The sequence below is a fragment of the Peromyscus eremicus genome, chromosome 5 (genome assembly GCF_949786415.1).
Source record: "Peromyscus eremicus chromosome 5, PerEre_H2_v1, whole genome shotgun sequence".
NCBI classification, from domain to species: domain Eukaryota; kingdom Metazoa; phylum Chordata; class Mammalia; order Rodentia; family Cricetidae; genus Peromyscus; species Peromyscus eremicus.
In genome coordinates this window covers 1,018,289-1,162,467 of record NC_081420.1, presented here as the reverse complement: position 1 = coordinate 1,162,467, position 144,179 = coordinate 1,018,289, and the positions used below count along the sequence as shown (strand labels likewise).

Below are 144,179 nucleotides of genomic sequence, written 5' to 3'. Positions count from 1 at the left end.
GGATTGTTATATGTGCTATATAGAGAAAGCCAGAAAGAAAAGGTTTTCATCTATATAATCACTTACTTAGAGAATTATGAAGAAAGATAGTCAGCTTTTGAGAAGCATAATTTGGTAGAGATCAATTTTCTGTAAATTACTCTTTTAAAAGTTAATTTAAGAGTGAACAACTTGATAAAAATAATTTTAGCTGGCAATACTTTGTGTTATCTAGGTCCTAGTATTTATCTATTAGGGATACATTTTTCTTGTATGTAATTAGTTAAAGCAATTCTTTGGCATACATGTATGATTTTCTCATTTATTAAAGGCATAAACAAATGTGCTTGTTTATTTTTACATGAAGAAGTAAATCTTAGCCAACTATTTGGTACTGTAGGATGTGGAACCTCTTTAGAATTGACCAATATTTTGATTTTAAAATTGTCAATGTCGAAAACATCAGTACACATAAATAAATAAATACATTATATAAAATTGTAGAAGCATGTTTAGGGCCATTTCACAAATGGTTAGAAATTCTGTCCAAATCCCAAGTTAAACATTGAATATTATTTATGAGGCTCAAGTCAGGACCTCAAACAGCAATTTTTAAAATCAAGCATTCTAACACAATCTATCCAAAGACATACTAATTTGCTGAGGAATGACAATAGGAAAATATTGACTTTATTTTTCATAATTAAGCTGTTATGTTTCTATAAGATTAGAAAACTTTATATAAACATTAAAACACTGAAATTTGTAAGACACAATAATCTCGATTCTGAGCTGAGCTATCTCAGGCACTATTTTTTGGCACTAGGTGGTGAGGCTCATTGTACAAAGACAACAGCTGTGTGTTCAGAACCAAGGATGCCATGAAGTCCTGTAGAGACACATAGACAAGGGCTGCTGAACCTCTCTGGATTCTACATGTTTGATTTCTGAATTAATTTTTGCTCATTCTGTGTTCAGAAACCTCTTACTGATGCCAAGTCATTCACAACCCTAACATTCAGTTATATGACTTCACATAGGGATGTGAAATGGTGTTAAATGAGCCATTGGGGCTGGAACGATGACGACTCAGCAGGTAAGAGTGCAGCTCGGAGGGGAGTTTGGTCCCCATCATCCACATCAAGACGCTATAACTCTAGCTCCCAGGAATCATTGGGCACCTATATTCAAATGCACCTAGACATGTACGTGCACGCGCATGCGCGCATGCACACACACACACACACACACACACACACACACACACACACACACACGAAGACACATAAGAAACAACACAGTAAATCTTTGAAAAACTGAAGCCAAACACTAGACCCCTTACTTGCTACAAAGTACATATTCCTTAAAATCTCCCCATGAACACATGCATTTACTATATTGAAGATGATTATTTTTCTTAAAGTATACTTTGGTAAATGTGGTAAATTTTGCAAATGGGTTATTTGATTCATTCTTTGCTATTGACTTAAAACCGGCTGATTTCTGGCCACTTGACTCAGAACTGCCCCTGCTACAGAGGAGACATTTAATAAGTGTTTATTGACAGACTCACAGTCAGGAAAATGGTAGCATGTGAAACAAAATGTCAAGACTAGATTTGGTTTCTGAGCACTGTACCTTGCTAGAATCTACTTGGACTTTGGGTTATTATGCACCACCATGCCAGGCTCCGTTCCCATGCCTGGGCGGGTTCTTACTGGGGTGAGGTTGAGCCTACAATTGGCAGTTACGAGTTTAGGAGTTTTAACTGCAAAGACAGCTAAACTATAGAAAATCTTTGAAAAAAAAATCTTCAGGGAGGGTATATTTAAATACTAGAGGTCAATTTCTAGGGAATTAAACAGATGAGATTAGGGATTTTAGAGTTGTTCATGACAGAAATCTTCACACAGAAAAAAGAAAAAAACACTCTTAGATTTATGTTTCCACCTGCGGACCCAGAGAAGGTGGGAGATAACTGAGATTGAACTCAGCATTCTGTCACTTGCCAAGTTTTAGGGCTGAGTTTAAGCAACAATGAGATCATGTCTTCAGGTCAGGGCAGCCCAGTTTCTTCAGATCAGACCCCTGCCATCTTGAGTGGTGGTGCTCATCTGCTACCAGGTGGCTGTGACTTGGGGCTAACTGGCCAGCCTTCTTCCTGGTCCAGGAAAACCAGGACTCAGGTTCAGCTCTTTAACACCTATGTCCCTGCGCTGACCAGATACAGCAGCTGGTCTGCTAGCTGTTGAACTAGTTCAAAGCTGGGTCTTCATAACCACTGTACAAATGCACAATGAACTTGCAAATCTAAAGCCTAATATGAAAGCTAGAAGGTCTTTGTGTGGAAATAGGAACAGAAACTTCATGAAGCTGCCAAAACTAAAACTGAGAATACCCAGAGCTTAATTTAGGCTCCAGGGATTTCCTAAGACTTGTTTTCACTGTGTCTTGGAGGCAGCTTCAATCTGCTAAATCCTTCATTAGTCAGTCAAATGAAAGTTCAAGGAAACATCAAGGAGCCTTGTTTGATCTATAAGTCATTGCCAATAATCAAATGGCCTTGGCAGCTCAGCTCAGTAGGCACACTGGGAGCATCACATGGCTTCTGTCCTTGGGATGTCACTCACTTGATGGAAAATTCACAGTGGTACTCTGCTGCTCTTGGGGTCACTGGACTCTCAGCCTCACCCTTAAGATCCCCTGAGGCTAATCTCCTTCAGACCACATACTTCCACAAAACTTACGTTCTTTTTTCTCCTACAGTTCCTATGAACTTTCTAATTTTTCTGTTTATTTTTTAATGAGTAACATTTGAACTTACGATAGATATCAAATGTAACTATTCTCCATTGCCATTTAAAAACTCCATCCTTTTCCAGAATGCCAGTTTTCTTCTAGGATTCCTGATGGCACTCATCTGATATTTGTTTTTTGTTTCTAGTACTCAGCATATTTTTATTATGTGATTAAATATATCTTGGGTCATCTTCCTCTATCACACTGCACATTTATAGGCACAGAGCTCACATCTTATCAATATTTCCAATTGATCATGGGGCAGAAAATAGGATTAATAGTATTTCTTGGTTCATACTACACAGTCATTAGGGTTCCAGAAGCAAATACTTCAGGTATTTATTCCTTTTTCATTTCATTCCTCATTACCATTCTCCTTTCTCTTTCCACATGTATCTGTTCTAATAAGTTTGATATATATCATGAATGCATAGCCATGCACTGCATGACATTTTGGCAAGCAGATTGCACATATGATGTTGATCTCACAAGGGTGCATTATGGAGCAATGCCATGCTTTCTTTGTTCATGTAAATGTAGTCTATGATGTTCACATTATGACAAAATGCTTATCAATGCATTCCTCAGAACATGTACCCTGTTAAACAAATGCCTGGCTGCATTAAAAAAATATTGGGTTGCACTCTATTTTAATAGACACAATACTTATTTGGCACCATGTTTTTAAGATCTGTTAATATTGCCCTGTGGACATCAGTTAGTTCAAATTGCCAAAGGATACTCTATTATATGCACCACATTTTCCTCAACTGTTCCTTCAGCACACACCAAAATTTCCTTTAATGCTTGGCTACTACAGTATGCCACTGACTATCAAATATATGATTTCTGTGTGTCAACATGTTACACAGACATAGTAAGAACTAACTGGTTGTTTTAGTTAGATTTCTATTGCTATGATAAACACTATGACCAAAAGCAACTTGGGAAGGAAAAGGTTGATTTCAGCTTACAATTCTCAGGTCACACAGTCCATCACCAAGGAAAATCAATGCAGGAACCTGGAAGCAGGAACTGAAGCAGAAACCATGGAGGAATGCTGCTTACTAGCTTGCTCCTTTTTGCTTGCTTAGTTTGCTTTCTTATATACCTCAGGACTACATTCCCAGGAGTGGTACTGTCCCAAGTGAGCTGGGCCCTCCCACATCAATCAATAATTAAGAAAATGCCTCACAGACTTGCCTACAGGTCAATGTTATGAAGGGCACTTTCTCAATTAAGATTCCCTCTTCCCAGATATGTCACGATTTGTGTCATGTTAAGCATTTAAGTTGATGAGCACTGAATTTGACTGACTGGTAGTCAAACTCTGCTTTCTTTAGGAGTGTGTATAGGGTACTGTTTTACCATAAAGTCTCACAAGATTTTTCAAGTATTTGCTTATCTCATGGATGGCTAACTAAATGATTTTTCATGAGCATCTGATAACATATTCTTTGGCCACTTAGGTTTACATTTATTTATATTACCTATATATATTCTTTGTCCATTTTATTTTGGAGAATTTCATATATGAGTACACTGCATTTTGGTCATATATACCCCTTATCCCTCTAACTCCTTCTATATCCCCCACAAATTCATGCCCTCTAGAAGACACTATATTTTAACTGGAAGATTTCCTGTGTCCCGGCCTGCTGGTGGTCGGGACAAATGTCTCCCATTTGAGTCCCCCAAGTAAACACACAGAGGCTTCTATTAATTATAACGTCATGGCCATGGCTCAAGCTTTTAGCTAGCTAGCTCTCTATCTTAAATTAGCCCATAACTATTAATCTATGTATTGCCACATGTTCCGTGGCTTTACCTGAGTCCCATTACATGTTGCTCCTTGGGCAGCTCGCTGGTGTCTCTCTCTGCCTTCTTCCTGTCTCTCCCCTTGAATTTCCTGCCTGCCTCTAAGCTGCCTTGCCATAGGCCAAACATCTTTGTTCATCAACCAATCAGAGAAACACATATTCTCAGCATACAGAAAGACATTCCCCCAATACTATATAGCAGCAGGCATTCTGGTCCTCTGTCTCTTACAATCTTTCTACCCCCTCTTCTGTGATTTTCCATGAGCCTTAGGTCTAGTGATGAGATCGCATTGTAGATGTACTAACTGGGCCTGGGCACCTCATGGTCACATGGTCTTTACATTTTGACCAGTTTGCAGATGTCTGCAACAGCCTCCATCTACTGAGAAAAAAAAGAAGCTTACTTGATGAGAGGTGAAAGCAACATTTATCTGGTTGAGATGGTCCTAGGGCCTGGAATGTGGGGACAGATGGGGGTCTCTTGTTCTTGATCTTAATGGAACCACTTTAATCTTTTATCGATTCACTGATATGAAGTGCAAGTTTTGGGCTATTCATGTTAAACTTTTCTTCTAGATTTAGTTTGTTGGTTTGTTTTAATTGTAAGAGTATTAAAATGTGCCAAATGCTTTCTCTGCATCAATTGAGGGAACTGTGTCTTCTTCTTTATTTGTTAATGTGGTGTAGTGCATTGGTTTTTGGATGTTGAACCATTCTTGAATTTCAGGAGAATTTTAGGTCCTGGTGTATAATCTTTTTCATATACTGCTAAGTTTAGTTGGCAAGTATTCTGTTGAGAAATATTGATGGAAGTTTCCTTTTCTTGTAGATTCCCTCTGGCTCTGGTGAAAGGATAATACAGAGAATGAGTTATGAAGGTTTCTTTAATTTTTGGAAGCGTTTGGGAATGATCAGTATTAGTCTTTGAGTATTTGGTAGAATTTATCAGTGACTCGTAGCTTTTCATTGTTGGAAGGTTTTTTTATTATTTATTCAATGTCCTTATCAATTTATAGGTCTATTCAGGCTTTCTATATCTTTATTATTTAATATTGATACATTATGTATTTTCTGAGAATTTGTCCATTTCATCTAGGTTATCTGATTTTCAGTAATTGTTTATAGTACTCTTGGAATTAATTCCTGTAAAATCAGGAATCAGTTCCTTCTTCTACTTCTGATTTTATTTCCATCTTCTCTCCCTTTATGTGGTTATTATATGCAATGAGAGCCTCAATGGTATGAGGCTCTCATTGCATATATAACACACACACACACACACACACACACACACACACACACACATATATATATAAATTTATTAAAGGGTTCTATGGGAGAAACAGACTCACTGATGCAAGATAAGGTAAATCAAGTTGCAGAGTCCTTGGAAAGCTGGGGACTGATCACAGCTTCATGCCACCTGATCTGGTCTTCACCACCCAAGGGAGCAGGATCCTCTTTCTCCTCCCTTTTAAGAGGTCATGTGGGCATGATAAGAAGCAACACCTCTACCAGGCCAGATAGCCCAAGGTCATGGGCAGAGAGAATTCCTACTATAATTATAACAGTTTGCCAAATTTGTTGGACATTTTGAAGAACCAACTCATTTTGATTAACTTTTTAAAATTTGTTTTCTATCCTCTATTTCTTCTCTAATCTCGTATTTTTCTTTTCTGTATTGCCTTTCATTACACTAATGGTCTACATATGAAAATTATTCACAAAATGTAACCTGCATTGTTCAACTCTAAGAGTCTGTACCATCTCTATTCTAGCTAATGTCTTGGACTTGGTTCAGACTTTCAGTTTTATGAAGGCAGAATCATGATCTTTCTGTTAATGGTTTTTATCTCCAGTGCTTAGCAGAGTTTCCAGCATATGGTAGGTTTGCTAAATAAACATTTGTTGAATGAATGAATGTCTAAATAAATATTCAGGGGATTGTGAACTTTTCAGGCAATTCTCTAATATTATTAATTCTTTTGTAACTTTCTCATTTCTTAGGGAATTTTTATAGCAAAAAGATAAGAAACAGACATTTATTAGACTATAATATTAAAATTATTTCCATAAAATGGGCTGTAGGTTATATGAAATTTAAGAAAATACACAGAAAAAAGAGACATGCATATTATGACTAGCTTATACATCCATACCTGGAGTTTGAACGATACACTAGTCCTAGCTGAAAAATGCATCTATCCTTTGTGCATGCCACTGTGTAAATACTGTGCTGCACTTGGCTGCAGACCCCTCTCCCCCATTAAAGTGTAACCAGCTCAGTGAGATCACATGTTTTTCTAGTTATATTGTAGGTGTGCTGTACTCCATTTGATTTGGACTGCATACCACTACAGAGACCACTAAAATATTCAGAACTGAAGTGATTTTATTTTTACTTCCCTCAAGAATATCCACACATACTAGTGAATGTCACTAAGTGATCAAACCAAAGTGGAAGACTTTGCTTAAATTATCTGTGTGATGGTCATATGTCATAATTCTAGGTGCTTGCTTAGTATAGACTCTTTCTCTAGTGACAGTTGCATGTGACCCCTTTCACCACCATGCTAAATTAATCATTTAGGACTATGTTCAACAGACATGCAAATCTGCAGGGTGCTACAGACTTAGTGACTGAAGCAGTTTTCTTGAGGAAAAGCAATGAAAATGTTGATAAGAGGAGGAAAGTAGCTGTTTTCTTAGGGTGGTAAATGCAAAAAGAGCAGGGAAATGTGCTTTGGGTGGCAACATTCTTGCAGGCATTCAGATACTGAGAACTTATTTGTAAAACTGAGCAATATAAATAATTAGAAGAAAGAAAAATAAAGCCCATGTTTTTCTACAGAAATTGAATGAATTATCGAAATTTGAGAAGGTGTTAACAGTCCTGAAAATATGAATTCTTTGGGTTTTGCATTTCCACTGTGCATAAGTGATGTGGGATATTTCAGCCATTCTGTCAAATAATCTATGGATGGTTGGAGAGAGTGAACAGTCCCCCTGAAAGAGTTGCTTTATTTTGAAAAAACAGTATCCAGTTTAAAAATAAACTCATATTTTTTCATATTTCTCCCATCTTAATTAATTCCTTAACTTAACTTACTTCCAACCAAATAAAGTTAAAGCCTACATCTTAGTCAAACATATAGTGAGTTTAGGATAATGTGATCAAATTTATCTTTGCATTTCCATTCAGAAGAAGCCATTAAGTCTGCACCTCTTACAACCACCATAGCACCCCCTTTACCCTTGTCTCATGACACCTACAGTGTTGTTCACTGGGGAACATTTCTGAAAAGTAAAACTTCAGCAACAATCTTTTATGAAGTATATAAGTACATTTTAAATTTTTAATTGAGAACTTAGAATTACATAGCCTACTCTTTTCAGTTTTCCTTGCTTAAAGAATTTAAGTGATGCAAACTCTGAAGACAGTCTTCAAAGATCAGGTAGTGTGCCCTAAAATAACTCAGAGAAAAGCTATCTCTAATAGAAATCACATGGAACATTGGCATGAAGTGGGACCATGGGTTATATAATGTGAAAAGCGTTGGAAAAGTCCATTGTAAGGCCAGAAAGTATTTTTCACCCATAATCTAAAAATTTTAAAATCCAGATAGTTATTTTTTGTCATGCTTACTGAAAGCTCTTAAAAAATACAATTTACCTATTTTTCTCTTATCTTGATCCTATTTAAATGTAATACAAACTACTTTGCTGTGGGATATCTTTCTGTATGCTGTGAATATGTGTTGCTCCCATTGGTTAATAAATAAAGCTGCATTGGCCTATGGCAGGGCAGAATGGAGCCAGGCAGGAAATCCAAGACAGATAGAGAAAGAAGAAAGGTGGAGTCAGGGAGATGCTGCAAGCCGATGCCAGGAGAAGCAAGATGTGAGAGAACAGGTAATGCCACGAAGCCACGTGGCAAAACATAGATTAATAGAAATGGATTGACTTAGGTTGTAAGAACTAGCTGGCAAGAAGCCTGAGCCATAGGCCATACAGTTTGTAATTAATATAAGTGTGTTTACTTGGAACCAAGTAGCTGTGGGACTGGGTGGGACACAGGAAAACTTCTGGCTACACTACTTTAATTGAATTTCCTTTAGGAAAATTCTACTGTAAATATGTAGTGGATTTTTGGAGCTTAATTCCTTAAAAATGCACATTTTGGGGCTGGATGGATGGATCAGTGGGTAAAGGCACTTGCCATGCAAGCAGAGCAACCCGAATTCAATCCTCAGAAAGCATATAAAGGAGGAGAGAACCAACTCCAAAAAGTTGTCCTCTGACCTCCAAATGTGTGCTGTAGCACATGTGGCCACACATATCACACACACACAATAATAATAATAATAATAATAATAATAATAATAATAATAGTAAAAGTTTTAAAATTTAACAAGGAAACAGTCTGTGTATGTTCAGGACAGACCAAAACCCACATTTTCATTAGATTTTTTTTCTAGTTGGAGAGGTCTTTCCATGGAACTTGTATTAGCTAAGTTTCTGTGCTACATTGCTTTTGATATATGAGGGAAGACAAGTAAAAACAAAGAGTTAAGTATTATTTATTAATCTTTTGCCTAAAATTTTATTCAGTTTTTAAGTTAGCTTTAAGCCAGTTTTGGCACTTAAGAATATCAGTATAACTAAGCCTACATTTATTTACTTTTACATTTTTTGTGCATATACATGTGTGTGAGTGCCCATGTATATGTATGCATGTAGAGGTCAGAGGATACCTTGGGTGTCACTCTTTAGAGGGCATCCACATTTTGAAAATTTGAAACAGGGTCTCTCATTGTCCTGGAATTTATGAAGTAAACTAGGCTGTCTGGCTGGGATCTATCTGCTTCTGCCTCCCCAGTGCTGGATTATAACTGCATACCATCATACCTGGATCTCTCCAAGTCCTCTCATATATCCCTCCTTTTTCAAATTTCTACCCACAAGATACCTGATCTCAACTGGCATTTTTTAAAATATGGGTTCTGAAGACCCAACTCATGCCTGTAAGGCAAGCATTTTACTATCTAAGCTATCTCACTAGCCTGGACTAATTATGTTTTTTAACTTATTAATCTATTGATTTACACTTTCATCATAAACAATCTACCAGCAAAGTTGGGCAGCATATTTTTATATGGATATGCTTATTTATTCTCTTAAGTTAATTATATATGACATTGTGTTTTTATATATGTATCGCATTTATACATTCTTATTTTCTTATTAATTAAAATCTTACATTAAATAAAAATGAAAGTATGCAGGAGGAGTGCTTTGAATATAAACACATAGGCTTCAACAACATGCAAATTTTGACACAAACAATAAAACACAGTCCTACTCAATTAAAGATCTAGAACAGATGTGACTAAGCAAGGCCACTGCTTCACTTGCAGTCCCTCTCATACTTCCTCCACTCTGAGGCTCCTTCATTGTTCTAGTACTTTGCCACTCATTTGGTATATTATGGTTTACTGGGCTGACTAGAAAATCTGTACACCTGAAAACTCTTTCCTCTTTCTTGATAAATTTAAACCATCAAAAAGTTTGGCATTTTATACTTAGCTTCATAGTGTTAGTTCTCATGCTATTGTTTAAATATTCCTTTGGTATCTTGTCAACATTGCCCTCGTCATTCCTCACTTATACTTTCATATGAATCCTTACAATGTCATTGTTAAGGTCCAAGGGAAACCCTTGTCAGTGATTTGGCAAAGAACTGCTGTATAGATTTAGTGGGCTGGGGGGGGGGGATTTGTATTATATTGAGTTTTCTTACCATAATAGTGCGCTCTCTCTCTCTCTCTCTCTCTCTCTCTCTCTCTCTCTCTCTCTCTCTCTCTGTTATTTCAAGTTATTACTCTCTGTGTAGCCTTGGCTGTCCTGGAAGTCACTTTGTAGACTAGGCTGGCCTCAAACTCAGAGATCCACCTACAGGCATGTGTCAGTACTCCCAGTGATAGGTCTCTCTTTACAGGAGATTTTCAAGTTACATTATTACCTTACAAATATCTTAAACTATTAACTATTATAATTTTTGTTATTAAATGTAAAAGAATCTATTTAAAATTATATTATTAAACGTGTATTGGTGCTGAGTAGGAATATAGTTGACTTGTGCTCCCTAATAATCCTCTTATTCTAAAAGTTTCTTGATAATTTCTCATTTTATACATGAATGATCATCTTGTTTGTTAACAATAGTTTTTATAATTTGTTTCTGGGATTTTATAACTTACACCCAACATTGGTTTATTAGGATGATTATTACAATGTTGACTGTAAGTAGCAATAGACATCCCATTCCTATAACATTTCACCATTAATTAGAATAAGGAAGTTTGGTTCTAACACATTTTGCTAATATTGAATTGAACCATAAACTTTTTCTGCCCATTGAGACACTCTCATGGTTCTTCTACTTTATCTGTGAATGTGGTAAATTGAACTGCTAAATTTTCCTTTGTTAAAATATATTCAATTCTTGAGATAAGATCTCTTTGATTATTCATGCATTAATAATATTATTCAGAGTGAAATTCAGTTAACTATATTTGACTTAGACTATTTACATATAGTAAAATTTGCTTATAATTTCATTTGCCACTGGGTCTTTATCAGACTTTGCTGTTAAGGTTCAGCCAATTAAAAAATGTTGAGGAATGTTACATATTTTGTCATGTATCCATCTGGATTTTATCCTTCTTTCTTTTTCTTTATTCTTCTCTCATACAATACATCTCAACCACAGCCTCTCCTCCCTCCTCTCCTCCCAGTCTGTCACCCAAAATTTCCCTCCCCCAGATCCACTGCTTCTCTATTTCCCTTCAGAAAAGAGCAGGCCTCCCAGGGATATCAACTGATTGTGGCATAACAAGATGCAATAAGACTAGACATAAACCCTCCTATTAAAGCTGGATGAAGCAACCTAGTAGGAGGAAAAGGTCCCATGAGCAGTCAAAAGAGTCAGAGACACCTCAACTCCTACTGTTAGGAGTCGCACAAAAACCCCAAGCTAAAAACAAACAAACAAAAACACAGCATGTATACAGAGAACTTAGCACAGACCCATGCAAGCTCCATGGTTGCCGCTTCAGTCTCTGTGAGCCTCTATAAGCCCTGTTTAGTTGATTCTGTGGGCCATGTTTCTTGTGGCATCCTCTACCCCTCTGGCTCCTACAGTTCTTCCTCCTCCCTCTTCTACAGGGTTCCCTGAGCTCCTCCCAATGTCTAGCAATAGGTCTCTGCATCTGTTCCCACCAGCTACTGGAGGAAGCCTCTCTGATAATGATTGGGCTAGGCACCAGTGTATGAGTACAGCAGAATATCATTAAGAATCATTTCATTGACTTTTTTTTTTTTTGGTCAGTCCTGTTTAGTTCTACCCTAGGTCTCTGAGCCATCTAGCTTCTGGTTCCTGGACATCCAGGCATTGTCAGGCATGGGCTCTCCCTCATGGCTTGTGCCTCAAGTTAGATCAGTCGTTGGTTGGCCACTTCCACAAGCTCTGAGCCACCATTGCCCCAGCATATCTTGCAGGCTGGACAGGTGTGGGTTGAAGGTTTTGTGGCTGGTTGGTGTTCTGGTCCCACCACTGGGTATCTAGTCTGGTTACAAAAGATGGCTGGTTCAGGCTACATTTTGTTGTGGAGTATTATTTTAAGATGTGTTACATTTTTTTATGCTGTGGAACATTTGTTTTAATGATGCAAAGATGTGTTGCATTCTTTATGTTGCTTGTGTTTTGTAGCTGAAGTTTTCTCCAATCCTGCCCAGCCCCACGGATCCCACAACCACTTATAAAATAATCACTCAGAAACATACTATTTAAACTGTTTGGCCTAATGGCTCAGGCTTTTTGCTATCTAGTTCTTATAACTTTTTTTTTTTTTTTTTGGTTTTTCAAGACAGGGTTTTTCTGTGTAGCTTTGTGCTTTTCCTGGAACTCACTTGGTAGCCCAGGCTAGCCTCGAACTCACAGAGATCCACCTGTTTCTGCCTCCCAAGTGCTGAGATTAAAGGCATGTGCCACCACCACCCGACTAGTTCTTATATCTTAAATTAACCCATTTCTATTCATCTATAAGTTGCCACGTGGTTTGTGGCTCACTGGTACCTTACATCTTGCTTCATGGCTGGCAGCATCTCCTGATCAGCCTTCCAACTCCCAGAATTCTCTTCTCTCCTTATCCTGCCTACACAATACTTCCTGCCTGGCTACTGGCCAATTAACGTTTTATTTATCCATCAATCAGAGCAACATATTCACAGCATCCCCAGCAGTGTTTAACTCTGTGAAGCTGTGTTACTTTGCCTGTCTAAAACACCTGATTGGTCTAATAAAGAGCTGGATTGCTGTTGGCTCTATGCTGCTATTGGGCAGAGAAGGATAGGCAGGGCTGGAAGACAGAAAGAATAAACAGAAGGGGAGAAAGAGATCTGCTGGGGGATGTCTTTCTGTATGCTGTGAATATATGTTGTTCCCATTGGCTAATAGATAAACTGCTTTGACCTATGACAAGACAGCTTAGAGGCAGGTGGGAAAGGAGAGAGATAGGAGAAAGAAAAGGCTTAGTCTGGGGAGATGCCAGCCTGCCACCCAAGGAACAGCATGCCAGCAGACCAGTAAGCCATGGAACACGTGGCAAAACATAGATTAATTAAGAGGCCTGCCATAGACTATATAGTTTGTAAATAATATAAGCCTCTGTGTGTTTACTTGGGTCTGAGCAGTTGCTGGATGGGGCGGGACCAGAAAAACCTTCTCGCTACATTTGGAGCTCACTGTTGGGCATTGATCTACATAGACCTAAGAAAGCTTAAAGATTCTGAACGTGTAGAAATGAAGCTACACTAGGCTTCCTAGTCTCACAGTCTCATGCCAGTAGCAGCATAAAGCCAACAGCAGCCTGTGAGATGGAGCTGGCCACCAGCTACCATAAGCTAAGCAGCATGGCAGATTCCTGCTGTAGTACACAGTGGCATCTCCAAGCCATGCAACGCACTGCACGGTGGATTTAGCTTTTGCTAATACAGACAAAAAAAGAAAAAAAAAAACCGTTTCCAGGCTACACGCTACCAGATGGAGGCATGGACCCACTGCCTCCTAGAGTCAGCAGAGATCATAGCTCCCAGAGCTGGCAGTGAATTACCTCTGCCATGTTGGGAAGCTGAGGTGGACAGAGTCAGCAGCCAAGGCTGCCACTTTTGTCCTAGCCACACTGCAGTTTAAAGCAATAGATTCACAATAAGACAGATTCAGCTGGAATATACCTCTAAACAGTTTACAATGTGTATAAAAATGTACATAGGTTTGGAAGAGAGAGAAAAATGAATATAGACAGTTGTATAAAGAAATGATAGTTTTAAAAAATAAAGTCTTTAAAGAGACAGTAAAAGTGATATAAAAATAAGCCACATAAAGATGGAAATTACACAGAGAGTCTAGATTATATTTTCTTTGGGATTTTTAACTGCAGAAAGACATTTGATTGTAAAGGCTGCTGAATTAAACACACACACACACACACACACACACACACACACACATATATTTTAAAGGTATCTTGACTTCAAAATTTATGTCTAAGGAGACGTTGCTTTGGAAAAGAGGTTCTGCTTTTGTTTCCACAGAAGATAAGAACCTGTGGATTGCTTCTAGGCTAATACGGTTTGATAAGCCAAGATCCCCTGAAAGGTCTCCAGTCAGGACTTGACCATAATTCTAAAATTTTCTTTGTGTCCCGATAAGACTACCAGCACCCACAATCAGCACGAAGTAGCCTAGAAAACTATGCCCACATTCCCAAAAACTAGATTATGGATATCTTTCTTTGTTTAGAAATTGGTTACAAATTATTATTGGTCATAGTCAATATGTTTCTAAAAGAAAAAAGAGGGATAGGATATAGATATGATAGGATGAAAGGGTAGATTATTGATTCTACTTTTAAAGAGCAAAAACTTGTTTGAAATGTTTTACATTGCAATGGATTTTAGTTTATTGATGCAAATTTAAAGTTAATTTTGTTATACTGTATGTATATTTTTCCTCTTGTTTAAGGTATTATGTTTATGCAACTCATTTAAAAATATAATGTATAATTAAGAAATACAAATTAATAATCAAGCTTATAGTCATCTTAGTTTTTTTTAGGTATACAAAGATATATTTCAAGTAGGAAGGTAATCTTCAAACACTTTAAAGACCTACAGAATATGGCGTTTAAAATGTTTTAAAAACTCAGACTTTTCTAGACAATGAGACACATCTGCTCCTGGCACCACCAATTACTTCAAGGAAAATGATGGGCATTGACGAAACTCATTAGGGAGTTTACTTTCTTTGTGGCAAAAGTTGGCCACTGGGCAAAAAAGTGCCCTTGTGTCAACTGATTGACAGTATGTTGTATAAACTGGACATGCAGGACCTATAGGAAGGTGACCACTGAACTTTTCAAGATGAGATGGTTCTTCAGGTTCCTGCTTCACAGAGGAGACTGCCAGACATTCTAAAGGACACAAGGAAAAACAACTGAGAGACTCTAGGCCTGTAGGCTGAAGATGGATGCCCCAATGTTGCAGAGGAACTTTGGGTAGCTGTCCAGGCAGCCAGCTGTCTCTGTCATTCTAGATCTTTGGAAGTTGCTTATAATGTACATCCTGTTCACTTAGGTAATATTATATCCTTCTGGAGTCTTTGATGTAGTTGAAGACTAAACAGTTATAATTTTCCTTGGTTATGATAAAAGACAAATTAGATATGAAACTTTAGACTTACAAATATAGGTATATGATAAAATATTTTCTTTAATTTTGCCAAATACAAATAGACTAGATATTACTGTAATTCTTTTTTTTTTTTTTTTTTTTTGGTTTTTCGAGACAGAGTTTCTCTGTGTAGCTTTGCGCCTTTCCTGGGACTCACTTGGTAGCCCAGGCTGGCCTCGAACTCACAGAGATCTGCCTGGCTCTGCCTCCCGAGTGCTGGGATTAAAGGTATGCGCCACCACCGCCCGGCCATATAACTGTAATTCTTGCCTGATAACTGTTTGTTATATATTATTTTACTATATTAAAGCTAAAATCTTCCTTTTTGATTAGATAGAAAAGGGGAAATGCTGAGTGATGTCTTTCTGTATGCTGTGAATATATGTTGTTCCCATTGGTTAATAAATAAACTGTTTCGGCCTATGGCAAGGCAGCTTAGAGGCAGGTGGGAAAGGAGAAAGACAGGAAAAAGAAAAGGTTTAGTCTGGGGTGATGCCAGCCTGCCGCCTAAGGAACAGCATGCCAGCAGACCAGTAAGCCACAGAACACGTGGCAAAACATAGATTAATTAAATTAAATTAAAATATAAAAGCTAGCTAGCAAGAGGCCTACCATAGACTATACAGTTTGTAAATAATATAAGCCTCTGTGTGTTTACTTGGGTCTGAGCGGCTGTGGGACTGGGCAGAACTGGAGAAAACTTCTGAACTACAGAGATCAAGGAACAAGAAAAGAAGGAGAGGACGACATCAGGGCCCAGTCACCCAACTACACAGCAAGCCACAGAGTAAGAAATAAAGGTATACAGAAATAGAGAAAGATAAAAGCCCAGAGGCAAAAGGTAGATGGGATAATTTAAGAAAAGCTGGCTAGAAACTAGCTAAGCTAAGGCCAGGCATTCATAAGTAATAATAAGTCTCTGTGTAATTTATTTGGGAGCTGGGTGGCTGGCCCCCAAAGAGTAAAAGAGTTAAAAACAACAACAACAACAACAACAGCATATCATCCATTACTAGGTGTCCTCTCTGGGGTCATTCTCATAGGCCCCAGGACATTTCCACTGCACTAGGTTTCTGCATTGTCCCCTAAATGCCCACCTATTCAAGTCTTTCCCCATACTCTCTCTCTCCCTGCCTCTCCAAACTGTTCCCTCCTGTTCCCACTGACCCCCAGTCCACCCACAAAATCTATTCCATTTCCCCTTCACAGGGAGATCCATGCCTCCCTAGAGCCCTCCTTGTTACTTAGCCTCTCTGGGTCTGTGGAGCCTACAGAATGGGAAAAGATTTTCACCAGTTCCATTTCTGATAGGGAGCTAATGTCCAAAATATATAAAAAAAATTCAAGAAACTAGATATAAAAAACAAAAAATCTAATTAAAAAATGGAGTACAGAGCCAAACAGAGGATTCTCAATAGTGGAATCTCAAATGCCTGAAAAACACATAAAGAAATGTTCAACATCCTTAGCCCCCAGGGAAATAAAAACTACTTTGAGATTCCATCTTACACCTGTCAGAGTGACTAAGATCAATAACAAAAGTGACACCTTGTGCTGGTGAGGATGTGGAATAAGGGGAACATTCCTCCATTGCTGGTGGGAGTGTGAACTCATACAACCACTACAAAAATCAATATGGCACTTGCTCAGAAAATTAGGAATCAAACTACTTCAAGACCCATCCATACCACTCCTGGCATATACCCAGAACATGCTCCATCCAACCCCAAGGACACTTGCTCAACTATGTTCATAGCAGCTTTATTCATAGTAGCTAGAAACTGGAAACAACCTAGCTATCCTTCAACTGAAGGATGGATAAAGAAAATGTGGTATATTCACACAGTGGAATATCACTAACTGTTAAAAACAATGACATCATGAAATTTGCAGACAAGTGGATGAAACTAGAAAAAAATGATCCTGAGCGAGGCAACCCAGACTCAGAAAGACAACCATGATACATACTCATTATAAGTGAGTTATTAAGCTATTAAGTTATTAGCTATTAAGTAAAGGATAATCTTTTCTTAAAAAATTTTTTTTGTCAGTTCCTCTGAGACTAGAGTTATGAGTAGGTTGTGAACCACCATGTGGTTGCCAGGAACTGAACCCAGGTCCTCTGCAAGAGCAAAATGTGCTCTTAAATTGCTAAGCTACCTCTCCAGCTCCAGTGTTATATTTTCTAAGGGAGACATTTTCAGCTACTGACTGAAATTTTGTCTGTATCTGTGTATGTGTACACATGCACATCTCTCTCTGTATGTAGGCCATAAGTTGATGTTGGCCATTTTCTTCTATTTCAGAATATTCTTTTATACTGTTTGAAGATGTGTCACTTTGATTGGTATAATAAAGAGCTGAATTGCCAATAGCTAGGCAGGAAGAGTTTAGGTGGGACTTCTGGGGACAGAGAGAGACCTCTGTAAAGAAGAAAGGGAGAGACACCAGCAGAAGGCAGAGGAAGCAGGGCAAGCAGGAGAGGTAAAAGCTAAGAGCCTTATGGCAGCATGCAGATTAACAGAAATGGGTTAGTTTAAGTTACAAGAGCTAGTTAGAAACAAGCCTAAGCTAAGGCCAAGATTTCATAATTAATAATAAGACTGTATCATGATTTGGGGGCTGGAGGTCCAAGAAAGATGGCTACATATGGTGTCCAATGTGGGGGCTCAAATTTCCAAACATAGGGCCTGAGAAAGCTAAGAAAAGTTTTGGACAAGAACCGAGATATGGCTTTCTAGTCCTGCAGTCTCTCAGGCAGACTGGTGCTAGGCATATAGAGGTGCCACTACAGGTCACTGGCTGCAAGCTGGAGCCAGCTGCCAGCACTATGTGCTGAGCTGAGCCATGTGGTGGCTGACATGGCAGTTTAAGATTTGTCTCATGTGGTCAGAAAACACTGCAGATGCTTAGTAAAGCCAGGTCCAGATACAGAAAATCTCCAAAAAGGCACAGTATGTTTAAAAATGTGCTTAGATGATGAAGAAAGAAAAGAAAATTGGTATACAGTCATTAAAAATAGTTTAAAATAATAAAGTATTTAAAAAGAGAGTAAAGTAATATTAAAAAAAAATAAGACACTTAAGGATGGAAAATAGGCCGGGCGGTGGTGGCGCATGCCTTTAAATCCCAGCACTCGGGAGGCAGAGGCAGCGGATCTCTGTGAGTTTGAGGCCAGCCTGGGCTACAGAGTGAGTTCCAGGAAAGGTGCAAAGTTACACAGAGAAACCCTGTCTTGAAAAAACAAAAACAAAAAAACAAAACAAAACAAAAGAATGGAAAATATTATAACACAAGGAGTTTGGCCTTTATATGGTGCTTTGTTAATTTTGATTTTTTAATGCTAATGAACAGAGAATTGTAACACAAATGTCTAACAGGTCTTTTAATAAAAACCTGGAACCAGATATTGGGGTATATGCTGAAAGATCAGAAAAACAAAAGAACAAACCACTGCCACATCTTACCTCTAGGACTCCTTAGCCTGAAAAGGCATTTAGTTCCTGTCTCCTCATGCCTTATATACCTTTCTCCACCCAGCTATTAAAGGCATGTGTGCTTCCCAAATACTGGGATTAAAGATGTGTGCCACCACTGCCTGGCTCTGATTCTCTCCTAGACTGAGTCAGTCTCATGTAGTCCAGGGTGGCTTTGAACTCACAGTGATTCAGATGGATCTCTGCCTTCTGAATGCTAGTATTAAAGGTGTGTGCCACCACTGCCTGGCATCTATGCTTAATCTAGTGGCTTGTTCTGTTCTCTGATCTTCAGGCAAATTTTATTAGGGTACACAATATATCACCTCAGAGAATGACAGATGCTGAGAGACATTGGATTGTGGAAGGGACTGCTGAATTAAACCAGCCTAGATACTTTAAAGATGTCTTGGCTTCAAACTGGGAAGTTGGAAAATGTATTGCTTTGGGGGAAGAGGTTATGCTTTTGTTTCCACAGGAAACAAACATTGTGGATTCATTCAAGGTTCACAGAGACCAGGTTTGGTCATGGTCAGGAAAAAAGCTGAACAAAGGAAATGAAATTCAGGGAGCTCCTTCTGAAGGGAAAGGGGTGGGGGATACAGTATAGAAATTATGGGATAAAAGTGTGGAATGTTGAGTCTACTTTTCAACAACCACTAGTCTCAAATATTTTACATTGGTGTAGCTAGAGTTTTCCTGCCTGGCCCACAGTCAGGACAAATCTCTTTCACCTGCCAGGTCCCCCAGCCACTCAGACCTGACCAAGTAAACACAGAGACTTATGTTGCTTTCAAACTGTATGGCCGTGGCAGGCTTCTTGCTAACTGTTCTTATAGCTTAAATTAATCCATTTCCTTTAATCTATACCTTGCCACATGGCTCGTGGCTTACCGGCATCTTCACAAGCTGTTTCTCATCGTGGCGGCTGGCAGTGTCTCTCTGACTCAGCCTTCCACTTCCCAGCTTTATTCTCCTCCTTGCCCCGCCTATACTTCCTGCCTAGCCAACGGCCAATCAGTGTTTTATTGATTAATTAGCAACACATTTGCCATACATCCCACAGCACATTGGTATGGATTTTTGTAAATTGATACAAATTTAAGGTTATTTTTGTTACACTGTATATGTTTTTACTCCTGTTTAAGGTACATATGCAGCTCATTTAAAAATGCAATGTGCCGGGTGGTGGTGGCGCACGCCTTTAATCCCAGCACTCGGGAGGCAGAGCCAGGTGGATCTCTGTGAGTTCGAGGCCAGCCTGGGCTACCAAGTGAGTTCCAGGAAAGGCGCAAAGCTACACAGAGAAACCCTGTCTCGAAAAACCAAAAACAAAAAAAAACAAAAAAAAAAAACCAATGTATAATTAAGAAATACAGGTTAGTAGTTAGTCATCTATAATCAAATTTGTAGTTATGTTAGGTATGTTTTCAAGGTTAAACAGATATATTTTAGATAGGTCATTTTCAAACACTTTGGAGACCTACAGAATATGGCATTTAAGATGTTTTAATAACCTAAGGCTTTTCATGGCAGTGAGGCATGTCTGCTCCTGGCAGCACCAATTTACTTCAAAAGAGGATAGCAGGCATCTAAGAACTTCCATATGGAGTTTTCTTTCATTTGTAGCAAGATTAGCCACTGGGCAAAGAAACTGCCCTTGCCTCAACTGCTGACAGAATGCTGTCCAAATTTGACAAGCAGGATAAAAAAAAAAAAAAAAAAAAAGATACCTGCCAAACTTTGCTAAGACTAGGTAGAATAGTCCTTCAAAATTCCTGCTTTACAGAAAAGTTTATCAGATATTGTAGGCCCATAGGCTGAAGATAGATGCTTCAACATTGCAGAGGAACCTTGGATGATTGTCCAGGCAGCCAGCTGTTTCTGTCATTTCTATAGTTTTGGAAGGTTTTTGCTTTGCACTTCCTGTTTACTCAGGTAATATTATATCCTTCTCAGATCTATGATAGAGTTGAAAACTAGTTACAGTTACAGTTTTCCTTGTTACAAAATTCAAAAAACAAACTCACAAAAAAGGTATAAAGTGTACAAGGTTAAGAGAGATAAACACTTTAAATTGTTTATCTATGAAAATGTTTTGAGGTGTAAAAAAATATTCAGGTTGGTAATACAAGTTAGGATAGAAAGTGAATTAGGTACAAAACTTTGGACTCACCAAGATAGGATAGATAATGGAGTATTTTCTCTGAATTTGCCAAATGCAATTGGACATTGTGAATATAATCCTTAACTGATAATTGTTATGATTGTATATAGTTTCATTGTGTTAAGAGTTAAAACATTCTCTTTTTATTTAGATAATACCTGATAGTTGTTCTTACTGTGTATAGTTTTACTGTGTTAGAGCTAAAACTTTTTCTTTTTATTTAGACAAAAGAGGGAGATATTGCAGAATAATCTTTTTGTATACACCATGTAGATATGTCTTTGCCAAGACACCTTCTGATTGGTTTAATGAAGAGCTGAATGGCCAATACCTATGCAGGAAGAGGTTAGGCAGGACTTCTGGGTGGAGAAAGAAGAAGAGAAGTTGAATCTAGATGTAGGAGAGACACCAGAGGACATGTAGAGGAAATAGGAGAAACATGGAAGAGGCAAAACATAGATTTGCCATGAGGCAAAACACAGATTAATATAAATGGGTTAAGTTATAAGAGCTAGTGGGACAAGGCTAAGCTATAGGCTGGGCTATCATAATTAATAATAAGCTTCCATGTCTTTTTTTTGTGAGCTGGCAGCCCAATTAGTTTTTGAGATAGAGTCTCTCTCTGAACCTTGGGCACAGTTTTTTCAAGTAGACTGTCAGTCCACTAATATCCTAGGATCTGTTACAAGCTCAAAGAGCCACCAAACACAACTGTCTGTGTGCTAGGATTCTAAGCTTAGGTTTTTGTGCTTGCATAGCAAACACCTTACCCACTGAGCCATATTGCTCGTCCCTCAAGTTTCTTTTATTTCTATTGACTTAGGATTTATTTCCTTTTTTATATGCCTTTTAAGGATCTAGACATTGCTGTGGGATGTCTTTCTGTATGCTGTGAATATGTGTTACTCCCATTGGTTAATAAATAAAGCTTCATTGGCCTATGGCAGGGCAGGATGGAGCCAGGTAGGAAAATCCAAGAGGGATAGTGAAAGGAGAAAGGACAGTGGAAGGCGATGCCAACCCACTGTCCTAGGAGCAACATGTAATGAGACGCAGGTAATGCCATGACCACGTGGCAAGATATAGATTAATAGAAATGAATTGAGTTAAGTTATAAAAGACAGCTAGCAAGAAGCCTAACTCATAGGCCATACAGTTTGTAATATAAGCCTCTGTGTGTTTACTTGGGACCAAGCAGCAGTGGGATGTGGGTGGGAGAGATTTTTCCTGACTGCATGGCCTGGCAGGACTGGAGAAACATTCAGAAACAAGACATTCAACAAATTCTGGCATTAAATTATTTCTGGTATCCACTTTTATTTTTAATATCTCTGAATAGTCTTTGATGTATATCTCATTTTTCATTTCTAATGCTTGAGTCTTTTTTTTCCCTTAATGCAGCTCATCAGTAGTTTGTCTTCTTTATTAACCTTTTAAAATAATTAACTTTAGGATTTGTTGATCATCTCAGTTGTTACTTTTAAAATTATTCTTTCACTAATTTCTGTTATTTTTGCTTTGGTTCTATTTTCTTTGGGATTATTTTGTACAGTTGATGTCTTCTTTTTCAATATAAGCATTCCTTATCTTCTGAGAATTGTTACATACAGACTTTGATAGGTAGTATTTCATTCATTCAACTTTTAAGATAATGGCCTTGCAGAGTCCAGACTTGCTGTAAATTGTTTATCGTGAACATGTGGGGGTGATTGCTTCTTTATATGATTTATGCTGTGCCTTTGCTCCTACTTCCCAGGATGCTTCTAACTTCCCCAGGATTAGTTTGGAATATAAAATAAGGAGTAGCAAAGTTCTTCCATGAGGCTGATAGGTCTTCCTTTGACATCCTTCCTCCTGGACGCTTTTCCATATTCTTCAGTTTCACTACTTCCTCACCAAGAAGCCAGTTGTCCAAGTTCTCATTGGGGTCATCTTTAAATCTCTCTGGCATTGTCTCACCTATGACTCACAGCACTTCGGGGAGGAAATGTGCATCTTGTCACAATAAACTCTAGGAGTAAGTCTGCCTCAAATGCATGAATCTTTCTATTGAACTTCACAATAGCTTTTCTTATTTATCTTGTTCATTTATCTTTAAGGTTCTCTGCATTGTAGTTTACTTTGTCAGATCTACTATCATTATGAGGTACTCAGCATTTCTTTCCTCACTTTGATTTTACTCTCAATCTTGCTTTTATTTTTATTTTTTATTTACATATAATGACATGCAGCTGGATTTAGTTTTCATTGCATCTTCTTTAGGCAAATTTAATCCAGTACATCTGCTCTTTTTGAAATATGGGTTGATTTGCACTATGTAGTGATTTCTGTTCATCGTAGTTTACTTATCTTTTCCTGTCCCTGCCATGTCAGTCAGCTTTCTTGTCAATGTGTCAGAATGCCTGATTGAACAATGTGAAGCAGGATTTGTTTTACTCCAAGTAGCAGTCAATAGTCATTGGCTGTATTAATTTCAGCATTCTCTCTTTGGTGGTATTTCTTTATTTTTATGGAGGATAGAAGCAAAGTAAGGAAGGGACAGAAGACCAGCCATTACCTTCAAAGGCATGATCTCAGTGACCTACTTCCTGAAACAAGGCTCCACCCCCTAAAGTTTCCAGAACCTTCCAAACCAGGGCTGCCACCTGTGAGTCAAGAATTCAGTGTTCCCCATGGGGGAGAAATTTCACATTTATGCTATAATACCTGCCTTATATTGGGATGACTGAGTTTTATCTTTTCCTTTTGAGGATTTGTATGCCCCTTTAATATTCCATTACATTAGCATTTAATCTGAATTCCTCATCAGAAGTTCATCGATCTCGGTTCTCCTTTCCAGCAAAAAACATCTTTTAGCACTTCAAATGCCTTTACTGTCTGTGCAGCTTTCTCTCACTGTGACAACTATCTGAGGTAACTTAAATGTTTGGCTCAGTTTTGGGGGTTTAAGCTGATGGTGCCTTGGCCCCATTGTTTCTGGGCCTGAAATTACTGGGGTGCATGTTACAACAAGCTATTTGCCTCATGGTGCCCACAAAGCAAAGAGAAAAAGACGAGAGCCTGGGATCTCAATATCTCCTTTAAGGGCATGTTCCCAGTGACCTGAGTCCTCCCACTAGCCTCTACTTCTTGTAAGTTTTCTTCACCTCCCAGGAGTGCCAGGCTGGGAAATAAGGATTTCTTACATGGGACTTTGGAGGGTGTGCAACACCCAAGCTGTAGCACTGTAGTCACATTTTATGTTGTTATTATACAATATTCTTATTTTCTTTTATTTTTATATATTCAAATTGTTTCTATTATTGTGGTTGTTGTTTTATAAGGCCAGTGATTGCTTACCAACTTTTTAGGCTAATCATTTCTTCTTACAATTTAAACCTTTAAATTCAAAAATCTTTTAACTGATTCTGTAGTGAAACAATCCATTGGTCTTGTCTGAAAATATTATTTGCCTTAATTAAAATCTAGGTTGGCAGCTATCTTCCCTTGTCACTTTGAAGTCGCTTGCCCATTTTCTGAGGCTTCAGTGTTACTATGGAGATGTCTGCTTTCCTTGGTGTCATTCTATTGAGACATAATCTGACCTTTTTAAGGACTCTCAAGATCTCAAGATTCTTCGCTACTTTCTTCTGTAATTTTACTTCTGTGTCTAGTGATATTTGATTTATACACACCACTCTTCATACTTCCCTCATCTAAAGACATCAGAATTATTTCTTTGAACATTGTCTCTTCCCAGGCTCACTTCTAGGTCTTTAATTAGATTTTCACCTTTCATCTGATTTTGGTTTTGTCTTTCTTTTCTGTTTTCTAGCTTCTTGATCTTTTGCACTGTATTTGGGGACATTTCTGCAGACCTTTCAGTTCGTAAGTTTCTGTTAAGCTATGTTTCATATGCTCTTTATCTTACCACTGAGTTTTATATTTTAGTAACTAAAATTTACATTTCTAGAATTAAAAAAAAATCTATCTAGACTTTTTTTTGAGACAGGCTCTTACTGTGTAGCTCTGGCTGGCCTGGAACTCCATATACAGACCAGGCTGGCCTCAAAACTCAAAGATCTTCCTGCCCCTACTTCTTGAGTGCTGAGATTAAAGGTATGTGCCACCATGCTTGGCTATCTGGTACTTCTTGACAGTGCCTTTTATTTACTCTCATGCTTTCTGTCCAGTATTTAAAAACATCAATAAATATTTTAGCCACAGTTAAAAAATACCTATTACTCTAATAATGGAAACCAGGGTTCTATTTCTGTTGCACATATTTTTATACTGGATCTTGTTCATGATGGCTTGTTTTTATATATTTGTTTCAGTTTGGGGATTGTAAATTGCTTTATAGGACTTTATCCCTGAGGTCTGAGGAATCTTTAACATGGTTCTCCCTTGAAAGGATGCACTTGCTTCTTCCAGCTACCTGGATACAACTAATCTGGTATTACACTGTTATTGTTTTGGGATTTCCTAGATCATGTGAATTGTGCAAATGAAAATTCTGTCTGCAGATACAGGAAAATATCATAGAAAATCAACAGCATGTTTGAAAAGGATTCTCAGACACATCCTCTGTTTCTGTTGTCTAGGTTTTTCTTTTATTTTGCCATTTCAAAAAGAATATTTCAAATTTTATTTTAAATCAAGTTTTACTTCCAACATGGGCTTTAATAAGGCTCTGTGTGGATGAAGGCTGTATCCTGTACCCATGACTGTTGAAAGTTCATGATTATGTAACTGAAGTTAATGCCTTTGTGATAGCAGTAGGTAATGTACCACTTCAATAAGCCAGCTTTCAGTTCCTTAGATGTCCTGTGAGTATGCAACATATTTTTGAGAGGTAAGTTATATACCTTGAGTAGTTTTACAGAAATATTTCATCCAGTACTTATTGGTGATTGTGTTCATCGTATGTATAGACATATGAATATGCACATAGAGGGCAGACATTGGTAATATATGTCTTCCTTGATCTCTACTTTATCATTTTGGAGTCTCTGGCTCAAACCAGAGCTCACTGAATGACTGGCTAAAAGCTTAAGGAATCTACCTATCTTCCTTCCTCCACAACCAGTGCTAGGGTTATAGGCACACACACCTATACCTAGACTTTGTATGCAAATGCTGGCAATCCGAACTCAGGTCACTTTACTGACCAGGCCATTAGTAAGCAATACCAGTTCTTGTTTAGCTGCAGAATTTTCAGGCTTATTATCTGCCATTAGATGGAATACTACATCGAAGTCACAGCCTTTAGTTTTTCAAATCTAAAAATCTCTTCTGCACACTATTTTATAGACATCGTATGAGAACAAGTCAGGAGGCCTGGGAACATAGCTCAATGATAGAGCACTTGCCTATCACACATAAGACACTTTGTTTTGGGACAGAGCCTCATATATCTCAGGCTGGCCTCAAACTTTCTATGTGGCTGAGGATGACTTTAAATTTCTGATCCTTATGCCTCTATACCCCTACTGATAGGATTACAGGTGTGTGTCACCACTCTGTTTATGTGATGCTGGGGGTTGAGCACAGGGCTTCATGCATGATAGGCAAGTACTCTACCAACTGAACAACATTCTCAACTCTTGATTTTTTTTTCCAAGACAGAGTTTCTCTGTGTAGCTTTGAAGCCTGTCCTGAAACTCACTCTGTAAACCAGGCTGGCCTCAAACTCACAGAGATCTGCCTGCCTCTGCCTCCTGAGTGCTGGGATTAAAAGTGTGCACCATCACTGCTTGGCTCTCAACTCTTGATTTTTAAATGTTAAGATTTGGTTTACTTATTGGCAAAGGATACATCTACTTCATTTCTATTCTCTTGCTCTCACATCTTCTTCTATTTAACTTTCTTTTCATTGGCTGGGGCAATGTATCAAGGGAGGAATAGAACCCAAACTCATATAACTTAACAACATTCTTGAGTTGTCTTACATTTTCATAACTATTGTTTTCCAAGAGCCTTTTGATGGATTAATCCATTATTTTAAAGACCTATTTGCTATGTAATATATTTTTTCCTCTTACACTGTGAACTTAAATACAAACTAAGTACTGTGAGGTTAATCATCTTAAAATTCTCTTTGATATTCAAGTAAAATTCTTTTGAAATGCTTATGCTGTCATGATTGTATTGGGTGATGAGGGCTGAATCCTGGGTCTCATGCATGTCAAACATTTGCTCTATTGCTGTGGGATGATCTGTATGTCAAATGTGTTGCTCTGATTGGTTAATAAATAAAACACTGATTGGCCAGTAGCCAGGCAGGAAGTATAGGCGGGACAAGGAGAGGAGAATTCTGGGAAGTGGAAGGCTGAGGCAGAGGGACGCTGCCAGCCACCGCCATGAAAAGTGAGATGTAAGGTACCTGTAAGCCACGAGCCATGTGGCAACTTAGAGATTAATAGAAATGGGTTAATTTAAGAAAAAAGAACAGCTAGCAAGAAGCCTGAGCCATTAGGCCAAACAGTTTAAATAATATGTGTCTGTGTGTTTATTTTATAAGTGGGCTGTTGGACTGCCGGGGCTTGGCGGGACCTGTAGAGAAGCTCTCCAGCTACACTCTATATTCTAGGTGTGCTACACCAGAGTCCTATTTTTGAAGTCTAATTTGGCTTAATTTTGCTAGGTTCTCCATTGCTAGTGGTTTTGCATGCAATGCTGCCAATGCAACAATACTTATATTGACTTTAATTCTTTAATATATCACAGTTTTACTTTGAAATAATTGGCATCATAGTGTTTGGAGGGTCACATCATCAGCATCCACACAAGAGAATGACAGGCAACTGGCAAGCACAAAAGCTACCAATAAGGGCAAGAAGGATGTTATAGGATGCTTAACTTCATGAAACATGTAGTTCCTTAAGACATTTTCATGTTATGACTGTTCCCATTTCATTATACAGGACAAGCATGGCAATGCAGTTATGTAATAGACACTCAAAAGTGAGGTGTCTTTTTTTCTTGTTAGTCACAAGAATATTCCCTGAGCAAGGTGATTTCTTTCATTTAAGAGAATGTGAAAATGTGAGACAAGTTTAAGCAAAACAGGTATACTTTATCAATCCCAAGAATCAATTTTTTAAGATGTGCAATATCAGAATCTATGTTAAAATCAAAATCAAAGGCTGTAATTAATAATCAGCAATGTTTTTAATGGTTGCATCTGAAATATGTCCTATAATAATGAGTCTCTACAGTTAGGATCAATGGATCAAAACTAATATGGTACAATAAACTACCAGTCAAAATATTAACCTATATAGTATGTAAATTTTAAGTGGATGCATTTCATATTTATATCAACAAACATTTCTTATTGTGACCAGGTGATGTTTTAAGAGTTTCATTTAATTCATTTCTTGCAATTACTCCTCTTTACTTAGGTTGTTACTTGCTTCTTCTATATTCCTAGGTGTTTCTTATGAAAACCTACTGTTAGGCAAACAAACGACTCTTGATGAAGCATTCCTATGAAAATATTCTACTAACTTTTAGTATCTGCAAAGAATGAAGATCTCTTTGCAGAACAGGCATAGTGTATCCAAAAAGTGTCGTACAGTAGGCAGGGTAATGATCCCCCAACAAAGCAATTTGTGTCTCTAAATCCAGGAGCCCACAAATATTTTTTCTTTTTACATGTCAAAGGGCCTTTTCTGATGCAGCTCATTATGTGGACCTATTAATGAGATTATTCTGGTGAGCTCTTAAAAACTACTCTTTTTTAGCCAACTGTGGAAGGCTCAAAAAATGCATCCTCCTGGTCAAGAAGTCACGATTTCTTCCACCTTCTGGGAAGAAGTGCGGCTTCTCTGGCATTTGGATTTTAGCTTTAGGAGACGTATAAGATTTGTGACCTATAAAACCACAACACATTAATGCTGTTTTAAACAGAGAAACAAATGTTTGTGGAAACTGGTTACAACCGCAATAGGCAAGAGGCTTATTCTAGCTAAATCAACGACATTTTGTATAGTACAGGAACACTGTAACGTGCAAGAATACATTTGGCTTCATTAACTTGTCTGGGAGGTGTCAGACGACAGGCAGCATCCATTTAGCTCGACAGGCTGCGTGGTGGGCGCTTCTTCCTCAGAGTCTCACAGGGTGAAGAAAAACACTTCAAGGGTTAACCGAACCCCCTTTACCTGGTTTGTGCCGGCCTGCTGGTTTTGCATTCGCAAGAGTGAGTTACAATAAACTAGGTAAACCCAAGAAAACGCCCTCTTAAAGCTCGCCTCCCGAAGCTCCTAGGCGACAAAGCCACCACAAGGACAGCGCCCTTTGCAGGGTGCACACTGCCCTTTCCCGCTCTTGGGGGATGCCACGCGCCTCGAGCCTCAGCAAAAGACGTTCGAAGTCAACGAGCTATACCAAATCTCGCGATATTTGGACCATCCGTGGACTGTTTGGGCCCACCTCGTCCGGAAATCGCTCCAGCCCGCTTACAGACTAACCCATCTTCTTCCCGCGATATCTGAGGGAGGCGAGGGAGGCGAGCCGGGGAGCGCCTGGGCACTCGTTCTCGCGGGATTTACCGACTGTGGCTGCGGCTGGTGACACCGCCCCGTCAGGCCCCACACAGTGCCCAGCCTGAGGCTCGGCGCTGCCGGCGGGCGGGCGATGCCGGGCGGGCGGCCTGCGTGCCGTGCCCTCCTCGCCGCCGACCGCTGGATGCCGAGAGCAGCGGGGCTGCCAGGCGCCGCCCCCTGGCCCGATGGACGCCTCCTCCCCGCAGCCCCGCGCGGGACTCCGCAAAGGTATGAGCTCCGAGCTCGCGCCTCTGCGCAGACTCGCGTCCTCGAGGAACTTCCGGAAGAGGCTTGGTTCCTTTGATTGACAGCTGACGATTTAGAACCCTTCACCGCAGGAACTCCTTGGCTTTGCGACTCAGTATTAGGAACCTGAACTTCAGGATTTACTGCACTCCCTCACAGTTACTTCCTGAATAGTGGGGGCAGATTCCTCATCTGTAAAATGGGGACAGTTGGGTTTCATGACTATTAGATGAGATGTATACAAGTGACTCCAGTCAGATATTTTTTGTTTTCTGTCTTTGGTTTGTATATGCCAGTTATTAGTCAGTAGGAGTTTGTTAAGTAGATGAGTGAAGGCCTATTTAATTGAGTTTAGTTTTATTACACAAAGAGCTTACTACCTGGTGTATTGAAGCAGAATTCTGCCTCTAGTAGGTCACCGAAGAGTTTGTGAAGGCATGGTTATCTCATAAGTCATCAGGATGCAGGCTTGCCCCCAGCTCTTATTAATAATAGCGATTACTGTAATAGATTAAAAAGTATTTTGTGTATGTCTGTGTGTGCATGCACCAGGCATGTGCAAGTTAGAGGACAGCTTGAGCTGGTCAGTTCTCTCCTTCCACCTTGTGAATTGTGGGGATGGAACCCAGGCCACCAATGTTACCAGCAAGTTGGCTTACAGGTGGAGCATCCTATGGGACCTTACAGAACAGATATACAATTGAGTGTTTTATGCCCAGGAATCTTCTGATAAATCTTGCTTTTCCTTTGAGGAAAGTACCTTATGAAAGCAAGGAGGGATTCAGTGCTAAATGTCAGAGTAGACAGCAAGCCTTGAAATCCCAGGGCTAAAAACTGATAATGTCATAATTAAGAGCCTACAAATACAAATGCCTTTATGAGTCTGGCTGGTAAAGGTGAATAAGTGGATCTTCTGAGTGTAGATTATGGGACTGGTATGCTTATTCCTCAGTTGAATCTAGTGGAAGATCCTGTCACTTGGTATTTTAGGGGGAAAAGTACTGATGGAAAGAACCACTCAAAGGCTCTGAGGTGGCAGCGTGTGTTCCACGTTGGAAGCAAGCAAAGAAGGCACTTTGGAATTGAGGGAGGCACCCCAATCCTTAAGAGTGTTATTGCCAGTTCCACCACTCAGTAACAAGTCCTCCCAGCTTTGACATTTGCAATCTCTGTTGTAATCGAGTCATTCCTGACTCAAACTTCATCTATTTATTTCTAGAAATTACTCAAATTCAGATACGAAGGTGCCCATACAATATGTCCTTCTGGTATTTTCCACGTACAGTCCCACCTGAGAAACTTTGTCTAGACTCCCTTCTCTAAAATATGTTTCCTAATACTTCTTTCCTATAGCACTCCATTCTCTTCTTCCAAAGCCCTTTTTGTCATTATGTTTATGTCTGTATTTTTTAGTGACTGTCATCTCACTAGATCAATAATTTGTTTTCACTTACAAATTCAGCTTATGTTTGTTAAGTAATCTTTTGTGTGTTATTCCTGGAAATTTTTTTTTTGCACTAGACAGTTTATTATTCCAATTTGTATAGATAAATCAGATATTTAGGATAGTTAATATATATTTAAACTACTGATACAAAGTTTCTTCAACAATAAGTCAAGCTATAGGACATAGTATTAGAAAACAGTACAACTGAATACTTGAATAAATGGTATAAGTAGGAGGAATACAAGAGAAAGGATAGAGAAAAAGAGGATGTGGAATATACATGTTTTAGGCATCTTTCATTTCTACATTTACTTATTTATTGACAACCATCCAGGAGGGCATATTCTTGAAAAGGAAATTATCTCTAATGGAAGAAACAGACAAAAATAAGTAAACATTTAAACATAGTGTAAATGCTATTGTAATGAAATACTGAGAGAGAATAATGGGATATCTACTAAATACGGTAGACTAGCAGTAGAAAGGTTGTGAGTGATTCAGCATAAAGTGATGGTGGAATGTATTAAGGGAAAAGTCATGAAACTACTTACTACCTATGGGCCAAATAGAATCTGATGTTGCCTTTTAAAAATAAAGTTTTATTAGAATACAGCCATGCCCATTTATTTATTGTCTGTGACTGCTTTTGCTTAGAAGAGTAAGAGAATTTTGGTTTCTAAAATATAATTTAACAAATAACTAGTAGCTGATTATAAAAAGAGTTTTCCAGCTCTTGTTTTCCAGAGATGTTGGCATAGAAAAAAAGTTCTATTTGTTTATTTTTTCTCTTTGTTTTTCAACAGGGTTTTTCTGTGTAGCCCTGGCTGTTCTGGAACTGGCTCTATAGCTCTGTAGACCAGACTAGCCTTGAATTCAGAGGACTAAGAGATCCTCCTGCCTCCTGAATGCTTGGATTACAGACTTGCACCACTACTCCCAACTGTGATATGTTTTTGAAGTAAAACCAGAAAAGATATTGTGGTGGATGGCATGTGGGGGTAATATAAAAAGAGGTATAAGGGCTAATGGTTTTCTACCTTGAAAAGTTGTCTATAAATGATCCCAGTTAATAAGATTCAGGGAAACTAATCACTACCATTTTTGACATTGTTCTTCATTTTATACCCATTATGTGGTACAGTGTCTGATAAATAATTGATGCTTAAATCATGTATGTTGAGTGTCAAATTAAGGAATTAGGTTTTAAAAATGAGTGGATATTTCCTAGGTAGGGAGATGCATCATTGAAAACAAAAGTAATATGTTAAGAACTGCTGTAGTGGTATCGTTAGCTCAGACTCAGCTAGTACTATCCTAGAAAGAAGACACTTTGACCTACACATCCTTTTTACCTGTACAGTAGAGTAGGGTATTAATTTCATAATAGTATAACAGTTCTCAGTTTGGATCTGAAAGAGTAGAGTGGGAGAACATGTTTTTCCAAGTGTACTTAGGATTACTATGGTAAAACCACTTTAGCAAAGTTAGTGGGAATAATGCTTTTGAGGAATAATTGTTGAAGACTGGTGAGTTATTCTTGATTAAGACAGCTTATGCTTATTATCATTATAACCAAAAATGTTATGAAGTTCTAGCTGGAACTCCTCAGAAAGACCCTAGGAAACCACTAATGGTCTTGTGGTATCAGTGAGGAATGTGTGAGAAAAATAATCTCCGATATTCTTAGAGTTATAGCCATACATTTCTTGGATCCTTGCAATGAGGAATTCCATTTGGAAAATTATTTTTACTTGATGTTCTCCATTTGGTACCCTTTAAATTGCTTAATAGTATATTCTAGGAAACCTCTCCCCCACTCATAGTGCTGTCTTCAGAATAGAAAATAAAACAGATGGCTGAACTGTTAACAGAGAGTCAGCTCAGATGTGTAGAAATCAGAATCTTCAGTGAATGACAGCATCTTACAAAGGGCTGTTAGAACTCATCTCTCTCTTTTTAAAGACTTTTGTATATGTTTTGCCAACATATTTATGTGCACCACATGTATGCCTGGCACCCAGGGAAATCAGAAGAGGGTGTTGGATAACATAGAACTGGAGTTATGGATGATTGTGAACCACCATGTGAATACTGGGAATTGAACCCTGGTGTTCTGCAAGAGCTTCAAATGCCCTTCAGAGCCATCTCTCCAACCCCTAGAACTTATCTCTTACAATTTAAAGTATTCAAAACCCAAAAGGGTAAGCTGTAATGGTTGTGACATCATTGTAGTTAAATAAGAGATTCCCTTGCCTAGTTAAATACCTGTGTCCAGAGAAGGATGGAGTAAATATAAAAAGCACATGTCACAAAAGAGTTGCTTTCCTGAAGATTTTAGCTTACTCTTTACTGTGTCTGTTTCTCTTACTGAATCATATAAGGAGAATGTGTATAATGTTCATGAGTCAGCAAGAATATTTAAATCAGAGGATCTCAGCTCTGGTTGTACATCAAGATCAATTTTAAATCCAACACTAACAACCAAACAATGAAACCAAATGTCTGTGGCTCACATCCATTAATTGAAGTCACCAGAGGTCATAACCAGGCAGTATATTTTTAAACCCCAGAGGAAGTAATGTCACACAGCCAGGATAAGAGCTACAGAAAATAGGTTATACTAGTGATTATAGGAAAATATCTGATAATATATTTTAGAAAAATGTCTATGAAAATAAATATTTATTTTGTTTCAGTTATTTGGAAAACATGTTTTTTTTTTTTTTCCTGAGTAGGTAAATGAGATGTGACTTCATAAGCTTTTTGAAAAGTTAATTTTCTTCTTTATTTTAGACAGTTGGTATCCAGGAGAAAGATGTCTTGCTCCTTCTTCAGATGATAAGAAGCTTTGTGAAGCAAGCATAAAGTCTGTTACTGTGGATGAAAATGGGAAGCCATGTGCAATTGTCCTGTATTCAGATTTTCAAGAAAGGAAAATACCTCTTCAAAGACTTCAAGAAATAAAATCAACTAAAGATTGCTCCAGAAATTTTATATTTGATGATGAAGATTTAGAAAAACCTTATTTCCCAGATCGAAAAATTCCATCATTGGCTACTACTTTTAAATTATCTGAAGATGGAGACTCCATTCCTTACACTATTAATAGGTACTTGCGGGATTACCAAAGAGAGGGAACTCAGTTTCTCTACAGACACTACATTCAGGGAAGAGGGTGTATTCTTGGTGATGACATGGGACTTGGAAAAACAATACAGGTATTTATATTAATTACTTTATAATTAAAAATAAGTTCATCCTATGTACAAGAGTGTATACACTGCAAATCTCTCTTTTTAATACCATCTGTTACTATAGGTTTTTGTTTGTGTTTGTCTCACTAGCTAGATGGTAAAGTTTCAGAATTGAGGACAGTGACTCAGTGTGCCATTATTTGATCCTCAATACTTCATTAGTATTTGGGGAATAACATTTTTCTTAATTTTTATTCTTAGAGAAAATGTCTCTAAGAATAAAATTACATATACAGTGTAAAAAGTTAATTAACTTCCAGTGCCCTAAGTCCTTAAAAAAAAATAGCTCTTGCATTTTAAAGACAAATTGTGATTTTGGTTTGGTCTGTAATTCATATTGTAGGATTAGAGCTTTGTAATGAGAAGTAAGCTAGATCTCCTTTCAAAATGGCACTTAATTAAAAAATGTTTTGATCATATTCTTTCCCCTCTCCCATCTCCTTTCAAATTTCTGCCTTTCCCAACATAATATTCTTTCTCTCTTAAAAAAAAAACCACAAAACAAACAAACAAACAAAACCCACAAAACAAAACAAAACAAAAATCAAGGAATCAACCAACAACAACACACACTCAAAAGAAAAACAAAAGCGAAGAAAACCCATGGGATCCACTTTGTATTGGTCAAGGACTCCTGAGCGTAAAGCTTGTCCTGGAGTATGGTTTATACACCCATTGTTACTCTATTGAAGAAAATGAATTTTCCTTTTTGGATCAGCTATCAGTTACAAACAAGCCTCTTGGTTAGGAGTAGGGCTTTGTGCCCACTTCCCTTTCTCCATTCTGGGATGTTGTCTGGCTTGTGTAGGTCTTGAGCATGCTATCACAATTTCTGAGTTCATGTGTGCATCAGCCCTGGTATACCTAGAATATGTGATTTCCTCGGAGTTGTCTTCCATTTCCTCTTCTGCATAGATCTGAGCTTGAGGGGAGGGGTGTGATGAAGACATCACATTTACTGCTAGGTGCTTCAAAGTTTCTCAATGTTTGCATTAGCCTTTTTTTAAGCAACAAAAATCTTTGAAAAGTATGATTCTGAAGCATTCTGTTTCTTTTTTATGTTGTGTGATACGAAAAAATAAGGAATGTGGTTATCTCTTCCTTTAGTCTTATGAAAAACACGTTTTTTCCTTCTTTTTCTTTTCTTTTTTTGGGGGGGGGGGTAGGCTTTTGGTTTGAATGTTTGAACTGCTTCCCAGACTCATATGTATGTATTCTATGTCAGGAGGTGAATGCAGGTGAGGAAAGATGGACTATAAAAACATTTGCTTGGCAGAGTTTAGAAGGGAATGCCTGTGAAAACCAAGCTCTTCCAGAAAGATATTTTATCTTTGAAATGTAGGTTATAGCCTTTTATTTTTCTAGATGTGACAGACTTAAATTTTTATTTACTTATTTATTCTGTAAGCAATTCTGTAAATATTTCACAATAAAGCACCTTCTAATTATTTTCTTCTTAGGATTAGTTTTTAAGTCTTCATTCTAAATTTGTCATAGATCTTTAAATTCAGATTTATGTAAACCTGTACTGTGCCAGTGAATTGTAGTAGAGCAAGCCTGACCTTCTCCAACTATTCATGTTTCTTTTGCTATGGAGTAGTAGCTTGAGTAAAATGTTTCTCTAATCTTGTATGTCAGTGTAGCTTTTGACAGATTTAGGCCAGTAAAAATAGCAGAGACATGATGAGTGCCATTTTGGCCCTGGTCCATGGGCCACCTGTGTGATTGTTCACATCCTCCTTTTCTCTCTTGGATGTTAGCACATTATAGCTAGTTTACTTTAATTAACATATCAAGCTGAGAGATTTCCATGGTTTTAATTTTTCTGCTCCCTTAGAGTGTTTTCTTAGCTAAAGTACAAGTTTATCTTTATTTTAACATACCTTTTTAAAGTGGGGGTGGGGGTATATGAAGCAGTAAAGTTAGAAGTTAGTGTATATTATTATTATTATTATTATTATTATTATCATTAGTGTATTTAATGAATTAGGTAAAGCTAATTTTTAATTGGACCTTAAAATTTCAGTTATAACATTTTTTTTAAAGGTCTGAGATTCTTCTTTTAATATTTGTTCTTAATTATATGTGTATATGTGTTTCTGTGTGTGAGTATGAGCATACAGGAGTGCAGGTGCCTGAGGTATCCAGAAGAAGGTGTATATAATCCCCTGGAGCTGGAGTTATAGGCAGTTGTGAGCCACCTGATGTAGGTGCTGAGAACAGAACCTGGTCTTCTGCAAGAGCAGTATACTTCTTAACTGCTACACCATTTCTTCAGATCTGAGATTAATTAAATGAAAAATATTTCATGTTTTTGCTTTAGGGAATTTGACAAATCTAGAATTAATATTACTTTATTTTGAAAGTATTCTATTGTATAGTGTCTTTGTTTCCTCTAGCCACTTTTAAATAATTTTTTATGTTCAATTTTGTTCTATGAAGCAGCTACTTGTGAATTTTTGATAATTTATTTGTTTTTGTGGTGGCAGGTAATTAATATTCATAACTACTGAGCCCATGACTTAAGATATTTTCTTTTTAATAAATGATCAACTTCTATTTCTTCAAATAAATCTCATTACCATTACTTTTCTTCTGTTATTTGGGATTTAGATCATAGATATCTACGTATTAAAAAGTACGTTTCTCATAAGGTGTGTATTGACAAGCAAATGGAATTACAGTCACATTTATAGTTCCAGCACTTGGAAAGGTTGAAGCAGGATTGCTACAAGTTTGAGGCCACCTTGACTGGGTTGCTAAGTGAGTTCTAGGCTTCACTGGGCTAGAGCGAGACCCTTTGTCAGCCCCCTTCTTTGTCCCCAAATACACTTTCTTTTATAGTTTTTCTAATTCTCTTAAAATTTTTCTTTAGGTTTCAGTATTTCTAAAATTTATTTTTTAAAGTAATAAGTTATTTCCCTCTATATGAATACCCACCTCATATACTTTCATCTCAGATCTTTAAAATAACCCTACTGATGCTATGTTTGTCATTTTTACAGAAAACTATTGAAGGGGGTTTAGTTGCCTCCTGAAGTTCACATAGCTGCCACAACAAGCTAATGTTCAAACTGACAAGCATCTAGTTGGTTGAATGTTCCTCGCTGTTGATTGTGTGGGGCTATGCATGCTTTTTCTTATTTTTATTCTTCTCATTTAATTTTTGGAGAATAGCTGCTATTCATAATGGTATGTATATTGATGAGTTGTGTTAGCCTTTCTTAAATTAGCATTCTGTCATTCATTAGATACTTCGTACCCTAAGGAATTTATTTGCTACAAGAACAGAAAAAATGTATAGTTTATTTTAGAGGCTTTGAGAAGATAATATCCATGGATAGAAACAAATAGTAAGGTAATATCTCAGATGATGGAATAAAGAAAGAATTCATCAAGTGGGCAGAATTGTTCCAAGATGAGATGGCCATGTGGAATTTTATGTGTTCAAAGATGGTATTATTATACGTTTGCTTGTTAATTCAAAGAAAGGACCAATATTTTTATGTTTCCTCTAACATCTTTTTGTTGGTAGTCTACTGATTAGTTTGTACATGTACAGTGAAATTATGCATAGTGATAGAAAAAGTCTTTCTTTCTTCTAGGTTATTTCATTTCTGGCTGCAGTTTTGCATAAAAAGGGAACTCGTGAAGATATTGAAAATAACATGCCAGCATTCTTACTAAAAAGTATGAAAAAGGAACCCTCTTCTATAGCCCAAAAGGTGAAATATCTAGAAGTATTCAGCATTTAAACACAATGTAATGATGTATTGTACTTTTTTTTTTTTTTTTTTTTTTTTTTTTTTTTTTGGTTTTTCGAGACAGGGTTTCTCTGTGTAGCTTTGTGCCTTTCCTGGAACTCACTTGGTAGCCCAGGCTGGCCTCGAACTCACAGAGATCTGCCTGGCTCTGCCTCCCAAGTGCTGGGATTAAAGGGTATTGTACATTTTAAAACAAGAATTTAGACATTAAACTATTTATTTTATAAGACTATTTTTGGAAGGTTGGCAGTTTCATCTGCTCGTAGCATCAGGTTATATCTCAGACTTTTTCATCTGCATAACTAATCAGTCCTGACTCCTGAGATCAGACAAGACTGGACGTGTTCAGGGTAGAGTGGTTGTAGACAAAGTAAGAGATTTGTAATAAAACAATAAACTTATTAGAAATGTTATGCTTACAGTCTTTGTGTGTATACATGCTTGTGTGTGTACATATGTATGCAGAAGTACATGCGCAAGTGTGTATATGCTAATGAGGGTCAGAGGTCTGTGTCTGGTGTCTTCTCTCTTCACCTTAGTTTTTGAATCAGGGTCTGTCACTGAACCTAGACTGGCTGTCCAGCAAGCCCCAGGAATCCTCTTATTTCTACCTCCCCAGTGCTGGGACTATAGGTGTTCACTGCTATCCAGCTTTTTTAAAACATGGGTGCTGAGGATTGAGCTCAGATCCTCATGCTTGCATACCAAGTACTTTACTGAGTCATCTCTCCAGTCCCTGTGTGCTTCTATGTTGTCCTCAGTATTCATAAAATTGATAGGAATAAAGATGGAGTGATTTGATGAAAACAATACTATTTTATTAAGGTAATGAACTATATTCCTCAAGTTCTAAGATGGCGTTTTTTTTTTATAAGATTTTATAAATCTTATTCACAAGATTGCTAAGAAGTCCAAGTTTACTCCAATGACCTCAGAAGGATTATTTTTTTATAAAAAATTAGAGAAGTACTGATTTATGGTATTTTGTTAATACTTTAAATTACCTTACTATTTTACCAGCATTCATGAAAGTTTTCTGCAATGCAATCAAGAATCCTGACTTCTTCTCTTGAGTTATGGTCTCTAAAAAAGAACTCAGGCTTGGACAGGTGGCAGGTGTGTGTCCTGCTTCTAATATGATTTTCTTGTTTATATGAGCAACTGAGTTTAGAGAAATCTGTATTAAATTTTCTGTTATGACTGAGGTTGTTCTTGATCTTGTTTTTGTGTTGGCTTTCACTAATCTCTTTAAGTTTGGTTTCATAAATTTTGTTTGTATATTGGCTACATACTCAGTTAACAGATTATTTGCCAATTTCTGAGTTCAGTCTTATAACTTGACCTAAATAATTTTGTTATCTGCTGTCATTGTATATTTTAGATGATGGTTCAGTGCTGAACTGATTTTTTTTTTTCCATTGAAAGGACATTTCTTTTTGTTGAAGTACCTAGGATTCCATCTTTGAAATCCCAGAACTAAGCCCTATATTTACTATAGAATTCTTTCAAATAAGTTCACTTTTGAAAAATGTGTCCAGGGATTAGGAGATGGCTCAGAGGACCAGGGTTTGGTTCCTAGCATCCACAATTCACAACCATTTTAAACTCCAGCTCTAGGGGATTAGATGCTGCTTCTGGTCTTCACAGGCTCTGCATACATATGGTACCCATATGTGCATATGTACACACACATAAAATTAGTGAATAAATTTTTTTTTTTTTTTTTTTTTTTTTTTGGTTTTTCGAGACAGGGTTTCTCTGTGTAGCTTTGCGCCTCTCCTGGAACTCACTTGGTAGCCCAGGCTGTCCTCGAACTCACAGAGATCCACCTGGCTCTGCCTCCCGAGTGCTGGGATTAAAGGCGTGCGCCACCACCGCCCGGCTGAATAAATATTTTTTAAAAATTTAAAAATATGTATAGTACTTTGTTGTAGGGGAAGCTAAATAATGATGCCAGAGTAACCTTTTTTGACAAAAGACTGATACCTCTGGTCTTTCTTAAAATCCCTGGGCATTACTTTTATTGACCCAGTCCTTCCACCTGCTTCACTTTGTCTGTTGGGTTCTGTTATTGTTTTTATGGCTGTTTGTTTGACGATTTCTCTTACATGCGTACAGTATGGCCTTCTCAGTTCTACAGGGGTGGGGCGTGTGTACTCGTTGCCATCTTCCTGAACTGTTCTGCTCTGCTGGGAGTTCCTTTCCAGGCATCATAACACTACTACAGATTATTTTCATACATGTTCTTCATTTTGTTGGCATCAGTGCATATATGTTTTCAGAGAGTCCATTTGAAGTAGCATACATTTTTAAAAGCTGTTTTGTAAAAAAGAGAATAAATAAAAATAAAGCTAATGCTAGAATTAAAACAACCCTAAAAGACTGATCTTCAGTCTCCTTGAAAAAGAAACACTCATTGAATTAAATGTTACACATTAAGGAGTAGTAGTATTTGAAGTAGGGACTGTATGTATGTATAAGAGAGATAGTATTTTATATACATTCTAAAACTTTTCAGGTATGAATATGACTTTGAGGAATGCATGAAATATAAGTGCCAATGAATTCCTAAACGAAAAGACACAAATCGTGCATTTCAAGTGCTGATTCTTGGAATGATTCATTAGATTTAGGCTAAGTTTATGCTGTAGTTTTGACTTTATAAAATAAATCATAGTAAGTTAATTAAAAATATTATCTTGTAAGGCCAAACTTTGGAGATTTTAAGAAAAAATTATAACAGAAAAAAAGGAGCTAGGGAGATAGCTCAGTGGGTAGAGTACCTGTTGTGGTGGTGACCTGAGTGTGGACCCCCAGTGCCCGTGTAAAAAGTGGGTTGGCAGTCTGCATCTATGTCAGTGCTGGGAACAGAGACAGGCACATCCCAGGGCTTGCCAGCCAGCAGCCTAGCTAAAACAGCAAGCTCCAGGTTCAGTGCGAGAGGTGGGGAACCAGAGAGGAAGGCATTCAAAGTCAACCTTTGCCCTGCACATATGTACACAGATACATGCACCACACAGAGAGAAAATTAAAATTGAAAAATGAGAGGAAGAATTTCCTAACAATTACAATACCAGTGTTAGAAAGATTTTCATTGGTACTCAGCAAAATACTTTTCAGCTATTTGTTTACCATTGACCACCTTTTTAGCTCTTGTTATATGGCTGAAACAATTGGAAAGTTTGTTTCCTTTCTATTACTATGATAAAACACTCTGGTCAGATGGAACTTGGGAAGCAAAGGGTTTATTTGGTTCACAGGTCATAGTCTATTATTGAAGGGCAGGAACTCCCAGTGGGAACCTGGAGGCAGGAACCATGGGAACACTGTTTGCTGGCTCACTCTTTCACTTGCTCTCAGGGTCATGATTAGGTAGCTTTCTTATACAACCCAGGATAGCTTGCTTAAGGATGGTACAGCCCACAGTAGGCTAGGATCTTCCACATCAATTAATAGTAAAGACAGCTCCCCACAGACATGCCCACAGGCCAACTTGATCAAGAAAATTCCTCAATTGAGGTTTCTTCTCAGATGACTCTAGGCTATGTCAAATTGACAGTTAAGACTAACCAGCACATAAACACTAGAACAGAAAAATAAGGAGCCAAGCGGTTCTAAGAAGAATCAGTCACGAGAGGCTGCATTGCAAATGACACTACTGTGAACATCCTTATGTATACATCTCATCAACTTTTATAGTTAATAAGTGGAGGGTAAGTTCTTAGCACTGCAGTTGTAAGGGCAGGAACTACTGGAATTGTGGAAAACTGCTGAGTGCCCAGATAGAGTTTGTACCCAGGATTCTTACCTTGTAAATATACAAAATTCAAAGACAGACATCACAGTTGAACTTAGTATTTTGAGCCTTGACTTTGTATTTGAACGCAGAAAAATTAAATTGTAAGGTAAGCTACAATAGCAAAAGGTATTTGAAGTAAAGCAAGAAAGAGAAGATGCTCCTGTGTTTGGTGAGTCGGGAAGGAGTTCAGTTAAACTTTTGTTTTCTGCTTTCTCGTTACAAACACAGTCACATATTTTGTTTCTTACAGGTTGTAAGTGACCTAGATGAAGCATTACATAGTACCTTACATTTTATAGTATTTTTTTTTTTGGTTCATCTCTTGAGTATAAACCTTTAGAAAAGTTTGCCATTAATAGTCTTATATGTAACAAGCTAGGAGTATTGGTCATAGAGAAAAATAAAAACATAAAAAATTTTAAGCTGTTGATGAGAATGATATTCAGGGCTAAAAAAGAAAGGTGGAACCTCCAAGCACCACTTTCCAAACTAGGTGTGTTAGTAATCTTAACAGACTGCTTTGGTTGAAAGCTGAATTAATCAGCTTTCTGTCACTGGAACAAATTACCTGAGATAAGTAACTTAAAAGAAGTAGAGGTTTATTTTTGTTCTTAGTTTTAGTTCATGATCAGTTGTCTTCTTGTTCTGCAGCCTATGGCTAGGCTCATTATGCTAGGAATACATGGTGGAGAAAGCTGCTCACTTCCTGAAGGCCAAAGTGAAAAGATAGAAGAGATAAGGGCATGTCCCGATAGTTCAATTTCTTTTCACAAGGTTCTGTCTCTTTAAGTCCCACCATCTCCCCAGGAACCAAGCTTTTACTGCACATGCCTTTGGGGAACATTTAGTATCCAGACTGTAGCTTATTTTCAAAGAGAACAAATTCTGTTTATATGAATTCAGTAGAGAACAGGTGATAGAGGTAATAAGTATTGATAAGTCTTGAGAACATTTCTGTAAAGTAAGGGACTGGTAGCCAAAGATGTACAGTGGAGAGAACCTGTTTTGTTTCAGTTTGATTTTGTTTTGTTTTGTTTTGTTTTAACCCTGGGGAATATGCTCATGGATAAAAGTGGTTTGTTATAAAGATAAAACTGGTGTGTGGGGAAGACTGGAGTCAGTTTTACCATGTCGATTATAGATTGGCAAGAGAGATAAATGGGAGCCACTGAATATGATCAAATGTTGTTGTTTTGAAGAAGATAAAAACAGTTATCTGTGGTCAGAGGTGGGAAGGCAGGGTGTGTGGAAATAAATAAAGGTAAAGTTACGAATAGAAACCTATGTGGAGGTTCTCTGCTTGCTTCAATTTTCTAGTGAGTTTCTCATGCCTTCAACAGAGAGAATCTGAGAAAAATGGCTTAGAAAAGAGAGGTGATAGGAGCCCCAGAAGACTGTTTGGAGAAGGATGCTACCCATTTGCTTTGCATATTAGCTCTTTAATTTCTTGTTGGGATCCTGATTTTATTGCTGTCTCTCTCTTAAAGAGTTACTTTTCTCTTCTTCAATACTTTTAAGAATAAAAATGAAAAATAACCATTCCTTTCAGTGCATTATCCTTTTTTTTTTTTGGTCCTAACAAAAAGCTAATTAAGCAAAGAGTATTTTTGAGGATTTTTTTTTTTGTCCACATTTAGCAAACTAGTCAGTTGTATTAATCACTTACTTAGAGCATCAAAATCAAAGATTGAGACTGTTGATACTGGGTTGGGGATTTAGCTCAGTGGTAGAGTACTTGCCTAGCAAGCGCAAGGCCCTGGGTTCGGTCCTCAGCTCCGTGGGGGGTGGGGGGGTAGAGTTCTTAATTAAAAACATGGATGCTTTTCTTCCTGTTTTTAGATGTTCTTAATAGTTGCTCCTCTTTCTGTCCTCTACAACTGGAAGGATGAATTGGATACCTGGGGATATTTCAGAGTCACTGTTTTACATGGCAGCAAAAAAGACAACGAACTGATTCGTTTAAAGCAAAGGAAATGTGAAATTGCTCTGACAACCTATGAAACTCTGCGCTTGTGTCTAGAGGAGCTTAACAGGTAAAATCATAAGAGTGATGCTGTCAGAGTGCTGCTAACATCAGTCATATGCATCCTTTATGTCATGATTCAAAATTCAAACTCCTATAGCTTGATTTCATGTCAGGGTTATAAAGCAGAGGTTGTGATAGCTGACTACATCTGGAAAGGTGTCCTACCACTTCATATTCTATTCTTAAACTCAGAATAGGATTCCTTTCTAAACTGCATTTTAAACAATGGTAAGATTTGTCCCAAGTTCCATGCACAACACTGTGTAAATGATGCCCCCAAGAGTATTGAAATTCACTGAGGATATTTTGATCTGCACCTTAGTTCAATAGCATACCTTGACATATTTCCAAGATATATAGAAAAACCCCTGGTTGGAATGTTGAGCCACATTGATAGAGGAAAACCAATTAAGAGGTTTATTTTGAACTAACTTGTGCCAAAATTCCTAATTCATGTGTATAGGTCACAACCTTAGGATGTAATCATGTTTAAAGATGTGATTAAGAAAAAATTTGGCTGTTTAGGTAGAACTATAAGTCAGTATAAGGTGTCCTTACTAGATAACAGACAAGTACCAAGAACATATGAACAGGGAAGGACATGTGAGTTATCTAATATCTTTTAAATGCTAAAATATTATGGTTTCAGTCAGTTTGAATTATAGTCAGTGAAAGAGAGAATGGCAGAAAATGACCTTAAAGGTGATGCTTTTAAGTCAGCTAAAATGCCCTGGCTGGAGATAATAATGAAGAACAAAAACCAACAGTTCTCTCAGAGGTTTTGAAAACACAGAATGTATTCAAGAGTAAAATGTAACTGGATAAGGTGGTACATACCTGAGCACTCACCTACTTTGAAGGCTGAGGTGGGAGGAACAAGAATTTAAGGACGGTGTGAACAAATATAGTGGGGTCTGTGCTCAAAATATCAATAACAAAGAAGAATAAAAGCAGTCAATAATTAGCTATGTGGATTTGAGTAAATCATTTCATCTGGAAAATGACAATGAGTTGCGTCTGTTTTTGCTAAAATGGACTATTCAGATACAGGTGGAAGGTTCTATTAGAAATAACTTAGTGAGGTTCAGTTTATATACAATAATCAATACTGATTTTTAAATGTAGTTAGCCTCCATTTCCACAGGTTGTATATCCAGGGACTCTCAGCCAACTTTAGATTAAAACATTAGCTAGAAGAATGTGTCTATAACAAACTAATGATTTCTTTAAACAACTCAGTATAATATTTTTACATGCCACTTACTTTGTGGTGGGTATTACATATTATCTAGAGATTATTTGAAGAACAGGATGATATATGTAGGTTATACACTACACTGTGTCATTTTATGTAAGAGACTTGAACATCCACATATTTTGGTCCCTGAACCAATCCACAGATACAGGGGCACTTTGTTCAGTGAATATTGATCTGGTATTGTTAGATTTTTTTTCTGTAAAAGTCCACTTAGTAAATATTTTGAAGCCATACATAGTTTCTGTGGAATATTCTTTTTTTATTTTTACAGCTCATTAAAAATATAAAACTATCCTTAATTTGTTGACTATGCAGAGCTATCCACAATCTGGGTGTGGCCCAGTGGCCACAGTTCAATGACACCTGGTTTTGAATAATGAATACTTGAGCTCAACCCCCATTCCAAAGAAGGGAGAAACATTCCAACTGCCCTCTTCTTTACAGCTAACCTTTCTTCAGTTCTCACCATGGACACTCAACTTGATTTCTATTATGACAGACTGTTTCAAGCTGGTCCAGAGAATTCTGTTAATGCAGCTAGACTGAAAGTTTCCTCATTCATGCCTGGCATCTTTGCCCAACATGTTTTTGAGAGTCATGTGAACTATTTAGTAAATCAATGATTTTTTTTTTTTTTCCGGTTTTTCGAAACAGGGTTTCTCTGTGTAGTTTTGTGCCTTTCCTGGATCTTGCTCTGTAGACCAGGCTGGCCTCGAACTCACAAAGATCCGCCTGTGCCACCACCGCCTGGCCAGTGATTATTTTTTTAAACGTTAAATTGTATTCCATCTTATGCATGTTTCTCTTTTTCTTACCCATTCATTTGAAAGTATCTATTTGATTTTGTTTCCTATTTTGTTATTATTATAAGTAAAATTTAAAGGAATATACTTGTGGAAGCCCTTTTTTGACATATGTTTTTATTTCTATTGGGTAAATAAATGAGAGTGGAATTTGTGGGTTTTACAATAAGTGCAGGCTTAAGTGGAAGAAACTGTCAACCCATTTTCCATGGTGACTGTGCCATTTTACTTAATTGGATTGTATAAAGAAAGGTTCAGTAGCTTCATTATCTTACCAATATTGGCATCGTCAGTCTTTTTGTTTTTACTCATTTTAGTGAGCATATAGGACATGACATTTTATTTTTCTAATGCATGTGCACCTGAAAAGTTTATTCTATGGTTGGTAGGTATTCTATAAATGTCCAGTTTTATTTGTGTAGTTTTGAGTGTTCCCTGTCTTTGCTGATTTTCTCTAGGGTTTGTTTATATCTTCTAAGATGAGATTTGGAATGATAGATTTATTTATATCTCCTCTTTTCTGTAGTTTTAAGTCATACATTTTAGGTTCCGTTTTTAGGTTCACATGAATTTTCAAATTTTTACTTTTTCCTGATGGATTAGTTTGTAAGTGCCTCCTATTTTTATATTATCTTGTTTTATCTAATACTAATATAACTGCCAGCAGTCTTCTTATACCTGCTGCATATTATAGTTTTTCCTCTTTTTATTATAACATTTTTTTTATTTTGTAGTGAATCTCTTTACAAGTAGAATATAGCTGAACTTTTATTTTTATTTTTTTAATGTCCATTCTGACAATCTTTGCCTTTGTGGGGTATTTAGACCATTCATATTTAATGCAGTGTTGGTAAAGTTGGATTTTACAGACTTTGGATATGATTTTTACCCTGTGATGTTTGTATTTTACTATTTTATGGATTTTGACAGAAGACACTAATCTTGGTTGTGGAGAGATTATTAAGCAGTTTGTCTAGGCTTAAACAGTTAAGTCAGTGATGGGCATGAGGTTTTAACATTGATCATCTGTTTTAACTCCAGACCTCAGGGTTCTAACCAGCATGTTACCTCAAAAGATGTTGTGCAGTTAGGTAATTGTAATAAATTCACTTATCATAACAAAGTCACATTTTAATTAGTGTTTACCTGTCTCTTTGGAGTATGTTCCTTGACATAGATTTCATATTTAACTTCTGTGCTTTAGTGCTTATTGCATTTTAACATATATGTGCTAAAAATGTATAATTGGTTATTTTATGTAACATAACTATTAAGAATTCTGAGAATTATATAACTGGAAATCATATATTTGCAAAAGTAGGAAAATGAGGACATTGATTTTTTGTTGTTGTTGTTGTTAACTTGTATTAGTTCAAATGTCTTCGTTTTGATATATTTTAAATGTTTTATGTTTAATCTGAGTGAGTACCATTTGTGAGTGTGTTCTGTACATTTATAATAAACAATCCAGAGTAGACAAATGCATGATATATTATAGTTGAACAATATTTAATTATTATATATTTTACTTTATGAAATGTTGGCAAGTTTATATATGTCTAAAGCGCCAAATAAGGCTTGTAGGGAAAACTGCATTTCTTTGTACACTCCCTCTTAACCTGTACCTTCAGCTGTTATTGACACTAGTCACTCAGTCTGTCTGTTGGACTCTGATTCTCCTTTGCCCTCCCTTCCTCTCCTACTCATCCTCACCCCCACCCATTTTGTTCTGTTTGGTTTGATTTTGAGACAATCTCATCTAACCCAGGCTAGCCAGACTTTTCTGTATACCTCAGGCTGTCCTTGAATTCTTGACTCTCCTGCCTCTACTTTCCGAGTGCTGGGATTACAGACATGTATCACTATGTCTGGCTTTTATATCCACATCTCTAACAGCGTAGTTATGCTACAATTTTTAATGATTTTTCTGTGTCAACTGTCAATTTCTTAGAGGAAATTAAGATTTTTGCTGTGCTTTGCCTTTTATATCCTTACGTGAGAATAACTTTCATGTTTATATTGTAGAGTGGGAATTGTTATTTATGAAGTCCAAACATTTCTTGAACAAAATATTTATGTGACTCCAGTTTCCTGAGTCATCCAGTACCCCCAGTTTCTAGTTCCTTAAGGAGCTGCACATATGCATTAGAGTGCTCCTTGGCTTGCTTTGCTGCTGGCCTACAGACTGCTTTTCTCTGCTTCTGTAAGTCATCTTGTCCATCTTTCTATTTCTTCCTGTCTGTCTTCTGGAGAGGTTCTATCTTTTTGTACCTTTATCTTAAGAAATCTGTAGGAAAGTTGGACAAATGTGTATGAGTGTCTATCTGTTATAGCCAACAGATCTTTTGTGCATACCTATGTATGCATATGTGTGTGCGCTCTTGCATATATGTAAACGTGTGTATTCGTGCATTGTACACACATGCATACACACTTTGTCTAAGTAATTAGTGAATCACTTCAGTAAGTTTCATATAACATGAAAGCTTGAGCACTAAATATTTTAATGTTGTTCTAAGTTTGTGTTCTTTAATGTTGGGTTGTTTGTTTGTTTGTTTGTTTGTTTTTACTCTTTTAGGGGCCACCACTCAGCTCCCAAATAAAGACATGGAGACTTAGTCTTACTTATGAATGCCTGGCCTTAGCTTGGCTTGTTTCTAGCCAGCTTTTCTTAAATTAAATTACCCTGTCTACCTTTTGCCTCTGGTATTTTACCTTTCTCTATTCTATATACCTCTCTTTCCTTCTTACTCAGTGGCTGGTTGTGTGGCTGAGTGGCTGGCCCCTGGCATCTTCCTCTCATCCCTTTCTCATTCTTCCATTTTCTCTGTTCTTCTCCTTGTGTTTATTCTCTCTGCCTGGCAGCCCGCCTATCCCTCTCCTGCCTTGCTGTTGGCTGTTCAGCTCTTTATTAGACCAATCAGGTGTTTTAGGCAGGCAGAGTAACACAGCTTTATATAGTTAAACAAGTGCAACATAAAAGAATGCAACACATCTTTGCATCATTAAACAAATGTTCCATAGCATAAACCAATGTAACAGATCTTTACACAGTTAAAATAATATTCCACAACATTTTATACCTCATTACCCTTGTCATATGGGTAGGTAACTTGGTAAAGTGCTTGCTGTGAAGCGTGAGGACCCGAGCTTCATTCCCTAGAACCCATTGGCCATGGTGACACACACTTGTAGTTGTGGAGACAGGTAGATCCCTGGAGCTCACTGGCTAGCTAGCCTAGCCTAATTGGCCAGCTCCAGACCAGTGAGAGATCCTGTCTCAAAAAACTAGGTGGACAGCATCTAAGGAATAATACCTGAGGTTGACCTCTGTCTTTCACATGCATGTGCACACATGTGTACATATATAGGGACATACATACATACATGCATACATACATTCTCAAAAGAAAGGAATAAAAAAATTAAAAGATGAGGGGGAAACAAATATCCTTAAGATATTATCAATAGTTAATTTCTGTAAAGCAGAATTCAGTAAAGGTTTGGGTGGTGGCTTTGGTTATTAAGTCTTTCATACTCACCTGATAAAGAATGATCCCCTTTATCATTTGTGTCTCAGTACATTGAGCCTGGCCTAAAGCTTTGTTAGATGCAGGTTAACATTGTTGGCAAGGATGCTTTATGAATATAGCTGTGGACTTCATATTTGTCACTTTGGGGTATGCATGCTGTTCATTGGTAATTACACTAAGTTTGTCTATAGGACAAGAAGGGAAGCATCCATACAACAGTACCTTCACAAGTAAGGTTTTTTCTTTATAATAGCAAATCTATGAAGTGACATTTTACTACCATTTAAGTATTTTGATTCTTATGTCCATTTATGTATGTTTTGGCATGTAAACTTTATCCTTACTTGAATCCATTTATCTTGTTGGGTCTTATAATGTATTTTTCTAGTTCATCATTTCTCTTCTATAAAGCAAAGTCTCCTTGATTAAGAATTAGATACAATTTTAACTTAAGTCAAGGTCAGTGAATACCTGATTGTATTGGAGTGAGAAGTTAAACTAATGAGTAAGTCTACAATGATGGCAGTTTATCGTCCTTTTTGTTTTCTGAGTTGTAGATATACTTATTTGCAATTTGTGCTTTTTCAGATAGTTCAAGTTATTTGCTCATCTTTTGATGTTGTTGTAGCATATAGTCCATGTACAGATATTTTATCTAATTATAGTTTGCAGATGTTTTCTCTCAGTCTATGTCTTTCATTTTCTTAATGATGTCTTCAGAAGGGCAAAGGTTTGTAACTTTGACAACATCCAATTTATCACAAAAACTTCTGAGAAATTTTTATCTGACTTAGAATCAGGAAGATGGTTCTGTTTCATAAATTTTAATATTTTTCCTCATTTTGATTTATAATCTATCTTAAGTTCATTTTTGTGTATGGTGTCTGATTTTTTTCTCTTTAACTTCTAGATGTTTATTTATTAAATATTTACAACCAATTGTAATTGATTTTTTTGTTGTTGGTGGTTTTTGTGTTTTGTTTTGTTTTCTGAGGCAGGGTTTCTTTGTGTAGTTGTGGCTGTCCTGGAACTCATTCTGTAGACCAGGCAGGCCTTGAACTCAGAGATCTACCTGCCTCCTGAGTGCTGGGATTAAAGGTGTATGCCACCACTGCCTGGCACAATCATTATTCTTGATGCTTCAATATTCTTTTTGTTTGTTTGTTTGTTTTTGAGACAGGGTTTCTCCGTATAGTTTTGGTGCCAGTCCTGGATTGCGCTCTGTAGACCAGGCTGGCCTCGAACTCACAGAGATCCGTCTGGCTCTGCCTCCTGAAAGCTGGGATTAAAGACGTGTGCCACTACCACCACCAGGCTTCAATATTCTAATTAGACTTGTTTCTGGACATTAATCCTAACTTTGGCTCTTCAGCATTTCTACTGTGTTCCCCCACTGATCTCTCACTGATACACAGCACTTGTTCTTTCCAATAGATTGACCATTGCAGCTGCTCATCTCTACTGGGGTCACAGCATTAACGTTTTTAGTAAACAGTATTCATTACCAGTTTCAAAAAAATGCTGATGTCTATATCAATGCTTTTCAAATTTAACATAAAGTTTGTTTCTTTTATGTGTCTGTTTCTGATTTGTTGCTTAAAGGAGGAATTGTCATTTAATGATATTTAAATAATAGCTTTCATTCCAGCATTATCAAACATGATCTCTAAACCTGTTATAGTATCATATGCATTTTATTAGGGTTTACAAAATCATGTCTTTTCTCATTTCTCATTTTTTTTCTGTATTTACCAGTAGTGTTCTGTGATCTAGGGTCACTTAGCCAGATGAGAACCAATAGAATCATCAAAGGATGAAGGTGTTAGGGAGAAAAAAAAAAAAAGATGTCTAAATTCTTTAGACTAAGGTAAGGACATTTTCTGTTCCCCACTCTTCCTTTTTTTCTTGTAGTTTGGAATGGTCAGCTGTCATTGTAGATGAAGCTCATAGAATCAAGAATCCAAAAGCACGAGTGACGGAAGTCATGAAAGCTCTGAAGTGCAAGGCCCGCATTGGCCTCACTGGCACCATCCTTCAGAACAACATGAAGGAGCTGTGGTGTGTTATTGACTGGTAGGTGAAATGCTTAGACATTTTCTGGACAGTTGTTTAGCTAAATGTTGCCCTGTTTTCTGATTGCTAGTCCTTTAAATCACAGCCCCTCCCCCCAGAAAACTGGTTACTTAACTGTTTACAGAAATATTCAATCCCAAGCATGTTTCAGTGTAGCAAGTCCTCTGAAAGTCTTAGCATGCTCCTTTTTGTCCCCATAGTAAATAAATGCTGAATTACCAGCCCTATCACCTTCAGTTATAAACAGTCATAAAGAAGGAATGCTGTTTTCCTGGCTCTTGTTTTTGTTGTCATTAATAAGTAAGCCACTGGATATATTCTTTACAAGCAAAAGAATTGAATGCTTTTCTTTTTAAATAAATTAGTAACTTTGTTACGTTTTTCTTACTACCTTTTTAAAGGGCGGTGCCAGGACTTTTAGGTAGCAGGACCCACTTCAAGAAGCAATTTTCTGACCCAGTGGAACATGGCCAGAGACACACAGCAACAAAAAGAGAGCTTGCTACTGGCCGAAAAGCTATGCGCAGGCTTGCAACAAAGATGTCTGGCTGTTTTCTCAGGCGCACCAAGACCCTTATCAAGGGTCAGCTGCCTAAGAAAGAAGACCGGGTGAGAACTGCATTTGTTTGTATTATTAATTCTTCATCACAAGTTTTTTTCCTTGAAAAGCATTTCTTTTTAGGATTCCTTTTGCGGAAAAGTTTGTAACGTGGGATTTCAGAAAATATCAGTTGAACTCAGTTTCATTTCTTTCCTAATTTTACTGACCTGCTAGCTAATAGGCCTGCAGTTAGTACATGTGTCAATTAGCTTTCTATTGCCATGATATATTCTGGAGATACATCACTGTAACCGAGGAAAGATCTATTTTGGTTTTAGTCCATGGTTCTTTGGGCCTGTGGGAGAACATGGTGGAACAAGCTCTTACCAGTGGTGAGAAGGAAGAAGAGACAGGAAGGGGCCAGGAACCCAGTACTCACTTCAGGGACACAGTCTCAGTGACCTAAGTTCCTCCTTAAAGGCTCCACATGCCAAAGACCAGTGAGCTGGGCTTTGGCTTGTGGGCCTGTTGGGGGCCTTTGGGATCCAGGCCATGGCCATGTGTATCTAATATACATCTTAAGTCAGGTGTAGTGGTGCACTCCTTTAATCCCAGCACAGAGGCAGGTGAATCTCTGAGTTCAGACCAGCCTGGTCTACATAATGAGTTCCAGGCCAGTGAGATCTACACAATGAAACCCTTTCTCAAAAAAAAAAAAAAAAAAAAAAACCAAAAAAAAAAAACAAAAATCCAGACCAAATCCTCATGTCTTATCAAGGCTTTTGATTCAGTTCTTCCTTAAGGAAGTAGGGACAGCTTCCCTTTGTAATGAGTTTTTCCTTCACACGTGGTTGGTTCAGTGTGCTCTGTGGCATCTTAATTCTAGTTATAGTAATAAAGTGGTGTAGTGCTTTTTTTTTTCTAAGTTGGCTTTATGTAGAATGCTGTTTGTAGTTATGCTACTGACCTAATTTTTAACTTGTAAGAAAATAACATTGTTACTGTTTAAGAAAATTGGAATTGTCTAGGATTTTTAGATTTTTCACTGATTGTCTGACCTTGTGATTCTTAGCTCCAGCAGTAGAATAAAGATTCTGTAAATTATTACAAGCTAAATCTAAGTCATGCTGTCTTAACTAGAGGTGATGATTGTAAGCATTGCAGCTCAGATGGAAAGGTTATTGTGTTAGAGTACTTTGTGAACCTCTGCTTTCTAAAGTGTGTGTGTGTGTGTGTGTGTGTGTGTGTGTGTGTGTGTGTGTGTTTGTGTGTGTGAGAGAGAGGGGGGGAGATCTATTTAATAGGAATAATACAAACAAAATACATCAAGAGAGAACTGTGCCTAGAGATTTAGAACTTGGGCTCTGGCTTCCCATTGAAAGTTTTTTTCAGTTGAGCAGCTTCCTCGGGGTCTCAGACCAGTGCTGTTTGTTAAGGAACCAATCAGGATAGGCAGGCTTCGCATGGTTTCTCTGAAATGCATGACACATAAGAAACACTGTTAGTGTTGAAGACTAATATAAAATACCCTTTACATTGTAATCACTGAGTGCCATCTTCTGTGTCCTCCTGCTGTCCTTACATACTTTTATATTCAAGACTGAGCATCAAGGAATATTCTGTAGACATATTTTTAAAATTCCAGCATTGTTTTTAAAGATATTCCTGTATTTGCTGAATGTGTATTTTTTTGTAATACTGTCTTATTGTATTTATATAAATGCTTAAAAATAGGTGGCTGTTCCTTTTTATTCATACTCTTAATAGCCTGTTATGGATAATTTGATTTTATGACAGCGGTTTCATATGTATCTAGAAGAATTTTATTAGTTTCTAGTGCTGCCAGAAGTAGGAGGGAAATTGTGTTTGTTATAAGTTGGTGGCATTGTTTTGCTACAGTATTTTGTTCTGTCCTCAAATTTGGACATATAATAGCAACTTATGTTTGCTTTTGCATATATTTAATTCTTATCTTTACTAATTTTAGGAATTTAGATCAAGAGCCTAAATACAAGTAACTAAAGTAGCATGAAATTTCTAATGTTTTTGCAGTTTTTCAAATATTTCAGTAGCATTTGTTATTTATACTGTTGTTCTAAAGTCTTTTGTTTTACATTATCATTATTTGTTTGCATGATAGACTGATATACTTCTAAGAAGACCCATGATATACTGAGAAATATGTAAGGAAGTCACATTATTTGGTTTTCATGTTATTTTTTCTTTTAAGTAAAAACAAGAACAAATTATAAGCATTATTTAAAAGTGAGATGATAGTCTGTACAATATAAAATGAGGTGAGGAGCAAAAATGAAAGAGAATGGGGGAGTAATTGTTATAAAGACATAAGTACAGGTAGTTAGTGTAGGTGATTATGATTTTAACCTCATGAAGTCTAGTGGGCATTGTGATGATTATTCTCATTGCTATAGAAATCCTAATAACTGTCTTCTCGTCTGTCTACAGATGGTGTATTGTTCTTTGACAGAATTCCAGAAAGCTGTCTATCAAACAGTGTTAGAAACAGAAGATGTGGCTTTGATCCTTCAATCCTCTCAGCCTTGTACCTGTGGGAGTGGCCGGAAAAGGAGAAATTGCTGTTACAAGGCAAACCTTTCCATTTATCTTTACTGTTTTTTTCTTGTGTCAATAAAACCAAGGGACCAGGGAGATGGCTTGGAGAGTCTAAGTACTTGTGACACAAGCCTGACGAGCAGAGTGCTGATTCCCAGAACCCACACAGACAGCATGCAGTAACAGGGTGTGTGACCCCAGCATTCCTGGCAAGATGGGGTTGCAGACAGGAAAATCCCTGGGAGCTTGTGGGCCAATAAGAGACTCTGCTTCAAAACAAGGTAGAAGGCAGGAACTGGCTCTCAAAAGTTATCCTCTGGTCTCCACATGCATGCCATGGCACATGCATGTCTGCATCACACACATACACATAGATAATCACAAGTTAATCAGAAATTTTTTACAATATCAAATCACTGCATTATAAGATACAAAACTCAAATAGCAGTGTAGCTAGAGTTTTCCTGCCTGGCCCACAGTCAGGACAAATCTCTGTCACCTGCCAGTCCCACAGCCTCAGACCCAACCAAGTAAACACAGAGACTTATATTGGTTACAGACTGTATGGCCGTGGCAGGCTTCTTGCTAACTGTTCTTACAGCTTAAATTAATCCATTTCCATTAATCTATACCTTGCCACATGGCTCGTGGCTTACCGGCATCTTCACATGCTGTTTCTCATTGTGGCGGCTGGCAGTGTCTCTCTGACTCAGCCTTCCACTTCCCAGCTTTATTCTCCTCCTTGCCCCGCCTATACTTCCTGCCTAGCCAACGGCCAATCAGTGTTTTATTGATTAATTAGCAACACATTTGCCATACATCCCACAGCACTTCCCCCCCTTTTTTTTTTTTTTTTTTTTTTCAAAAAGGAATGTTTTAACCTTAACAAAGTAAAATTACATATCATTTGGGAATTTGGGCGTAGCTTCTTTTACTACTTCCTGCTGGAAGGGGGCGCTGTATCTTATGGGGAAACAAAGAAAATTTTAGAATTATGGAATAGTCCATGAAGCTGTATCGTCTGAGCCAGATGCCTTCAAACCATTCTGGATGTTGGATCATCTGGGCCATGGTGTCATCGGAAATCTTTCAGGGGGTCTTGGCTGGTCAAATCTGATGTATCTTAATCTTGAACAAATCCATAGCCTCTGCCTTTCTGTGGGAACAAAAGCAGAGTCTCCTTTCGAAAGTAACATATCCTTACATCGAAATTTTGAAGTCAAGATATCTTTAAAATATGCATATTGGTTTAACTCAGCTTCCTTTACAATCAAATATCTCTCTGCAGTTAAAAATCCCAAAGACAACACAATCAAGATTCTCTGTGTAATATTCATCTTTACGTGGCTTATTTTTTATATTACCTTTACTGTCTCTTTAAAGACTTTATTTTTAAAAACTATGTATTTCTTTATACAACTGTATATATTCCTTTTTCTCTTCCAAGCCTACGTACATTTTTACACACATTGTAAACTATTACATCTGAATCTGTCTTATTGTGAATCTATCACTTTAAACTGCAGCAGCTGTGGCTGCTGGCTCCGCCCATCTCAGCTTCCCAACATGGCTACATTTACCACCAGCTCTGGGAGCTATCGTGGGTCTATGCTTTTATCCAAGCAGCGTGTAGTCCAGAAACCTCTTTTTTTTTTTTTTTTTTTTGTTTTGTTTTGTGCTAGCAAAGTCTAAATCCACCATGCAGCTTAATCTGCCACTTGCAGAAGCCTCATTCCCGCCATACAGCAGGTCGAGCACGCAGGCTAGGAACCCACCAGTAGCTCAAACCAGCAGCTGCCGCTCATTTGAGAGAGACAATTAGGAAGCTGTTTTTAGCTCTGTTTTAGAATCTTTTCTCAGGTTTTAGATGGAAACTCTTGCCACCACGTTGGACGCCATTTGTAGCTCAAGTTTTCCTGCCTGGCCCACAGTCAAGGCAAATCTCTCTCACCTGCCAGTCCCACAGCCACTCAGACCCGACCAAGTAAACACAGAGACTTATATTGGTTACAAACTTTATGGCTGTGGCAGGCTTCTTGCTAACTGTGTTTATATCTTAAATTAATCCATTTCCATTAATCTATACCTTGCCATATGGCTCGTGGCTTACCGGCATCTTCACATGCTGTTTCTCATCGTGGCGGCTGGCAGTGTCTCTCTGACTCAGCCTTCCACTTCCCAGCTTTATTCTCCTCCTTGCCCCGCCTATACTTCCTGCCTAGCCAACGGCCAATCAGTGTTTTATTGATTAATTAGCAACACATTTGCCATACATCCCACAGCATAGCAGTAAGACCTAGTTTAGAAATTAAGCTTCAGTTTGGTATCTGCTCACTTCTTATTCAGAAGTAGCCAACTTTCATCTTAAAATTCCATTTTATTTTCACAAATTTTTCATCCACTGCTAGTAAGAATGAATCACTGCTGATGAAACACACAACTCCTTGCCACAGAGTCTATTTAATAGAGACTTGTGTTAGTAGAACAACATGTTTTCTTAGAGACAAAAAGTTATGTGTTTTTTTTTTTTAATCTCTTTATTTATTTGGTTTTCTGAGACAGGTTTTCCTCAGGCTGTCCTGGAACTCACTCTGTAGACCAGGCTGGCCTTGAACTCAGAGATCCACTGAGTGCTGGGATTAAAGGAATGTGGCAATACTGCTGTTTTTTTTTTTTTTTCTTATTTATTTCTTCTTCTGTAATGATTACGGGGACCCAAGTATTTCTCTAGATTGCTTTTTATCCCATCAATTGGTTTTGCTGTTTTCAGTCATTTCCAATTTTGTAATACCCCATGTATCTAGAAATCTTTCTAGCTTTGTTATCAGATTTGGGGTTTACGCCTTGTTCCCCGAGTCAGATCTGGACACTCATCAGTAATCCAATTAAAAGAGCCAAATTAAAAGTGGAAAGCAGAAAAAGGAGATTTATTAAGCACAGCTACTTCGGGAAGAGGGACAAAGACCCAGCAAATTCCTCAAATCCATATTTTGTTGATTGTTTTTTACTTTTTGGGGGGGCCTGCCACCCAGCTCCCAAATAAATCACACAGAGGCTTATTCTTAATTATAAATGCCTAGCCTTAGCTTGGCTTGTTTCTTGCCAACTTTTCTTAAATTAACTGGTCTATCTTTACCTCTGGGCTTTTTCCTTTTCTTATTTCTGTGTATCTTACTTTCACTCTTACTCCATGGCTGGCTGTGTGGCTGACCTATAGCATCCTCCTCTCCTTGTTCTCTTGCTCTTTCTTTTCCTCCCAGATTTCTCCTATTTATTCTCTCTGCCTGCCAGCCCTGCCTATCCTTTCTTCTGCCTTGCTATTGGCCATTCAGCTTTTTATTAGACCATCAGGTGTTTTAGACAGGCATAGTAACACAGCTTCACAGAGTTAAACAAATGCAACATAAAAGAATGCAACACATTTTTGCATCATTAAACAAACAAATGTAACACATCTTAAAATGATATTCTACAACATCCATCTTCCCATTTCAGAAGTGAGATCAACACTTAAATAGAGGGCAAAGCAGTGCCAGTCAAGATGCTGTCCCACCCACCACTGACCCATCAGTGTCTCTCTGGGCTTTGGTCTGTAAGGTGATTTTACAAGTTGTTAGAACTGTGTGAAATCTTTCTGGAAATCAAGTTCCCTCTCTAACTGGTTCCTTTTCTTCCCATTGTGAGATTCCTGGGGAACTCCTATTTTCCTGGGCTCTGTTTCAGTCATCTGATAGTCAGGTTGAGAGACAAGAGTGTCTCTTTAGAGTATCTTCAGTTCTGCTGGGCTAGGCATAAGTAGAGAGTAGAGTCTTCTTTAGAACACTGTGACTACATCATAGTGTTGCTACCAGGGCCCTCTTATGGCATTCTGTCACTGCTCCATTCCAGAATGGAGACTCCCTTTTTATTAAATAAACACTAAATTACATTTCATGAAGAGTGATTCTAGGTCCATGATTCAAGGATATTCTTGCAAGTAGTTGGCCTTCACTGTCATAGATAATTAGACAATAAGTATTAGTGTTGTGTTTTATAATTAGTTATATAGCCTCATTATTAATGCTTTTCTTATTTGTGTTTTTTGTCCTTTCTGTTACAGACTAATTCAAGGGGTGAAAAAGTGAGAACTTTGTGTCTTAGTTACCTAACTGTACTGCAGAAAGTAGCTAACCATGTTGCACTGCTGCAGACCACCAGCACCTCCAGGCATCAGGTTGGGGTTGACTTTACATATCTCCATGATGCTATTGATATAAAACTGATATTGTATAGTGTTGTTGACACAAAAAAACATAACTCTCATCCTAAAGGGAGCAAGAGATACTTTATTCTGGAGCCATTTCAATGACCAGAGCCTGGGAAGAGAGATTTAGATTATCCCAAATTCCATTTTTTTTTTAAATTTATTTATTTGTGTTTTATGTACATTGGTGTTCTGCCTGCATGTATGTCTGTGTGAGAGTGTTGAATCCCCTGGAACAGGAGTTACAGACAGTTGTGAACTGCCATGTGGGTGCTGGGAATTGAACCTGGGCCCTCTGGAAGAGCAGCCAGTGCTCCTAACCACTGAGCCATCTCTCCAGCCCCCCCCCCCCAAATTCCATTTTTTAACATGGAAGCGGTTTTATAGTTTACTGAAGAAAGAAACTCAGAAATCTAGGCAAATTTTAAAATATATTGGTGGGTACATCAGAGAGATGGGTACAACAAGATGAGGGAAGCTTTTTTTTTTTTTCTAGGCCCAGGATGCTATCTGATGACATTCTTAGCTTTTGGATTGGTAGAAACTAGGACTCCAAATTATTTATCTCTTAGTCACAGAATGTTAGTTCTGACACAGATGTGTGATATTTTGTTTGTGTTCTGACAATAAAACTTGCCTGAAGACTAGAGGGCTGAGCTAGCCACTAGTTAATCATAGAAGCCAGGCGGTGGTGTCTCACACCTGTAATCTGAGCACTCAGGAGGTGGAGAGAGGAAGTGATAAGGTGGGGTGGAGACAGGATCTCAGCCTTTTAGGTCTAGTGAATCGGTCTAAGTGACTTCTAAGGTAAGAAGTCACTGGTGGCTGCTCCTCTGCTTCTCTGATCTTTCAGGTTATTACCCTGTTATTTGAATCCTGGTTTTTATTGGTAAGACTAATTAGGTTCACGCTTCAGGCAAGAAATGACTATTAGAGGGTGGGACTAAAACTCTGCCCAAGATAAGATAACTTCTGAAGCTGTAACATTCCAATCTATCCATAGTATTGCAGCTCTAATCAATCAATCAGTCAGTTTCTGCAGACACAGCTTCTTTACACTTCACACTTCTTTCTACTTCACATTATCTTAGCACAATACTCTTAAATGTGTTTTAGGTGACATTGAAGAGAAATCTGACTTGCTTATTTTAAAATATAGTAATTGAATAACAGAACCTGCTTAGCATGTGCAAGGTACTGAGCTCTATTTTCAGCATTAATACTAATAAATCTTTAAAGTAAAATTTATATATCAAGGAACGTGTGCACTTAAATTTTTAATCAGCATGAAAAAGCTTGAGCTTAAAGTGATAGCTGTTTTATCTGTCTGATAGTGTTTGTGTATTTGCTTTGGTATAATTACTTAGATAGTTAGCTGGGCAGTGGTGGTGCACACCTTTAATCCCAGCACTTGGGAGGCAGAGGCAGGCGGATCTCTGAGTTCAATGCCAGCCTGGTCTACAAAGCACGTTCCAGGACAGCCAGGGTTACACAGAGAAACCTTGTCTCAAACAACCAAAAAATAAATAAATAAATAAAGAAGAGATTACTTAGATAGTTGATAAATGAATTCCATGCAATCAGTTGCATCAAAATAACTGCTAATATTATGTTTGATTATATTTATCTTATATGCTAGGTAAGTAGATATATAATAATCTGTATATTAAATATTTAGGCTGTTTCCCAAACTGTCAGAAAATCAGTCCTCTCTAAGGTAGGGCTTAAGTAAGACCATTTGCTTTGATACTGCAGTTCTATCTTACTCTAGAGACAAGATCAGTAAAGAGGTCTCACTGTCATGTAAGGATATTTTCTTGTGCTGTAACTGGTACGATTTAAACTGATTTGAAATCTATTAAGAATTTAGTACAGTAGTCTTTGATAGTATTATTTACTCTTTAGGGAATGTTTGTTTCTTGTTTTGGAAATCTTGAAAAAGTAACAATATAATATCCATATCCATAGTGTCAAGGATTCATCAAAACCATACATATTTAACATACAGCTTTTGGATTTTGTGAATTATTAATGGAACTTATAAAAGGCAGATTATATTTTTTCTCATAAATAGATTTTTTATAAAGTTTTACTTTTTGCAGGTTTAAATATGTATTGAAATTTCTTCTTCTTTCTTTTAAGGAAACACTTTCCAAGAAGATATGTGATCAGGTATTTTCCAGATTCCCAGATTTTGTGCAGAAAAGTAAAGATGCAGCCTTTGAAACACTTTCTGACCCTAAATATAGTGGGAAAATGAAGGTATGTGCTCTTCCTTCAGTTTTCATTCAACCAGGGATGCTGCACAAAAGGTTTGATTTATGCAGTGGTACAGCAAGGACACCAGCTAAGGACAGGCACCCCAACAATAAGAAGTGGTGGAGATTATGAGCTCTGCATATAGATCAGTGCACACAATGGGTTCTTAGTAGCAGTTACATCAAATATACTTTAGACTTTTTCTTACCAATCTATTGGACTTAAGAGCACTTAAAATACATGCTGTTAACACATATGTGAAGAGACAGGGCCTCTATATCTAGACTGGATTTTCTGCCTCCATTTTTTGTTTGCTGACCTGGATAGTAAAATTGCAAGGGAACATTTGTTCTGCTCGTGGAAACTGACCTATGGCCATGTTATTCTTGGTACTGTATTACTAAAGGAGGGGTGTGGAAAGTAAGCCTAGGTTCTGTAGCCCTGACCTAAGCCTTCTGTGAACGCCTGACAGCCTCTAGCCATTTTGCTTGACCCCTCAATAGCTATCAAGAATCCTCATTTATGGGTTCACAGATTTTTATAGAACAATTTCCAGCCTTAACTATAATTAAGAAGATGGTAAGATATTTATTTCTTTTGGTAAAGGGAATAAAAAGGAAGTAATTCAAAGTAGTCAATTAGTTTTTTTTTTTATCTAGTTTCTTTTATCTATGCTTTTAGCCATTAATCTAGATAAGCTCAGTATGGTTTAGTTGCTTAAAACCTAGAAATTTAGTGAAACAAAATAGGTAGACATAGAAGTAGTAAAGAGGATTGCATTAAAAATTTATTTTTAAAAATAAATTAATTTGTATTCATGAGAATATCAAGATTTATTCCAACAAATAGTTAAAATATAATCTATTTTTTTATCCATTTTATTTATTTATTTTAAGATATCACAGCCATATTCATTGGAGTTTTATTTTTAGAAATTATAGTGTGTAATTAATATAATGATTAGATTTCATTTTGATTTTGATTTTGATTGTTGGAAGCTGGGTAGGCATCTTGGTTTGTATGGAGAGCAGTTTGTATGATTTGCAACTTCTGACTGATTGCTAGTCAAACAGATCTTGACAGTAATAAGCTGGAGATATGTACTGTAGGACTATTTGTTATTTATCATGTAATTAGCAGCATTACTTGTGACATACTGGTTTGGTGATATATACCCTATAGGCTTATCATAGAATTACTGCCTATGAGGCAAAGAACTTCAGATCATTGAGTTGTGTATTGTTTGTGAACTCAGACATGTGAATTCTCTTTTTATCCCTTGGAGAAAATATCACAGATCCACTTACTAAAAGAACAAGGAAGGCTAGGGAGCCCAGCTCAGTGCTGTGGTACATAAAGGCACTATGTTCATCTTTCTAGGCCAGTCTAACTAATTTGAGAAACTTATATCCAAAAATTCCTTTGCTATGAGTACTCTCAAATTCATAGGTAGATTGCCCTATTCTTTCTAGGCCATGTAAGGATCTGTATTATTTAAGCCTCAACATATATTGATGGTATTGACATTTTTGAATTTTTAGTAAAAGCCCTTAATTTATGGTTATTCATTTAGTGAATTTTTTTTTTCTTTAAATGAAGACCTGCCCAATGAAGACTTGCAGTCAGGAAAATAAAATTCTCTCCTTATTACTTATTTCTGCTTTTACTGTTAAATACCCCAAATTTCAACAGATCTGAAGCTATGTCCAATGACATGAGTAGAATATTTCTGGTTTAATACAATAGCATCTTCTGAGGGAAGGAAAAGACAAACCACAGACCAGAATATCTTTGCAAAACAATGAAGGATTGGTATCCAAAATATACAGAGAACTCTTAAAACTCAGTAGTAGAAAATAGGTAATCTAGCTTTAAAATGGGCAAAAGATTTGAACAGATACCTACTGCAAAAAGAAGGGCAGATGGCAAGGAAGTGCAAGGGAAGATGCTGCCCAGTGTTGTGTAACTGCAAAAATAAAATGAGAGGTACAGTTGCACAGCTATTAAGGTAGCAAAGTCCAGACTACTTGCAGCACCAGCTGCTGCTGTGACCCATTATAGGTGAAACTGCAAAATGAGTTGGTCACTCTGGAGAATAGTTTGGTGACTGATGGCAAAGCTTTTGGTAATGTTAAATGCATAGCATTTATAGGTGAAACTGCAAAATGAGTTGGTCACTCTGGAGAATAGTTTGGTGACTGATGGCAAAGCTTTTGATGTTAAATGCATAGCATTTAAAATATATTTGATATTTAAAATAGGAAAATGAAATCTCCTTACCACATTATCCGTTAGTCACATTCCTGGTTATTTATCCAAAAGTTAGATTTAGTGAATTTTACTAAGTTTAAACTTAGTAAAACAAGAGCCCCACCTAAATTTATTCATATTTTTCAAAGCTTGTAAGCAATCAAGATGTCTTTCAAAAGGCACTTGGATTAAACTGTGGTGCAGCCATAAAATGGCATAGTTTTTAACAATAAAAATTGAATGACACATGGTGGTGCATGCTTTTAATCCCTTCACTCTGGATGCAAAGGCAGAGGCAGGTGGATCTTTCTAAGTTCAAGGACAGCATTGTCTGCATAGCGAATTCCAGGCCAGCCAGGGCTACATAGTGAGACCTCTCAAAAAAACCAAAAAACAAAAAACAAAAACCAGAGAGAGAGAGAGAGAGAGAGAGAGAATTGAACACTTGGAGAACTGTTAAATGTACATTGCTAAATTAAAGCTAGTCTGGAAAAAACTACATGTTGTGTGACTCCATCTGTGTGACCCTCTGGAAAAGGAAAAACTCCAGAGACAGCAGAAAGATCAGGGGTTCTGGGGGAAGAAAGGTATGTAGGTAAAACAGCAGGGACTTTTAACCATTAACAGTATTTTATATGGTGTTGTAATGTAAAACCATGTCCTGATACATTCATCATAATTCAGAACTGTAAACAAAATGGGTGAACGCTAATGCAAGCTGGACTTCAGTTAACAATAATCGGGTCAGTATTCTTAATCAGCTGCACAGATACCTCATAAATAGTAATAATGATAATGATAATATTTTAATAATATTAGCTTTATATAGACGTTAATAGGAGGTATTATGGGGATATATAGCTCAGAGATAGTGTGTTTGCCTAGCATGCACAAGACAATGAATTAATCCCCAGAATTGCAAAAAGAGATGAGGGATGGTATGTGGGAGCTTTCTACACTTATACTCAATTCTGAAAACCTAAAAAAAAGACATGTATCAATTAAAAGTATTAGTCTTGTATAAAATTAAAATGCATGTCCTTCATAAAGTCAGTTATGTCATTTCAAAATAAAACTAAATACAAATAAAACTTTGTATGTTGTCAGATATAAAATAATATTTCTCCAGGCTGTGACATTGTACTCACCATCTGAGTATATTTAAAAAGACAACCTCTGTAGCATATGTTTTTCAAGGATTGAGGATAAGACTCAAATTTAGAACAAAGTCCTTGCTAGATGAACTATTAAAAGGTTGTTATGTTGAGTATAATTTTTTTCTTTAGATGCTTATCATCAAGTAAATAACCTAGTTTTTTCATAGTCCAATAAAACTTGGTACAGAAAATTCCTCTCCCATCTGTGGATTGCCTTTCCATGGTGTTCTGTCTTCCCAGGTATGGGAATGTCTGCTTAAAAACAGCAGATTCTGCTGTGTATTGGACTGTGCTTCCTCTCCAAAGACCTGAGTTTGAGGGTTGATTATTAGTACTTTGAGGTCAAAGCCCAATCTGGAAGTCAGGGTTTATGGTAAATAAACAAAGGGGAGAAAGTGAGAAGAGGTGTGTATCTAAGAGAATAAACATCAGGTCTTTCAGAACCTACCTAGATGCAACTGAGAGCCTTGCATTTTGTCTGTCTAGAAAGCCATTTATTTGCTAAAAAGATATGCTTTGCTAATTTCTTAACATATTGTAGGTATGAAAATGTATTCTAGAAATTAAATTAATCCATCATCTAAAATGCTTCTTTTTATTAAAACCTGATAAGATGAAATAGGCTTTGGGAACTTTACCGCCTCACTGACAACAGGATATTGAGTAGCAATTGATGTGATAAATATATTTGTTAACTTGGAATATGTAAAGGAAGTTAGCAGAGATGACTGAGGTTAGTGTTGTGTAGAACACTTTTTCAGGAACTCTCCAGTGCTGTCTGTAGGTGTAAATTGTACTTATATTAGCACTGGTCCACTCATGCCCTGTGTTTCTTCCCAGGTTCTCCAGCAGCTTTTAAATCATTTTAGGAAACACAGAGATAAGGTTCTTCTCTTCTCCTTTTCCACCAAGGTGAGTCCTGTCCAGAATATTCTTGCTTGATCAGCCTGCATCTCTAGGCATTAACCACAAGGAAGTAGCAGATTACTGTCACATTCTCCTCATCCACACAGCAAATTGTGGTGAGGGAAGCAACTTAGGCCTTCCCAGCACACTCAGTTACGTGTGGAAATTAGGTAGGGTGCCACCTTCTTAGCAAGATATATAAGATAAGGTTATATTTTCTGCTGACGTTCTTTTGAGATATTTAGAATATTTAAAGTTTAGAAAATGACACAAATAAATGTTTCCATAAATTATTTTACCAGTGTTTTTCTTTTTATTTGGTTTCAGTTTTGTTTTTGTTTTTTTAAATAAAAACTTATTTTAAAAAAAAAGATTGCCTCTTTCAGAATAATGGAAAGAAATACATGGGTTAAAAGTAAGAAAAGTATTTATTTTTTTGGTGATGGAAATAGAGTCTGACTGGGCCTGGCATATATGAGGAAATCACTCTCGCACAGAGTTACACCCAGGACCCCCATATCTATTGCTCATTAATCAGAAGAAAGAAATTGTGAGCACAGTGGTCAGTGATTGGACAGAGGCTGTGACTGACTGTGCTTCCCCTGCTTTCCTCCAGCTGCTGGACGTGCTGCAGCAGTACTGCATGGCTTCTGGGCTTGATTACCGGAGACTTGATGGAAGCACAAAATCAGAGGAAAGACTCAGGATTGTGAAAGAGTTCAACAGTACACAAGATGTGAACATTTGTCTTGTCTCCACAATGTAAGAAAATAAAACTTGATAGCTTGATTTCTATCTGGTTGTTTTTAAAACTATTTTGGGATTAATTTTCAACAAATAGGTTTATGTTGCTCTGTTTTATTTGACTTTAAGAAGCAGTAAAAATTTTATCAGTTGTAACTAGAATAGTAGTATTTTGAATTTTACCTAATCTTTTATTTCCTTATCATTCTGTAATTCCCCTTGTGAGGACTGGCTTAAAAGATAAGATCCCAGGACTTCCTGGGTAGTGTTGGTGTCTCAGCGTCAGTACCTGTGGGCTTTTTACTCAGAGCTTGGTACTGCTGCCTTCTCTGCCTTTGTCCCAACTGGAGCTTCTCCTGAAATTTTATAAGGAATAAATTTGTTCTAGCACCTACTTAATGAATCTCCTAGAAACACCTAAGGAAGATATTTGGGGGCATAATAAATACTTTATCTTTGGCATTCTGTGTGAGAATTTTTAGATTTGTTCTCACAGTTTTTGAAAAAGATAACCAGAGGACTGTAGATGTAACCAACCGTCTTATTAAATAAGAAACGCAGAACCAATGCAAAGAAGAAAGCCAAGAGGTCAGAGCTAAGAGCTAAAACCTTACCCTTCCTCCTGTGGTGGTCCTACCTCTCCGAAAGAGAGCTACTTCCTATGTTAAAGTCTTTATAAAGACTCTTGATTCTGCCTTCTCATTGGTTGTAAACCCAACCACATGACCGCCTCATCACTGCCTGTTTGTACAGACCTCCAGGTCTTCTGTAGTTGGTATTGAGATTAAAGGCGTGTGTCTCCAATGCTGGCTGTATCCCTGAACACACAGAGATCTACCTAGCTCTGCCTACCAAGTGCTGGGATTAAAAGCGTGTGCCACCACCGCCCGGCTTTCCTATGGCTTGCTTAATAGCTCTGACCCCCGGGCAACTTTATTTATTAACATACAAATAACATTTTAGTACAAAATAAATTATCACCATAGAGGACTTTAGAAATAAAATGTGAAATGCAAAAGTAGAACTAAAACTGAGTACTTGAGATGAGGTGAGTAGTCAAGCTGCTGTGGCATGCCTGTGGCATGAGCAGTTCTGTTGAATTCCTGCAGCTGAGAAAAGGAGATGCTTTGAACTTCATTTGCTGTGGATGAAGTCAAACATTTCTCACTTCCGTCCTTACATACAAAGCATTAAATGACATAAGTACTGCCTTCAGTTAAGTTCTGTACCACACCTCAGCATTGTTAACTTCAGACATGTCTTAACACACTGAACAGAGGTTCCAGCAGTACAGAGAACTTCATGACCACCTCAGGTCCAGTTTTCTGAAAACAGCTAACAGCTCTGGTCTCACTATGTCTGTGAAAAATCCCTACATACCAGGTACATTGCATTCCTAATGTCCAAAGAAAAACTTTCATTTTTAGAAATCCTATTGGAGTTTTATAGAACCACTTTATTTTATTTGCATTTTGTTCTTTATAATTTCTATTCTTTTAATTCTTTAGTAATTTTAATCACATCGTTAAAAATCTTTGTTTGTTGTGTGATATTTTGTGTTCTGACAAATAAAGCTTGCCTGGAGATTAGAGGGCGGAGCTAGCCACCAGTTAACCATGGAGGCCAGGCAGTGGTGGCACACACCTTTGATCCCACTTGGGAGGCTCGAGCCTTTAATCCCAGCACTAGGGAGGTGGAGACAGGAATATAAGGTGGGTAGAGACAGGATCTTGGCCCACCCCATTCAGTGTGAGGATTCGTAGAGATAGGATTGCCCCCATTCAGTCTGAGATTTTGTAGAGGTAAGACGTCTTTGGTGGCTGGCTGCTCCTTTTTATCTCTGATCTTTCAGCTTTCATCCTCCATATCTGACTCAGGGTTTTCATTGATAAAACTTATTAGGATCACAATTTATTTGTTTGTTTGTTTGTTTGTTTATTAATTATTGGGCTTATGCCATAGTACACATGTGGAGGTAAAAGAATACCTTTGTAGAGTCAGTCCTTTCCTACTTTTATGTAGGATTAGAGCAGTGGTTCTCAACCTTCCTAATGCTGGGACCCCTTAATACATACCTCATGTTATGGTGACCCCTAGCCATGGAATTTTTGTTGCTACTTCATAACTGTAATTTTGCTACTGTTAGGAACTGTAATGTAAATATCTGTATTTTTTGTTGGTCTTAGGCAACCCCTGTGAAAGGGTCATTCTAACCTAAAGGGGTCTTGACCCACAGGTTGAAACCTCTGGATTAGGGAATCAGACTCAAGTTCCGAGGCTTAATTTTTTTTTAAGACTGGGATCTCACTCTGTAGCCCTGTCTGGCCTGATGTGGACCAGGTTGATCTTGAACCTGCTTCTACCTCCCACATGCTGGGATTAAAGGCATGCACCACCACACCCAGCCACTAAAATCCTTTTATTAGTGGTATTTTACTATATTTAGTTTTGTATTTGGAGATGCTAATCATCAGGCTGTTTTCTCAAGCTCTTGCTTCTGGTACATGGTTTCTTTACATATTTTATAGGTTTGCGTTTTGTTTTCCTGATGGAAATGCTTTGGAGACCAGTTGTTCCCCACTTGTGTGGTTTCCCTATGCCTTCTGTTCTGTTAACTGTCCTGACCAAGGCAAAAGTTCCGTGTGACTGAATTCAAGACGTTAATTCTTGGCATAAGCCGTTACATAAGGGACCATACCCACCCTTTCTTTGACTTTTGCCTCTTGTCTGTATCTATTAACTACTGCCTTTTACTTTGTTGGGGATATTACTGTTTTTAACTCCTGCAGAGCTAACTAGATTAGTATCCATAAGTTAGCTTTAAAATTTGGAGATCAAAACCCAACATTTGCATTATAATTTTCTGAACATTTTTTAGTGTTGGATTAAGTAGAACTAAGATAAGCTCTCTGTGTGTTACCTTTCAGCCAGCTCAAGGGATATAAGCAAACAGCAGCCAAACAGCTCTCTGTTCTAATACTTGGTCCATTGTTTTATGTTTACACAGTTGAGTTCACTTTGTATTTCAGTTATGACCCATTTGTACCATTTTTTTCCCTCTATCAATTTTTCCCTTTCACATTTTATCTTTTGTTGAGTCCTCTGTATTCTCAAGATTTTCTGCTAGCAGCCTTTGGTCACATCATCTCAAACACAGTGTATTGTTTTCTAGGCCTGGTAACGCTGTCATGTTAAGCCTTCTTCACTACTTTATTGCATTGAATCCTTTACCCATATCCCATGCCATCTTCATTCTTAATTTACCCCATTGTTATCTTGGAAAGTTTTCTCAAGTAACTTTGAAGCCAAGATGTACAGAAAGTAATATTCTGCACCCCTGAATACAGAAAATGTCATTTATTTGCCTTCCCCTTTGAATTCATACTTTAGCCAACTCTAGAAATCTAGATTGGAAATAATTCTCTTTCAAGTCTTTGAGGGCCTTACAGCATTGTTGTTGGGTATTTAGTGTCATTAAATGCCACTCTGATTATCCATCCTCTTTGGGGGCTCATAAGAGTTTTTCTTCCTCTGCAATCTGCTGAAATTTAGCAGTGATATTGAGTCTTACCTTGGGTCTTGGTTGTTTGTTGTGCCACAGCCTGAAAGCATGTCTTCTCCATCTCAGTGAAATGCTTTTTTATTATTTATTTTAAGTGGCTTCCTTTTCTTCTACTTTGTGGTTGCTGTTTTGTTTTAGACCAGTGGTTCTCAACATTACTAATGTTGTGACCCCTTAATACAGTTCCTCATATTGTGGTGACCCCCAGCCATAAAATTACTTCATTGATACTTCATAATTGTAATTTTGCTACTGTTATAAATCATAATGTAAATATCTGATATTTAGGATATCTGATATTCGACCTCCAAGGAAGATTGCAACCTACAGGTTGAAAACCAATTGTTTTAGACTGTGTGTGCTTTGTTGGCTGGTCTTAAGCTTGCTGTACTCTTGGTTTCCCAGTTTTGCAGTAGAACCTCATGTATTCTTTACATCAGATATTTCCTATTTTGTACTCCTTGTTCTGTGGTCTGTGAGAATGTCAGTTTTCAGTCTTGTAGATAATTTTATTCGAAACAACCACATTTTTAATCTAAAATTTTTTGTGCTTTCCAATCTCATTTTTCTCTAAATCTCTCTCCCTCTCTAGAATATCAGTAACTTAACTCTTAGATTTTCTTAAGTGTTCTTTAAATTTGTTTAAAGAAGACTCATCTACCATTTTTCTTGGAATTAATTTTTTTTGAGAATTTTATAGTTGAGTACTGTATTTACATCATCCTTCCTATCTGGGATTAGGTCTTTTTGTTTGTTGATTTTTTTTAATTAAAATCATTGAGTTTATAAATATCTTTGGGGGAAGTTGGCATCGTTATGATACTGCTCTTTCTACCCATTAGTTTTCTTGGAAGCACTGTTAAGTGGATACTTCATTTGACCCTTTATTATACTTAATACATAATAGTAAAATGCAGTTTGTTAAAGATATAGTTAAAGATGATGTATTCACTTAGTACAAGAGTAGAATGTGGAAGAAAGATATTCTTAGACACAAATAGCCTGCATGTGTGGTTTTTCCATCAAAAGCCTACCTGGAGCAATTGAAAAAGGCTTACTAGATATATACTATGCTCAGATGCTCATATATTGTCTATTGCTATGCATCAGGATCTCTCCCATGTTCACCCTAACTTTTCCATGGTGGGATTTTATTGTTGTTGTCTTCTTTTCCAAAACTCGTTCCCTATCCCACCTTTGCCCCCTAGGTTCAAGTCTCTCTGGAATTTGCTTGTTTTGTTTTGTTTTTTGAGACAGGGTTTCTCTGTGTAGTCCTGGCTGTCCTAGAACTAGCTCTGTAGACCCACTGGCCTCATACTCAACAGAGATCCACTTTGCTCTGCCTCCTGAGTGCTGGGATTAAAGGGGTAGGCCACCACTGTCCAGCTTCTCTGGAATCTTTTTGAATCAGCTCTGGAAAGTAATTCTAAAAGGACAGAAGTCAATTTCTCTTGAGCACTGAAATTTAACAGGATGCTTCAGTTTAAATACAGACTCAGGCTGCTTAGGAGACCTTTTGTCCCTACCTGAAAAATGTTTGGCTCTTAAACTTATCTTGAGGAAAGCCTGGCATAGTGATGTATACTTTTAATTCCAACACTTGTGAGGCAGAGGCAGGCAAATCTCTGAGTTGAAGTCCAGCCTGGTCTACATAGTGAGTTTCAGGACACCCAGAGCTACACAGTGAGACCTATATCGGGGAAAAATGTATCTTGAGGATTAAAGATATGAAAATATCTAGCATGACTCCTTGTAGAGTCATGCATAGTTGATGTAAATTTCTTTCCATTTAATACATGTTTTAAAGAAGAGGATATTACCAATTTTTGTCTTTGGATGATGAACTTCAGTGTGTGAATGGTCTCAGTATGGGATGATGTTCCTGACACAGTGGGAAACTGGTGAGCAAAAAGCCTAAGAGACAGAGTTAGGAAAACAGTGGAGGAAAACTAAAGACCAACTTTTTTCCTTGGACTTTAGGTTTTACTGTTTCTTTTATTTTTTTTAATTAGTTTTTAATTGTTTAAACTTCATTATAAAAAACTTATAAAAAATAAAAATCTCATACATTAAAATTAACCAGACCCAAAGTCTGTAAACCTAGTGAACTGCTGTATAGTTAGAATAGGCATTTCAAACAGAAGCTGTGGAGCTTTACATTAAATTTTTCACTTTAGTATCCAGTATATTTTATGCACTTATCCACTATCAAAACCCAAATATCCATGACAGGATTAGAACTAGAAGACTAATTCTCTTTACTATGGCTTGCTAATAGTAATAATAATAAATAAATAATAATAATAAGTAATAATAATAATAAGTAGTAATAATAATAATAAAAAAGGGGGAAGTGCTGTGGGATGTTCTGTATGGCAAATGTGTTGCTAATTAGTCAATAAATAAAACACTGATTGGCCATTGGCTAGGCAGGAAGTGTAGGCGGGACAAGGAGGGGAATAAAGCTGGGAAGTGGAAGGCTGAGTCAGAGAGACACTGCCAGCCTCCACGATGAGAAACAGCATGTGAAGATGCCAGTAAGCCACGAGCCATGTGGCAAGGTTTAGATTAATGGAAATGGATTAATTTAAGCTGTAAGAACAGTTAGCAAGAAGCCTGCCACTGCCATACAGTTTACAACCAATATAAGTCTCTGTGTTTACTTGGTCGGGTTTGAGGCTGTGGGACTGGCGGGTGAGAGAGATTTGTCCTGACTGTGGGCCAGGCAGGAAAACTCTAGCTACACTTTACATTATCTCTCATGACTCGTGTATATCACCTGTACTTGTCTTTCCTTATCTTCTTATCTTTAGCCTTTCTTGGTCTTTTTTTTTTTCATATTATACCCACAATTACATTGTTTACATATATTATTGGCTAGAGTCCATGTATGAGCGAGAGAATATGTGGGTTTTTTTTTTTTCACCTCTTTTTGTGACCTTCCTTAATAGTATAAGTCCATTTTCAAGTAAATTTCTAAGCTTCATTTTTCTTTGGAACTGAACAGTATTCCCTTTGTGTGTGTGTGTGTGTGTGTGTGTGTGTGTGTGTGTGTGTGTGTGTGTAACTGTTCCTTTTAAAATGCATACAATTTTATCACTGTTGTAAATTAGCTGTTACAAAGGGAATGCAAGACTAAAAATTTCACAACATGGAAAGGTCATAACCACTGTTACATAAGATTTACTCACATAAGTGTAATAAATGCACATCAGTCCTGGATTGAATTTTAAATTTATGAACCAAGGTCCTAGTAGGACCAATGGATTGGGTTTATTGGACAAATATTTCTGTAACTTCTACTTGTCGAAGTTATATACTAAAATTGAAGAATATACTAAAATTATTTTTAATTATATTTGAAAATATAGAAACGGTATTTGAATATATAAAAATGATAAAAACTAGCATATTGTCCATACAATATGCTAGTTCTATCAACCTGTCTGTATAGATTCAAATGGTCAATTTGTTTAGGGATTTTCTTTGAATGATAGGAAAAGAATATGTCATAGATATATAAACATATTTCTGTTTAAACCACCTACTTTTATATAAAAGAAGGCAATATAGTATTATATTGGCTGCAGAAAGTGGGCGTGGTTGAGTTATAGGACAGTGGTTTGTTCTATTCTGGATGGTGGGGGTTGCTTGAGAAAGGGTCTTATCATATAGCCTAAACTGACCTGGAACTTTTGACTCCTGCTTCTGCCTCCTGAGTGCCAAGATTACAGTATGCACTACCATCCTTCTTAATAGTTTATGCTGTTTTAATGTGTGGTTTCCTTTTCTTTCCAGGGCTGGTGGACTAGGTCTCAATTTTGTTGGTGCCAACGTTGTTATATTATTTGATCCAACTTGGAATCCAGCCAATGATCTTCAAGCTATTGACAGGTATGATACCGACAAAATGTAAATGATCTGTAAATTCTTGTCATCTAAAACCACTTCTGAACTAGATTGTTTCTAGTTAGGAATGGTGGTTACCTGGTAAAAATTTGTAAGTAGCAAACTGATAGTAGCCTTTTGTTTTCTACCTCCTAATAATGTGAATAAAACCATAATACCAAAGAAAAATAGGACAGTTTATTACTAGTAGTTCTGAAATTTTGAGAAAACTCTGAAGAGAGACTCACCAGAGAGAAAACACAGTCAGAGTCTGCAGAACAGAACAAACTGCCAACATGAATTGACACCTTGCAGGGTGTAGGGCAGACGAGGGTAACGTGAGACTGGTGCAGATTCTTTTCTACACCTCCTACTTACACGGGAGTTGTCTAGAATGAGTTCCTTAAAGAGCCATTTCATAAATTAAGTAGGAAACTAAGATTAGAAAAGTTCCTGGTATGTTAGAATTAGATCACAAAGTGGAGCCAATCAAGAATCCCAGACCTCTGGCCGGGCGGTGGTGGCGCATGCCTTTAATCCCAGCACTTGGGAGGCAGAGGCAGGCGGATCTCTGTGAGTTCGAGGCCAGCCTGGGCTACCAAGTGAGTTCCAGGAAAGGCGCAAAGCTACACAGAGAAACCCTGTCTCGAAACACCAAAAAAAAAAAAAAAAGAAAGAAAAAGAAAAAGAGTCCCAGACCTCCATAGTACACAATCAGGGAAGTAATTGAATAAACCTATTGCCTGCATAGGAATCCAGACCATCTTTCCACTGTAATCCGTGTGCTTTTTTTATTTTAATTACAAAAGAGAAATTAAGAATTATGAGACATTTTTATAAAAGTGGCAGCATGAAAGAAAAGAGCCATAGGAAAGTCAGGCATTGAAGGACTAAAATAAGGATAAGACAAAAGTAATATAGCACCCTAAGAAAAATACATATATAGTGAGCACAAAATGTCCCCAGAAATTAAAGCCTTTGCTGAGATAAAGCTCAGTAGCAGGTCTGAATAATAAAGCAGAGAGAGTGATGTGATATAAAGGATGCATATTTTAAAACAAAGTGAAATCAAATAGATGTAGAATATGAATAAAGAGAAAGGAAAATGGCCCCCGCGCGCGCGCGCCAGGAAAAAAATCATCTGTTTGTTCCAGAAATAAACATAGGAGACTGAAGGACAGGAGAGGAATCAGCAATGTATCTGAAGAACATTGTTAATTTTGAAGAGCTGCCAAATACTTAGTACAAATAGTGGCCAAGAGAGAGATGAAATCTATATCTTTGTTATATTTCTAATTCTGAAGATAAAGAGGAATAAAATACCCTAGAGTGAGAAATAAGAGGATTTATAAAAGCAAAACCCAAAAGAAAAATCAAGGTAGCAATAAATGGAAATCAGCTTCACTTCTTCAGGTCAGACTTTTTGTCTGTGGCTACAGTTATGACCTTATGAAAAAGAAAACTACTTTGACTTGTGATTGTGATCAGTGATTAAAAGCAACCTGACACCTGAGAATGCAGGAATGTACTGCTGCAGCCTGAGAGCAGTGCTCAAGCCAACAAACAGATCAGTGATAGCCAAAGAAGGTTCTATGTATAGAGTTAGAGCTAAAATTTATTGACAACAAAATAATTTTGTGGTTGGGGTCACCATGATGTGAGAAACTGTATTAAAGAGTATCAGCATTAGGAAGGTTGAGAACCACTATGGTTTCATTATTTATATGCACGTGTATATCTCTGTGAGTGTATGTACATGAGTGTGTGTGTATTTGAATAGGTTAGAACTCTCTAAAAAGAAAAAAAGGCATGGTGATGCAATGGAAAAGTTAGATTCAGGTATATACTTATTATGAGACGTGTGTAAAATAAGAAAGAGGTAGAAGGCTAAAAATAAGAGTTATGAAATATGAGAGTCTAGAGAGATAGCTTAGTGGTTAAGAGCATGTACTGCTATTTCAGGAAGCCAGGGTCAACAAAAGGCCATTTTTTTTCCTTTCATCTAGAAATATGCCTTGTGATTTCTATTAGAATGCTAAAATGTATGATCATTTTACTTTATTTTTTCCAGTTCTTGACATTGCAGGACTTTGCACATGCTAGGCAAGTGCTCCACCACTGAGCTACACCCCACACATGGAGGCTTAGTCTTAGTTATGAATGCCTGACCTCAGCTTGGCTTAATCTTAATCTTAAACTGTTCCATCTACCTTTTGCCTCTGGGCTTTTCCCGTTCTCTTCTGTAAATCTTACTCTTACTCCATGGCTTTCAGTGTAGCTGGGCGGCTGACCCCTAGAGTCCTCCTCCTTCTCTGGCTCCTAGCCATCTCCTCTCTATATTCTCTCTGCCTGCCAGCCCCGTCTATCCTTTCTCCTGCCTTGCCATTGGCCGTTCAGCTCATTTTTAACCCATCAGGTGTTTTAGACAAAGTAACACAGCTTCACAGAGTTAAACAGATGCAGCATAAACAAAAGTAACACACCTTAAAATAATATTCTACTACAGATAAATGAGGAAAGGAAAATGCTCAGTTATCTCAATTGATGCAGAAAAGGCACTTGGCAAATTTAACAGCCTTTTGTCATATAGAAATCACAACAAATTAAAGTGTAAGGAAATTATCTTCACATAAAAACCACTTATAAAAAATTAACATCATACTCAGTGGTGGAGAGCTGAATTTTTTTTTAATAGATTATCAGCAACAAAGAAAGGCTGCATTTTTTTTTGCCTGAAAACAAAAGACACACTGTATGGTTTTACTATTATACTGCAGAAAGAATAATCATATTTGTAGAGAAAGTTGAATGGTAGTGGTGGGGAAATAACCTCAGGAAAGTACTTGAGGACATGGCTTTGATTCTTCAGCCAGTGTAAAACAAAAAGCAAAAAAACTGAGCATGGGGGAGCTGGCCTGCAATCCCAGTACTAGGGACATGGAAACAGGTGGATCCCTGGGGCTTGCTAGCTAGTCAGCCCAGCTAAATTGGCAAACTTCAGGCCAGTGAAAGACTGTCTCCAAAAAAAAAAAAAAAAAAGATGTGATGTTCTCACCTGCACATACACTCTCACATGCATACACACCATGTAAAATGGTGGCTTCCAGGTACTGGGGGCAGAGACTAGGGAATTGCTGTTTGGATGGTAAGGAATTTCAGTTTGAAATGAGGAAGGTCTGTATATCATATTGGTTCCACAGCATTGAATCTACTTTCTGTGTTTCAACTCTATGCTCAAAATGACTAAATTTGATGTTGCATGTATTTTATATGAAAAAAAAAATCAAAAGAGGTGTGGGTTTTTTTTTAAGAAATAAGTACTAGTGAAATTACTGTAGATCACTAAGTTCTCACATTAATTATAATTTTAATTTCTTTTTTTAAGATTTATTTTATGTGTATTAAGTGTTTGCCTGTATGTGTATATGTGCACTGTGTGCATGTGATGTCCACTGAGGCTAGAACGGGACTTTGGATCCCCTAGAATTAGAGTTACAGGTGATTGTAGGCCAGTGCAATCACTGAGCCATCTCTCCAGACTCGATTTTTAAATTAATTCATTAGAAAAGATTTAAAATGAATGAAAAGGACGATATAACTTAGAAAACAAGCAAGCAAGCAGAAAAGGCAAGTAAGATGAAGCTATAGAAGAAATTATCATTATTAATGACATAAAATTTAAATTATTAATTAAAAGAATATAATAAATTCTTGAATGGTGGGAGAGGAAAAGACAAATATACAGAAGAGTGTAAGAGGCAGAAAGGTGCCTAGTATGATAGCATACACCTTCAGCACTCTGGAGGTAGAGGCTAGCCTGGTCTACGAAACAAGAGAGCCTGTCTTTAAAAAAAAAAAATCAGAAAGGCTTACTAACAAATAATGGTATTTTTTTTTCAATATTGAACCTTTTACATACAACTTTGTGCAGATACATTTAGAAGGACAAAGGAACAACAATTGCACTTACGTTTATTATGAGCCAAGTAATCCGTGGCCTGCATGAATTATATCTTTTAACTTAATACCCATACAGGACAGGTGTAGGTGGACTTTTCTGTCCCACCAGCCAGTCCCAAATAACCACACAGAGACTTATTAATTATGAATTCTTGGCCAATAGCTTAGGCTTGTCTCCAGCCAGCTCTTACACCTTAAATTAACCCATTTCTATTCATCTATGTGCTGCCCTGAGGCTCATTTACCTCATCTATGAACTTCCCAGGTTGCTGCTTCTGCGTCTGGCTCGAGATTCCCCAGACTCCACTCTTCTTCTTCCAGCATTCTCTCTGCCCCGAAAATCCTGCCTAGCTATTGACCAATCCACTTTTTATTAACAATGAGAGCAACACATTTTCACAGTGTAAAGAAGGATTATTCCACAGCAGACAGACACTGGCATCATCCTGTCTCACACTGCAGAAAGCTGAGACAAAGTGACCTTAGTTACTTTCTCAGGTTCACAGGATGACAGGTTCAGGATCTACTTCTATGTAGTCAGGTAGAATCCATAGAGAAACGAAACTACCCTTTGTTTATTTGGTCTTGGAACATTCGGTGTGACTTTAAACTTTTTATTTGTGTATGTGTTTGTATGTATGTGTGTGGTATGAGTACCAAGGGTTAGGATCACATGCACTTGCCACCACACCTGGTTTTTATGTAGGAGACTGGGGATCAACCTCAGGTCTTCATGTTTGCATGGTGAGTTATCTTTAGTGAGTTATCTCCCTAGCTCCGAATTTTGTACTTTTTCATATATATCCCTATGACTTACTATTTATCCCACTCTCCCTCAGAGCATAGTGCATTCCCCTCCCCGACCATCTTCTTCCACTGAGTTTTTAGAACAACAAAGAGAAATCAAGACATTGACCTGTGTGTCATAAAGCAGTTCCTTTATATTTGTCCCTACATAGTAGAAGACCCATCACTTGCAAGTCCTTGATTGATGGACCAAGAGCCTGATAAAGCATAGGTACAAAATAACATGTATTCAAGTTTCACCTGTGGAGATTAAAAAACAAGCATTCAAACACAAAACAGTGGGCTACACAGAGATGGGGCAGAGTGGGGGGAAGGAAAAAGAGAAGGGGGAGAGGATATTTTCTTGGATCCTTTTCGTTTTGTTTTTTGTTGTTTTTTTTTTTTTTTTAAAGTCCCCCTATTCCCTTCTGTAGAAACAAGGTTTGCAGGACTCAAAAGTCTTCTCTATGAGAGAATACCAAATATTAATATTATTTAAAGTGATCTCTCAAATTCAAAATAAATTTTCCCCAAATTATAACATTTTTCAAGTATTGTAAGTAATAGAGTCTTGTCCCATTTGCCTCAGGAACTCTACAGGTGTTTAGGGATATGACTTCAGTTAGAGCATCAATAAAGCCTGTTTGAGAATACAACCTGGGGTTTTAGGCCACTGAGTGATTCATTCAGTTCACTCAGTAGGTGTATGTCAGCTCTTAAACCTGCATTTGAGATTTTTCAATTATTTTTAACAAGATTAATTTTTATTTTGATTTTTATTCTTTGGGATGGGTACTTTTTTTTGTTTTTATTTTTAGACCATTTTATTAAGGCATAATTGGCATATATACAGTAAACAGTGTATATACAGTTGGTAAGTTGTGATGATTGTGTACATCTATGAAATCATCACCACAATCAGGATAATGAATGGATCCCCTCTTCCCCACAGGTTCCCTTGCACCTTTTGTAGTCTGTCCCTCCAGCACCTTACTGTCCTTCATCCCCAAGCAGTTACTAATCTTGCTTTCTACCTCTATGGATCAGTCTGCATTTGGAGGAATCTTATAGAAATTAAATCATTTGGGGATGATCCATAAGGGGGTCCCCCAAAAGAAAAAAACCAAATTTAGAGAAAGGTTTGGTGCAATGGGAGATGATATTTGTAACAGAAAGTTTTATATACTTTTTCTACAGTATTCTCAGTAACTAGTCTTTTATATGACTAGATATATTTACATTATTACTAAATAACATCACATAACCTAAACACAAAGTATTAAAAATGTTGTGATCTTCCACTTTTACATATAGAAACTGCCTCTTAAGCCTCAGGTTGTTTTAGTTGACTTACTGTTTTTAATTTTCAGGGCATATAGGATTGGGCAGTGTAGGGATGTGAAAGTGCTCAGGCTGATATCCTTGGGGACTGTGGAGGAGATCATGTACTTACGTCAGGTCTACAAGCAGGTAAGAATATGCCTCATTTAAAGAAGTAAACATTTGTCTATTTTCAGAAATTAGGAACAAATTTGTATAAAGAGGTTTTCAATTTTACTCTAGTATGAGTTTACTAAGATTATAAAATATACTCTTAAATACACTTGCATGAAATAGAGTAATTGTTAAGTTCATTGGATTTTACTACTGAAAGCTTTTTAAAGCAGTATTTCTTAAACCTTAATGTGCATTTAAATCACCTAGGGATTTTGTTGGCATACAGGTTCTGATTAAGTAGGTCTGAGGTACAGCCCAATTTTGTTTGTTTGGTATTTTTTGTTTGTTTTCTCCTGAGTGCTGGGATTTAAGCCATAGCCACCACTGCCTGGGTGACTGCATTTTTAATTAGCTCCCAGGAATGCCAGTACTCAGCTAGTACACTGATCACAATTTAAATAATGTGGTCACATCTCCCCACATAGTGAACCAAGGTGTGATATGTGTACCATAGGTGAGTTTCAGGTGCACCGAGACATTGATCTCACAACTCATGGCAGGAATGCCTGACCCATCTTCCAGCCTTAGGATTTAAGAAAAATCCTCTTTTTACTTCAGGTTGATGTTCATGGGTTACCATCTTCTGTATGTGCTGAGACATGGAAAAGATTGAGGAGCGCTGCCCTAGCGATATGGATACACCATAGGAAACTGACTGCAGAGATGCTCAATAAATGAGATTGTGCAGCTTGAACTTCAGCTGCTGCTACTTGGTGCTCTGAATGTTCATCTGAAATCTCATTGGCTCTTTAATATGTGTAGGATATTAATTTCTGTTGTTTTTATACCTATAAATAAACATTTATTCATTTAGAATTGCTCATTTAAGAAGGTCTGGACTGAGGTTCAATTTTAATTACAAGTATTAAATTTGAATTGCTCCTTGTATATTTGGCTGGCATCTATTTAAGGACAAACATCTTTCACATATGGTGGTAGTTAACCTAAAAATGATCCAGTCTTAGAACTCATGCTAACTTCTTCATTCTAAAAATAGAATTGTGCACAGCAGTTTATGTATTTTCTTAAATCATTTAGCTCTAAAGGAAATAGTTTGGAACTACTTGAGAGAATTTCTTTTCTAGTTTAACCACTTGTGAAAAAAAATGAAGCTGTTTCTTAGGACCTGTTGTTTTGAGTTCTGTCTTAGACTGGTTATCAGTATTGTTTCCTTAATCATGTGATTTTCAACCTATTATTATGTAAACTTTTACTTTTATCTAGAATGGCTTATTGTGTACTGTAAAATAATATATAATAGAAAATTTTCAGGAGACAGTGTGTTTAGAACCTTGTATGATACATACAAAGATCAGGTAGTGATCATATAAGGAAAAGGTATAACACATGGTTTAAAGATACTTTGGAATTTGAAACAAGGATGCACATCAGGCATACATACATTGAGCCTCACATTCTTTCGAAAAAAGAATAAAAAAACTAAGAACAAAAAACAACTATAAATATGTTGGAACACAGAAAGTTTCTCAAGGGCCCAGAAATTGTTTAAGGAATTCTTAAAGTCAGGAAAGAAAGAAACTCAGTGGAACTCAGCCAGGGGAAGACCACAGAAAATCAGACAGCCACTACTGCCGAAAAGGATTCCCGGGGACTCTGGAGCACCGTGTGTAGTAAGGTGGCTTCATAAGGTGTGCTCCTCTCATCTGCGCACTGTGAAGCCGGCAGCTGTCTGTTCCCAAGTGAGAACCACAGATAGAAATACTGAAAGAAGCCAGTAAGACAGCTGAAACATTTGCTGTTGTACACAAGAAAGTCACTCTCATCACCTGGAAGGCTAAATACTTGAACAGTCTCTACCCTACTTCAAATAACTATGGCAGTAGGCTGAGATGAGCATGTATTTAAACACACTATTGCCCAGTTGAAGAAAATGAAGAGCACAACAGTGGGCTGGATTTTGGTTAACAAATCTTAATCCCTGAACCATATTACTTCATATAAAAAAAATGTTTATACATGAAACTATTTATCCAGAAGGTTCCAAGGGAGAGCTCTTGTTCAAGAGGGACTTGAATTTGGGTGTGCATGCTACCATGCAGTAATTCAGATAATCTGTGCTTAAAAATAGCATTTATACAGTACCTGTGTTCCTTCCAATTTGAAGCACCATATGCAATCAAGTTTGGCATTTTGAAATTTGCCTCATCTATATCATGTACATAGGTATACATATACATGCAATTTATTTAGAAAACTTTACAGAAGAATTGGACGAACAGCTCAAAAAACTCCAGACTTGCCCAACTCCAAATTCCTGTTTGGTAACATTTTCCATGTTTGCCTTCTCCTTCCTGGAGCTATTACTTTTCTTCTTTTTCTGGACCATTTGAAACTCACAGACTTTTTATCAGTGTGTATTTCCCTAAAGATCATGTTTAAATTTTACATATTTATATTACATTATGAAATAGCAAATAGAGAGTACATCCTTATGGTAATGCTAAAATGGTATATATCCTTATGTATCCTTAGTGGCTCCATTGTTGATGTTTTCAAAACTCTTGACAGTGGTGTTTCTAGGGTTTTCCTGGTAGTTGTCAATGTATTAACTCTACATTTAGCTTAGCATCAGCATGTTTATTGTATAGTTACTTTAGATTGTAAGTGATATAACAATTCTACCAATATTAGTTTTTAATGTAATAATTTTAAAGAGGAAAAGTGTATTCAGATGTCAGCTTTCATTATTAAACATTTATAATAATAAGGTAATTTTAACTCAGTAATTAAAAAACAGATAAAATCAGAAATGTAAGATGCCTGCTCCAGTAGGGTGAACAGGTTATTATTATTTCACCATAATGGCAACATCTGCAGGGAAATTCAAACAGAATCTCCTCCTTAAGGCAGTTCAGCCAACCCGACTAAAATTGTGTATATGCAGGGAGTGCCAGGAAATTCTGACATACTGTTGGAGCAAACATTTCAAAAATATCTTGTATTTTTCTGTTATAGCAACTTCACTGTGTGGTGGTTGGAAGTGAAAACGCCAAGCGATACTTTGAAGCAGTACAAGGATCAAAAGAACATCGAGGAGAGCTCTTTGGTGTCCACAACCTCTTCAAACTAAGGTCCCAAGGGTCATGTCTTACAAGAGACATTCTGGAGGTATGGAGCTACTCTGGGACCTCTTCAGTGATGATTTAAGTATAGTTTTATCATTCAGGAGTTTTGAAATACAATTGGTGTTTCCTTTTCAGAGGAATTTTTGTTTTTTCTTAACAAAAATATCTGTTTAGAATTTCTACCTTTAAAGAGCTGGGAGATTAATTGTACCTCAAAGCCAAGGCTTTCTCATGGATACTTATAGATAATACACATGCATATACCCAATCCACATATGAGATAGTATGGCCTCCGTGGCCATTTTCAGACAGACAAAGTTGAGAGGAGTTTATTATTTTGAAAGTGGCTGTTGAAATTGAGAGCTAAAAAATTAAGATTTTCCTAAATAAACAAAACTGTAAAATATGTTTTGATTAGAAGTTACAAAATACTCCCTGAGATGTACTCTCATGTCTCTTAGAGATTTTTGTTTTCTGTTCCCAATAAAAATTCCACACCAATATTTCAAACTCTCAGCTATGTTCATGCTCAGCATACAGATGTTTCTTATTCTTCAAATGAGACACTTACATGGCTTTAAAAATTCCTTAAGTTCATTAATTTACCAGAACACTGAGAATATTGTCCTATTTTCCAACTGATATTAGTGTAGATATCATAAAGCCCTAGAATATCATCCTTTTCCATCTCCTTGTTATATAGATGAGGAAACAGCCAAGGAGAACTCCAGGTTGTTTACCTTGGCTTCTGGGACTTTGTAGTAATATTCTTGACTGTATTTTATTTAGTAAGCATCATAAATAAAGTTCAAGAAAATTACTTCCTGTCTTTGAGCAATTTTAGTCTGGATGGAAGTGGAGGACATTTACACAGATGGACATATACTGTCAGTGTTAAATGTAATGCTTCAGTTGTCATTCAGGATGAGCACTAGTGAAGCTAGAGGACCGTCATATAATGTACATGTGCTATCAGTATTATATGTAATGTCAGCATCTCAGTAATCATTCAAGATGAGCACTGATGAATGGGAAAGAAGGCCTGTATTGTCTGTGTCCTGCTCTGTAGTGTCTGGTGTGCTATAGTAACTACTGACTCCAAGTAGCTGAGTAGCCCAGTAATGTTCTCTAGTGGACTTGGATAGCAAATGCACTACTGACACCAACTAGAGTGGTTCAACACTCAGCATTGTGATGCTTGGATGCTGCAGTATGCTCTTTCTTTAAATATGTAAGAATAGCTGTTACAGACAGGAGTCTTGGGCAAGTGTGTGATACTTTTATGCCTCCCAGCAGTGCTTTCACTGGAGTTGAGCACAGACACTAGTTTTCTGTTCTGTGAAACTATAAGTTTCTTACTTAGCAAATGAGAAAACGTTATTAAGACTGCACAGCCACTTACACTTAGCCTGCCTTTGTTGTTGTTGTCTGGTTGCTTCACTCTCTATTTACAGCTGTTTATATTCTTCTTGTGGACATTATAGAGAGAAGGCCAAGTGGAAGCTGGCATCATGACAGCCACAACATGGTTGAAAGGGGGACCTTCAGCACAGGAACTAGAAACAGTGAGTAACCAGAAAACATGGACTGTGACAGTCTTTCTTTTTACTTCTTCCTTCATTTTTCAGAATGTAAAAATACAAAGTTTTCTTAAAACTCAAGAGACACAGAGTCATAGGATGAGTAAAATTAATTATTTATGGTCATCAGTATTCATAAAAACAAATCCAGGAGCAGTCAACCCCAATTTAAACAGACTTTCTTTTTAACTGAAGGACAAGTTAAATAGAGAAATGACCATCAATATGTATATAAGATTAAATCCAAGTATCAAAATCATTCTGTAAATCAAAGCAGGTATTGTATTGGTTTGAGTCTATGATCTTAGGATCTCATCACACAGCCTTGAAACCTATGTTGTTACCAGAGGCCATGTTAGGTGTAAGATACAAGAAACATGCAAAAGATTATGGTGATATTTTATTTGTACTGAAATGTGATTTTATTTGTATGTTAATAAATAAAGTTGCCTAGGGGTCAGAGCTAATAGCAAGCCATCGCAGAAGCTGGGCAGTGGTGGTACATGCCTTTAATCCCAGAACTTGGTAGGTAGAGCTAGGTAGATCTCTGTGTGTTCAAGGATACAGCCAGCATTGGAGACACACACCTTTAATCTCAGTACCAACCATAGAAGACCTGGAGGTCTGTACAGACAGGCAGTGATGAGGCGGTCATGTGGTTGGGTTTACAACCAATGAGAAGGCAGAACCAAAAGTCTTTATAAAGACTTTAACACAGGAAGTAGGTCTGTTTTGGAGGGTAAGGTTTTTAGCTCTTAGCTATTGCTTTGACCTCTTGGCTTTTATCTCTGTATTGGCTCTGTGTTTCTTATTTAATAAGATGGTTACTTCTACAAAAGATTCTTATGTTGCTATTCTTGATGGGTTTGTTGTTGTTGTTGTTTTGTTTGTTTTTTTGTCTCCTTTTGAGATTTAAGTTTATGTGAATGCAGTGACCTTCAACTCAGGGAACTTGTTTTTATTTACCTATTTTGTGTTCATACCAAGTTGGTTCCTGAGGATCAGGTTCAGCTTGTTAGGCTTGGTCAAAGGCGTCTCTGTCTCTGAACCATCTTGCTGGCCCAGATTAACCTTTTTTTTTAAATATAGATAAACACAAATATCAAATATTGGCAGAAGTACCAGATTACTTTCCAAAAATATTAACAAATTAAGCCTTAATTTTAGGGAACTGAAGGTTATCCTTAACTTGAGTTACTGTGAAAAGGGAACCGAATTTAAATTTGTAGCAAATTTTGTTCTTGAGACAGGGTCTTATATAGTCAAGTATGGCCTTGAATTCCAGGTGAAGTGGAGGATGGGTTTGAACCCCTGATCCTCCTGTCTGTTTCCCAAGTCCTTTGCTTTCCTTACTGCAGACATGCACCACTGCCCACAACCCTTCCCTCATGTTTTCTAATGTTTCTGTCTGCTTTTTCATGTAGTCTAGAGATCCTGACTGTCAAGAATCCACAGATGTTTGTGAGCTCTACAGTGACTTCAGTGATGACGAGTCAGGAAAGACTGCTAAACACAGTGTCTCTGACTCCAGTAAAACTCCAGGATCCTCAGCACAGCTCACTTTGCTACAATGTGGGTTCTCTAAATTGCTTGAAGCAAATTGTAAGTCTGTCCAGGATGGCGATGGAAACACTGCCTCCAGTGATGAAAGTTCTGATGAGCAGCCCACATGTCTATTAGCAGAAGCCAAACAGGCTGCTTGTCAGAAAACTCAGGACTCTGTTTGTACTTCAGGACTTCAGAAATCAGAGAACATCCAAAATCCTAATGAAAAATGTGGTTTTGATAAAAGTAAGAAGACTTCAGAACAGAATGTTTCTTCTCAATCTGATGATGAGAGAAAGTGTCACAGTACAGCTAGACATCATGGCATGGGACAGAGTGACACAGAGTCAGAAGACAGTGATGTCATCTTTCCCACACAGTATCCAGCTCAGAGAGTCCCTAATAACCGTATACGCTTTAAGCTGCTGTTTGGTGGATCTGAAGATAATTCTGAAACAGAAAACCCTGTGAAAATAAATTATATTGATTGTAGACAGAACAGTGGCAAAGGAAATGGACCAGTTTCAAAACCTTTGAGTCCTGAGAACATGACCTTGAAATCTGTTAGGAAAAGAAAAGGTACAGATGATATTAGCGATGAATCTGATGACATCGACATGTTCCCCAAGTCAAGAATAAGAAAGCAAAGAGCTACTACTTCCTTGAAGTTTAAGAGAAAGAAGGAAAACAAAAGGAAGCTTTATAAGTTTCCTACAACAGCAAAGGAACCAAAACAAGTGTGTGCAACAGATGGGGATTGTAGCTCTCAGGTTATTGATGATTTTTCATCCTCAGATGACAATTTATCTGTCAGCCACTTGAGTTTCTCTAAAATAAGTCACAGAGCAGAAACTGTAAAGGATAAAATCAGTTTGTTCCCCAAGCTGCCTGGCCCGGATAAGAAAAATAGCACTTTTATACCAAGGAAACCTGCAAGCTTTTTGAATGAAGGAGTTGTCAGTCAAGAGCAGATGTGTGACTCAATGGATAAAATATTAGGTAACTATAACTATCGACATTCTGCAAACCTTTCTCTGTTTTTCACTTATAAATTCCATGAGAGATTATTCAATTAGCTGTAAAATAATTCTAAAATCAAGATGCTGCATTGAGGCAGAAATAATTAAGTAAGGATAATTAAGTGGCAGGATAAAGGAAAGGCCTCCTACAGGAAGAGAGAGTTTTGCTGTCTCCCTGTAATGCCCCTCCATGTGTCACACCCTCATCACAGCTTTTCTGTGGCATATAACCAATAGTTTTGACTTGTAGAGTAATTCCTTACATATATTATTTTGGTTTGTCACATGGATGTGTATTCTGTGATAGCATAGTTTAGTCTTGTCCACTTCATTTTATGTAGTCTGTGTAATCTGTAAGAATCTTCCTCCATCCTTTCATTACCATATAATTTACTTACAGTTTCCCTCAATCTGCATTTTGTTTGCTATTCTCAGCAGTCAGACATATTCTCTGACCTCTGTATTATCTGCGAGTGAGTAGTATTTCTGAGAGTTTTCTGTAGTCATATTATTTGTATGCATGTATAGTTTATGTACTATATTTGTAATTATATATCTTAATTGTGTATATTACACATATACTCATTTGTGTATGAATATATTTGTACATATATTTTATGTAGTTGTATGTGATGAATATACCTCATGAACTGTATTTATACTTTCGTATTTATAGTAGTACTTAATTAGAAAGTTCTCTCTCATCTCCGTTATCTTTGAATACTGTTTCTTTTATCTTGATCATTCTGGTCACATACAGAGAATGATTTAGTTATAATGTTCCGTAACTGCTTATTTGCTTTGTTCCATATAACACAATAGTGAAAGAATGAGTTGGCATGATACCACAGTAAAGGTTGGAGATGTATCCCAGAAGTAGAGCACTTGCTTAGTATTATTACCAAAATAGCATCATTAGAAACATTCTTTCAGGTTTTTGTTTTTTGTTTTTTGTTTTTTGGGTTGTTTTTTTTTTTTTTTTTTGCCATACTATTCCTTTTCTTTCCATTTTTACAATGGATACTCTTTGTCTAAACTCCCAGAGACATTGGCAGGACTATTTATTCTTCCCCTTTGGTTTCACTCCCTCATGGTATATAGGTAACTAGAAATTTCATGGTCCCTTTCATCCTTGTGTCAGTGTCTCTAAATCATTTGGATCATCTAGACCTTGTTTTCTAGTAAATTTTTTAAGACATGTTGCTGAGGGATTTTTTTTTTTCTTCTGAGCTTCTTGTGATAATGGTGTATACCCTGAAAGCCAATTTTGCTGGACATGAAGTCTTTGGCTCACACTTTGTTGAGTATTTTCAATATGTAGCTTCATTTTCATCCTTCCTCCCAATACACAAGAAAATTATTTCCCTTTCATTTGTCCAGTGGTTTCACCAGCTTGTGTTTGGTGTTTATTCTGAGCCAGTATTCTGGTATGCAAGTATAGTTTCCACTCAGTCTTTCTTTCAGGAACATTTGTGCTGTTGTTAGTTACTTGTTCAAGTCTCCTGTCTTGTTCAGATGTTCAGTCTTTGTCACTGCTCTTGAGAATTCATCAATCTCTTAAATTATTTTTTATCTTTTCATTTGTTTAGTTTTTTTGTCATTATCTATTGTATTTATTTCCTCTTAGTGTTCTTCTAGATTAGTCTTCACTTACAAAGGACATTTTCTTAATGTCTAAGTCTTTTTGAGACATTCATCACTCATTTCTAAATTATTCTAATTCCAATTTATATTGTTTTGGGTTTGTTTTGTTTTGTTTTGTTTGTTTTTTTGTTTTTTTTGGGGTTTTTTGCGAGGTGGTGGGATTCAATACAGGGTTTCTCTGTGTAGCCTTGGCTGTCCTGGAACTCGCTCTATAGACCAAGCTGGCCTTGAACTCAGAGATCTTCTTGCCTCTGCCTCCTGAATGCTGGGATTAAAGGCGTGCGCCGCCGCCACCGCCGCCGCCGCCGCCGCCGCCGCTGCCGCCACCACCACCTGACCTGATATGTATTGTTAATTTGTGTTTTCTTCATGGTCTGAAAGTGTCTTGCTTTGTTTTGACATCGGTTCTGGTTTTCGTCTGTTTTTTGAGCCCTTGTTTCTGACAGGGGTATTACTCTGCTGCTTGTTCTTTCTTTTTTTCTCACAATTTTTGGGATTTGACCCAGATAATTCTCTCTTGACCCTTTTTTTAGGCGGAATTATTCCCCTACGTAGTGCTGAATCCTGCTATCCTGCTCACTCTGATTACTTACCCATTTTGCTTCTCTTTGCTGGGCTCACAGCACCAGTAGGTGGGCCAGGGTAGAAATTTATATTATATAGTTAGCTTGTTGCATTCTCCTGAGGCCTTCTTACTGTAAGACCCCTGATCCCTTCAGCCCTGGTGAGCAGAACACCTTCTCTCTGAGTGGCCTTTTGTGCCTCCCAACAAATGCCTGTTGGCTATCCTGGGGTCTTCTGTTCTTAGGTCTCTCACATGCCACACTTTCTTCCTTCGTCCATAATACAGATATGAATACTATATAGCAATGGTTCTCAACCTTCCTAACACTGCAGCCCTTTAATACAGTTCCTCATGTTGTGATGACCTCCAACCATAAAATTATTTTCATTGCTACTTCACAACTGTAATCTTCCTCTCTTATCAACTAGATTTCTGGAGCTCGGCCTGGTGCCTGGCCGTGGATCTCTGTATCTACTTCCATCAGTCACTGGATGAAGGCTCTATGATGACTGTTAGGGTATTCACTAATCTGGTTACTGGAGTAGGCCAGTTCAGGCACCCTCTCAACTATTGCTAGTAGTCTAAGGTGGGGTCATCCTTATGGATTCCTGGGAACTTCCCCAGCACCCTGTTTCTCCCTATTCCCATGATGTCTTCGTTTATCATGGTATCTCTTTCCTTGCTCTCCCACTGTCCCTGTTCCAGCTCAAACCTCCCATTTCCTTACGTTCTCATACCCCATTGCTTGCCCTCCATTCCCCCCCTCCCCCACTCCCAGTTTGCTCATGTAGATCTCATCTATTTCTCCTTAGGTGGGCTATCTACGTGTCTCTCTTAGGACCCCTCCTTGTTAACTAGCTTCTCTGGAGCTGTGGGTTGTAGTCTGGTTATCCTTTGCCTTACATCTAGTATCTACTTATGAGTGAGTACATACTGTGTTTGTCCTTCTGAGTCTGGGTTACCTCACTCAGGAGGGATTCTATAAGCAAGGGACATCAAGATCATGATGGGGAAAATGTACAGAGACGGCCAGCCAAACTAGTGGAAACCCATGAACTATGGACCAATAGCTGTAGACCCCCTGTGGGACTGGACTAAGCACTCTGGATATGTGAGACAGTTATTTAACTCGAACTGTTTGGGGGACCTGCAGGCAGGGGAATGGAGATCTGTCCCTGGTGCATGAGCAGGCTTTTTGGAGCCCTGTGCCTAAGGTGTAACACCTTACACAGCCTTGGTACAGGGGGAAGGGGCTTGGACCTGCCTCAACTGATGTACCAGGCTCTTCTGACTCCCCATGTGAGACCTTGACTTGGAGGAGGTGGGAATGGGGATTGGGTCTGGGGTGCAGGAAGAGGGAAGAGGTGGGGATCTGTGGTTGGTATGTAAAATGAATAGAAAATTTCTTAATAAAAATTAAAAAAACTCTTAATTCTGTTACTGTTATGAATCATAATGTAAATATCTGTGTTTTCTGATGGTCTTAGGTGACCCCTGTGGAAGGGTCATTTGACAAACCCCCAAAGGGTCTCGACCCCATAGGTTGAGAACCACTGCATATAGTTTTGCTCTTAGCAGATTGCCTCCACTTGATTGCAATTTAGGGCTCATGGGGCTGTCTTGTCATCCAATTTTGTTTTCATGTGGTCCATAAGTGTCTGCTTTTGTTGTCTAATTGCTGTTTGATTTCACCTGGTGATTCAGAGGGACTGACAACCCCTGTTCAGAATCTGCGTAGTGATTATGAGTTAGCATTGCTTTATGAGTGTCTTAACTTATTCCCCATAAATCATATGAAGATGAAATAAGTGCAACATGAACCTTAATTGTTAACTTTTATTTACTTATACATTAGGCTTTCTCTTATAGATAATACTCTTTTAAAATTTTCCTGTTATGTATGTATATTTTGGTACCATTATTAACTTAGTACAAGATTATCAATTGGTTTGCTTACTATGGTAAAATTAGAGGGTTAAGGAATTATTACACTTTCAAAAATAATCATATGAGGTTTTTAACTGCAGGTCTCAGCAGTTGGAGTTAGTGGTATTTTATGTCGCATGTAGATGTTTTCCTGGTAACTTTTAATTATATGATGTAGCAGTGTTTTGTGCTTGGTGATTGTTGGAGTGGTCAGGGCTAAAACAGCAGAGTGTTGAGGTCACAGTTGAGGTTCATTGCCAGGGTTGTTTGAGGGAAATTTTACAGGCCTTAGTTCTAGCCTCCTCTTTTATGACCACAATTTCAAAATAAATTATTAGAGCCTAGAAGCAAAGCAGTAAAAAATACAGCCACTTTTAAAACCTCTTTCAGATAAAAAGCTATGAGTTATTTTTTTTTTTTCATTTCCTAAAAAGCTCTCACCGTGACATTCTCTGGGCATGTGTACAAAAAAAAAAGACAAAATACAAACAGTAAAGCTGAGCACCGCCAACTCCCTGATCATAAACCCCATGCTCCCTTCCATCACTGCCATCAAGTACTTTTTTAAAGGAGCAGATAAGCCTAGAGCACCTCCTTAAATGTACAAACAACAATTTGAAATTAACAAAGAAGAAAATCTATGGTGGACCATCAACCATGATTCTCAGGGACAAAAATCTCCATTTCAGATTTAAATTTAAAAATAGTTATTTAATCTCAGCAGTTCTCATATTGATGAAAGTAGAAAGTTATTTCCAAGCTAGCCTGGACAAACATTTGAACTCCTTTTCAGTTTACTTTTTTAAAATATTGTAATAGTAACATAATTAAAAGATTAAAAATAAAGCAAGAAGTTAGGCATAGTTGCTTATACCTGTAATTTCAACAATACTCAGGAGGCTGAGATAGGAGAATTGCCATGAGTTCTAGGCCTTCCTGGGCTACAGAGTGAGCTCTTGTCTCAAGAAAACAACAAAGATACTAATTTTAAAATGAGCATAGCTAGGTATGATGGTGCACACCTTTAATCCTAGCACGGGGAAGTCAAGAGCAGGATTGACTGTGAAACCAGTCTGGTGTACACAGTGAGTTCTAGGCCAGCCAGGGCTACAAAATAAGGCACTGTCTCAAAAAGAAAGAAAGGAAGGAAGGAAGGAAGGAAGGAAGGAAGGAAGGAAGGGAGGGAGAGAGAGAAAGAAAAAGAAAGAAAGAAAGAAAGAAAGAAAGAAAGAAAGAAAGAAAGAGGAGAGATGAAAGGAAGGAAGAAAGAAAAAGAAAGAAAGGGGAGAGATGGAAGGAAGGAAGGGAGGGAGGGAGGGAGGGAGGGAGGGAGGAAGGAAACAAGCATAGCTAGGAGGCTAAGGCAGAAGAATCACAGGTTTGAAACTAACCTGGGCTCCATAGCAACAAGACTGTCTCAAAAAATAGAGGAAATAAAAAAAGCAGGTATATCCTATTCTTAGTGTGCTGTTGATAATTAGAACCGTATTGCTTCATAGTGATGAATCATGTAATAAACATTGTTGCTTCCTAGATGGTGTTCAGGAAGTGGCGTATATCCATTCAAATCAAAATGTGATCGGATCAAGCAGAGCTGAAAACCACATGAGCCGATGGGCAACCCGTGATGTATTTGAGTTGAAACAGTTTTCCCAGCTCCCTGCTAATGTAGCTGTTTGCAGTTCTAAGGTAAGAAAATGTGGTTTTTATCTCACTTTTCACAAAAGTTTCTCAATAGGGTCCTTTTTACATCCTCAAAAGTAGCTGTTGATTCTATTAAGAGGCATACAACTAAGTGTGGAAAAGCCATATAGCATTATAATAGTTATAATCACAGAAGATGTTTGGGATTTGTTGTGGCTTGAATGAAAATGGCCCCCATAGTTTCATATGTTTAAATATTTGGTCCCCAGTTGATGGAATCTGGGAATGATTAGGGGGTGTAGGCTTGTTGCAGGAGGTGTGTCACTATGGGCAGACTTTGAAGTTTCAAAAGACTCTAACCATTCCCAGAGTGCTCTCTCTGCCTCCTGCTTATGGATCAAGATATAAGTTCTCAGCTACTGCTCTAGCACATTCCTGTCTGCCTTCCTGCCTGCTACTAGGCTCCTTGACATGATGGTCACGGATTCTAGCCCTCTGAAATTCTAAGCTCCAAATAAACTCTTTTTCTTTTATAAGTTGCCTTCATCATGGTATTTTATCACAGCTGTAGAAAAGTAACTAAGACAAATTAAATGACAAATCTAAATTAAAATGCCCAGTAATACTGAGTTGATTAATAGTTTCCCTTTTTTAAAAATGTTCCTATGTCTCCAAATTCAAAACAATCTCAAAGAGTTACACAAATTAAATCATAACACAAACTACTTCTGCTCCTGTGTAAGAAGAAAAATAAATGGCTAAGTTTCTTCACTTTCTTTTTTTTATCTAAAAGCTTCATATAGGCTTTTATGAAGGGTTTTCATAATGTTAAAGTAATAAATCCTATGGATTTTTCCTGCTTAAGATTGCTGCTGAATGGAAATAAAGCCTTATATAAATAATTTTTTTGTTTATACATGATCATTTTCATCAAAGGTTTTTCAAAATGTTTTCATTGGTGTATTCATCTAAAAGCTTAATGTTTATTGTTTTATGGATTGAAGCTAAAAGTACATGTTGCATATAACAGTGATATAATGTAGTGTTGCTTTTAAGAATGAAGCTGGTGGAAATCCCTCTGAACTTTCCAACTATCTTCATTTGGATTCAGATTGTCTTAAAAATAAAACCAGAATGTAAAGTAAAACTCAAGACCAGAGAAATGTAAATTAAAAAGTTGATGACTGAAAGGAAGGGTAGACTGCAGATAGCTAGGTCAATATAGTCTACTTAGACATCTTTCTGACATGACAGTTGCGAGCTTTCCAGTGGGCAAAACAAAGGAAATAACCAATAATGTCTCAGCTAGAGTTTGGATGATCACTTTGACCAGATGCTGAACAGGCACAAATGACTGTGTTGGGCTGAGTGGAATGGAGGGAATTCACATGAAAAAAAACCCATTCTACTCCAAATGCTGCAACACCCTGCTGAGAATCACTGAGCATGGACAGAGGGAAGACTACAGAAACAAAAAAAAATACGAGTTTTAGGAGAATCAAAGCTTCTCCTAGCATGTAATTTGAAGGAAATTTGTAATCTGAGATTTGTGTGCATGTGTGTATAGAGGCTAGAGGTCTATGTGAAGTGCCTTCTTCAGTCTCTCTCCATCTTATATTTTGAGACAGGGTCTCTGAGCCTGGAGCTTATGGATCCTGTTAGACTGGGTGGCCACTCATTTCTGTCTCCTTCCCTTTTCCCCCAAGCACTGGAATTGCAGACACAAGTCACAGGGCCTGGCTCCTAGTGGACTCTGGTGATCCCATGCAAATCCCTGTGCTTGTACAGCAGGCACTTTACTGCCCATCCCCCCCCCCCCCGCTCCTCTCCTGGAATTTTTTAATGGGGTGGGGGATAAATGATCTAGGAAAGAGTCCATCATCCTATAATATCCTTAGGGTAAATGTAATAATAGATTTTAAAAGGACACATTTTAATGTACAAGTTTAGGTTTTTCTTACGAGGGGAAGTATGAGATACTATTTCTTTGCCCTCCCATTAGCCTCTTGTGTTTTTTTTCTCCTCTCTTCTTTTTAGACAAATTCCTCTACTTGCATAATCACTTTCCTACTTCCATGTTATTTATTTATATTTTTATTTTATTTAGAATCTCCATACAAGAGAAAACATGTAGTATTTGTCTCTTAAGTAGGCTTATTTTGCTTCACACGGTAATGATCCTCTTCCATCCATTTTCCTGCAGTGAACATAATTTCATTCTTCTTTGTGATAGAATTTAAAAATTCCCTTGTGTATATACTTTATTTTCTTTACCCATTCATCTGTGCTGGTTCATATCTTGGCTATTGTAGATAGTACTGCAGTAAACATGGGTAGTCAAATATCTCTTTAGTATACTAACAATGGTAGGAGTTAATGAGATAATTTACCTGATTATTGGTCACAAGGAGGAAGTCACAGTTAACACAGTTCACCTAGATGTGAGCTTGAAAGGCATCTCCCACATTTAGAGACAGTAAGCAGCCTCTTTGGAGCCATCTTTAAGAAAGGCATGAAAAGAAAAATACACTTCCCCTCTAACCTGTTTTGGCCTCAACATTTTAGAGTGAACAGCACAATCTCCTCTGAAATCTTGCCTCTTCATACAATTTTCGTAATGAGGTACATCTCTTACCATGAAAGAGGCAGGATATCTATCCCCTGAGGTTTCTTTTTTTTATTATTTTTAAAACTTTTCATGCAATATATTTTGGTCACATACTTTCCCCTCTCCCAACTCACCCCAGGCCCCTCCCTCTTTATTTACCCCACTTCATATTACTTTTCTCTCTTAAAAAAGAGGTTATAATGAACACACACACACACACACACTTAATAGACCATGGAGTTTGTTTTGTGTTGGCTAACTATTCCTGAGCATGTGGCTTCCCTGGGATGTGGTCAATACACCCAGTGTCATTCCTTTGAAGAAAACTGATTTTCATTCTCCGAGCAGCTATCAATGACAAATTGCTTCTTGGTTGGAGGTTGTGGTGGTTTGAATAGTAATAGCCCCCATAGGCTCATATATATGAATGCTTGGTCATTAGGGAGTAGCACTACTTGACGGGGATTAGGAGGTATGGTCTTGTTGGAGAAAGTGTGTCACTGGAGTTGGGCTTTGAGGTTTCAGAAGCCTAAGCTGGGCCGAATATCTTGCTCTTTACCTACTGCCTACAGACTGGGATGTAGAACTCTCAGCTTCTCCAGCGCCATTCTGCCTATGTGCCACCATGCTGATAATTGGCTAAACCTATGAAACTGTAAGCCAGTCCCAGTTAAATGCTTTCCGTGGTCATGCCATGTCTCTTCACAGCAATAGAACATTGACTAAGACGGGTGGGACATGGTGCCCACTTCCCTTCTCAGTGCTGAGTCTTCCAGGCTTGAGTATCTTCTCATACCACATTCAGTTTAGAGGACATTTTCCAGAGAATATGATTAAATTTGCTATTTAATGGCTAACCTATGGTGTGTATGAAGATTGGAAGAAGTTTTAAAACAGTTGATCAGGGCCTTGGGGAGATGACTAAGTAAGTAAGAAAGCCTGCTGCAAAGCATGAGAATCTGAGTTTCAATCCCCAGCACCCATGTAAAAAGCTGGACATGGACACTTAGCCTGTAACTCCAGTACTGTGGCCAGTGGAGACAAAATAGCTGAGACTTGCTAGCCTGCCAGCCTCGCTAAAAAACAGACAGCTCCAGATTCATTGATAATCCCTCCCTAAGGGTATAAGGCAAGAGAGCAGTAGGGTACCCAGTGTCGTCTTCTGGCCTCTGCCATCCACATATGTGTACCTACACACGCACTCCAAACCACTGGTCAGGAGGATCCACCCATGCCACCAATGCTAGTGGGCCAGGAACAGTCATTTCTATAACTGACTTCTTTACATCAATACTCAATACAGTAAAATTCCATCCAGCTTTGCAAAAGCCATCTCAAGAATGTGTGTGAAAAGAGTGATTACAGTCACTGATTTCATCATACTGGGCAGTATTGCTTCAAGATCTTTAATGAGAAAGTTATTAAAACTCACATTTTTGGTGAGATACTTCTATCACTCACTTGTGTAGAGGTGAGTGGCAACAGTAAATTTGAAGTTTTGAAAAACAAGTTGAGTAGTTATTGGGGGAAAAGAGAGTGAACAAGAAGAAAGGACATAGGCCAAGTGGTAGTGGTGCATGCCTTTAATCACAGCATTTGGAAGGCAGAAGCAGGCAGATAACTGAGTTGGAGACCAGGCTGTTCTAAAAAGCAAGTGCCAAGACAACCAGGACTACACAGAGAGAACCTGTCTCAAAAAAAAAAAAAAGAAGAAGAAGAAAGGAAATGAAGGAAGAACAAAGGAGATTGCCATCACAGTCTCAGGAAATACCTGGAGCCAAGCATATTGGTGCATGCCTTTAATCCTAGCACTTGGGAGTCAGGGACAGGTGAGAACTCTGAGTTTGAGGCCAACCTGGTCTACATAGTGAGCTCTAGGACAGCCAAGGCTATGTAGAAAGACCTTGCCCCCCCTCCAAAAAAAAAAAGACAGAAAGAAAGAAAAAAGAAAGAAGAAATACCTGGAAACCTCTTACTCCTGAAATCTTAAAAATAAAACAGACTTCCCACCTACAAGACTAGTATCTTTTATCTAGAGCTCAAATCCAGAATCTTCTTGATTAATGAGATTTCTTCTAAGTACTTCATATTTATCATCAATGTTCTATTTAAAAATTTACATGTTTCAAAAGATTATATGTCTGCAGCTAGATGCAAAACAAAGCAAACCTGTATGTTTATAAGTAATTAATAGGTGAACAACAGTGGTTACAATATTCCAGTGTTTTGCTGTGTGGGGAATTGTAGATGTAACCAACCTTCTTATTTAAATAAGAAACACAGAACCAATGCAAAGAAGAAAGCCAAGAGGTCAGAGCTAAGAGCTAAAACCTTACCCTTCCTCCTGCAGTGGTCCTACCTCTCAGAACCCACTACCCCTGTGTTAATGTCTTTATATAGTGTTCCTGTTCTGCCTTCTCATTGGTTGTAAACCCAACCACATGACTGCCTCGTCACGGCCTGTCTGTATAGGCCTCCAGGTTTTCCTTGCTTGGTATTGAGATTAAAGGCATGTGTGTCCAATAATGGCTGTATCCCTGAACACACAGAGACTTACCCAGCTCTGCATACCAAGTCCTGGGATTACAAGTATACGCCACCACTGCCCTGATTTCCTATGGCTTGCTAATAGCTCTGACCCCCGGGCAACTTTATTTATTAACATACAAATAACATTTTAATACAAATAAAATATCACCATATTTCCCCTTTTCTATTTTAATAAAAAGGAAAAAAGAAAAAGCTTATAACATCAGAAAAACTATATACAAAAGTACAATAACTATATACAATATATACAAATAATAAATGTCTAAACAATGTCTAGTCCATTTGTATTTGACAAATTCAGAGATGATAATCTCATTATCCTATTTTGTTAAGTCCAAAATGTATCTAATTCACTTTCTATCCTAATTAATCTTCAACTAACTAATCTTCAACTATAACTAACTAATCTTCAACTCCTTCAGAGACCCAAGAAGGAAATAATATTAGCTAACAAAAATAAAAACAGAAAGTGCATGCAAGCAACTTCCAAAAAATTTGTGAGTTGACAGAAACAGCCAACTGCCTGGACAGTCACCTGAGGTTTCTCCACAATGCTGGGGCATCATCTTCAGCCTATATAGGCTTAGCATATCTGACAGACTCATTTGTGAAGTAGGATGTACACAAGGTCAACAGTTCAACCTCACATTGGGTGAGAGCAGTCCATGCACCAGAAACACCTGAATTCCACTAATGTCATGTCATGATTCAGGATTTTAAATTCTGGAAAATGTTGATGGTTTTTTAGTTCAGCTCTCCATTCTTCTTGGCTGTGTACATATGGCTTCATCTCAGCATCCCGTTCTTCTCCACATCTCTCTATCAAATGCCAGTCTACTATTGAGAGGCGTGAGCTTAGTTACTCTTCAAGAATAACTGTTTCAGCTGCTGTTCCATAGCACATCAGAAGCCATCGGCCCACTGCCTGTTCAGCTGCCTTCGAAGAAAAGGGCACTGTACCTTTCCCGGATTGCGAAGGCCACTTCAGGGATGGTGCCATATTGTCCTGGCCTCAGAAGATGCCTTTTGATAAAGCCATAACCACGCTTGTTTAGGCAAGAATCAGTAGTCCTTTGTTTCATGTCCTGTCTGTCCATTTTGTCATCAGTTGATTCGAGGATACTTTGTTGTCCAGTGGCTAACTCTTGCCACAATGAAAGCTAACTCCATACGCAGTTTCTTCAATGCCCATATTTTCTCTGAAGTAGATTGGTACTGCCAGGAGCTGACATGTCTCATAGTCATAACAAAAAAGAAAATTTTTCTAAGTTATTAAAACATTTTAAATGCCATATTCTGTAGATCTCTGAAGGGTTTGAAGATAACCTGTCTATCTAAAATATATCTACTCAATCTTGAAAACATACCTAATATAACTACAAGTTCTATTATAATGTCTAACTACTAACTTTTATTTCTTTATATCCTAATAGTTGGTAATAACAACATTCAAGGATTAGAAAATTGCATTGTTAAATGAACGATATAAGTACAATTAGAAATATACATATAGCATTTTCTAACAATATCAATTTCAATATATATAATTTGTATACAATATAAAACAATCCAATCCAATGTAAAGTATTTAAAACTAGTAATTGTCTTTTTCTTCTTCTTTCTTTCTCTCTTTTTTTTTTAAAATAAGAACCTTAAATCTAATCTGCTTAGTCTTTTTCCTAACCCTTGACAACAACTTGTAACCAACCTTCTTATTTAAATAAGAAACACAGAACCAATGCAAAGAAGAAAGCCAAGAGGTCAGAGCTAAGAGCTAAAACCTTACCCTTCCTCCTGCAGTGGTCCTACCTCTCAGAACCCACTACCCCTGTGTTAATGTCTTTATATAGTGTTCCTGTTCTGCCTTCTCATTGGTTGTAAACCCAACCACATGACTGCCTCGTCACGGCCTGTCTGTATAGGCCTCCAGGTTTTCCTTGCTTGGTATTGAGATTAAAGGCATGTGTGTCCAATAGGGAATATTATAATTGAGGCTCACTTACAGCCTTTGGCTAACTTACAAAGAAATATAAATACCAAATGGAACACTTGTAAGAGAATTAATGGACACCACAGTACTAGATAACTCCTGTGACCTCTCAGAGTTCCTCAATATTTTTAAGCTAATAATTGTTAAACAAAATAACAAAAACTGCGAATCTACTTTAAAAATTCACCAATGTCTTTAGGAAAGGCCTAAAATGTACTAGCTTTTTCATGTTTCTTTTTGGTTCTTATAGTTTATATATATTTTTATTTGTAGAACATTTTATAGATGTCCTAAAACCTCTCACTCTCAAAATAAATTTATAATTATACTTTTGTTATTTGATAATACAAATATGAAATAGTGTGCACAATAAGAACATGTTTTACCTTTAATTGTACTTGTTTCTTATTTTTATTTTTTAAAATTATTTTTAAATTAAAATATAATTATATTACTTCCCTTCTTCCCTTTCCTCCCTCCAACACCCACCATGCCTACCCCACTCCCTGTCAAATTGATGACTTCTTTGATTGTTGTTGCATACACATTTATATATGTGTGTGTATGTATGTATATCCATATGCATAAATATTATAAATATAACCTGTTGTATTTGTTTTTGTTGTTTGTATTATATATATGATTTCAGAGCTGACCACCTTGTATTTGATAACCAACTTAGAGGGTTCATCCCTGGGAGAGAGTTCTCCTTGTCTCAGCAGTCATTAGTTGCCTGTAGTTCTTTGTATAGTGGACCCCATGATACTTCCCTTTCAATAGAAGGGAATAGTCATATTGATGTTATTTTGAGTCTTGTTTAGGCAGCCATATTGTTGAGGTATCATGGGTATAGCTTCCCTGTCATGGAAATCAGTATGGAGAATCATCACAAAGCAAAAAATAATCTATCATATGATCTATTCATCTATACTACTCCTTGGCATATGCCCAAAGGACTTGACATCCTACTCCATAATACCTCTCCACAATATTCATTGCTGTTCTAAAATGGAAATAACCTAAATGTCCTTCAGGAGATAAATGGATAATGAAAATGTGATACATATTCACTATTGAATACTATTCAACCATAACAAAAAGAAAATTTTTATTTTGATAAAGCCATCTTTGTAAAGAGCTCCTTTTAAAAGATAGGATATCTGGAATGAAAACCCATGTGTCTTGTGTTTCAGTTCAGACCAGAAAGAAAGGTTTTAAGTGTCTAAAGGAGTGATGATGTCTTTATTAAAGTCATTGTGTAGCTAGAGTTTTCCTGCCTGACCCACAGTCAGGACAAATCTCTCTCACCCGCCAGTCCCACAGCCGCTCAGACCCGACCAAGTAAACACAGAGACTTATATAGGCTTCTTGCTAACTGTTCTTATATCTTAAATTAACCCATATCTATTTATCTATACCTTGCCACATGGCTTGTGGCTTACCGGCATCTTCACATGCTGCTTGTTGTGGCACGGCTGACAGCATCTCTCTGCCTCGGACTTCCACTTGCCAGAATTCTCTTCTCTGTTTGTCCCGCCTATACTTCCTGCCTGGCTACTGGCCAATCAGTGTTTTATTTATTAACCAATCAGAGCAACACATTTGACATACAGATCATCCCACAGCATCATTGTGTTCTTTTATTATATGGAAATGTGTCACAGACTTCACTGCACCTGTGGTGCCGTGGGTCACAGAACTCTGCACCTGTGGTGCCGTGGGTCACAGAGCTCTGCACCTGTGGTGCTGTGTGTCACAGACTTCACTGCACCTGTGGTGCTGTGTGTCACAGACTTCACTGCACCTGTGGTGCTGTGGGTCACAGAACTCTGCACCTGTGGTGATGTGTGTCACTGACTTCACTGCACCTGTGGTGCCGTGGGTCACAGAGCTCTGCACCTGTGGTGCTGTGTGTCACAGACTTCACTGCACCTGTGGTGCTGTGTGTCACAGACTTCACTGCACCTGTGGTGCTGTGGGTCACAGAACTCTGCACCTGTGGTGATGTGTGTCACTGACTTCACTGCACCTGTGGTGCCGTGGGTCACAGAGCTCTGCACCTGTGGTGCTGTGTGTCACAGACTTCACTGCACCTGTGGTGCTGTGGGTCACAGAACTCTGCACCTGTGGTGATGTGGGTCACAGAACTCTGCACCTGTGGTGCTGTGTGTCACAGACTTCACTGCACCTGTGGTGCTGTGGGTCACAGAACTCTGCACCTGTGGTGCTGTGTGTCACAGAACTCTGTACCTGTGGTGATGTGTGTCACAGAACTCTGCACCTGTGGTGCTGTGTGTCACAGACTTCACTGCACCTGTGGTGCTGTGTGTCACAGAACTCTGCACCTGTGGTGATGTGTGTCACACGATTTTGTTAAACCTGTGGTGCTGTGTGTCACAGAACTCTGCACCTGTGGTGCTGTGTGTCACAGAACTCTGTACCTGTGGTGCTGTGTGTCACAGAACTCTGCACCTGTGGTGCTGTGTGTCACAGACTTCACTGCACCTGTGGTGCTGTGGGTCACAGAACTCTGCACCTGTGGTGCTGTGTGTCACAGAACTCTGTACCTGTGGTGATGTGTGTCACAGAACTCTGCACCTGTGGTGCTGTGTGTCACAGACTTCACTGCACCTGTGGTGCTGTGTGTCACAGAACTCTGCACCTGTGGTGATGTGTGTCACACGATTTTGTTAAACCTGTGGTGCTGTGTGTCACAGAACTCTGCACCTGTGGTGATATGTGTCACAGAACTCTGTACCTGTGGTGCTGTGTGTCACAGAACTCTGCACCTGTGGTGCTGTGTGTCACAGAACTCTGCACCTGTGGTGCTGTGTGTCACAGAACTCTGTACCTGTGGTGCTGTGTGTCACAGAACTCTGCACCTGTGGTGATATGTGTCACAGAACTCTGTACCTGTGGTGATGTGTGTCACAGAACTCTGCACCTGTGGTGCTGTGTGTCACAGAACTCTGTACCTGTGGTGCTGTGTGTCACAGAACTCTGCACCTGTGGTGATATGTGTCACAGAACTCTGTACCTGTGGTGATGTGTGTCACAGAACTCTGTACCTGTGGTGCTGTGTGTCACAGAACTCTGCACCTGTGGTGCTGTGTGTCACAGAACTCTGCACCTGTGGTGCTGTGTGTCACAGAACTCTGCACCTGTGGTGCTGTGTGTCACAGAACTCTGCACCTGTGGTGATATGTGTCACAGAACTCTGTACCTGTGGTGATGTGTGTCACAGAACTCTGCACCTGTGGTGCTGTGTGTCACAGAACTCTGTACCTGTGGTGATGTGTGTCACAGAACTCTGCACCTGTGGTGCTGTGTGTCACAGAACTCTGTACCTGTGGTGATGTGTGTCACAGAACTCTGCACCTGTGGTGCTGTGTGTCACAGACTTCACTGCACCTGTGGTGATGTGTGTCACAGAACTCTGCACCTGTGGTGATGTGTGTCACAGACTTCACTGCACCTGTGGTGATGTGTGTCACAGAACTCTGCACCTGTGGTGCTGTGTGTCACAGACTTCACTGCACCTGTGGTGCCGTGGGTCACAGAACTCTGCACCTGTGGTGCTGTGGGTCACAGAACTCTGCACCTGTGGTGATGTGTGTCACAGAACTCTGCACCTGTGGTGCTGTGTGTCACACGATTTTGTTAAACCTGTGGTGCTGTGTGTCACAGAACTCTGCACCTGTGGTGATATGTGTCACAGAACTCTGCACCTGTGGTGCTGTGTGTCACAGAACTCTGCACCTGTTGTGATGTGTGTCACATGATTTTGTTAAACCTGTGGTGACACACTGCCTCCTTTCTCAGTCAACTGCATGTCTTCAACTGAAGTTTGCTTAAAGTTTTCTGAAAAGAACGTACAAAGACAGCATTCAATTAAGGATTAATCACTATGGCAACTGAGATATGGTGACTAAAAGGGGAGGATGTATGCTCCCCTGAGTTTCCTGCCAGCTGTCATAGTCCACCTCTGCTGCCTGAATCCAAGCCAAAGTATAGACTGTGACCAACTCTAAGAAACTATATCTGTATTTTTATAAATTGGTACAAGTATCAGATGATAAAAGAAGACTTAATCCCCTGAATTGGATGACAGACACTTGGCACTCCTGCCAGTGTTTGACAGAAAAATAATGGGTCGCTTCATAGTAAAACCTGGATTAATAGTAAACCCTTCTTTATGTTATTGCAGTGTGCTGTAAATGAGAGAACTAAGCGAGCTGTCAGGCTGAGGTGGGAGTGTCTTTTTATAACTAACACAGATTTAAGTATTGTTGAGAATACTGTAAACTCAAAACGTTGTGTTAGCAGGAACTTCTCCTGTACATATATTAGATTGACATTTTGTAGATTACTTAAAGCAAGGATTTCTGTGAGCTTTGGTGGATTGATTGCAGCATGTTTATACAGCCTTTGGAGTCAGCAAGGAGGAATAGACTGTTTATAATGAGCAGACTTTGGGGAAAGAAAGCATCCTATTATTCTATTTTTATCAGGATAATTGTCAATGGTATAAAGTAATTGATTGGTTTATGAGGTAGTCCAGTAAGTATAGCATATGGTTTCAGAATTAACTCTCAGTGGGATTTTTCTTAAGTCTATTAATTTTTCGTCTTTATCTCAATATAAACTTTATGTAGTTTTATCATATAGATTTTTGTTTTCATGTAACAAGTAGGATTAAGATTTCTGGGATTGCTGTGTATAGAAGCATGAGGCTATGGTACTACTATTGGCATGAAAGGGGCTTTGTGTTTTTATTCCTAGAAGGAAAATTGATTGTAGGTGACATTCTGTTCCACAAAAACAATGTATCATCTGAGTGAAGAGTACTCGTTTATTAAACAGGAGAAGGACAAGCCAGTGCTCTTGTACACATAGGCCTGTTCATTCTTACAGCTAGGTTCCAAGAAAACCTGTGGCATCCTGCCTCATAGGATCCAAAACACACTCAACCCCTTGCAAAAAAAAAAAAAAAGTACTGAAATTACTCAAAATAGAACATAGATTTTTGTTATTATAATTATGGTAATGGCTAAAGGGTCACGTGAGGGTTAAACTCTTCTGTGGATCTGTGTAATTATCTATTACTACTTTTTGCTCATTGTACCAATAAAGCTTTTAGAATACCTTATTAGCTACCTGGTAAGTCCTCTAATTTTATTAAGAACCTGCTCTGAACTATGGCTGATTTCCCATGAAAAGGGATAGAGAAAACATACACACATGCATGCATACATATATTTTTTAAGAAGTTAAAAACTTGGCTAACATTGGATTGGATTGGATTAACAAAAGTAATTTTTTCTTATTAGGAAGTGGTATAATTCTAACTCTTTTCCTAGCTGGTGATCCTTCTGATTGCACAGAGGAATGGACTTTGAAAAACTTCATGGTTTAGACAGTTGTAATATTTTAATAATTAACAAAATGTCATTTCTTCAGATGATGCCTTCTGGTAACAGGATAGAAGTTCAGAGGTAAAAAGCCTCATTGACCTTTTATTGATTCTGCCTAATGAACTAAGGGATAGTAAGAAATCAACAATGCTTTTCAAATTATATTTTATCCCTTTATGAAAACCATGGTTATCAATCAGACATGGTCACTTAATAGAAACACTTAGGCCTTGTCATCTGAGAACATTGCCTCCGCACATGGAATTCTGAGTTTTTATATAAACATGAAATTGGGGGAATCATTGTATTTCAGTTTGAAGAATTTAGGGGAAGTATATCCACACATTTCATTTTACTTATTTTTAAAATGGGAAGTGAAGGGTCTCCTCCAGGCCTCAGGAATGGCTGTCAGCTCCCATCCTGGTGGCCTTTCTCACCATTTGTCTTTTCATGTGCTTTCCTTTCACTTCTTTGATCTCTACTTAAAGATTTCAGATTTGATTTTCTAATATGTGACATATGAATCTTTTCATATTCTAAGATACCTAGTTTTTGAAAAATTTATTTCAATTACACCTAAAAAACAACCAACAACTAGATTGAATTCATCCTTCCTTAAAAAAAAAGTAATTCAAAGAGTTAAACTCTGTCTGGACCCAAGAAGTGCAGCAAGGGTTGAAGATGTAGCTCAGTGGATAAAGTACTAATTGGTGCATAAGCATGAAACCTGAGTTTGAATCCCCAGAACTCAAGAGAAAGCCCCCTGCAGTAGCACATGTCTGTAATCCTAGTGCTCCCATAGAGAGATGGGAAGTAGAGACAGGAGAGTCCCTAGAAACTCATGGCCAATTATCCTGGGCATAGACATATCCAGAAGTATACACAGTAGGTAACACAAAGACACACTGCTTCAGTGTCAAAAGTAATTGACCCACATTCAAGGTTGTACGCTGACCTCCACATACACAGTGTGGTATATGCATGCCCTCACTAACACACACACAAACAGGCACACACACACAGATAATACATACACATACACAAGAAGCATGACAAGATATGAGGAATATCAACTCTACCAAAGATATTTTGGCAAAGACATGATTTTTTACTTTTTCTAAATATTGTGTTGGTTAATCTTAGCTGTCAACATGACTGGATTGAGAGATGCCAAGAAAATTGGCAGTCAGCCTCTGGGTATTGTGTCTTTGATGATTTTCTAGACAATTAATATGAAGATTGGTAACCTGAGTGGGGAGATCTGTCCTCAACATGATCTGAGCTCTGGCTAGATGAGAACTCCTTCATGTACTGACTTGATCCTTCCTGAGTGGGTACATTGCTGTTGTTGTTGCTGGTGGCCATCAGACATTGGCAGTTCTTTAATCTTTGAATGCCAGCTCACATCAGCAGCTCTCCAAGGAGCTTCCAGACCTTCAGCCCCTGATTGGAGATACGTCATTGGTTCTCTGGCTCTCAGCTTCTTGGACTGAGCAACTACTGAGTTCTCTGGTTCCTCACCTATGGATAGCCATTGTGGGATTATTCAACCTCTATTCAGACAAGCCAATGTACTAAATCCTTTCATGTGTCTGTCTGTCTGTCTATGTGTGTCTTTGTGTGTTAAGTCTCCTTTGGACAACCCTGATTTGTACTTTTCCTTTACTTAGAATAACATTCAGCTTTGCGTTTATATCTCCCAAATCTCTCTGCCTTTCAAGTATGTACCACCACAAATGTGTTATCTCCTCCCTAGGTCTCCACTAGTTTCTCTTTCATCTGGAAACAAACTGCCCTTCCTCTTAGGCTTTTTCTTCTTCACTCAGCAGAAGAACTTTGTGTGGCCAGTTCTTGCTCTAAAATGGGTATTTGAGAGTTATATTCCAGTTGTGTTAAGACTTCTCTCTTCTTTTTTAATTAAATTTTAATTATATAATTTTCTTCTCTTTGTTCCTTCCAATCTCTCCCATATATACTCCACCCTGTTTGCTCCCTCTCCAGATTATGGCCTCTCTTTCTTTAGTTGCTACTGTTTCACACACACACACACACACACACACGCACACGCACACGCATGCACGCACGCATGTCCACCTACAGATAAAAATACAACCTTCTCAGTCTATGTAATGTTAATCATATGTATATGGTTTCAGGGCTTACTGCTTGGTTTTAGGTAACCTATGAGGGGGTTCATCTTTGGGGAGCACAATTTTTCCTATTCTCAGCATAACTCTTCAAATAAGCCTGAAGTATAGATTTTCCTAAGTAGGATGTATCTCTGACTCACTTTTGATAACCTAAAATGAGTTTATATTTGAATAAGTACTTTTTCAGAAGATGTAAGTGTTTAGTTTTGTCAAGGTCCAATGGATTCAGTCACTGTTTTGGTCTTGGGGAGTTTGTTTTATTGTTGGATATGATTGGTTTGGTTTAGTTTGGTTTTTAGTGATGGGGATGAACACTGGGCCTTTGTACTTGTTAGGCACACTACCACAGAGCTTTACCCCAGCCTGTGTTCTAAATACTTTAGGTGATTTGAATCATCTTTTCTATGAACAACTTTATAATTTTCTTGGAAATTACCTTACTCATGGATAGTACTGAGTGTATCCAGACTGGAGTCCTCTATATGGATAAGAAATAGTGATATTCTGACACACGTTTTGGTTTTGGCCACTGTTTGGCTTATAATGCCCTCTCCAAAGTGGGTCCTAGATACCCGTCTTCCACCAATACTGCCGTTTTGTTTTAGGGCCAACCTTATAGAACTTCCCTGACTTAAGATCCTCACCCCAGAAGGGTCCTGTCCCATTCCTAGAGGGAGGAGGCTAAGAAGAACAATGGGGCAGACAGGCCTTGCTGGGTTTCCCCATCCAGCCTGCTAGCAATTATGCCTGTGTAGTAAAATATCCATAAAACCCAAGGAGGATGGGTTTTGATCTTCTGAATAGCTGAGCATGTGGAGGTCACTATAGTGTGGCATACCCAGGGTGGGCATGGGAGCTCCATACCACACCCCCAACTTTGCCTCTGTATGTTGCTTCAGTATGTGGAGTATCCTGAGTACTAAACTAATGACCAGAGGCCAATGTTAAGTTCTGTGAACTGCTCTAACAGGCACAGCTGAGCTAAACTGAGGCTTGCAATTGGCATCTGGAGTCAGGGAAATGTTAGTCTTAGAGAGATGGTGCCAAAATTAAATTAAAGGATACCAAGTGCATGGCCACTGCTGCTAGTGCAGAAAACCCTTACACACTGAAAGCAGAAGCCTTTTGTGTGGATTGTAGTGTGAGAGCAGAGGGAAAATACTTTGTTTTCCTTAAACATAGAAATACTCGCAGGTTTGTGAGGAACCCTACACCTCCAACCATACCTAATCTGCTGACTGACCTTCTAATACATATTTCTTGATGCCAGTCATCATTGCTGATGGGATATGAACTTACTGTAACTTAACCTCATGTGTATCTGTTCTTTATTTATGTATGTTACAAGTGACTTGAGGATCAAGACCATAACATATGCTTCTAAATATGACAACCACTACTTAGCAATGGCAACAGGAGTGGGCATTCACCAAATGCTTGTTACTGAAATCCCTTCTTAAAATATAGCATAAAGTAGATCCCTACCATCATTTTTACAATAAAACTTCAACTCAGCTTCTCAAATTAAAGTAGTCACACTGGCATGTACTGCAGAAGGATTAGTCAGGTTTGAGCAGCATGCCTGTTGGTTATTCATCACTGTTGGTCATAGTGCTGGCAAAGGAAGCTACTTAATAAAGGAGCATATAGAGAATGGAGTAAGGAAGATGCCCTGTCCCACGCCTGAAGTCAAATTGTGACTTTTATGTTCTGTCTCCCACAGTTCTGTGAAACTCCCACAGTTTCTTCATTTTGTTTAAACATTTATTTAGTGTGTGTGTGTGTGTGTGTGTGTGTGTGTGTGTGTGTGTGTGTGTAGTTTGTAGAAATCAGTGCTCCACTTCTACCACATGTGGTCTGGGGATTGAACTCAGGTTGTCTGCTGGGCCATCTACCAGCCAAGTTTTGTGAAATTTCATACTAGAGACTGGGCATGGAGGTACACATTTATATAGTGCCAGCACTCCAGAGCCTGAAGCAAAATTGTAAGTTCAGTACCATCCTATGCTACATACTGAGTTTTAGGCTAGTCTAGAACACAAAGTGATCCTGTCAAAACCAAGAAAACCACCACAAAATAAAGTTGCTTTAGATGCAGTTGTTAAACCTTCTGGGAAGAAAGGAGCTAGAGTTGCCAACTTCAGTCTCCTCTTCTTCCCACAACATATTCTGGATTTGAATCTGCTTGTGTTTTCAGGCCTGTCATTTTTATAACAGGCAGAAAATGTGACGTGTATATTTGGGTGAGCCTTCTAACCAGTTGGGTTTTCCTCCCAGACAATGGCTTAAGGTTTAAGAGTAACTTTTAGATGTACATTTTTGTTGAGTACAGGACCTGCATTATGATAACCTTGCATAATTAATTTGAATATTTTCACCCTTGTAAAAAGATCCTTAAATAGTTTTGTCACTTTAGACCCAGCTGCCATTTGAATGAATTTACTTACACTGTGCTGTCTGTTTTGATAGTATTCCCCATTCCTTGTATTACAAAGATAAGCAGATTTATGCCTTTGTGTGTGCTTACGGTTTGGCCCTTAACCAAAGAGATCTGTTTTTAAGTCTTTTTGTTTAAACAGATGTGTAAACAAAACATTGCAGCCTCAGACTTCACTGTTTAAGGCTTGATGAAGACAGAAACTGAAAGGACACTTGATTTGTAGTCTTCATGGCATATGTGATGTGATCAGGATGATGGAAGAGTATGGCCACACATGATGATGACCTTAGAGTGTCTTCAGAGCTCTGTGCTAGTCTTAGGAACAAGCTGTAGGCTCCAAACTTTCCTGGGATAGGCAGGTCATCCTCTGTTTATCTTAGAACTAGCCTTCTGAGTTGAGCCTTCCTCCATCATGACTTTCCACTGCCTTTAAAATCTCCTCTTAGTTCCAATTTCCTATTACTGATCAAGCCTTTTGGAGACTTCAGCATTGCCGGTACATACACACTGTTCTTTTCTGGTGTGCTGTAAAAGGAACCAGCTCCATAGCTAGATCCGTTCCATATCTGCCCAGTGGAAGATTTCACTAGTTCCTGTTAGCCTGCCACATATAGGCTATCCTGCCTATGCACCACTCTGAGCATCCTTCCTCTGCAATGTGCAGGGAAAGGTGAGCTGGGGTGGTACTATATGCTGGTGATGGATGCAGCCCCAGAATTAGCCCCAAGAGAGATTATCCATAATACCGTCATACCTTTTCTGTAAAATAGGAGCTAAAGGCTTTTCTTGGAGTTTTATGGCTGTGAAGAGACATCATGACCATAGTAACTCTTATAAAGGGAAACATTTAGTTGGGGCTAGTTTACAATTCAGAGGTTTAGTCCAGTATCATCATGTAGGGAAGCTTGGCAGCATCCAGGCAGACATGGTACTAGAGAGATAGCTGAGAGTTCTACATCCCGATCTGTAGGCAGCAGGAAGAAAGCGAGCCACTGGGCCTGGCTTGGGCTTCTGAAATGCCAAAGCCCATCCCCAGTGACACACTTTATCCAACAAGGCCCCATCTACTCCAACAAGGCCACACCTCCCAATAGTGCCACTCCCTGTGAGGCTATAAGGCCCATTTTCGTTCAAGCCACAACAGGCTCATGATTGTCTTCAAAAGTTAGCCTCATAGTGGGCATTGTGGCAAGCTTGTATAACCACAACATTCTGAAGGCTGAGGCAGAAGTACTCAAGTTCAAGGCTAGCTTGGGCTACATGATTGGTTTTAAGGCCGCCTGCAACTACATTGAAAAACCTGTGTCAAAAATAAGTAAATTCCTCACTTTCCTGGATTTTCATCTCTTGACCCATTTGTTACAGGAGGTGGTTATGAGGGCCTTTTCCCATCAAATTCTCGTTCCCTTATTATTCCTATGTAAGTGCCCTCTATGGTTCTTTAGCAGTTTACTTCCAAATTTATTTTTCACTTCAATCAATGTTAATAAAAAGAGGTTTTTGTTTTTTAAACATTCTCTGAACTATATAGTGCTATTTCCTGGTATATACAATCCATATGTGACTGAATAAACAGAAAAATTAAAATGTAAGCATATAACTGTGAGGTAGAAGGAACCTTCCTTTTGAAAGTATACTGACATTAAGGATTGCTATCTATAGTTTTTCTTCTTCTTCTTCTTCTTCTTCTTCTTCTTCTTCTTCTTCTTCTTCTTCTTCTTTTCTTTCTTTCTTTTTTTTTTTTTCCCCGAGACAGGGTTTCTCTGTGTAGCTTTGTGCCTTTCCTGGAACTCACTTTGTAGACCAGGCTGGCCTCGAACTCACAGAGATCCACCTGGCTCTGCCTCCCAAGTGCTGGGATTAAAGGCGTGTGCCACCACCGCCTAGCAGTTTTTTCTTCTTAACCCTTTCATATTGAAAAATCTGTAGCTTTCCTATGTCTCAGGGAGCCACTGAGATGGGGGGTGATAGGTGGGTTTGGGGGAGGGAGTAGGTCTTGTAGATTTCAGGGTCCAATGGGAGGTGTTGGTGAGGAGGCCTGCCTGCAGGACTCTTCCCTGCTGGCCTGCAACTGGGGCAGTGATGAGTGGGGGTGGGGATGGGGTACAACTTGTGCCCCAGGGCATAGGTCCTAGAGATAGAACTCTCTAGGTGGGAGAAGCGTCTCTCACCTTTTGGTCCAGTCAGAGCTGGTGGATTCTGTGTCTCAGGGAGCCACTGAGGTCTCAGGAGGATGAGCTTTTCTTTTTTTTTAGTTGCATCTGAAATCAAATCCATTGCTTGAATGAAAATATGGCACCTTGGCTTAGGCCTTTTTTAATTATAGCACATGCATTTCACTAAAGGAATAAGAAAGAGAGCTATGGAGATGGCTTAGCAGGTAAAGGCCAGCAACCCTGGGACCCACGTGATAGAAGAAAATAACTGACTTTTGAAAGTTGTTCTCTGACCTCCACACACATGCTTTTGCATGTGAGTACAAAATAAATAATGAATAAATAAATAAATAAATAAATAAATAAATAAAGATAAGATCTTTAATCCAGGCATGGTAGCACATGCCTTTAATCATAGCACTCGGGAGGCAGAGGCAGGCAGATTTCTGTGAGTTTGAGGCCAGCCTGGTCTACAGAGTGAGTTCCAGGACTACTATGGCTACTCTGAGAAACCTGTCTCAAAAAACCAAAAAAATAAAAAATAAAAGATTCAGTATTGTTTGTCCAAGGCCGTTTGACCATTTCATACTGTTGCAGGATGGATAACCAATTAGTATGGCTGATAAGACCTAGTGTGGATTTATTTGTTTTCTCAAGTTTTGCTTTGGAAATTTATTTTTATACTTTTTTTCCTATCTTGTCTTCTAAGTAGAAAAGGGTTGATTTAGATTACCTTGAATTTCAGATTTGCAGACTATATATAATGCATAAGAATCAACTGGGCATGCTGTATGTAAAGCGAGAGGGAAGGGATGGTGCACAGTAAACACATCCCTAACATTCTTCCTACATAAGTGCCCTCTTAGTTATTAACCTCACACATGTCTTTTATAAAATCATAAATCATGAGGAATATATGCATTATCCAGCTTTAAATAGCAGTTTTATATTTTGAAGCACACTTTACAGGTAAACCAGAAAAATCAACAGTGATTTGATAGCTTTATCAAAGTTAATGCAAAGCAATTATTTATGGAGTTTTTGAGGTGGACAATTTCCAAATTTAGTGTTTAATTATTGGTAGATAGACTATTTTAGCCAACCTGTGTCAGAACAATTGTCGTTTGTAGAAGTGTTTTATATAGATTAACTTTTATATACTAAAATGTAATAACAATTTTTTGTAAAAGCAACATACTATATTTAAAGTTTCAGTGCCATAAGATTAGGTTCCACATAATTAGCTTAGCCTATTTTTGTCTTTATCTAAAGCTCTGAAAGGACAGCAGGGGTGTTCCCTTGTTTTCTCATTTTCAGCTGACTGTTCCATGTAGACTCTGCATGTCCAAAGAAGAAAGAGATGTTACTTACTGCTTATTAATTAGAATTATTACTTTATTGTCCTCTGATAAGTTCAACTTTATGAATAACTTCCTGGTTTCTGTTCAGTGCATCTTATCATCAGATGGATGCATTTAACTTTGTTTATATTATTGAGGAATGATTGCTGCATTTCTTCTGTTTGTACAGTAATGTGGTGATATGTTGTGTACCCTAATAAAATTTACCTGAAGATCAGAGAGGCAAAGGAACAAGCCACCTCTTACCTCTAGGACTCCTCAGCCTGAAAAGCTTTCCTCAGCCAAAAGACTTCTAGCTGAATGAGCTTCCTCAACTGAAAAAGCTTTAGTTCCTGTCTTCATGCCTTATATACCTTCTCTCTGCCCGCGATATCACTTCCTTTTTTGTGCTGGGATTAAAGGCAAGTGACTTCCCAAGCAAAGACATGACTTCCCAAGCAAAGCATCTCAAGTGCTGGGATTAAAGATGTGTGCCACCACTGCCTGATTTTCACTTCTAGACTGAGTCAATCTCATGTAGTCCAGGGTGGCTTTGAACTCACAGAGATCCAGACAGATCTCTGCCTCCCTAGTGCTAGGATTAAAGGTGTGTGCCACCACTGCCTGGCCTCTATGTTTAATCTAGTTGCTTGTTCTGTTCTCTGATCTTCAGGCAAGCCTTACTAGAGTACACAATATATCACCACACAGTAAGTTTTATATTTTAACAAAGTTTCTAAAAGTTAGGTTTGATTTTTTTTTTCTTCATACAAATACTATAGTGGACTGAAGCATAAATCTAATTAATCTTACCAGTAAAAACCAGGAGTCAGATATTGGGGTGAAAACTTGAAAGAAGCAGGGGAGCAGCCACCAGTGACTCCATTCCTCCTATCTAAAAGGGCCGAGATCCTGTCTTAGCCCCGCCTTACCACTTCCTGTTCCTCTCTCTACAATCCTCCAAACCTCTATGGTTAACTGGTGGCTAGCTCCGCCTTCTAACTCCAAGCAAGCTTTATTTGTCAGAACACAAAATATCACACAACAGTGAATATACCTAACTAACAGTGCTGCATAGCTAATGCGATTGGTCCTCAACATAGTGGTTACTGAGTGATAGGCTGTTGAAAGTATGATGTTTTCTAGAGTAAGTGTTAGCATAAATACTTGTACTCAATGAACAGTACACAAGATTCTTTTATAACTCCTTTCTTATTTTTACTGCAACCATACTTACATTTATGTCTAATGGTAGCTTCAGAACCATTAGTATATCAGTACCTTCACCTTGAGAAAGTACTTCAATAATGAAAATACTTTTATTAGTTTTTTTCTCTTGAGATGATTTAATTTCCTTTTTCTTTTGAGACATGCTTTTGTTGTATAACTCAGATTGGCCTCAAATTCACAATCTTCCTATCTCTACTCCTGAGTGCTAGGACTACAGATGCCCCACACCATACCCAGATTCAAGACTAATTTTAATTTTTTTAAGATTTATTTATTTTATGTGTATGAGTGTTTTGCCTGCATGATGAGGTCAGAAGATGGCATTACATCTCTTAGAACTGGAGTTGTGGATAGTTGTAAGCCACATTGTGGGTGCTGAGAACCAAACCTAGGTCCTCTGCAAGAGCAGCAAGTGCTCTCACTGCTGAGTCGTCTCTCCAGCCCCCTAATCTTGGTATTTTTAAGCAGCTGCATTAGTTTCTTTTATTGTCAATGTGACAAAATATATGACAGAAACAACTTAACAGAAGACTTACTTTGGCTCAGAGCTTCAGTTTGTCATGGTGGGGAAGGCGTGTTAGAGTCTGTGACAGCAGAAGCGTGTGGCAGAGACTCCACACGTTTCGGCAAGTTAGGAAGAGGGGGATCAAAAGCAGGGCCATGCTGTAACCCTCAATACTAACCCTAATGGTCTATGTCTGTCAGCAAAGCCTACATTCCTAAGGTTCCACAGCTTCCTCAGACAGTGCCACCAGCTGGGGACCAAATGTTCAAATACATGAGCCTGTAGGAGCATTTCATATATAAACTGTAACAAATTTTTACAGAAAATACTAGAGATGCCAGGTTCATGTTTGTAATTCTAGCACACAGGAGACAGGCAAGAATTGTGAGCTTAAGGCCAATGTGGGACTTACATAGTGAGTTAAAGGCCAACCTGGGATATATACTGAAACACTGTCTTGACCAATTCACCAGTCAGTAGAAAGGAGGATAATTGTGGCTGTGCAGAAACAGGGTTTTTCCCTGATTCAACACCATCTCCATTGTGTTGGTCCCCCCTGCAAAAAAAAAAAAAAAGAAAAAAGAACAGACTTCCCATGGGTATCCACTGAACATGGCCTAAGATACAATAAGACTGGGCGTATAAAAACTTCAGCGAAAGGTTTTGCTTTCTTCCTTCACCTTGTAATTGTAAAGCTTTTCACCCAGTTCTAACCTAGCTATCCAGTTGCTGCCTGTCCTACTCTCTAGAGAAGAAAGGTGTTTTTAGCTTGATGCCTTGAGTCACAAGAGCAGCTTTACCCCTGTCCTAATGTTAAAGGAGACAGTATTACTTTTTAAACCTCCTCTGTAACAAGAGCACCAAGATGGTTATAAATTAATATGGATATTATTTTTCAAAAAGAATAGGATTTTTAAAAACTACATAAATAGAGCTGCCACGTAAACCAGCAGTTCATAATTCTTTCTGCTCACATATACCTTAATACATTGTGAAAAAGTCCTAGGTTTTTCTGTCTGAGAGATATGTGGATGCTCACATACATGTCCTGTAAATGCAGCTTCAGAAGGTTCAAGGGGATCAGTGGACTCCAGCAAAGGACCCTTAGTAAGAAAAGTTCCGTAGTCCCTAAGATTCTTACCCATGGCTAATCTCTGGAATTTGTTAGCGTGTTACCTTACCTGACTAACAGAGAATTAAGATTGAAGGTGCAGTTGAAGTTGAATCAAGCTGACCTTGTTGCCTGGATGGATACTATTAAAGGATACTACCCAGCTGACCAGAATCCTTTGCCCTGAGTATCTGGCTGGACTTAGTCATATCCATTCTCACCAGCAGAATCCTCCCTGACTGTCCTCACAGGGTGGAGTGACCCTGAAAGAAGTGTTACAGGAAGACAAGACTGTTCTGCATCTGGGAGTTGGAAAAGTATGGAAATGAATTGTCCCCTAGAGCCTCAGCAAGGAACATAACTCTGCCAGCACTTTGATTTTAGCCCAGTGAGACCTGTGTCAGACATACCTACAGAAATGTAAGGTCGGGAGTTTATGTTGTTTCAAGCCAGTAGTACCATGGTAACTTGTTATACAGCAATCAGAACATAATCCACTACCTCCATTCCATACTTATAATTCAGTATAAATGTGACAGCACAGACATTCCTGAAATCTTAATACAGTTGAGCTAAATACAGATTTATGTCTTACTGAAAGACCCCCAGCCTCCCCGCCTAACATAGCTTAGCTCAGCTGTTTTTGAAGAAAGCCTGAGAGACACTGAGGAGTTCAGTTAACGGGCATGGAATAAACAGAACATTTGTGGTTAGCCACCTGGCCCCAGAGCGAGGAACTAAAAGGTCAGAAGAACACCCTGTACCCTAGACAAGAGCTAGGCGTGGCGAGCTCGGGGAGAAACCACGAGCTGACCTGGGTTTGAACCTGGCCTCATTTGAATCATCCAATCAGAACCTGGCCTCATTTGCATCATCCAATCAAAACCCTGTAACCAGGCTTCTTGCTTCTGTACCCGAGCTTCGGCTGCCCGACCCTATAAAAACCCTCTGCTCCAGCCCGTGGGCGCGCCAGTCCCTTGAGCTTCTTGAGAGACTGTGTCGCCCCGGGTACCCGTGTTCCTGAATAAAGCCTCTTGCTGTTTGCATCTGATTCGTGGTTTCGGTGTGTTCCTTGGGCGAGGGTCTCTCCTGAGGGAAGACTGCCTTTAGGGGGTCTTTCATTTGGGGGCTCGTCCGGGATTTGAGACCCCCTGCCTCGGGACCACCGACCCACTGTCAGGAGGTAAGTTGGCCGGCCACTATTTGTCTTGTCTCAGTCTGTCTATTTGTCTTCCGTTTTCGTCGGGCGCCCTAGGTCAGGTCTGAGTCGGTGGGGGCTGAAGGAGCTGACGGGCTCGGACTTCGCCCACCGCGACCCTGGAAGACGTTCCACGGGTCACTGAAGTCCCCTCTGGGGCACAGTTTTTCGGGGCCACTCCCGTATCAGAGGGATACGTGGTGCTGGTAGGGGACGGAGATCGAGGTTCCTCCGCTTCCCCGTCTGAGTTTCTGCTTTCGGTTTTACACCGAAGCCGCGCAGCGCGAATTTCTGTCGTCTGTCTTGTCTTTTTGTTTATCGTTACTTGTCTAACACTTCTTTATCCAGAGACCACCATGGGACAGACCATCACCACCCCACTGAGCCTAACCACGGACCACTGGTCCGATGTTAAGGCCCGAGGAAACAATGAAGGTGTCATTGTCAAAAAGAAAAAATGGATCACCCTCTGCGAGGCCGAATGGGTCATGATGAATGTTGGCTGGCCACGAGAAGGATCCTTTAACCTCTCTCTTATTTTACAGGTGGAGGGCAAGGTTTTTGCCCCTAATCCTTATGGACACCCCGACCAGGTCCCATACATCGCCATCTGGAGATCTCTGGTCGAAAATCCATTTCCATGGGTCAAGCCTTTCCTTCCACAGCCCCCTCCAGTCTCTGGGCCCTCTGCACCCCTCAACCCGGACTCTTCCCTTTACCCTGTACTCCCTCACAAGGAGACTCCCAAGCCCCCTGTCCTCCCCCTGGACCCTAACTCCCCTCTCATAGATCTCCTGGTAGGGGAGCCCCCTCCCTATCAGGCTGGACCCGCTCGGCGACCTGGCGGAAGCGTCTCCCGCCGCCGCGGAGGAGGCGGCGGCGGCGGCCGCATTAGCGGCCGCGATCCGGCCATTGGCAGATGCTAAGGTTTTCTCAACCAGCAGGACCTCAGATGAAGACAAGGAAGATGAGGCCGACTTGGGACGATTGTCAGCAGCTCCTGCAGACCCTCTTAACAGTAGAGGAAAAGCAGAGAGTTTTCCTGGAGGCCCGGAAGCAGGTTCCGGGCGATGACGGGAGGCCATCCCAACTCCCGAATGTCATCGATGCGGCTTTTCCCTTGACTCGCCCTAACTGGGATTTCAATACGCCTGAAGGTAGGGAGCATCTACGTCTCTATCGCCAGTTGCTCTTAGCGGGTCTCCGAGCGGCCGCTAGAAGGCCTACCAATTTGGCTCAGGTAAGGAATATGATACAGGGAAAGGAAGAGACACCCGCTGCATTTCTAGAAAGATTAAAGAAAGCTTATAGGATGTATACTCCGTATGATCCGGAAGATCCAGGTCAGGCTCCAGGTATTATCCTATCATTTATCTATCAGTCTAGTTCAGACATCAGAGCCAAATTGCAGCGGTTGGAGGGTTTACAGGCGTTAGGGTTGCCAGACCTAGTGAAGGAAGCAGAGAAAGTATTCAATAAGAGAGAAACTCCTGAAGAGCGTGAGGAAAAGAGATGGCAGAAACAAGAGGAAAGGGATAGGAAACAGCATAGGGAGATAAAGAAAGTTCTGGCCGCCGTTGTATCTCAGGGACAGCAGAGAGAGGGAGACAGGTCGGGAGAACGAAGGAGGCCACCCCTAGATAAAGATCAATGTGCTTACTGCAAGGAGAAGGGACACTGGGCCCGAGAATGCCCCAAGAAGCCACAAGGACCCCGCCGGCCCAAGCCCAAGACCGTGGACCTCCTTAGTCTGGAGGACTAGGGGGGTCGAGGCCAGGAGCCCCCCCCCCGAGCCTAGGATAACCCTCAAGATCGGGGGGCAGCCCGTGACCTTCCTGGTTGATACTGGTGCCGAACATTCAGTCCTAACTCATGCCGGAATGCCTCTTAGCCGGCATTCTGTACTGGTGCAGGGGGCAACTGGAAACAAGAGATATTATTGGACTATCGAGAGAAAAGTCCAACTGGCTTCAGGGCAAGTAACTCACTCCTTTCTGCACATACCTGAATGCCCCCATCCGCTGTTAGGACGGGACCTACTAACCAAATTAAAAGCGCAAATCTATTTTGATGAGAAGGGACCGAGGGTCACGGGTCCTAAAGGAGACCCTCTACAAATCCTTGTCCTCAATTTAGAGGAAGAATACCGTTTGTTTGAGTCAGAACCCCCGGAGAAATCACCTGAGGAGCTACAGAACTGGTTGAGAGAGTTTCCTCGCGCCTGGGCAGAGACTGGGGGCCTGGGGTTGGCACGCGATCAGCCACCGCTGATGATCTCATTAAAGGCCTCCGCGACTCCCGTTTCAATCAGACAATACCCAATGTCACGGGAAGCTCATGAGGGAATCAAACCCCATATGCCCTATAGCCCAGAAGACCATGAGCTAGCAAAGAAAATGGGGGCGGGCTGGGAACAACGGAGGCAAGCCTATATATTAGGGGATCGGGTGGTCATGCCAACCTCCCATACCCGATATATGCTGAGGTTCCTTCATGCGCTGACCCATTTGAGCAAGAATAAAATGAAGACCCTACTGGACAATGAAAATACTGGGACTGTGCTATTAAACCAGGACCGGGTGCTTCAGCAGGTATCTTCCACCTGCCCAGCCTGTGCTCAGGTCAATGCAGGAAAGATGCATCTAAACAAAGGGGCTCGTCAACGAGGGCATCGCCCAGGTGTACATTGGGAAATAGACTTTACAGAAATAAAACCCGGACTCTACGGGTACCGGTACCTCCTGGTCTTCGTGGACACCTTTTCAGGATGGATTGAGGCATTTCCAACCAAGAATGAAACGGCTAACGTGGTAACAAAGAAACTGTTGGAAGAGATCTTCCCCAGGTATGGGATGCCTCATATATTGGGGTCGGACAACAGGCCTGCCTTCGTCTCTCTGGTAAGTCAGAAAGTGGCCAAATTATTGGGGATTAATTGGAAACTCCATTGCGCATACCGCCCCTAGAGTTCAGGACAGGTAGAGCGAGCTAATAGGACAATTAAGGAGACTTTAACCAAATTAACGCTTGCAACTGGCACTAGAGATTGGGTGCTCCTACTTCCCTTGGCTCTTTACCGAGCCCGGAATACTCCTGGGCCGCACGGCCTAACCCCTTTTGAAATTCTATATGGGGCCCCACCTCCAGTCATGAAATTTCCCCATCCTGATATCTCATCTTTTGCCACCAGCCCCACTTTAGAGGCACATCTACAGGCCCTCCAGCTGGTGCAGAAGGAGATCTGGAAACCCTTGGCTAAAGCCTACCGAGAGCAGCTGGACAAGCCGGTGGTCCCCCACCCTTTCCAGATTGGGGACTCCGTTTGGGTCCGGCGCCACCAGACTAAGAATCTAGAGTCACGGTGGAAGGGGCCCTACACTGTCTTGCTGACCACCCCCACTGCACTCAAGGTCGATTGCTGCATGGATCTACGCCTCTCATGTGAAGGCTGCCGGGGAGACCGACCCAGCAGGAAAATAAGGTCATCTCACAAACTGGGGAAACGGTCTGGCAGATGCCTTAAACTCCTCCACCCACCCGGGGGGGGGGGGTGCATTGGCCGGATCCGGGATGCCGTCACCCTCAAGCAAGATGTAGATTTGCCCAGTCGGACTTTTATGTCTGTCCGGGGGATGGGAGGGGCTGGGCCCTCGCCAAGAAATGCGGGGGGGGGGGGGGGGGGAGATTTCTTCTGCGCCCAATGGGGCTGCGAGACCACTGGCGCAGCATATTGGAGTCCTAGCTCCAGCTGGGACCTGATCCAGACCAATAGAGGTTTCAGGAAGGCTACAGGCGGGGGGTCTTGCTCAGCTGGGTCCACCGAGGTCAGCCGATTCGAGCCTGGGCTCTCACTTCCCCTAAATATAACTTTCACTGGCCCGGGGAAGGCTGATAGAAACTGGCAACGGGGGCGCACTTGGGGGCTCAGGTTATATGAAACCGGATATGATCGGGGCGTAAGATTCACTATCAAACTTAAGATTGAGGAGGCCTCCGCCCCTATAGGCCCCAATCAGGTTCTCTCTGACCAGAAGCGCCCCTCCTTACCTGTTCCAGCACCCCCGAAGATTACCCCTCCACCCGGTTCGATTACCAGCCCAGGTATAACTCCGGCCACTACCAAACCGCCCCGGCCAGGAACCGGAGACCGGCTCTTGGGTCTGCTAGCAGGGGCTTACCAGGCCTTGAATATAACCTACCCAAATAGAACGCAAGAATGTTGGCTATGTCTGGTTTCCCAACCTCCCTACTACGAGGGGATAGCAACCCAGGGTAATTATACTAACACTCATAGTCCCCCTCCGAGCCAATGTCTAGGGACAGCCCAACATAAACTCACAATCTCAGAGGTGTCAGGACAAGGACTATGTCTAGGGAGCGTCCCCCACACCCACCAACACCTATGTAACTGCACCCTATCCATAAGCGCTGTCTCTGGTTATGTCACCAGCCCTAATGGTACCTATTGGGCATGTAATACTGGGCTCACCCCCTGCGTTTCAGCCTCAGCCCTCAATGATACCTCTGATTTTTGTGTACTCATTGAGTTATACCCAAAGATTATTTACCATACACCAGAGGAAATTTACCCCCACTTTGAAATGAGACCCTACCGGAATAAGAGAGAACCGGTATCCCTCACCCTGGCATTATTACTAGGAGGGTTGACTATGGGAGGAATAGCAGCCGGGGTAGGGACAGGCACCACCGCCCTAATGGAAACCCAACAATTCAGACAGCTCCAAGCGGCCATGAATCAGGACATTCGGGACCTAGAGGAATCAATAAGCGCCTTAGAAAAATCCCTGACCTCCCTCTCTGAAGTAGTGCTCCAGAACAGAAGGGGACTCGACATTTTATTCTTACAGGAGGGAGGGTTATGTGCCGCCCTTAAAGAGGAATGTTGCTTCTATGCGGATCATACTGGGGTGGTAAGAGATAGCATGGCTAAATTGAGAAAACGATTAGAACAGAGACAAAAATTCTTTGAAGAGCAACAGGGATGGTTTGAAGGATGGTTCAGAAGGTCCCCCTGGCTCACCACCCTCATTTCCACCCTTCTGGGACCCCTTCTAATTCTATTACTCCTCCTGACGTTTGGGCCCTGTATCCTAAGTAGACTTGTCCAATTTATCAGGGAACGCGTCTCTATTGTTCAGACTTTGGTATTAACCCAGCAATACCAAAGGCTCAACCAGATGGAACTTGAGTCACGTCACCAATCTTCCCCATGAATGGAGGATTCCATTCCTGAGATAAGAAAATGGGGGAATGAAAGACCCCCAGCCTCCCCGCCTAACATAGCTTAGCTCAGCTGTTTTTGAAGAAAGCCTGAGAGGCACTGAGGAGTTCAGTTAATGGGCATGGAATAAACAGAACATTTGTGGTTAGCCACCTGGCCCCAGAGCGAGGAACTAAAAGGTCAGAAGAACACCCTGTACCCTAGACAAGAGCTAGGCGTGGCGAGCTCGGGGAGAAACCACGAGCTGACCTGGGTTTGAACCTGGCCTCATTTGAATCATCCAATCAGAACCTGGCCTCATTTGCATCATCCAATCAAAACCCTGTAACCAGGCTTCTTGCTTCTGTACCCGAGCTTCGGCTGCCCGACCCTATAAAAACCCTCTGCTCCAGCCCGTGGGCGCGCCAGTCCCTTGAGCTTCTTGAGAGACTGTGTCGCCCCGGGTACCCGTGTTCCTGAATAAAGCCTCTTGCTGTTTGCATCTGATTCGTGGTTTCGGTGTGTTCCTTGGGCGAGGGTCTCTCCTGAGGGAAGACTGCCTTTAGAGGGTCTTTCATTACAACCTAATTTCAATAAAATAGTAAAATTATCTACTAAAATAGCAATTTGAAGTCATGTCTTTTTAAAAAAAAAATAATAAAATGTAGGATGTAGAATTCGTGTGAGGGGGAAAATGATTTGTATCCTTTTAAGAATCTGGTTTTAAATTGTGAAATATATCAGAAAATCTAATGACCCATTTATCCAGTATCTTTGGTCGCAAAGGCTGAGTTCTTGAAGGGTTTATAAAACCAATTCTTTAAATGTATATAAAATGTGAGCTTTTTATGTCAGAAAGAACAATCACATAAACAACTGAAAAGAGCCATTGGCCAGCACCATCTCTGCATGGGTTCAGAAATCACAGTGTAAGAGGAAGGAGAGTTCTTGGTTGGCTCAGTTGCTCTTCTGTTTATTCTCTTTATGTTCATATTAGCATTCCTGTCTCTTAAAATAATGAACAGTAATTTCTGGAGATTTAGAAGCTGTTAGTAACTTGTAGTCCTCATCTTGTTTCTGATGGAAATAAATACGTAACAACCTCTTTTGGATTTATCTTAAAGATCAGTATTTTCTTCTCTTCATTGATAATGTTTATGTTGTTTCAAGCCAGTAATACCATGGTAACTTGTTATACAGCAGACAATTTATTTATTCAGACAATTTAAAAACATGATGACCTTAACAAAGGAGCTTTCAGTATTACTGACGGCTATCAGCAGAGCTTCAATAGCACCTGTCTGCCTGGCACTGTTTGTGCGTGGGCACCATCATAGATTCTGAAGATGTCTGTTTATCTTCATTAGAAATGGTTTGCATACAGTCGCTTTAAAGTGGGGGGGATGTGAAAGTAAGTTAATATATACATGTTGTTTTAGAAAAAGGAGGGGCTAAATGTACATAGTTTTTAAGTGGTTTTACCTCCTATATCCCTGGGAGATATGGCTTCAGTGTGTACCTAAGTGTGTTTGTGTCTCAGATGTATAGTAACAGGAGTATAATAGGTACTTAGAATATCCATGGGATCACAATGTACTCTCTACCTGTCTTGTGAACGTGGGCCATTTTGTTTCCATTTGATTCCCATCTGTCTCAGGGTTTCTATTGCTGCGATGAAACACCATGACCAAAATACAAGTTGGGGAGTAACGGGTTTATTTGGCTTACAATTCCACATTGTAGTTTATTGTTGAAAAAAACCAGGACAGGAAACTCAAACAGCACAGGAACCTTGAGGCAGGAGCTAATGCAGAAGCCATGAAAGGGTGCTGCTTATTTGCTTGCTCCCCATGGCTTGCTCAGCCTGCCTTATTATAGAACCCACAACCACATGCCAGGTGGTGGTCCCACCCATAATGGGCTCTCCCACATCAATCACTAATTAAGAAAATGCCTTATAGCCTGTCTGTAGCCTGATCTTATTGAAGAATTTTTCTCAATTGAGGCTTCCTCCTCTCCAGTGACTAGCTTGTATCAAGTTGACATAAAACTAGCCAGCTCACACCATCAAAGAGAAAAAATTACTTTATTATCAACAACGTGTAGCCAATGAATTCTTGTAGTCTTTTTATACATGAAATTTCCCTTCTGTTTTTTTGAGATCAGCTCTCTTTATGTTATACAGACGGACCTTGACCAGACAGTCCTGCTTCAGCTTCTAGGAGAGTACAGGCGTGCCATTCAGTGCCTGCCTTGAGCAGTTGTCCAGCTGTAGTCTGACTGGTGTGGGATTGTAGGTGGCATCGCCTTGTGTGCATGCTGAATGTTTACCCTGTTCCGTTCTGAAGTCTTACGTTTGCCATTTCTTTTCTACCTTCTCTCCTGCCAATAGTTTTTAGACTATTCCCTTATCTGTAACCTAAAGGAAGACATTTAGTTTCATTGTTCCTAGTGAAAATAGTCTCTCCTTTTTTAGTGTGAAGTTTTGTCGTCTTTAATTCTTTGCCCTATGGTTGTATTATCTTTCCTGTTTCCTGAATTCTGTCCTTGTACTTCTCAGTATGTTTCCCATCTCTTCTTCCTTCAATACATATACTACATTCTGAGTTATTTCATTATCCTAGTTTATCAGCTTATCATTGCAGATCTGTTTGTCTGCTGTCTAACCCATATGCTGTTTCTCTTTTATTTAAATTTAGTTCTTAAAGCTGGTATTTGGCACTGTCTCAGGTGTGCTTATAAATGCCTTTCTGGGATTTTCTTTTTCTTTTTTTTTTTTTTTCATCTTTCACATAAGGTAATTGAAAGTGGCCTCCAGATTGCCTGATTCCCTGTCATCCTGCAATAGAGTTCTCATCTTGGCTGCACCTGTGACTTAACAATGGTGGGTCTTTAGTGTTCTTTATGACTTTCTGAATGCTTTTCCCCTCTGATTACAAGCCTTCTTTTGATTATGGAAGCCTTCCTGTATTGTTGGTATTTGCACCTCATTGGACTCTGGTTTTCACTGTTCTTGGCCAGTTGTTTAGTGTTGATTTTCAGCGTAGCTTTTCATACCAACCAGGATGTACAAAATCAGATTCTCCAGTTGCCACCAGCTGGCCATTCTGTTTTGTCTCTAGTGGTTCTTTCTGTGTAGAGTAAGAAGGTAACGCCTACTTTTGTTCTGTATGCCAGTTTAGACTTGTCTAACTTTATTTTGTACATCAGCTATCCTTCTTGTGGGGAGGGACACACACTTTACCACTGAGCTGCATCTCCAGCATTGCTGTTGCTGCTGCGTGTATTTCTAGTGTGCAGGTGGGTCTGTGTATGTGCACAGATGTGCCTTGTCTTCTTGGGATCCTCCTGCCTCTTCCCCAGCATCAGGATCACAAGTGTGCACCACTGCACCCAGCTTTGATGAGTTCTAAGGTTAAACTCAGATCTTTTATTAGTAGTAGAAGTATTAATACTCTTTAGTTAGTGTACATACGTCCGTATGTGCTAGTGCCACGGTGGTCAGAGGGCGATTTTCAGAAGTTGGTTCTCTCCATCCACATGTGGTTTCTGGGAATCAAAGTTAGGTGGTCAGGCTTTGCAGCAATCCTTTCTCCATCAAGCCATCTAGCCAACCCCAAATACAGATCTCCATGCTTGTGCAGTAAGCGTTTGTTTTTTATTTCATGGAATTAAATCATTTCCATCCCCCAGCTCCATACAGGTCCTGCAGGCCATGTTCTAAAGTACTAACCTATGGCCAGCTGGGCTCCCACTCATTGCTATCTCGTTTCTTTGGTTTTGGAACCTAGAAAGTTTGATTTTCTTACTTTTGAACTTAAATATGTTTTTGTTATTGTGAATTTGTTTCTATTATTTTTATTATTGGAATGGAATATAACTTACAACCTGGCCACACTTGCCTTTGAGATTAGAAGCATATAATATTTTTTCCTGACCCACTATTTTAGATCAATTCACACTAAACAAAATTATTGTAAAGTAAGTTTGGTTTTATTTATAACTTACAAACTGTACACAATGTGTCTGTGGAGTGTGTGTGTGTGTGTGTGTGTGTGTGTGTGTGTGTGTGTGTGTGTAGTTTGGTTTTGTTTGTTTATTTTTTTTTGAGATGGGGTTTCTCTGTGTATCCCTGGCTATCCTATAGACCGGGCTGGCCTTGAACTCACAGAGATGCGCCTGCCTCTGCCTCCTGAGTGCTGGGATTAAAGGTGTGTGCCACCACTGTCAGGCTGATGATATTTTTAAAATACTGAATATTCTTCAGCCTAACAGAGGACTTATGAAATTGGTTTCCCTTTTTGTTACATAATGATTCAGTTTTCTAGGTTATGTGCTTGTATAAAATTAAACAAAAACTGCTTCATAACATTTACAAGAAACACAAATAAGGTAGACTTTTTGGGTTTATTTTTTAATGTTATTTATTTACAGGGGCACATGTGTATGCTGTAACATGCATATGTAGCTCAGGGGACAACTCTCTGGTGTTGGTTCTCTCCTGCCTCCTTGTGGGATGTGGTTATCAGTTCTGCATGCAAGTATCTCTTCTTACTGATTGATCTCTAGTCCTGTTTTATTTTTTGAGGTTGGGTCTCATTAGCTCAGGTTGGCCTGGTAGTCCTTTATTTTTCTAAATGACCTTGAATGCCTGATCCACTTACCTCTACCTCCAAATTGCTGAGATTACAGGTGTGGACAACCACACACATCTTGCCTAGACAGACCAGTTCTGAGCCTTTATTCATTTAATCGTTGGTTATTATCCTTAAGATAGTAGATTAGCCCATGTGTCAGAACATTCACATCCTTGACAGTAGACAATAGACAATACCACATTTTCCCATATCCTGTCCTTTTAAAGGTCTAGACTAACATCCTCCAATAGTTGCTTCAGTTGAATAATGTGATCTGCTTTACTATAAAGAGTATCTGGGAAATAAGTGTAATGTTCTTTGTATTATTGATCTGAAACTGTTTTTCCAGGCTTAGTTTTTACATCCTTTTTTACAGACATACAAAAATGAGGTGAATGCACACATAGTGATACCTACAGAGAAAGATCAGCCACCAAGTGATGGAAGCATTTCCTCTCCTCTTTGTGTATCCCACCCTGTAAGCCAGAAAAAGAAAGATGTCTACTGTACTAACCAGACCACCTTCATCATTGGAGAAACACCAAAAGGAATCCGCAGGTATGTTGTCTGTGGTAACTCTAGACTTTAGTCTAATTCTCAGAAGAAGTATAGCTTCATAGTAAAATATATAATGTATAACCATACCTCACATCCAAATTTCATAAAATTATAACTTTTCTATGTAAAAAATATAATTAAAAAATGCTTTTGAGACAGGATCTCACTAAGCAGCTCAAACTTGCCTGGAATTTGCTATCTATAGTTCAGGCTGGTATTATGAATCTCATGCCTTACCTTGCTAAGTTCTGGGATTACAGAGATGTAGGTGACTAACATGGAAATGGAGCAGTCTCCAGGGTTAGGTGAAGAAATGATCTTCCAAATTCAGAGATTCCACACCTGATCAATAGTCATAGCTAGGGATCTCCACACACAGGTATTCATGTTACCAAGAATGGCATCAAGAGATGGTGAGGTGGACTCATAACCCTGGTCCATGTGGCCTCTGGACAGTGGAAAAGATACCAGCTCTTATTCACAGTTGATCTCTGAGCTGCCAGAAAAGGAGCAGCAAGCCCCACAGTAACCAATAGAGCTAGCATGTGGCAGCACCTCGTCCTGCCTGGCAAGCTTGCAACAGTGATTTCTGCAGGGCATGCATTTTCATTGTGGCCAGTTACTCTTCTAGAAGGCTGACTGTATTTCCCTGGTCATTAAAGAAACTTGGGTCTTGGTTCCTATAGCAGTATGTGTTCAAAAGGAAGTATAATAGTGATTCCTTCTGGCTTCCTTTCGTTGTTTACCCAGCCCACGAGGAAATGTCTCATGCTAGGTAGAAAGGTAAAGAGTAATGTTAGAATGCCAGGACCTGCTTGGGCACCCCACCTCTCCTGCTGCCATCATAGTCAGGAGGAGTCAAGGCAGTATCTTGTAGCAGCCACATGGTGGACTTCTTTGGGCTTTCAGCATCTCTAGCCCTCAGAAAGCAAAGGCAGTGGCATGGTGATGTCAGATGTGGTTCAGCTCCTTCCCAAGAGGAGAAATGCTTTGGAACTTTAGCCATCATAACTTCTGATAGACATGCTAATGGACTTCTAATTTGGTTTTTCCTTTTCCCTTTTCCTAAAGCTACTCTACAAATTTTTTTCTTACAAAAGTGGTCAGCTTGGCTGGGCAGTGGTGGCACACGCCTTTAATCCCAGCACTCGGGAGGCAGAGCCAGGCAAATCTCTGTGAGTTCAAGGCCAGCCTGGTCTACAGAGCGAGATCAGGACAGTCAAGACTACACAGAGAAACCCTGTCTCAGAAAAAAAAAAAAAAAAAAAAAGAAAGAAAGAAAAAAAAAGAAAATAAAACAAACAAAAAAAAGAAAACAAAAGTGGCCAGCTTATGTTCCTAATTATACCTTACTTTTTCTTGAATTCTTAGAGAAAATTCTATTGAAGTTGTAGAATTAAGAAAATGAGTTGGAAGGCAAAAAATATAATCATTCTCTGCAACCATGGGCATAATTCACTCAAAGGTCCCTTGGGTTAAATAGTGTTGAAGCAGCACTCCTCTCAGGGATGACCTGCCCCAGGGTCACAGGTGAGGTCATATATCATCTCAGCATAGCAGAGATAAAGTTATTTTGGCATCTGCTGAGACATCACCAAGTCTTGGATAAATAAAAAAAAAAAAATTAAAAATCTTAAAACCCTCTTGGTCACTAAATCTTTGTAAATAAGCACAAACATTTATTAGGTCCTAGAAATGGATTTGGAGATGAGTAACAGGCAGAATAATAATGTCCTGTTACTTCATGTGATGTGAAAGTAGAGCCCTTTAAGAGCGTGCTTGTGTTCACAAGAACATGGGCAGTTTCCAGGACAGAAATTGGGGAGTTTTTACTTGTGCAATGAAATACACTGGGTAAGTATGACTATTGATCAGGTGTGGAATCTCTGAATTTGGAAGATGTGACAAGACACTAGTGAGCTCCAGAAGCCATGGCATTCATCTCAGCCACAAAAAAACGTGGGCACTCATCTTAGGCCACCACTACAACCACAAGAAACTGTAACCTGGCCTGGGAGGCAGAAACAAATGAACAGGAAACCACAAAGAGCAGTAGTGTTTAATGCTCCTACTTACATACATTTAAAAAAACATTGTTTTACCCTAAGAATGTTGTATGTAGGAGAAAATTGAGGCAGTATGGGTGACATAGGGGGACTCTGTCTCAAAACCAAAAAAAAACCAAATAAATAAGAAAAAAAGTAAGATGTTATTTGAAGAAGTGAACTGCCTTCCTAGAGTAAGATACTAACAAACACTTCTATGTGTACAAACACAAATGGGCCTTCTGGAACCCTGGTAAAGTGGAGGTAGAAAAATTATTTAGGTTCCTTGAGCCACAGATTGCTGCTTTCCAGAGTGATGGCCATGCAGACCCACGATGCTAGCCACTTTGCATTTTCATCTGTTCTGCGGTGTTCTAGATCCCCTAAGAACTAGCCTTGAGGGTTCCTGGCTCATCCGTACCTGGGCAGAGGTGACAGTAGAGAACCCCTCCTGCCCTTCTAAGCACATAGGTACCCACTGTGGGTGCCAGTAAGAGCTGATTTTACCCTTTCACCAGGAGACTGCCTTGATTGTTTTGCTTTGACTCCCTTAGCTAGACCAAGCTGCCTGAAGCAGGGGACTGGGTCTTTTTTTGCTATTGTATAATTTGTACAGTGCACATATGTACACTTAGCATATAACAGGGCTCTGTTAAAAACTAGTGGAACTGTTATGTAAAGTGAAATACAACTCTAAAATTGTGGTCCTTTAACATGCTGCAGAACTGGCATTGGTTTTTATCTGAAAACAAATTTACAGATACTGAGGTCTCCCAACTTACGTCCCAAACACAACATCAGCAAAGTGATACACTGTATCTTATTTTTGAGTGGGAGGGGTACAAGGCAGGGTCTCATGATACCCAGACTGGCCCCAAACTTACCATATAGCTGAGGATGATCAAGAACTCAATCCTCCTGCCTCCACATCCAGAGTGTTGGGATGACAATCATATGCTACCAAGCCTGGCTCAAAACTGGGATGTTTTGAAAACACTCTTGTGCTAGTTCACTGTTCTCTCGCCTTATGAAGACATTAGCCATGTGGGGTCCATGCCTTACCCGTGACCTTACTTTAATCCTGTAGGTCATTTTGCTGATGCTGTCACATTGGACTTCAGTGTGGTTTAGGGGATAGGCACAATTCAGACTTCAGATCCTTCACTCTGGAAAGCAGTAATCTGTGGCTCAAGGAACCTAAATAATTTTTCTACCTCCACTTTACCAGGGTTCCAGAAGGCCCATTTGTGTTTGTACACATAGAAGTGTTTGTTAGTATCTTACTCTAGGAAGACAGTTCACTTCTTCAAATAACATCTTACTTTTTTTCTTATTTATTTGGGTTTTTTTGGTTTTGAGACAGAGTCCCCCTATGTCGCCCATACTGCCTCAGACTTTCTGTCCGCTTGAGTACTAGGCTTGTAGGTATGCACCAACATGCCCAGTAAAATAGTGTCTGCTTTCCAAGATTAGTTGTCTACACTAAAGTTGAATCAATTGAGAAAAAAAAAAAAAAAACTACACTTAGAGAGCTTTCTTTTAGGCTCAATAAAAAGCCATGTGAAATTCTATACTGTGAAAGAAGGGGAAAGAGAAACTTTATTTTTTTCAGAATTTTCTATTTATCAAAGCCATTCTTTAACAATATTATTCTATGGGACTTGAATGCAATATAGATTCTCAAATACAGATTATATAAATGATGATTCTCATGTTAGTCATAAATTGACTGACTGGAGGAGTAGCCTGCTAGGCTCTCATAATTGCTAGAAAATACATAATAGTATAAATCAGAGTCACCTAAAAAGCTGATGATTTAATAAGCTAAGAGATCATAGGGAAGAGGCACATTCTCCTAGGCTGGAATTAAAGGACAAGGTGCATTGCTTTGCCTTTATGTTTCCTGTGACTGCTAATAAGCACATTGGAAGTTCTTAACTCCACTGTAGTGTGTGCGTGCCACAGAGCATGTGTAGAGGCCGGAGGACAACTTCTGGAGGTGGCTTTCTCTTTCCACCCTTACATGGGTTGCAATTGGATGCACGTCCTCACTTGTACTTGCTGAGCCATCTCAACAGTTTCCTGATTACATTTAAAAATAAAATGTAAATGTAATAAAAATAATAACTACTGACTTTATCCAATCTTTAGAAAGCAGTTTGAAGAAATGGCCTCTTACTACAAGTCATCTGTGCAGGAGTTTGCTAGACAGGTAACCAGCACCACATCTGAAGAACGACAGAGGATGCTCAGGGACTTCTACAGTCCTCAGCACCCAGAGGTAAAGGAGTTCTTTGTGAGTTCTGCTTCAGAGTTGATCAGATCTGTACACAAGGAAGAAGAGAGGATCAAGAATAAATCCAGAGAAAAAGAATCTCTTTCAAAAGAAAGGCCCTCGAATTATACTTTGTCATGCAATGAGCCCACCAACAAAATGTCTCAAGTTCAAAACCCAGCACTATGTAAAGGAAAGTCAATCACATTTCAGAATCATGGTTCCCATAGAGAAGAGACATTTTCTAGTGATGCAAAAATTAAGAAATCGTCTGTCAGCTTTACTCAAGAGATTGACAGTGAGCGTAATGACCACACACCCAAGAACACCATGACACTCTTCTATCCAAACAGCAAGTCTGAAACCCCAGAGATAGAGCTAGAAGATTCCTCAGGACATCAGCAGGACCTCACAAGAGCATGCAGTTCAAGAAACAGACCACTTTTCAAGTTGGGAAACAAAAGGGTAGAAAACCCAGTGTCAGAAAACACTCCTGTGGAAGGCTTACTTGGTGACACCTCTATTCTTCATGACCTCTTTAAAAGCCATGGGGAAGGTCCTGTGCAGCTGCCAAAGAATGTTCTTTCAGGACCTGTGACAAAAACAAAGCAGAGACCAAAAGATTTCTGGGACATCTTGAGTGAGCAGAATGATGACAGTCTTAGCAAACTCACTGACTTGGCAGTGATAGAGACTCTGTGTACAAAAGTGCCCTGCTCCACAGCCTCCGAAAGGAAAGATGAACTGGAAGCTTCCCTTTGGAAAGCAAATGAGAAGTTTTTGTGGAAGACATTTAACTCAGATGATGAGGAAAGCACAGCCAATACACAGAGAGAGTAGAGCCTGGATGTGCCGTTAAACTAGTGTACCGGTGAATACACAGAGAGAGTAGAGCCTGGATGTGCCGTTAAACTAGTGTACCGGTGAATACACAGAGAGAGTAGAGCCTGGATGTGCCGTTAAACTGGTGTACTGGTGAATACACAGAGAGAGTAGAGCCTGGATGTGCCGTTAAACTGGTGTACCGGTGAATACACAGAGAGAGTAGAGCCTGGATGTGCTGTTAAACTGGTGTACTGGTGAATACACAGAGAGAGTAGAGCCTGGATGTGCCGTTAAACTGGTGTACTGGTGAATACACAGAGAGAGTAGAGCCTGGATGTGCCGTTAAACTGGTGTACCGGTGAATACACAGAGAGAGTAGAGCCTGGATGTGCCATTAAACTGGTGAACTGCCAGCCCTGTTTATGATACTATAGATAGGTAGCATCCTGAACAGTTGTTTGCAGACTTGCTTATTAAATTATTGCTTTAGGCTTATTTTAACATCCTAAAATTTTATCATGGGTTTTCTTTCCCTAATATATGTTTTAATCACTAATGCCCAATTTATACAGTGCTGGGGATCAAGCCCAGGACTTCTTATACACCAGAAAGCACTCTGGCCAACTCAGCTACATCTCCTGCCCCTGATTCCATCTTTGGAACAAATGTGATTGTATCATATTATAAACCCCTATTATTTAATGAAGCCCTGGGCATCTCCCCTCCTGTGTGATTCTGTAACCTCACATGAATGACTTGCCCTGTGTTTGCCCACTCCTCATATGAAAGATAACAGGATTGAGCCAGATTAACATAGCCTTCCACTTTTAAACTTTGCCAGACTGTCCCAAATCAGGTGGCAGCCACTGCACTCTTCTCGCTGGCATTGGGAAGTTATTGTTTTCCTTCTTCCTTGGAATTATGATCTAGTACTATTGAATTGTTTTAGACAAAAATTAGTAATAAATGTGTGGTATTATGTTAAAACGGTAATTTTATAACTGCTCAGAGTAATGTATAAATTTGTGAGCTGTGATGTTAAAGTAATGGGATTGTTATCATTGGCCAGAGTACCAACGCCTTAACTTTTCATATTACTATGACTTAGTAAATATAAATAAAGCTTTGTATTTTAACTTTGTAATTCTTAAATGGAAGGAAATGAATAGACATTTGATTTTTAATTGAAACCTCTTTCATTGAATTTAATATGTGTGGTTTACACGCTCTGAAATGTGCTCATTGTTGGATTTATTTACTTACAGCATTTTCTTAGCTGTTGTGGTCTGTGATAGGTGCTTGACTATATAGGTGACAGCTATAGGTGAAGGCAAGGAGGTCCTTCTGTAAAGCATCATGTCTGTATAGCCCCTGGCATTGTGACTGGCACATCAAGGGTGTCAGACTGGTACCTGCCCACATTCAGCTAAGCTTGCAGGACTGATGCAGGAACTATCCATCCAGAAAATAGTAGGCTCTCCAGATTCCCCCCACACTGGAGTATTTTAAACTTCTCTTACTACTTTGTTCTGTTACTGTAAGAACCTCATGAACCTGTTACAATGTGGAACACAGTATTTGAGGTAACTTGAATTTGTATTCCAGGCCTATGGTCATTCATACTTGGCTGGGGGGCGGGTGGGGCGGGCAGTGAGCTAAGAGTTGTGTTTGAGTGGGCAGAAACCAGCCCCCAGTGAAGGTTGCACTCCCACTGACATAAACAAGAAGAAACAGGCTCCCCAAGGCTTCTCCAGTCCCTGATGGCCTCTAGCTCCCACTCCACTCCCCAGGAAGCAGGAAAGGGGCCTTTTAGTAGGGGAAGCAGGCTTTGGATCAAACTAAGAGCTGTTGACAGTTTAACTTCGTGGGTACTTGGGGACACACCCAGGTTGCCCGGTAAATCAGGATCCTCCAGGGATAGGCATGTGACTCAGAAGGTGACTGTTCTCCCCAGGCTGGGCATAGCACAGCTCCTGGGCTTTTCCTTTAACGACTGCAGCAGGATGGAACACAGCCAACTGAGCTTGGCCTCACCCTTTGGGCAAACTGCAGACCCTGTGGACCCCAAATGAGGACTTCAGTGTACTTCCGATGTCTGGCAACTCCAGCCAAGGGGCCACAAAGCCTAAGCTGCGGCCTCTGCAGACACGCGAGCCGGAAAAGAAACTGCACTAAGAGAAGAAAGGGTAATGGAATTAAGCTCTGGAGGCAGCGGTGGAAAACTCCGGAGCTCAAGCCAGTGGGGAGTGCGCGTTATCTACCACCCCAACCACAAGCATCCCGCATCCCTCACAGCTTGAAGCCATGGATGGTCCAGCTTTGGGGGTGCAGCGAGCTTGAAGAGCCCGATCCCCAAAGCGGGGGGGGGGGGGGGGGGGGGAGGGCTGCATGTCTGCGATCCTGTGAGGTCCCCATAGTATCCTGGCAGGAGGGTGGGGATGGTCGCAGGTGGCCAGTCGAGGGTCCAAGCGGGGATATAGACAGGAATTAGGCGGGAACAGGTGGGGACCCCCGCGGGGCACAGCTTGGTGCAGTGGGTTGGGTGAGTGAACCTCAGGCGGAGAGGTCCCGCCCCCTGGAGGCCCGAGGCGGTGGTTTCCGCGGTTTGAATCACTCAACTGATGCCCGAGCGTGGAGTCTTGGGAAGCCGCAGGGAGGAGGCGCCCACCCTCCCTGCAAGCACCTAGACGGAGCTGCAGAGCGAGGAAGGAAATGGGAAGCTGGCAGGAGGGATCTGGCCGATTCCAGGCGTAGTGTTAGAGAGCACACTGGGGATTCGGCCAGGCACGCCGGGCAGACACACTGCCGGCCCGCCCGGGAGGAAGTCAGACTTAGCACCTTGGCGTACTCTACCTAGATTCCCAGGCCAGCTGCCCCGGGAAGCGACCCCCCAAGTCCAGAAGCACTCCCCAGCCTGTGCACGCCCTGCGCTGGCTGGGCTTCCAGTCCTCGGCCACACACACCCCAGGACAAGCCGGGCTCCTCCTGCCTTCCCCGCCCTCCCACCTTCATGCTTCCCCCAAAGCCAGCGCCTTCTGCCAAGCTTCCATTCCCAACCTGTTATCACGTCCTGGAGAGAATGTCTCTGAAATATTTCCTGAATCTCACTGCCAAGAACCTCGAGTTTCCGTCTCTCCACCTCCCATCTGGATGCCTGCAGACTTCTCCCTGGGTTCCCAGGCTTCAGCCCTTCCCTCTCTAATCCATTTTCCACACTGCATCCCCAAAGCCTGTTGAAACACAGGGACCTTGGCTGTAGTAAACCTCGTTTCCTCTGTTAGGGAGGGTTAAAGGGATTGAGCTGAGGAATAACTACATCAGTTCACATTTATTGAGCATTTACTGTGTCGTTTGTTTAACATTTCAAGTGGTTTTCACGTTTAATCTGCCCAGCAGCTCTCCTGGGCAGGTGTTACCTGTTTTATTGAGGAAGAAACTGAGGCACGGAAGTCACACAGCCCTGAATCGGCAACAGCTGCTCCACTACCTGAAATTTTGAAAGCCACCACCATCCTGAGTGGAAGGACCTGCCGCAGTAAGCTGTGCCCTGGGAGCAAATAGTCACTAAGTGGATCAGGCAGGTGATGTCAGGTCGGATTTGCTTTGTCACCCCACAGCGTCCCCCCCCCGACACACCCCACCCCACCCCTCCCGTGTTTACACCTGCCTTTAATGGATTAGAAGTCTGAGTCGTCGCAGGGCTAGCACCGCCCCCATATTTGGCCTCTGAGCCTTGGAGGCCATTACATTGTTCTTGATTGGCAGTGTCTAGGAGATACAAGACAGACTGAGGCACTCTTCCTCTGTCCCTCCTTCCAACACAAGCTCTTCAGAACCCCCATAACCCCTTGTGCTCTTGTATCCCTACCTGCCAATCTCTGACCATGCCCTTTGCTTGTGCAAGAGTCCTGGTTCCCTTTGTTCTGGGAGGAGTGGGATTCCTGTCTTTAAATTATGGCTGGGAAATCAAGAATCAACAATGGGCCCTTTCTAGCCCTCCCTTCTACTCCTCCCCCCAAAAAAATAATATTACAGGGTCCCTGGCCCTGTTTTTCTGCCTAGGAGTTAACAAGGACTCTATAGTCAGTCTGACCCCACCCCTCTCCTGTGGCCTGGAGCAAAGACTCGGGGATAGCAGTGAGCAGGAGACCTTGATTTGCTAGCTGAAGATGTGTTTCTACCTCTCTGCACCTACCTATTACATGTACTGCTTTGCGCTTGGGTTTTCATATGTGACTATTAGCAGCATTCTGAAATTTTAATTCCTTTTCCTGTATAGATCCATAGTAGGACAAAGATTTAGTATCCTTCAGGGGTCAAATACTATATCATCCTGTCATTCCTCACCATTCTGGTAGTTTTTATTTATTTATTTTGAGAGGATCTTCATGTGTCCCAGGTTGGCCTCAAACTCACTATGTAAGTGAGAATGACCTTGAATACTTGGTCCTCCTGTCATTAGAGATTACAGGACTAAGTCACCATGTCCAGCTACTCAGTAGGGCTCTCTCTGGAATGGCCACATGGTTATAAACCGGCTGTCCTGTCAGCCTTGTTTTCAGTGCTCTCTATGTTAAACCTCAGATCAATACCAAAAATACAGTGCTGTTTCAGAGTGGAGCACTGAGCCTCACCCCACCCCGGCACTGTTACCGCTTCCCCCATGTGGGGACTAGAAAGACACTGGTGGCAGCTAGCTATAACTCAAGGCTACCTTGATCTGGGCAATAGTGGGAGGACAAACAGGCCTGTGGTCTTGATGGGAGAAGAGAGAACTTAGCTTTGAGAGCTGCAAGGTTGCAGGATGCCTGCTTACAACTCTATCCAGGGAGAGAGCCAGCAGGGCTGTGTGCCTGGGAAAGAGAGAGTTGCTGCAAAGTCTGTGATCTAACATGTCTATGGGCTTTCCTGTCCATTGATACCTGTTATCAGCATGTGCCTGTGGGAAATGGTTTGAACCTCAGGCCCACTTCGTCACTTGACCTTAGTCCCTTATCTGATCTCAGGGTGCCTCATGCTCAGTGTGTTTGGAACAGATGTCTTCATCATCAAGTCAACACTCCTCCTTCTCCTGTCCTTGACTCCTGACTCAGGGACAGCAGCATCTATCCTTGGTCAGATTACCAAATCGAGCACCATAGTTTTTTATTTGGGTGTATCCATTTTTCTCACCAGTGACTCATCTCAGGAAGCTAGTCAGTCCTTTGACTTTCATGGCTTAAGTGCCCTTTAACCTGACCCCTGCCTGTCCAGAGTTCCACCACTGTCCACTGCAGCTCTTTTCTTTTGTTAGGCTTCCTAGAGACGTTTATTCTCTTGATTTTTTTCCTTTAAAATTTTTAATCTATTCTTTGATAATTTCACACATGAATACAATGTATTTAGGTGATAACACACCCCACCCCACTCTTTCTGGAGCTTCTCCTTTGCCCTTTCAACCGGAATATATTATTTCTAAAAGAATTAACTTGTTGCAAATATCACAAACTGAAAATCACTGGTGTAACTTGGCTTCAGGTGGAGCTTGGTAGAGTAGAGACCACCAGGTCTGAGGTTCACAGCACTCGTAAGAAGTGTTGCCCTCCAAAGGCTGCCTTCATTTCTCAGTGCTAAAACATTTCAAGTTCTCTTTTGTAGCTATGTGGTTTAGATAGGGTCTCATGAAGCACACACTGGCCTCTAACTCTGTGTAGCTGAGGATGGCCTTGAACTGATACCACAGCAAATTTATGCAGTGCTGGGCACTGAATCCAGGCTTCATGCAAGCTATGCAAGTACTTTATCAACTGACCTATGTCCCCAGCCCTTAGTCACTCTACTGTTCGGTTGATCGCCAGAACTAACTTTGATATCAATCGGTATCAGAGCTCAGTGGACACCAATTAGGAGTTCCACATTCTTGTTCCTAGAGCAGAGATGGGCACAGGAACTCTACCAAGCAAAGCAAAAGACTAGGAAAAGGTACATTCCAAGGCCAGAGCAGGAGTTTTAGCAGCTTGGGGGCCTACTGTGCACAGCTGGGGTTTTTATACCACACAAATCAGCCTTTCTGGTTCATTTGCACAGCATTCTGTGCATGCTCTCTCTGTAGCATGTAGGTCTACATACAGACTTCATTCAGCGCATGTCTGACTAGCATCTTAAATGTCCAGCTGGGTGTGTGTGCTTCAGTTTTGGTGGTAGCAGCTGAGGGAGTGAAGGGCTTCCAGCCTTCATCTCTGACAGCTTTCTTTTTTACTTTGTAGTCACTGTGTAGTAAGCCTCTGGACCTTTTATATTATGTGTATGAGTGTTTGACTACACATCTGTGTGCACCACCTGTGTGCCTAGTCCCTGCAGAGACCAGGGGAAGGCATCCAATTCCCCTCAATCTGGATTACAGATGATTATTGTTAACTGCCATGTGGGTGCTGGGAATTGAACCCAGGTTGTCTTGCAAACACAGCCAGTTTTCTTAACTGTTGAGCCATCTGTCCAGCCCTACTCCTTCCTAACTTTAACTTCATACCCACTGTCCCTGTACTCCCTTATAACCACCATTCTCTCAGCTTGAGATCAGCTCTTCAGATTGCACCTCAGAGTGGGCGCACATGGTATCTGGACTTCTGTAACTGGCTTACCTCACTTAGCATAGCATCCTCTGGGTTAATCCACATTGTCACAGTGTGTTTGAGGTGAGTGAGAGAGATACACTGCTTACCCAGATTTGATGGTTACAGAATATCCCCTTCTCTATTCATTTGTACAATTACAAGTCCGGCCTTTTAAACCAAGTGCAGCCCTGTCTTGGTCTGGAGAGGTGTAAACTGCTGCTCACCTGACCCTTGCTGCTCCTGCAGAAAATTGTGGTGATATTCTACTTGTGCTCTAACAAATAAAGCTTGCCTGGAGATCAAAGGAAAAAGCCAGCCACTATATTAAACACAGAAGTTAGGCAGTGGTAGCACAGGCCTTTAATCCTAGCATTTGGGGGAGGTGGAGATTCATCCGGATCTCTGTGAGTTCAAGACCACACTGGGAACAGAGCCAGGCATGGTGGCACACACCTTTAATCTCAGCACTAGTTAACCATAGAGATCTGGAGGTCTGTATAGACAGACAGGAAGTGATGGAGCTGGGTGGAGAGAGGAAGTAAGATGGCGGGGCACAGAAAGGTATATAGGCATGAGTATACAGGAAGTAGCTGAGGATTTCCTAGCCGTAAGAACTTGTGGTTGACTTGTTTTATCCCTCAGATCTTTCAGCTTTCACCCCAAGATCTGGCTCCAGGTTTTTTATTAATAAGACCTTTTAAGATTCACGGTACAGAAAATGCCTCAAGACAAATGTTGCCAGTTGAGATTTTATTAGGATGATTTGATTCTTCAGTAAGTATATAAGTTATCTATGTTGAGGTTTTGTTTGCATTGGTATTTCTATCAGTAAAATTCAGTAAGAATAACTTTTTAAAACTCTTACTACAGTTGTAAGTCAGAGGACAACTTTCAGGAGTCCCTCTGAAAGGAGGCAGTCCTGTGGTTAAGAGTCTAGAGATGCCTCAGCGGTTAAGAGCACTAGCTACTCTTCCAGAGGTCCTTAGTTCAACTCCCAGCAACCACATGGTGGCTCCCAACCATCTGTAATGAGATCTGGCGCCCTCTTCTGGCCTGCAGGCAGAACACTGTATACATAATAAATCTTTAAAAAAAAAAAAAAGAGTCTAGTGGGAGGGGCCAGGTGGTGGTGGGAGGTGGGTGGTGGTGGTGGTGGTGGTGGTGGTGGTGGCCTTTAATCCCAGTACTCAAGAGGCAGAGCCAGGCAGATCTCTGTGAGTTCAAGGCCAGCCTGGTCTACAGAGTGAGATCCAGGACAGGTGCCAATCTACACAGAGAAACCAAAAAAAAAAAATCTAGTGGGAGGGGCCGGGTGGTGGTGGGTGGTGGTAGTGGTGGTGGCCTTTAATCCCAGTACTCAGGAGGCAGAGCCAGGCAGATCTCTGTGAGTTCAAGGCCAGCCTGGTCTACAGATCCAGGACAGGGACCAATCTACACAGAGAAACAAAAAACAAAACAAAAAAAAAAAAGAATCTAGTGGGAGGGGCCTGGTGTGGTGGTAAAACACCTGCCTTCCAGCACTTGGGAGGCAGAAGCAGGCAGATCTCTGTGAGTTTGAGACCACCCTGATCTACATAGACAGTTCCAGGCCAGCCACAACTACATAGCGAAACTCTGTTTAAAAAAAAAAAAAAAAGAGTCTAGTGGTGTGGTGGTTTGAAAGAAAATGCCCCCCAAGGGGAGTAGCACTATTAGGAGGTGTGGCTTTGTTGAAGTAGTTGTGGCCTTGTTGGACGAAGTGTGTCACTGTAGGGGCAGGCTTTGAAATCTCTTGCTCCAGCATTGCTCAGTGTGACATACAGACCAATTCCTGTTGCCTACGAGATGTAGGACTCTCAGCTACTTCTCCAGTACTGTGTCTGGCTACATGCTGCCATATCCTACCATGATGATAATGGACTGAACCTCTGAACTATAAGTGAGCCACCCCAATTAAATGTTTTCCTTATAAGAATTACCATGGTCATGGTGTCTCTTCACAGCAGTAGAAACCCTAACTGAGACAAGTGGAGAAGACAGGCCACATGAGAACATAGCACAGCAAAGGGATTCAGATACAGTGCTCTGTAGTAACAGCCACCATGGCCAAGGAGCAGCCACTCAAAGCAATTGAAGTGACCACAGGGTGACCCTGGCCCTGGAACCTGGCACAGAGAACAGCTCTCCAGACAGTTTGTGCTGGCTGGTTGTAGCAGTTGCTTCTGGAGTTCATCAGACAAACTAGATTATCAGAAGCCACCTGTAGTGTGGGGTTGCTCTGGGGGAAGTGGCAACAACTGTGAGGAGCAAGTTCCTTCCTGCCACCTGCTCAGCCAACAGCTCAGGCCCAGTTGGCAGAGCCCCTGCCCAGGAGCAAGTCTGGGTTGAGTGCCAACGGCACAGTGCTGAGCAGGAGGTGAATGAAACCTTGTTAACTGGCATAAGAGACTGCAGCAGGAGAATGGGTTGTGGGAAGGCCAGCCTGGTGGGCGCTGTTCTGGATATTCTCTGCACAGAAGGACACCTACCACCACCAGCAAGTGGGGAGCTACTGCTCAGCCTCAACTAATTCCTTGACACCCTACAAGTGTGCTTTCATTTGCTAGTAGCATACACAGCATATGTATACACCAAACAGCATACCATATACCACGTGTACACATACTATATTCCTTTCACCATACCTGCCATACACGCCACACACCAGGTGTGTATACCTCACACCAAGTACACATATTATACACCAGGTACATACATCATATATCAGGTACATACATCACACATCAGGTATACACACCAAGCACCAGGAATACATATCACACACCAGGTATACACACCACACACCAGGTACACATACCACACACCAGGTATATACACCACGCACCAAGTATACACACCACACACCAGGTATACATACCACACACCAAGTATACACACCACACACCAGGTATACACACCACACACCAGGTATACATATCACACAACAGGTATACACACCACGCACCAAGTATACATATCACACACCAGGTATACATACCACATACCAGGTATACACAACACACACCAGGTATACACAACACACACCAGGTATACACAACACACACCAGGTACACATACCACACACCAGGTACACATACCACACACCAGGTATACATACCACACACTAGGGACACACACCATACACTACATATACTATACACTAGGTACACATATATCATATGCCTTTAACCACGCCAAATACACAAATGCCACACACACCCTACACCAATGTAGGGAGCCTAGGAAGTCTTGAGTGAAGTGTAAAGAGCAGATGAAGCCATGAGTAAATGTATATTGTTGACATTATACAGCATGTCAAGGACCCAATAGGAAGGGCAAAGCCTTCCCCATACAGGTCAGGCTTGGAATAGGCAAAGCCTTCTTCTGGTCCGAGTGTGGATGTTGACAGAGTGTGAAAAAAACAACTGAAGCTTTCCCCTCGGAAATGACCAAGGGTGGCTAACTCTTCCCCCGTGCCGTACACAGTAAACACACTGGGGTTTGGGTTATTATGGTGTTGGTGCAGCTCCATCAGCGTGCACCATTCCCTTGCCACCTGTGATGGCTATTGGACGTCAACTTAACTGCTTCTGGAATTAGCTAAAATTCAGATAATTGGGCACACTTGTGAGGGATTTTTTTCTTAATTAAATCATTTAAAGTGGGAAGACCCACTTTTAATCCAGGTCTTTGAAGTGAGAAGATACACCTTTAATCTGGACCACAGCTTCTGCTAGCAAACAGAAAATTGCTAAACAGAAACAGAAAATTGCTAAAATAGATAAATTAAAGGGCATGCCTCATATTCTGTAAAACCAGGAAGAATGTGTCCCTGCATACAACAGAACATGAACAGTGCTGTTGCCTGCTGAGGTTCAGATAGCAGTTGCCAGCTTGTTTGGGTTTTTTGGTAGTTTATTTGCTTGCTTGCTTGCTTGCTTGCTTGCTTGCTTGCTTGCTTGCTTGTTTATGTTGTGGATATAGAGTGTGTTTGCAGTGGTAATTTTATTGAGCTATTACAGGGCAGGCTAGAGACACTTTTATGGATTTGAGGGATGATATGTGCTATAATTCTTTGGTTAGGACAGTGGACACTCTAGCCAATGCTTTAAAAATAAAGAGAACACGAACATACAAGACAAAGGTGAATGAAACTTCTCTCTGTCTCAGCAA

General features: G+C 39.5%; 1 protein-coding gene across 2 annotated transcripts; it reads left to right on the top strand.

The window, feature by feature from the left end:
- Nucleotides 1-29,592: 29,592 nt before the first annotated feature.
- On the top strand, nt 29,593-134,547 carry Ercc6l2 (ERCC excision repair 6 like 2). Of its 2 annotated transcripts, none has more exons than XM_059262754.1 (19): nt 29,593-29,791; nt 34,050-34,474; nt 38,116-38,235; nt 43,958-44,106; nt 51,605-51,766; nt 52,168-52,375; nt 54,774-54,914; nt 58,981-59,094; nt 61,267-61,386; nt 65,631-65,702; nt 66,313-66,458; nt 73,801-73,896; nt 80,007-80,106; nt 83,110-83,262; nt 84,704-84,784; nt 86,224-87,343; nt 93,033-93,187; nt 128,069-128,250; nt 132,447-134,547. In XM_059262754.1, the coding sequence occupies exons 1-19, from the start codon at nt 29,749-29,751 to the stop codon at nt 133,408-133,410; spliced, it is 4,551 nt and encodes a 1,516-aa protein (XP_059118737.1). In that variant the 5' UTR covers nt 29,593-29,748; the 3' UTR covers nt 133,411-134,547. The 2 variants fall into 2 exon arrangements, with proteins under 2 accessions (XP_059118737.1, XP_059118736.1); XM_059262753.1 differs by having other exon boundaries at nt 43,913-44,106.
- Nucleotides 134,548-144,179: the final 9,632 nt, after the last annotated feature.

Bases quoted from the DNA above. Each gene is read 5' to 3' on its own strand.
- Ercc6l2 (XM_059262753.1), top strand. From the start codon at position 29,749: ATGGACGCCTCCTCCCCGCAGCCCCGCGCGGGACTCCGCAAAG. The intron at 65,703-66,312 runs GTGAGTCCTGTC...GCTTTCCTCCAG, and splicing joins TCTTCTCCTTTTCCACCAAG to CTGCTGGACGTGCTGCAGCA. The intron at 84,785-86,223 runs GTGAGTAACCAG...TTTTTCATGTAG, and splicing joins CAGCACAGGAACTAGAAACA to TCTAGAGATCCTGACTGTCA.